Source organism: Stenella coeruleoalba (genome assembly GCF_951394435.1).
Source record: "Stenella coeruleoalba genome assembly, chromosome: 19".
Lineage (NCBI taxonomy): Eukaryota > Metazoa > Chordata > Mammalia > Artiodactyla > Delphinidae > Stenella > Stenella coeruleoalba.
Genome location: NC_137165.1, coordinates 36,816,504 through 36,954,775, shown reverse-complemented (window position 1 = coordinate 36,954,775; position 138,272 = coordinate 36,816,504). Strand labels below are relative to the sequence as shown.

General features: G+C 49.8%; 7 protein-coding genes and 1 pseudogene across 16 annotated transcripts; 4 read left to right on the top strand and 4 right to left on the bottom strand.

Moving 5' to 3' along the window:
• The first annotated feature begins 44,027 nt into the window (after window positions 1-44,027).
• On the top strand, window positions 44,028-62,161 carry XYLT2 (xylosyltransferase 2). Of its 4 annotated transcripts, XR_013825040.1 has the most exons (12): window positions 44,028-44,211; window positions 52,659-53,148; window positions 53,429-53,604; window positions 53,899-54,101; window positions 54,530-54,610; window positions 54,793-55,009; window positions 55,094-55,270; window positions 55,542-55,804; window positions 56,092-56,287; window positions 56,849-57,182; window positions 58,712-60,906; window positions 62,083-62,161. XR_013825040.1 is itself a non-coding variant. In XM_079904555.1 (11 exons), exons 1-11 carry the CDS (start codon window positions 44,077-44,079, stop codon window positions 59,032-59,034), a joined length of 2,142 nt encoding a protein of 713 aa, XP_079760681.1. In that variant the 5' UTR covers window positions 44,028-44,076; the 3' UTR covers window positions 59,035-61,863. The 4 variants fall into 4 exon arrangements, 3 of the variants coding, with proteins under 3 accessions (XP_079760681.1, XP_079760679.1, XP_079760680.1); XM_079904555.1 differs by lacking the exon at window positions 62,083-62,161 and having other exon boundaries at window positions 52,659-52,695; window positions 58,712-61,863; XM_079904553.1 differs by lacking the exon at window positions 62,083-62,161 and having other exon boundaries at window positions 58,712-61,863.
• LOC307177435 (protein SET-like) lies at window positions 47,231-48,725 on the bottom strand (annotated as a pseudogene). The gene has a single exon. The product of its transcript is annotated as a protein SET-like (transcript).
• A 2,820-nt stretch (window positions 62,162-64,981) lies between the features above and the next one.
• On the bottom strand, window positions 64,982-70,655 carry MRPL27 (mitochondrial ribosomal protein L27). Of its 2 annotated transcripts, none has more exons than XM_079904687.1 (4): window positions 70,588-70,655; window positions 68,382-68,513; window positions 67,901-67,968; window positions 64,982-66,153 (listed from the first exon to the last, which is right to left on the bottom strand). In XM_079904687.1, the coding sequence occupies exons 1-4, from the start codon at window positions 70,625-70,627 to the stop codon at window positions 65,947-65,949; spliced, it is 447 nt and encodes a 148-aa protein (XP_079760813.1). In that variant the 5' UTR covers window positions 70,628-70,655; the 3' UTR covers window positions 64,982-65,946. The 2 variants fall into 2 exon arrangements, with proteins under 2 accessions (XP_079760813.1, XP_079760812.1); XM_079904686.1 differs by having other exon boundaries at window positions 70,510-70,633.
• Window positions 70,656-70,693: 38 nt separating this feature from the next.
• EME1 (essential meiotic structure-specific endonuclease 1) lies at window positions 70,694-76,752 on the top strand. 3 transcript variants are annotated; one of them, XM_079904551.1, is made up of 9 exons: window positions 70,694-70,731; window positions 71,789-72,600; window positions 72,684-72,811; window positions 74,219-74,308; window positions 74,400-74,521; window positions 74,725-74,851; window positions 75,089-75,204; window positions 75,985-76,174; window positions 76,470-76,752. In XM_079904551.1, exons 2-9 carry the CDS (start codon window positions 71,814-71,816, stop codon window positions 76,497-76,499), a joined length of 1,590 nt encoding a protein of 529 aa, XP_079760677.1. In that variant the 5' UTR covers window positions 70,694-70,731; window positions 71,789-71,813; the 3' UTR covers window positions 76,500-76,752. The 3 variants fall into 3 exon arrangements, with proteins under 3 accessions (XP_079760677.1, XP_079760675.1, XP_079760676.1); XM_079904549.1 differs by having other exon boundaries at window positions 76,421-76,752; XM_079904550.1 differs by having other exon boundaries at window positions 70,702-70,758; window positions 76,421-76,752.
• A 134-nt stretch (window positions 76,753-76,886) lies between these two features.
• On the bottom strand, window positions 76,887-88,860 carry LRRC59 (leucine rich repeat containing 59). Its single transcript, XM_079904552.1, has 7 exons — window positions 88,559-88,860; window positions 86,467-86,526; window positions 85,987-86,145; window positions 85,651-85,755; window positions 82,541-82,613; window positions 80,293-80,466; window positions 76,887-78,857 (listed from the first exon to the last, which is right to left on the bottom strand). The coding sequence occupies exons 1-7, from the start codon at window positions 88,661-88,663 to the stop codon at window positions 78,610-78,612; spliced, it is 924 nt and encodes a 307-aa protein (XP_079760678.1). The 5' UTR covers window positions 88,664-88,860; the 3' UTR covers window positions 76,887-78,609.
• A 10,555-nt stretch (window positions 88,861-99,415) lies between these two features.
• On the top strand, window positions 99,416-124,698 carry ACSF2 (acyl-CoA synthetase family member 2). 2 transcript variants are annotated; one of them, XM_079905809.1, is made up of 17 exons: window positions 99,416-99,770; window positions 111,492-111,596; window positions 111,787-111,982; window positions 112,359-112,487; window positions 112,689-112,742; window positions 113,075-113,193; window positions 113,313-113,478; window positions 114,026-114,121; window positions 114,259-114,416; window positions 114,703-114,794; window positions 115,078-115,154; window positions 121,254-121,361; window positions 122,574-122,725; window positions 123,540-123,681; window positions 123,779-123,889; window positions 124,034-124,102; window positions 124,371-124,698. In XM_079905809.1, the coding sequence occupies exons 1-17, from the start codon at window positions 99,661-99,663 to the stop codon at window positions 124,419-124,421; spliced, it is 1,935 nt and encodes a 644-aa protein (XP_079761935.1). In that variant the 5' UTR covers window positions 99,416-99,660; the 3' UTR covers window positions 124,422-124,698. The 2 variants fall into 2 exon arrangements, with proteins under 2 accessions (XP_079761935.1, XP_079761936.1); XM_079905810.1 differs by lacking the exon at window positions 111,492-111,596 and having other exon boundaries at window positions 99,418-99,770; window positions 124,371-124,697.
• CHAD (chondroadherin) lies at window positions 115,179-119,296 on the bottom strand. Of its 2 annotated transcripts, none has more exons than XM_079905811.1 (4): window positions 118,501-119,296; window positions 116,498-116,661; window positions 116,093-116,238; window positions 115,179-115,890 (listed from the first exon to the last, which is right to left on the bottom strand). In XM_079905811.1, exons 1-3 carry the CDS (start codon window positions 119,272-119,274, stop codon window positions 116,097-116,099), a joined length of 1,080 nt encoding a protein of 359 aa, XP_079761937.1. In that variant the 5' UTR covers window positions 119,275-119,296; the 3' UTR covers window positions 115,179-115,890; window positions 116,093-116,096. The 2 variants fall into 2 exon arrangements, with proteins under 2 accessions (XP_079761937.1, XP_079761938.1); XM_079905812.1 differs by having other exon boundaries at window positions 115,179-115,851.
• Window positions 124,699-125,963: 1,265 nt separating the features above from the next.
• RSAD1 (radical S-adenosyl methionine domain containing 1) lies at window positions 125,964-132,983 on the top strand. Its single transcript, XM_079904640.1, has 9 exons — window positions 125,964-126,274; window positions 126,665-126,798; window positions 126,915-127,119; window positions 129,838-130,203; window positions 130,372-130,435; window positions 130,856-131,003; window positions 131,197-131,251; window positions 132,079-132,182; window positions 132,318-132,983. The coding sequence occupies exons 1-9, from the start codon at window positions 126,188-126,190 to the stop codon at window positions 132,433-132,435; spliced, it is 1,281 nt and encodes a 426-aa protein (XP_079760766.1). The 5' UTR covers window positions 125,964-126,187; the 3' UTR covers window positions 132,436-132,983.
• The last annotated feature ends 5,289 nt before the right edge of the window (window positions 132,984-138,272 follow it).

Genomic DNA, 138,272 nt, shown 5'->3' with positions numbered 1-138,272 from the left:
CACGGGCCCAGCCGCTCCGCGGCATGTGGGATCTTCCCGGACCGGGGCACGAACCTGTGTCCCCTGCATCGGCAGGCGGACTGTCAACCACTGCGCCACCAGGGAAGCCCCAGTTGGTTGTTTTTGTTGCTGTCTTGGTTTGTTTTTCCAATTTCTTTTCATTGTGGTAAGATATACATAACATAAAATTTATGTTTTAAATTTAAAACATAAATTTAAATGGTTAAGATGGTTAAATGGTTAAAGATGGTTAAATGGTTAAATGGTTAAATGGTTAAAGATGGTTAAATGGTTAAATGGTTAAAGATGGTTAAATGGTTAAATGGTTAAATGGTTAAAGATGGTTAAATGGTTAAATGGTTAAAGATGGTTAAATGGTTAAATGGTTAAATGGTTAAAGATGGTTAAATGGTTAAATGGTTAAAGATGATTAAATGGTTAAATGGTTAACCATTTAACCATTTTTAAGTGTACGGTTCCGTGGCATCAAATACATGCATGATTTTGTGCAACCATCCCCACCACCCATCCCCATAACTCCTTTCATCTTATAAAACTGTCATTAAATAACAACTCTCCATCCCCTCTCCCTTCCCCCCAGCCCCTGGCGACCACCATTTTACTTCCTGTCGCTCTGATTTTGATTAAGTATCTCATACAAGTGGGATCTACAATATTTGTCCTTTGGATCAGGCTTGTTTTACTTAGCATAACATCCTCAAGGCTCATTCATGGTGTAGCATATATCAGATTTTCCTTCCTTTTTAAAGTAATATCCATCACATGTCCATACCACATTTTGCTTATCCATTCATCTGTTTATAGACACACAGGTTGCTTCCATGTTTCAGCTATCAGGAATCATGCTGCTATGAGCATGGGTGCACACAAAGCTCTTCGAGACCTTGCTCTTACTCCTTCTGGGTATATACCCACAGGTGGAATTGCTGGATCGGATATTGCTGGATTGCTGGATCATTCTATGTTTAGTTTTTTAAGGAACTGCTGTTCTGTTTTCCACGGCAGCTGCACCATTTAACGTTTCTATCAACAGTGCACAAGAGTTTCAGTGTCTCCATATCCTCACCAGCACTTATTTTCTGAGTTTCTGATAGTGGCTATCCTAATGGAAATGAGCTAAAAACATTGTAGCTTTGATTTCCATTCTCCTAATGATCAGTGATACTGAGCATCTAGTCACGAGTTTATTGGCCATTTGTATATCATCTTTGGAGAAATGTCTAAGTTCTTTGCCCATTTTAAAATCAGGTGTTTTGCTTTTTTGTTATTGAGTTTTAGGAGTTCCATAATATACATTCTGGATATTAATCCCTTATCAGATACATGATCTTAAAATATTTTCTCCCATTCAGTGGGTTGCTTTGTTACTCTATTGCTATTGTATTTTGATGCACAAAATTTTTGTTTCATGAAGTCCAATATGTCTGTTTTTTCTTTTATTGTTTGTATCTTTAGTGTTATATCCAAGAAATCATTACCAAATACGTCATAAAGCTTTTGCCCTACGTTTTCTTCTAAGAGTTTTATATTTTTTAGGTCTTTGATCCATTTGAGCTCATTTTTGTACATGGTGTTAGTTAAGGGTCCAACTTCTCACCCTTCTGTATGTAAATATCCAGTTTTCTCAGCACCATTTATTAAAGGACTGTCCTTTCCTCCACTGAAGAGTCTTGGCTCCCTTGTCAAAAATCATTTGATCATATATGGGAGGGTTTATTTCTGGACTCTCTATTCTATTCCATATATCTGTCTTTATGCCAGTATCACACAGTGCCTTGATTACTGTGGTTTTATAGTAAGTTTTGAAAGCAGGAAGTGTGAGCCCTCCAGCTTTTTTTTTTTTTTTTTTGGCTGCGTTGGGTCTTTGTTGCTGTGCGTGGGCTTTCTCTAGTGGCAGTGAGTGGGGGCTACTCTTTGTTGTGGTGCGCGGGCTTCTCATTGTGGTGGCTTCTCTTGTTGTAGAGCACGGGCTCTAGGCACGCAGGCTTCAGTAGTTGCAGAACTTGCGCTCAGTAGTTGTGGCGCACAGGCTTAGTTGCTCCATGGCATGTGGGATCTTCCCGGCCCAGGGCCCGAACCTGTGTCCCCTGCGTTGGCAGGCAGACTCTTAACCACTGCGCCACCAGGGAAGCCCCAGTCCTCCAGCTTTACTTTTGTTTTTCAAGATTGTTTTGGCTATTTGGAGTCCCTTGAGATTCCAAGTGAATTTTAGGATGGGTTTTTCTATTTTTGAAAAAAAAAAAAAAGTTGGGATTTTGACAGGGATTACATTGTTTTTACATAGTTTTTAAAAATAGAACTACCACATGACCCAGCAATCCCACTACTGGGCATATACCCTGAGACAACCATAATTCAAAAAGAGTCATGTACCAAAATGTTCATTGCAGCTCTATTTACAGTAGCCCGGAGATGGAAACAACCTAAGTGTCCATCATCGGATAAGTGGATAAAGAAGATGTGGCACATATATACAATGGAATATTACTCAGCCATAAAAAGAAACGAAATTGAGCTACTTGTAATAAGGTGGATAGACCTAGAGTCTGTCATACAGAGTGAAGTAAGTCAGAAAGAGAGAGACAAATACCGTATGCTAACACATATATATGGAATTTAAGAAAAAATAAAATGTCATGAAGAACCTAGGGGTAAGACAGGAATAAAGACACAGACCTACTAGAGAATGGACTTGAGGATACGGGGAGCGGGAAGGGTAAGCTGTGACAAAGCGAGAGAGAGGCATGGACATATATACACTACCAAACGTAAGGTAGCTAGCTAGTGGGAAGCAGCCGCATAGCACAGGGAGATCAGCTCGGTGCTTTGTGACCGCCTGGAGGGGTGGGATAGGGAGGGTGGGAAGGAGGGAGATGCCAGAGGGAAGAGATATGGGAACATATGTATAACTGATTCACTTTGAAGCAGAAACTAACACACCATTGTAAAGCAATTATACTCCAATAAAGATGTAAAAAAAAAAATCGTTGGGATTTTGACAGGGATTACATTGAATCTATAGAGTGCTCTGGGCAGTATTGACATCTTAACTTTATTAAATCTTCCAATCCATGAACAGGGATGTGTTTCCATTTATTTATGTCCTCTTTAATTTCCCTCAGCAATGTTTTGTAGTTTTCATTGTACATGTCTTTCCCCTCCTTGGTTAAGTTAATTCCTAAGAATTTTAATCTTTTAGACACTATTGTAAATGGAATTATTTTTATAATTTCCTTTTCAGATTGTTCACTGCTAATATATTGAAATGCAACTGATTTTTGTGTGTTGAATTGTATCCTGCTACTTTGCTGAATTTGAAACCAAGCAGGACCCTATGGGGCCTCCCAGGTACAAAAGCCTTTCCGTGCCCTACCCCCCACCCAATTCTTGTCTGTAGGGAAAATGTTTCAACCTCCGAGACCCTCCCTGAGTTCCAATTGGCATATCCAAACAGTTACTTATTAGAGGAATGAGGGAATGCAGAAAGAATGAAGAGTACAACAATGGGGCAGGGTCCCAGTTCCCCCTCAAGGAATATGCATAACAATCTGTTACATATCTCTTGAGTTTTTCTACCAGAACTAAGGCCCCCACCCAGGTGGGGGATGGTAGGTTTAGGCCGAACATAAGCACAGGGACCCCAGACTGGTTGGAAACAGAAGGAAAATTCCTGGACCACCACTCTGTTACCTCACCACCAACCAATCAGGGGAAGGTCACACACCCTGCAGACCTCCCCCCAAATTTTGCCTGTAAAAACTTCCCCCAAAACCATCAGGGATTTTTTGAACTTGGGCATCCTTGCTCGGCCCTCTCAATACCTTTCTCTATTCCAAACTCCGAAGTTTTGATTTCTTTGGCTTCACTGTGCATTGGGCACATGAACTTGGGTTTGATAACAAATTCATTTATTAATTTGAACTTTTTTTTGGTGGAATATTTGGGGTTTTCTACATATAACATCATGTCATCTGTGGACAGAGATGATTTTAATTCTTCCTTTCCAGTTTGGGTACCTTTTATTTCTTTTTCTTGCCTAATTGCTCTGGTTAGGACTTCCAGTACTATGTTGAATAGAAAGGGCAAAAGTGGACATCCTTGCCTTGTTCCTGATCTTAGAGGAAAAGCTTTCAGTCTTTAATCATTGAATATGATGTTCCCTGTGTTGTTTTTTTTTTTTTTTGCGGTACGCGGGCCTCTCATTGTTGTGGCCTCTCCCGTTGCGGAGCACAGGCTCCGGACGCGCAGGCCCAGTGGCCACGGCTCACAGGCCCAGCCGCTCCGCGGCATGTGGGATCCTCCCACACCAGGGCACGAACTCGCGTCCCCTGCATCGGCAGGCGGACTCTCAACCACTGCGCCACCAGGGAAGCCCAGATATTGGTCTGTAGTTTTATTGTAGGGTTTTTTTGTCTGGCTTTGGTATCAGTGTAATTCTGGCTTCATAGAATAGTCATTTAAGCATAGTAGGTTTTCCCTCTTCTTCAATTCTTTGGAAAAGTTTGAGAAGGATTGGGATTAGTTTTCCTTAAATATTTGGTAGAATTCACCAGTGAAGCCACCAGGTCCACGGCTTTTCTTTTCTGGAAGATTTTTGATTACTGATTCAATCTCCTTATTAGTCATAGATCTTTTCAAATGTTCTATTTCTTCATGATTTAGTCTCTGTAGGTTTTGTGTTACCAGGAGGGGAGGAAGGAGCGCAACAACAATGGCTGGCCTCTTCTTTGTACCTCTAAGATAAGAAGTGGAAATCAGCACTCAGAGCACAGATTCCTGCTGTTTGGAGGACAGGGCCACTTGATCATGGTGTATGATCCTTTTAATGTGTTGTTGGATTCTGTTTGCTAGTATTTTGTTGAGGATTTTAGCATCTATATTCATCAGTGATATTGCTCTGTAATTTTCTTTTTTTGTAGTATCTTTGTCTGGTTTTGGTATCAGGGTGATGGTGGCCTCATAGAATGAGTTTGGGAGTGTTCCCTCCTCTGCAATTTTTTGGAAGAGTTTGAGAAGGATGGGTGTTAGCTCTTCTCTAAATGTGTGATAGAATTCACCTGTGAAGCCATCTGGTCCTGGACTTTTGTTTGTTGGAAGCTTTTTAATCACAGTTTCAACTGTATTACTTGTGATTGGTCTGTTCATATTTTCTATTTCTTCCTGGTTCAGTCATGGAAAGTTATACCTTTCTAAGAATTTGTCCATTTCTTCTAGGTTGTACATTTTATGGGCACAGAGTTGCTTGTAGTAGTCTCTTAGGATGCTTTGTAGTTCTGTGGTGTCTGTTGTAACTTCTCCTTTTTCATATCTAATTTTATTGATCTGAGTCCTCTCCCTCTTTTTCTTGATGAGTCTGGTTAATGGTTTATCAATTTGGTTTATCTTCTCAAAGAACCAGCTTTTAGTTTTATTGATTTTTGCTATTGCTTTCTTTGTTTCTATTTCATTTATTTCTGCTCTGATCTTTATGATTTCTTTCCTTCTACTAACTTTGGGTTCTGTTTGTTCTTCTTCCTCTAGTTCCTTTAGGTGTAAGGTTAGATTGTTTGAGATTTTCCTTGTTTCCTGAGGTAGGCTTGTATTGCTATAAACTTCCCTCTTAGAACTGCTTTTGCTGCATCCAATAAGTTTTGGATCGTTGTGTTTTCATTGTCATTTGTCTCTAGGTATTTTTTGATTTCCTCTTTGATTTCTTCAGTGATCTCTTGGTTATTTAGTAACATATTGTTTAGCCTCCATGTGTTTGTGTTTTTTACATTTTTTTCCCTGTAATTGATTTCTAATTTCGTAGGGTTGTGGTGAGAAAAGATGCTTGATATGATTTCAATTTTCTTAAATTTACTGAGGTTTCATTTGTGACCCAATATATAATCAATCCTGGAGAATGTTCCGTACGCACTTATGAAGAAAGTGTAATCTGCTGTTTTTGGATGGAATGTCCTATAAATATCAATTAAATCTATCTGATCAGGACTCCCAGAGTACTCAGAGTCTTAGTCACAGAATAATGCCTTGGGGAGCCTTTAGAATCCCAAGAATAAGCTGTGAGAATCAGATGGGTTTAGCTTCAAGAGTTCCTAGCAGTCCCTCAGAACTCCTCAGTGACAATTAGCTATTTCCACCAGGGTCCTCAGGGGCCCTGGACACAACCTGCATGCTGACCACCAACCACATTCCCCTTTTTAGCCAAAAAGGAGGACTTCTCCTCCTTTTTAGCTCCTCTTTGGTGCCAGTTCCACCAGGCCCCCTGGGATAGACCCACAAGTCTTGTGGAGGAACTCCAGCTCAGTCTCCGTTTTGGGGGCCCCTCCCAATCCCGGCCACGAAGGGTAGGGCACCCCCCCTAGCTCTGGCGTCCTACAGTGAGCAGTGTCCAGACAGCCTGTGAGCAGGTGGCAAAACACCTGACTGGTGAAGGAGACCTTCTGTTTCTTACTCCTTCCAGATCAACCCAAATCAATCTTTGCTGGTCTCTGCTGTTCTTCTTCACTATAATTTAAACATTTTACCCCCTTGATGGAAAACAGTCTGAAAACTGAATTTCTTAGCCAGGATAGACTGTTTTCATCAGCTGCCTGCAGTTCTGTAGTGTGGCTGGAAGGCAAGTTTGAAACTTGAGGTCTGTGGACACCCAGTAGTTTCCTGGATAGAATTCAGGGAGTCTATGAACTGAAATGAGAAGAGGATTATATGTTGATTTTCACAAATATCTAACTGAAATCTGGCATTTCCTTTATGATGAAGGTAGGCAACAAGCCAAGGCAGTATTCACGGTACCTGTGGATTTGTCACGTAGAAACCACGGACGTCGTATATCACCTTACAGTCATTGGAACGTGACTGCAATGTTCCAAGCATCTTGGAACGTCATTTACTCTCAGAAGTGCTTTAAAATTAGCTTTGTTGTTAGACTCACTATCTCATTATTTAGTATTTTTATTAAAAAGTACATGCATTATTTTATCACAGATTTTTGGAATATTTTGTTTCCTTTGTTCCAGTGTCTTCTATTTTATACATTTAAAGTGCATTTATGCATCATTCTGAGAAGGGGTCCATAGACTTCACCGGTTTGCCAAAGGTGCCCAGGGCAAAAAATAAAAAATAAAAATTAAGTATCTCTGAACTCTGGGGATAGAGTCCAGGCACAAGGATATTTCTGGGAGAAATTCTGCTTTCTGTAGGGAAAGCAAAACTTGTTTGTTTGGGAGGAGCATCTGTTTACGCAGAGACCTCTGCATTGTAATGAGGAAGGCCCAAGAGTTCCAGGCCCTGGCATTTCTACGGGGTTGTGACAAGCCTCTCCCTCCACATGCTTGCCACCTGTACCGCCCACCCTGTCACCTGTCCTTCAGTTCACTTAGCCTGGGCCATCACTTTCCCATCACGTGTCTTTTACATCTTCTCACTTGGTTTACATGTGTCTATACGTACATTGCACACTCCTTTCAAGGCTCTGTCGCATTTTGGTCCAGTGCCTCCCATGGTGGGTCACATGCCCCCCATACGTCAGCTGCACATCCACATTAGTCACCTGTCCATCGGGTAACAGTTCCTTCATAGGTCAGCATGTGTTTGACATGTAGCTATCAGGGTAACTCCTTCAACATTCAATGGAAAATTATTATTCAACATGTAACAACAACAGCATAGTTATAGGCATATAAATAAATAAGTAGCATACTGCATAATCCATTATATAGTGTGCTAGAGGGTGATGAGTGCTGTGGAAAAAATAGGGCAAGGTAAGGGGGATGGGCCGTGGGGCAGAGTGGATACAGCTGCAAGTAGGGAGGCCAGGGTGGCCCCTTGAAGAGTCATTTGAGCAAAGACTTGAAGGAGGCAATTAAGTGAGCTTAGCTGATATCACGGAAACACATTGTAGGCAGAGGGAAAAGCAGGTTCCAAAGCCCTGTGGTAGGAGCATGTCTGGAGTGTTGGAGGAACGTTGAGGTGGCCAGTGTGGCCGCTGTGGAGGAACGTGTCAGAAAACAACAGGACTGAATAAGTGTCTCAGACTCCGCGAATTCAAAGTTTTCCTGCTACCTTCACCTTTGATGTGGTTTCGCACACCCCCGTCTGTGACATAGAGTCTGGACCTGAACAACTGTCCTGGACAACATGGCCCATTGTGATCCCGGCTGACTTTACTACATTCTGATGGGTTTAATCTCAAGGAAGCAAACAAACAAACGCTTTTCTCTGCAGAAGGGGAAAGAAAATGAAAATGGACCAGAAAATGAAAACTGTGTCGCCCAAGGGACACACAGGGTTGTATGGGAAGGGTCCCAGCTCTGCCACTCAAGCTGAGAGACAGTAGTCACCGTGCTGGCCTCACTGAACCTGCTTCCACGTATGTAAACTGGGGTGATAACCCCCACAATTATGAGGCCAGAATGCAAAAATAACCCCTCAGCCCCCAGCTGGAGCGTGGTGCTCAGGCTGGCTCAGCAGGTGGCCACGCCCTCCTCCCCAGGCCCTCAATGCCCACGTGTAGCTCAGGTGCCAGGTAAGATCTCTGCATGCCTTCTATTTTTTTTTTTTTTTGGCTGCGTTGGGTCTTTGTTGCTGTGCGCGGGCTTTCTCTATTTCCAGCGAGCGGAGGCTACTCTTCCTTGCGGTAGGGGGACTTCTCATTGCAGTAGCTTCTCTTGTTGCGGAGCACGGGTTCTAGGCGCACGGGCTTCAGTAGTTGGGGCTCGTGGGCTCTAGAGCGCAGGCTCAGTAGTTGTGGCGCACGGGCTTAGTTGCTCCGCGGCTTGTGGGATCTTCCCTGACCAGGGCTTGAACCTGTGTCCCCTGCTTTGGCAGGCGGATTCTTAACCACTGCGCCACCAGGGAAGCCCCATGGCTTCTATTTTTAATCCTGAATTCTTCCACTTAGAATAATGCTTCAAATCTTCCTGGAAAAAAAAATCTGGAGTCTAAACCCTAAACAAATAAAGCATGTGAATTAGAATTGGCACAGTTCACCTTGAAACCGTTTGAAAGGTTATGGACAGATGCCCACCTGACTCCTCAGTTGCCGGCCACTGCCCTCTGGGACTCCTTGTCCTCTGCTGCCATCGCCTGGAAGGAAGAGGGACTGCAGGGACACAGAGGGACAGAGACACATGGAGAGGGCCCTAACAGGGACCCTTCCTGCTGGGGAGGAGACTGGGCATACCCCACAGAGGCCAGCAGTGCATCTCACATGAAGAGGCTGGTGGTATAGCTTGAAAAGCTGGTTCCTAGACCAACTTCAGCACCCAGAGAGGGCTCAGTGTCAAGGAATGGAGTCCTAACAATGACAGATCTAGTCCACCTGCTTCCTCAAAAGAGGAAACAAAGACCAGGTCAATTGTGTGTTTGTCCCAAGGCTGAACTGCACCTCAGTGCAGAGCCGGGATTCGAACCCAGAACGCTGAGCTCTAAATCGAGGGTTGTTTAGATCCTGGCTCCTCAGATTAAAGTCCTTGGACCAGCTGCCTCTATCACCTGGAGCTTGTTACAAAAATGCAGCATCTCAGGCACCACCAGAAACCTACTGAATCAGGCTCAGCATTTTAACAGATCCCACAGGCAATGGTATGTGTGTCAGAGCATGTGAAACACTGACTTTGAACACACTGCCTTCCTACTCTCCCAGGATGGTACATTAAGATGCTTTTATTTCCCCAAATGGAAATCACATTGTTTTTCCCTGCTTATAAAGGTTTTACATGCTCCTGTAATGAAATTCACACAATATAGGAAAATTTATTTAAAGTGGAAAGGAATAAACATTGTGCTGTATAAATATCCTTCTAAACATCTACCACTTGCACATACACACACACTTTTACAAAAATCAATCGTATTCTAAATACTAGCTTGTAGCCTTTGCTTTTTACTTGAGATTCTTAAGTATGGTTTCTCTTTTGAAAGAGTGCTTGTTCAATGAATATTTGCTAAATGAAAAAACTGAGTAAAGCAATAGTCGTGGTGTATTCGTTATCTATTCCTGCATTAAAAATTACCTCCAAGCTTAGCAGTTGAAAGCAACAAATATCGATTACGTCAGGGTGTTTCTGAGGGCCAGGATCTGGGAGTGGCTTGGAGGGGTGATGCTGGCTCTTGGGCTCATGTCATCACGTCCAGCTGTAGATGGGCACGGTCACCTGAAGGCTGTGTCACCTCCCATTCTAAGCCCTCACTGTCTCTCACCTGACCTCATATAATAGCCACATGTCTTGTCAGTTCTCCCCACATCTATCCTTACCCCCCTCTCAACGTTCCTTTCATTTACCAGCCAGAGTGAACTTGGAAAAGGCAAATTCAACATTGTGGCCCCTACTTAGCATCCATCCGTGGTTTCCCGTGGCTCTTAGAACAAAGTGTTAAAAATTAAACAAGCGGGGCTTCCCTGGTGGCGCAGTGGTTGAGAGTCCGCCTGCCGATGCAAGGGACACGGATTCGTGCCCCGGTCCGGGAAGATCCCACATGCCGCAGAGCGGCTGGGCCCGTGAGCCATGGCCGCTGAGCCTGCGCGTCCGGAGCCTGTGCTCCGCAACGGGAGAGGCCACAACAGTGAGAGGCCCGCGTACCGCAAAAAATAAATAAATAAATAAATGATGCTGAATAAAAAAAAAAAAAAAAAAAAAAAAATTAAACAAGGGAAGGTCTATAAGGCCCAAGCGGTCTGGCCCTGCCGACATCCCCACCCTTGCCTCCTGGCCTTGTGCCCTTGCTGTCTGTGGTCCGGCCACACCATCCCTCTCGCAGCCCCTCCTGGGTGCCAAGCTCTGTCCCACCTGGCATTCTCCCCGGATGTGGTTCCCTCTGACCCGCCCTCCATCCAGGCCCATTCACCACCACACTCACAGGAGTGCGGTGCACACACAGGCCACTTATTAAGCTGCTACTCCAGCCTTCATTTCCACTCCTCAGTGCCCAGAAAATGGTCGGCCCTCAATAAATATTTGTGGAACATTTGTATCTCTGTTATCTTTTATACCTTATACTAGTGGCAAATATTTTCTCCAGATTGTGATTGCATTTAACTTCGCTTATTGTTTCTTTAACCTTCAGAAGTTTTACATGTTGATGTAGTCAAATTAGTCAGTCTTTCTTTGGGGATTTCTCTGTTGTTTAACGCACAGAAGTTCCAGAGTTTTATAAGAAGAGCAGGTGCCTGAGCAAGGGCCCAAGTCTGCGGAATTCAGATTAGAAGTAACAGGAACTGATGACGTTGTTGGAAACTGACCGAGGGAGCTAAGCAGGTGGGCAGGGCTGGGTACAAGGCGGCTGGGATGGGGGTGTTCAGGCATGTCCTGGGTGTGGCATTTGTGCTCTACCATTTTCCTCCGTGCTCACAGCCCCCCTAACAGGTCGGGACAGTATTAACACCCAGCCCAGGTCAAGGGAAATCATGTCCAGGCCTGCAGTTAGCCAGGTGCTGTGTTAAGTCCTGGGAAACTGACTTTTTAGGTAAGACTTGAGGGAGGGGGTAGTAGTTTATTAGGTGCGGGCTCAGTGTGTGTGTGTGTGTGTGTACATGTGTGTGCACATGCATAAATGTGCCTGGAAGAGGGTTCAGACTGAGGGAACAGTATCTGTGAAGAGCCCAAGGTGGGATATGTTGAGGTGGCCTTCATTATATCCCCAAAGAGGCTGCAATCACTGCTCCCTCATCCACAACCCACCGATGGAGCAGGGAGAGGGTGTTACTGCCCAGATGTGTGGCCATGCTCTTGAGGTCTCAGCCCAACTTCAGCTTCCACAGAAGACAAGACCAGGCAACTCTAGTCCTGCAGTGCTTCTCCACATCTGCCATGAGAATGAAGGGCAAAACCGTGTGCACGACACAGCAGCCGTCCCAGGTGAAGCCCTTGTCCTCTGGGGTCCTTGGCTCCCCAGCTGGCTGTCCCATCCTTGGCTGTGAGAAAGGGCAGCCTTTAGAAAAACATCTGTAAACTACAGTGGTTCAGGGGCAGGTACAGCTCAGCCTTGCCCAGCCCTGAGCCCAGCAAGGTGACATGGGGAGGGGCGTCTCTCACTGTCTTCAGGGGACAAGTCAGAATGTAACAATGATACTCTGACTCCCAGTTGTTGGCAGGAGCCAGGCCTTGCGCTCGTGCTTTCCTAAGTACAGTCTTAGATGGTAGGTGTGACTCATCCTCACCTTACAGGTAAGAACTGGAGGCTCAGAGGGGATCTGTGATTTGTCCAAGGTCATTCAGCTACACCTGAGGAGATCCAGGGTCAGAAGCCCATGAGGGGACCCGGGATGCCCTGTGGTCTCCCAGACCATGGTGGTGGAAGAGTGTCCGTGGGCCAGGGGTGGGCACGCATGAGGCAGCCCTGGGACCTCAGTGGCTGGTACCTGGGGGAGGAGCCTGATGTCAGGGACTTTGATTCCAAAAAGGAAGAGTTTCGTGGGGATGCAGGGATGCAGCTGCAAAGACCTTTCTTAGAAAAGTACATCCTCTTGCCTGTTGCAGTGCTGCAAGAGGGCTATTTTAGTAGCAGCAGAACCGTGCGGGCCCAAATGGCTTGCAGGGAGCCGGCAAGCCATGGATGGACGAGGCTGGAGAAACACTGAAATGGGGCTCCTGGAACAAAATGTTACACGCGAGGAAGGTTGATGGGGTTTGAGCTGTGTGACAGCTGGCAGGAGACCATCTCCTAGGAGGACACAGGACAAGGTGCCAAGGCAGGCTGTGAGAGGCACAGGCATGCTGACAAAGACGGGAGAGAGGCTGCTTCCCCCTGCAGCAGGAGCCCGGCCGCCTGCCTGGAGGAGGGGGCCCTGGAAGGAGGACTGGAGACAAACGGGGAAAAGAGTGAGGTGAAGCAACTTTGGTAGAGACCTGGGAACTGCGACAAGAATCCCGGATTCATGAGTTGGTGAACTGAAGGATTCCCGGAAGCGTTCGTGTGTGTGTTTACAAACGTCCCCCCTTCCAAGTTGGAATCAAGACTTTGGCAAAGAATGTTGCAAAGAATGTTGCAAAGAATTTGGCAAAGAATGTTGTCTCCGGGAAGGAGACTGCCCAGAGACGGGAACATGTAGGTGAATTCGTTTCCCAGAGCTCTAGATATGGCTTATTTGTCCACGGCTCTGGTATTTTTCTAAGATAAGTAATTGAATTGTTGACACTGTGAAAATGAGCACTTGCGTAAACTTTGGAAGAATCCTAGTGTGTAAGTCTGGGGGCTTATGTCAGTTAAAGCTTGTGTATATATCACTAATTTTAAACGTGATAAAATTGGGGCTCACATCATTTTTTCCTGTGTGTTGAATGGTTTTCTTTGCCGAAAACACAGACGTAGTCATGCAGTATAATTTTTAATTGGCAGAGAATAGAAATATGAATTCATATTAATAGATTTGTTTTATTTTAATTCATTAATAGACTATTTTTTAAAGCAGTTTTAGATTTACAGTAACATTCAAGGAAAAGTACTGGCAGTTCTCACATGCTCTGGTTCAGCCCCTGCACCCACCGTTTCCCTGTTGTTAGTATCTCGCATTGTCCTGGTGTACTTGTTACAACTGATCCTACTTTGACGCGTTATTATTCACTGAAGGGTTCACATTACTTACATTAGGGTTCACTCTTCTTGTCGTACGTTCTGTGGGTTTTGACAAATGGATGCAACACTATGGTATTATACAGAATAATTTCACTGCCCTAAAAATCCCCTGTGCTTCACCTACTGCACATAGATTTTTAAAGGAAGATTTTAGATTTAAGTGATTTTCTCGTCCACGTTCTTCTAGAAAGTAGAAGTTACATTGTGTCCCTTCCCACGCCACGCCACGTCCATCCCCTCCGCATTCTAAGAAGCAGGCCAAATTGGTTTCTCACTGACAGCCTCAGAAGAGGTGGCCAGGATATGCTCAGCCCCTTAAGTCTGTATGGCCACAGGGTGGCCCCCGAGGAACTGAGAGGATATTCGCATGATCGTCCTCTGATGTTGTAATGGGAGATAGTCACCCACAGTCCCAGCTCAGGGGCTCCTGGTCGGACTCCACTCAGCTCATCTACCTGCTGGTGTCGCTTTTGGTGGAAAGCAACAGAAACCCAACCCAAACTAACTTAAGCAGCAGAAGAAATTTAAGTACCACGTCATGGACAGGACTTAGAGCTGGTCCTGCACCGGGTAAACTCTCAGTGGTGTCGGGCACTTAGGCGTCCATCTCCCAGTGGCCCCTTGATCTTGCTGAGGTGATGCTGCCTTTTATCTTTCATGATTTGGGAGGTTTGTCTTAATCTAGGAGAGCTGCATGTCTCTCTAGCCGGGTTTGCCTTGAGGTAGCAAAGTCAGGTTCTCACGTCCCTCCTTCCTTCTGTACCTTTTCTAGTTGAAGGTGCAGTTCCTTTACCTAATCTCTGTTAAATGGCGGGTGCGTTGTCTCGCAGGGAAGGGCTGGCTCAGTATGCTATCTCCAAGAGCCCTGGTGGCATTTGACCCAAGGGCCTCGTACTTGCCACAGAGATATATTTAACTGTCCCTGTTAAGCTGAATAAGCAGGTCTCCTAAGGAACAGTCCTTCTAAAGCAGCTTTACTGCGGTTTCCCACCGCCTCTCAATCCTCCCAGGCTAGCTCGGCCCGCCTTGGCTGAAAACCAACTCCGACAACGCTGTCATCCTTTCTCCAGTCCCTTCAAGTCACAAAACTGGCACTTTAGTCACTAAAAGTCACAAAATAGTGGACACATCAGTCTTTCTTTTAATGAGACTTCTCTCCAAGCTGGGGTGAAATCTGTGTCAGGAGGGAAGCAGGGCCACTGGCTTCTGCTGCTTCAAGCAAGGACTCGCTGCCCCAGCTGCTCGGCGCCCTGTCATCTCCCTCAGTGTTTACCTCGCTGCCCAGCGCTGCCTCACCAGGAGCAGCCCCCACGCCTGATGTCTGTAGACTTGGGGCTGGAAGGACTGGCCATGGGCCAGCTGAGAGGCACCACACCCACCCAGCCCCTCTGCCAACTCTGGCTCCCTCCCCTTCCCTTATTCAGGTGTAGGCCAAACTCCACCTCAGTAATAAATGCTGGAGAGGGTGTGGAGAAAAGGGAGCCCTCCTGCACTGTTGGTGGAAATGTAAATTGGTGCAGCCACGATGGAGAACAGTATGGAGGTTCCTTAAAAAACTAAAATTAGGGGACTTCCCTGGTGGTCCAGTGGTGAAGACTCCGTGCTCCCAACGCAGGGGGCCCGGGTTTGATCCCTGGTTGGGGAACTAAAATCCCACATACCACAACTGAGCCCACGCACTGCAACTAGAGAGCCTGCGCACTGGAACTAGAGAAGCCCGCGCACCACAACAAAGACCCAGCACAGCCAAAATAAATAGATTAATTAATTAATTAAAACAAAAACAAAAACTAGAAATAGAGTTACCATATGATCCAGTAATCCCACTCCTGGATATATACCTGGAAAAGACAAAAACTCGAATTCGAAGATACATGCACCCCAGTGTTCATAGTGGCATTATTTGCAATAACCAGGACATGGAAACGACCCAAGTGCCCATCAACAGATGATTCGTTTAAGATATATATATGTGATAGAATATTACTCAGCCATAAAAAAGAATGAAATATTACCATTTACAGCAACAGGGATGGACCTAGAGAATATCATACTAAGTGATGAGAGAGAAAGACAAATATTATATGATATCACTCATACGTGGATTCTAAAAGACAATACAAATGCACCTGTATACAAAATAGGAACAGACTCACAGATACAGAAAACAAACTTATGGTTACCAAAGGGAAAGAGAGTGGGGAGGGATAAATTAGGAGTATGGGATTAACAGATACAAACTACTATAAACTAGATAAGCAACAAGGATTTGCTGTATAGCACAAAGAACTATATTCAATATCTTTTTTTAAATTAATTTTATTTTAGGCTGTGTTAGGTCTTAGTTGCGGCACGCGGGATCCTCTGCTGTGGCATGCAGGTTCCTCATTGCAGTGTGTGTGCTTCTCTCTAGTTGTGGCTCGCATGCTCAGTAGTTGTGGCGTGTGGGCTTAGTTGCCCCGTGGCATGTGGGATCTCAGTTCCCCGACCAGGGATTGAATCTGCGTCCCTTGAATTGGAAGGCAGATTCTTTTTTTTTTTTTTTTTAATTTAATTTATTTATTTTTGGCTGTGTCGGGTCTTCGTTGCTGCGTGCAGGCTTTCCCTAGTTGCGGTGAGCAGGGGGTATTCTTTCGTTGAGGTGTGCAGGCTTCTCTTGTTGCGGAGCACGGGCTCTAGGCGCATGGGCTTCAGTAGTTGTGGCATGTGGGTTTAGTAGTTGTGGCTCGCGGACTCTAGGGCGCAGGCTCAGTAGTTGTTGCGCACGGGCTTAGTCGCTCCGCGGCATGTGGGATCTTTCCGGACCAGGGCTCAAACCCGTGTCCCCTGCGTTGGCAGGTGGATTCTTAACCACTGCGCCACCAGGGAAGTCCCTCGATATCTTGTAATAACCTATAATGGAAAATAATTTTAAATATATATATATATCTGAATCACTTTGCTGTATACTTGAAATTAACACAATATTGTCAATCAGCTATACCTCAAAAAAAAAAAAATTCACTTACGAGACTATTTGCCTATGGCGGGAATGGGGTAGGGCAGGGTGGGCGGTAGCAAATTGCAAAGGGGGATGTGGATAAAAGGGAATAAACAGATGCTTAAAAACAGAAAAGGGGCCTGGCATTGACTAATGATGATAGAGTGCCATGAACGATAGCATATGATTAACTCAAATTTCTGTGCCTGAAGTTTAAAAACGGGGGAAAACAAAAGCAAAGGAGGGAGGAAGGAGGCAAGGAAGGAAGGAAGTTGGTCCAGGAAGGGAACAAGGCGGTGTGTGAGCAGGAGCTGCCCAAGAGTGCCCAGTCTCTGGTCCAGAGGGGCCCAGCCCAGATCGGGAAGGAGTCATCTCAGGGGGCTCCTCAGAACCCTCTTCACATTTTTATGAAAATGAGAGATATGTCAAAAGAATGTACAAGGTCCTCATTTCCCGAAAGGATTCCAGAATTTTAAGGCCACTAAACTTGACACCTTTGATTTTGGAATGAATTCAAGTCCAAGGACCCAAACCAAGCCCAGACTCTGCATCCAGCTGGGCGTGAATCATCCAACAGATGGCGAGTGCACATTTAGAAATGAGTCCGGTGAGCCCTCGGAGCTACAGAGGCTCTAAGATGCGCCCTGCCCAGCGAAGCTTCCATATCCTCTTTGGGGAGTGGCTGAGGGACGGGGCAATGTGTGGGTTCCGCTCCTTCTGGCTGCAGGGAGATGTGACTCTGCAAATTCAAGTAGTATTGGGGAAAGGTGGGTTAATGGCAACTGTCAGAATATTAAAGCAGACGCTGGGGTCTAACTCGGCTTTTCTTCCCCTTCCCGGGTCCCTCATCGTCTTCCCAAGCACCCTCTTTTTGTCTCTCTGCTTCTCACCTTCGACCTTCTCGAAGAGAGAGGCTGTCACAGGATGGCTCAGTTAACATCCACAGTATGGCAGCTCCTGATGGAATTCGCTTTTGGCTCAGCCATTGTTGGCCCATCCAGGCAAATCGTTGAAGCACATGGCTATTTTCTTTTCTTTTTTTAAAATTAATTAATTAATTTATTTATTTTTGGCTGCATTGGGTCTTTGTTGCTGCATGTGGGCTTTCTCTAGTTGTGGCGAGCGGGGGCCGCTCTTCGTAGCAGTGCGCGGGCTTCTCATTGTGGTGGCTTCTCTTGTTGCGGAGCACGGGCTCTAGGCACGCGGGCTTCAGTAGTTATGGCACACGGGCTCAATAGCTGTGGCTCATGGGCTCTAGAGTGCAGGCTCAGTAATTGTGGCGCACGGGCTTAGCTGCTCCGTGGCATGTGGGATCTTCCTGGACCTGGGCTCGAACCTGTGTCCCCTGCATTGGCAGGGGGATTCTTAACCACTGCGCCACCAGGGAAGCCCACACATGGCTATTTTCTTATGCATGGATGCCTGGCACTGGGGCTTTGTGGTCTGCTCAGGAGATACATGATAGATACGAAGGGTCTTAATTTACTAAGCATCTCTCTGTACTAGTCTTGTGCCAGATGCTGGGACACCACATAACCAATGTCGCCCAAGCCAAATGCCTCTGGAGCTCCAGTTAGTACGAGATGAACATAAAAACTTGCCCCATGGCTCTGCCCCAAGCTGGCCATGTGTCATCGCCTCCTGCCTCTGGCCCGTCTCAGAGGGGAAGGCTCTCGAGTGCATCTCCCTCCGGGTCCCCACTTGCAGGCAGAACCTTAGTGGCCAGGCCCTTCTGCTTTAACCCCCTCTGGACTGAACCAGACTGTTCCATCTGATGTCTCATATTAGTAAGTGTTCAGGCTTTATTGATCTCCAATACCCTCCTCTGAGCCCCTAAGGGAAGGAGAAAAGGAGAATAAGACACAGATGATGGAACCAGTGCTGGTGATAATTTTGCCCAACAAAGTCCAGAATAACTTGGCAACCAGTGACCTTCTGACCAGTCTCCCTCGTGGGTACAAGCATGGGGGGAACAGGCAGACCTTCCCTAGAGGGGCATGGGGCTCGATGAGGTTTTCTAACCCTGCCAACTGTGTCCCCCTCCTAAGGACAAAGGATAGGACTTCCAGGACATGTTAAATCACAACAGGGAAAATATCCCCTTTGAATAGGTTTTCAAAGGGATGAGATTTAGAACGTTGAGGAGGGGGCCTTCTGCTCTTTTTTTTTTTTTTTTTGGCCACACCACTTATGGGATTTTAGTTCCCCAGCCAGGGATTGAACCCGGGCCCTCGGCAGGGAGAGATGGAGTCCTAACCACTGGATAGGCCAGGGAATTCCCTTTATTTTGTGACTGTTAGAGGTTACTGCATCCACATCAGCTGTCCTATGCAATCTCTGTTGTTGCCCCCATGCCAATCTTGCATTCTCTTGCATTAGTGAGCAACGTGGATTTCCCTGAATACTTCACAGAGAAAACCAAGCAGGAGGTTTTCATATCACTCGCTCCATAGCAAAGTCTTCAGATTCTTCCTCTGCCATGTCTTCTTCCCAGGCTCTTGTCAGTGGGTCCCCAGGATTCTCTTCTGAGCCTCCTCAGGCAGCCCGCAGCAGTGCTCAGCCCCCCGACCCTGACGCCTTGGTCCTGACTCTTGCTGTGTCTCTCTCCGTTGCTCGTCTTCCTTCTGTGGGATGGTCTGGCTTCTCTCTGGGCTTCTGACCACAATCCTCTGCTTTCCATGGCAATGCTCAGGAAACCCCACCTACCAAGACTGGCCCTTGGACCCACCCCTTAGGCCTTCAGAAAGAAGGCCTCTGATTGGCCAGTCTTTTTCACTTATCCACCTCTTGGAACAATCACTGGGTCCAGGAGGATATAATGCTAAGTTGGGCCCAGCCTGAGTCACATGCCCACCCCGTTGCAGGAGCGGGATGGGCTCTGTGACTGACAGTACTCCTACCAGGACTACAGGGAACAGGGTACGTTTGCTCCAAAAGAAAGGGGTGCCGATTGGCACACAAAATCAATAGTTACCCCAGCCCTCAAGGGTCCTCTTGGAAGTGGGAATAGGATATGGGGGAGGGGGAAAGAATTCCCCTTCTTACTTTGTACAAAAACAAACATTTTTTGTTATTTTAATCCTGCAGTGCCCTCTATGCTGGATTTCTATCACATGCAATCAAAAGAATCCCGACTGTTAAAGAAGCATTTATTTTTAATATCCATGTGCTTTGCTAAAACTGTTTTTAAACTATTTTAAGGTTGTTCAAGTTGACCCTTGAACAACACGGGTTTGAACTGCGTGGGTCCACTTATACACAGATTGTTTTTTCAGTAAGTATGCGCTACAATACCACATGGTGTGGAACCACGGCTACAGGGCCCACTATGGGACCCGAGCATCCCTGGATTTTGGCATTTGGGGACAGGTCCTGGAACCAACCCGCCACAGATGCTGAGGGTTGATGGTACTTGTTCTGAAATTTTGCAGGTTAACTCTTAATTTGACATGCATTTAAAGAGATGCTTTCGGACTTCCCTGGTGGTCCAGTGGTTAAGACTCCACGCTCCCAATGCAGGGGGCACAGGTTCGATCCCTGGTCGGGGAAATAAGATCCTGCACGCCACCAAGTGCGGCCAAAAAAATAAATAGATGCTTTCAGGGGTTTATATTTTAGCTCTTCCATATAAATCTTTTGAATTACTTATTGGTAAATGTGACTTGTTTAATGAGCTAAGTTAGTGGTTTTTCAGGATGTAGATGGGGCATGACAGCCTGCCAACAGAGAACCGGAGAATTTAGGTCCTTGTCACTCTGACAAACACGTCCTGGCCTGGTTCCCACAAGGAAACTTCTCATTTCATCTGATGACCTTGCTGCTATAGTTACTTTTTAGCTTCAAGTACTTGTCTGAGCAAGCCTGTTTTTTCACAGATGACTAAAAACACTCTATGAAGAGGTACCGTTCACAAGAGTTAATAACAGAAAGCACTGTGTCAAAATCCAAGACATGAAGATAATTAAAATCACATTGTATTTCCTGTTGGTCGCTGAAGCAGACATTTAGAAAGTCTTATCTTCAGTAGGACATTTAAAATGCCTGTCATAGAAAATTATCTGTAAATGATAGCTCAGAAAAGAAATACAAAAAGCTCTCGTGCCATTTATTATTAATGTGATTTATGTTAAGCGTCTCAGTGGAAAGCGGAAAATGTGCCAATAAATTAGTTCAAGAAATGATGCAAAATTAAATATTAATGAAGCGCTCAGACAAGCGCCAATTAAACTGCAGTATAAGCTTGTAAATATTTCCATAAGTAATTCCCAGTCCATATTCAGGTAGCATTGAAGTTCAAAAAAAAGAATCATCATTAATTTATACAGAAACCTTTTTTTATTAATAAATTTTCCAATTCACAAATTTAAACCTAGCTTCTGGTTTTTTTTTTTTTTTTTTTTTTTTTTTTTTAGCTTCTGGTTTTTAAAAAGGCAATAAACCGTTAATATTTGTGCTTGGATTCACAGATCAGGGATAGCCTTTATGTTGCAAGGGATAGAAAGCCCAACCCACCTGGCTTAAACAAAGAGGAGAATCTGCCTACATGCTTAACTGAAAAGTACAAAGGAATGTCGCTGCAGGCAAGGTTCCATCCAGCAGCTCAAAACATAGCACGAAAAACCTGGTATCTTTCTGCCTCTCCTCTCTGCCTTCTACTGCATCGACCTCTTCCTCGGGGTGATGGATACTGGAGGGCACTACCCTTCTCTGCCCTTCAGGACCAAAGCACTTCGTTCCCCCAGCTGTCGGGAGGATTGGTTGTTGATGGCTCGCAGCTGAGTCCTCCAGATATCAGCTCATATTCGTAAATGCTCAGCCTCTATTTATTCCCCTCCAAATACTATCCTCTGTCTCTCCCAAGGGTACATGGCCTCCCAGTGACTGCTTAGTACAGGGGTACAAAGGCCAAGTCCTCTTGCCTAAGTTAGAGACGACTCTGAAGGGTCACCTCAGCTTGGGCTCCCTGTGGGACAAGCTGCGGCCTCTGGTACAACTGCATCACAGTTCACCTGCCTCTGCTCCATCCTGCTTCATTTACCCGCTTACCGTTTTTCTGAGGCCACCATCTTTCTGAGACCACGCCCCAATAAATTGCTCATGTGTAAGTCCCCACCACAGAATCTATTTCCAGGGACCCAGACCTAAGACGGTTGGGGCTAGGAGTGATTTTAGGGAGCGGATTCTAAAAACAGGAGTTTGAAGCTTGAAGTGGAGCACGAGGAGACCCTGGCATGCTGAAGTGGTGCAACTGGTCAAACTTGCACTGGGGATGTGCTGGGATGGGAGACTGATGGAAGGGAAGGCACTGGTGGAAGCAAATTCACTCGTATTTGAGAGGTTCAGGGAAGTAGTAATAAAAGGACTGTGGGGCTTCCCTGGTGGCGCAGTGGTTGAGAGTCTGCCTGCCGATGCAGGGTACATGGGTTCGTGCCCCGGTCCGGGAAGATCCCACATGCCGCGGAGCGGCTGGGTCTGGAGCCTGTGCTCCGCAGCGGGAGAGGCCACAACAGGGAGAGGTCCGCGTACCGCAAAAAAAAAAGAACTGTGGAATCACATGGCTGGGGCTATCAACGCTTGAAGAAAGACAATGAAGGTTTGAGGATGCTTAATCACCAATTTAAGGCAAAGCGTGAAAGTCTCCTTGGCAGCATGTAAAGAGAGACTCTCATCTTCTGCAGCTGGAGGGCAGAAAAAGCTGGGATGAGGACCATTCCTCTTAACTATAAGAGGAATGGAGGGAAGGAGGTCAAATTCTCAATCAAGACAAGTCTGGTCTGCCAAGGCCATGCCCTGATACAGAAGGAGCAAGACTCAGACTTGGAATGGGAACATCTGGGTCAATGCACTCAAAATTCTTGAATCTCCGATTCCACTGACTCCTCTAGACCTGCAGAAGTGCCCCCTCCTCCATGTTAAGGGCTAAAGCTCCCTCTTGCTTGAAAGTGATGCAGGATCCTCTGCTTTGTAAGAAAGGAGACATCCGCCTCCTGCCCACAACACAAAGAACTAGAGTTAAGTCACAACAACATCCAGCCCGGGAAGTGTTACAGGAACTTGCCGACAGGTACTAGCAAGAGTCAGAGAGCAAATATGGGACTGGATCCTGAGGATGAAGATCAAGGGGGCAGAATATAAAGTTTGATTAGAGAGAATTTATTAATATGGAGCAGTCTCCTATGATACAGCACTTCAATCCCTGGCAAGAACCCCAGGAGAAGGTGTTAGGATGGCCAGCTCTTGGAAGCCTGTGAACCGCAATGGCCCACACTAAGTGAAGTAAAAAAGCCCAAACTGCCGTGGCCGGTGGTAGAACAAGGGGTCAAACGGCTCAAAGGAGAGGGCCTGTAGACAGGGTTATCCTGCGGGGGTCTGCAGACTCCCCAGCTGACTGTGTTCATGCTGGATGTATCCTCCATAGGCCAGGGCTGAGGGTGGGAGATGCTGTTATAGATCGGGGCTTCCTGATAGTAATGGGGATAAGAGGAATCTAGAATAATAGAGGCCAGGTGGTAGTACTTACCTGTCAGAAGTGGCCATGATTCTCATAATGAACAACAAGGTCAGAGAGGCAGCCAGAGGCCCTGACTCTCAGAAAGCCATAGAAATGGTTAATAGGACGTGGTATTCCTGGAGGCAAGATAGACGTATAGCCAGAAAGAACATTTTTTACCTTATTTTTTTTTAAATCAGCCACCCCAATAAAAAGCCATGATCCCTTGTCCAGCTCCCAACTTAAGCTAAGAACTAGAAGCTGCTGAACAAGAAGGACCCTCATCTCCTGGCAAATGGGCAGAGTAAGGTTCCCCTAGCCCCTCCCCAGGAAGACCTTGGGTGATTACTTTAGCGATCGTGCACTGGGGAAAGAGGACGACCTGGACCTTTTTTGAGAACTGTTGGACACAAAGTCCAAGTTGACATTGACACCCAGGGATCTGAAGCATCATCATGGCCCCTTGTTGGAGTGGAGACATATGGGGTCAGGTAATAAGTGTGGTCCTCACCCATGGCCAGCTTTACAGTGGGTCCTCCAGGTCCATAGACCCACCTGTAGTCATTTTCCTGGTCTCTTAATCTATAATTGGGACAGGCACAGCTGAGAGTTGGCAGAATCCTCGAATCTTTTCCTTGCCCTGCGGGTTAAGGGCCATGATAATGAGGCAGAAGAAAGAGAAACCTCTCAAACTGCCTCCACCCAGCCAACCAAAGACCGTATCTTACCCTGGGGAGAATGGCAGAGATTAATGCCACCAGGAAAGACCTAAAGGGCGGTCTTCATCATTTCTCCCATTTAGTACCCCAGTCTGACCCCTCTGTCACCTGCCACTGCTGAGTTGTACCTCCCCCTTAGATGGCATCTATAGCCACCTTGGGGTGGAGGCTGCAGGGCTTATAACCAGCTGATGGAGGAAGAAAAAGACCAAGTTTGGTTCGTGGATGAGTTGGCTTGTTATGTGGGTGAATGGACCACTGCTGCCCTATAGCTGCAGGCAGGAGTGGCCCTGGAAGAGCAAGGGGGAGAAATCTCAGCTTCAGGGGTAACTCTAGTCGTCCACTTTGTGTACAAACAGAGTGACCTGAAGTAAGAATGTACATGGACTCAAGGGTAGTGGCAAGTGGTCAAGGACCTAGAAGGAGAAACATTGTAAAATTAGGAAAAAAGGAAGTCTGGGGGAAAGACCTGTGGATGGACCCACGGAGGGGGCACAAAGTGTGAAAATTTTGTATCACGTGTTAATGTGATCAGTGAGACCCCCCCAACCCCCGCCCCAGGGGTGGGGTGCAGCCAATCCTGCCCAGGCCAGAGGGAGCTCAACAGCAGAAACAGCAGAGGTCCACTACAGTGACAAGTTATTTTTGGAAACCAGTAGCCCAGAAAAATTTCCCTAGATTTGTACTTCTAAGACAGAGTTGAGAGATCGTTTTGTCCAGGTTCTCACCAAAAAGGTAATTAACCAGCCTTCACTGAACACTTTCAAACAGGTTGCTCATTAACTCTCCGGGTGACCTGCCTCCCTTTAGGACAGTGCAGTGCTCAGCAGTTTCTCCTTCTGTGACAGGTTGGGCTTTTCTCCTCCTACCCTCCAAGGAAGGGCATCGTGCCTCCCCATCTTTGGCTCCATGCCAAGCTAGGATCTAAAAGAAAGTATTTTGGTAAAAGAGAAGTGACATACACTTTGTTAGCAGAATAACCCAGGGAACTTATGCTGCAAGAAATGATCCATTTTAGGACTTCCCTGGTGGCGCAGTGGTTAAGAATCCTCCTGCCAATGAGGGGACACGGGTTCGAGCCCTGGTCAGGGAAGATCTCACATGCCACGGAGCAACTAAGCCCATGCACCACAGCTAATGAGCCTGCACTCTAGAGCCCGCAAGCCACAACTACTGAGCCCCTCTGCCACAACGACTGAAGCCCGCGCACCTAGAGCCTGTGCTCTGCAACAAGAGAAGCCACCACAACGAGAAGCCTGCGCACCGCAATGAAGAGTAACCCCCACTGTTCGCAACTAGAGAAAGCCTGCGCGCAGCAACGAAGACCCAACACAGCCAAAAATAAGTAGATAAATAAATAAATTTTTTTAAAAAAGAAATGATCCATTTTAACAAGAGAAGGAATTGTTTGACTGGTCAATGTTTCCCTTGAAGGGAAGTAAAACCCTCTCCCTTACACAAAAAATACCTCCACTACCATTGAGAGAATAATCAGAAGCAAATGGATGAAATGACCCAGAGGCTGGCTGGAGACAGATGGTGGAGGGAGAGGAAGAAAACAAGGAGAAACCAGAGAGGGCGAGATTTCGGATGCCCACAGGGTTGGCTTCAATGGAAAAAGGAGTAAATTTTTCTATAACATTCTGGAGGTTCTGACTGTAGAGTTGATTGTCTGAAGACGGTTTTACCTTCCCACCGTTTCAAATTTGAAGGGTTATACTTACCTTTAGCTTAAACCAGAATTAATTATTTCCGAGTATAACCCAAACATCTCTTGGTAGAGCCAGATTAAGAGGAAGGCCAGCGCGGCAGTTGCCTGGGGTAAACCCTTGGCATTAATAAGAAAAGTGATACCAGTTAACTCAGTTTTCTGTAAGTGATGCCTTACATAAGAGGCAAGATGTAAATTATCCCCACTCCTGCCAGAGTGGGCAATGCCCTGGGGTGCAAATTTTAAAATACTGTTTATCAGCCCCAAAAGTTTCTTTTTTTTTTGAATTTTATTTAATTTATTTTTTCATACAGCAGGTTCTCATTAGTCATCCATTTTATACATATTAGTGTATATATGTCAGTCTCAGTCTCCCAATTCATACCACCACCATCCCCACCCCTCTGCTGCTTTCCCCCCTTGGTGTCCATACATTTGTCCTCTACATCTGTGTCTCTATTTCTTCCCTGCAAACCGGTTCATCTGTACCATTTTTCCAGGTTCCACATCTATGCGTTAATATACGATATTTGTTTTTCTCTTTCTGACTTACTTCACTCTGTATGACAGTCTCTAGATCCATCCACGTCTCTACAAATGACCCAATTTCGTTCCTCTCAATGGCTAATATTCCACTGTATATATGTACCACATCTTCTTTATCCATTCATCTGTTGATGGGCATTTAGGTTGCTTCCATGACCCGGCTGTTGTAAATACTCCTGCAGTGAACATTGGGATGCATGTGTCTTTTTGAATTATGGTTTTCTCTGGGTATATGCCCAGTAGTGGGATTGCAGGGTCATGTGTTAATTCTACTTTTAGTTTTTTAAGGAACCTCCATACTGTTCTCCATAGTGGCTGTACCAATTTACATTCCCACCAACAGTGCAAGAGGGTTCCCTTTTCTCCACACCCTCCCCAACATTTGTTGTTTGTAGATCTTCTGATGATGCCCATTCTAACTGGTGTGAGGTGATACCTCATTGTAGTTTTGATTTGCATTTCTCTAATAATTAGTGATGTTGAGCAGATTTTCATGTGCTTCTTGGCCATCTGTATGTCTTCTTTGGAGAAATGTCTATTTAGGTCTTCTGCCTAGTTTTGGATTGGGTTGTTTGTTTTTTTAATATTGAGCTTCATGAGCTGTTTATATATTTTGGAGATTAATCCTTTGTCCGTTGATTTGTTTGCAAATATTTGCTCCCATTCTGAGGGTTGTTTTTTCGTCTTGTTTGTAGTTTCCTTTGCTTTGCAAAAGCTTTTTAACTTTCATTAGGTCCCATTTGTTTATTTTTGTTTTTATTTCCATTACTCTAGGAGGTGGATCAAAAAAGATCTTGTGGGCTTCCCTGGTGGCGCAGTGGTTGAGAGTCTGCCTGCCAATGCAGGGGACACAGGTTCATGCCCCGGTCCGGGAGGATCCCACATGCCGTGGAGGAGCTAGGTCCGTGGACCATGGCCGCTGGAACTGCACGTCCGGAGCCTGTGCTCCGCAACGGGAGAGGCCATGGCGGTGAGAGGCCCGCGTACCGCAAAAAAAAAAAAAAAAAAAAAAAAGATCTTGCTGTGACTTATGTCAAAGAGTGTTCTTCCTATGTTTTCCTCTAAGAGTTTTATAGTGTCCAGTCTTAAATTTAGGTCTCTAATCCATTTTTAGTTTATTTTTGTGTATGGTGTTAGGGAGTGTTCTAATTTCATTCTTTTACATGTAGTTGTCCAGTTTTCCCAGCACCACTTGTTGAAGAGACTGTCTTTTCTCCATTGTATATCCTTGCCTCCTTTGTCATAGATTAGTTGACCATAGGTGCGCGGGTTTATCTCTGGGCTTTCTGTCCTGTTCCATTGATCTATATTTCTGTTTTTGTGCCAGTACCATATTGTCTTGATTACTGTAGCTTTGTAGTATAGTCTGAAGTCAGGGAGTCTGACTCCTCCAGCTCCGTTTTTTCCCTCAAGGCTGCTCTGGCTATTCGGGGTCTTTTGTGTCTCCATACAAATTTTAAGATTTTTTGTTCTAGTTCTGTAAAAAATGCCATTGGTAATTTGATAGGGATTGCATTGAATCTGTAGATTGCTTTGGGTAGTATAGTCATTTTCACAAGATTGATTCTTCCAATCCAAGAACATGGATTGGAAGAATCCAATCTCTCCATCTATTTGTATCATCTTTAATTTCTTTCATCAGTGTCTTATAGTTTTCTGCATACAGGTCTTTTGTCTCCCTAGGTAGGTTTATTCCTAGGTATTTTGTTCTTTCTGTTGCAATGGTAAATGGGAGTGTTTCCTTAATTTCTCTGTCAGATTTTTCATCATTAGTGTATAGGAATGCAAGAGATTTCTGTGCATTAATTTTGTATCCTGCAACTTTACCAAATTCATTGATTAGCTCCAGTAGTTTTCTGGTGGCATCTTTAGGATTCTCTATGTATAGTATCATGTCATCTGCTAACAGTGACAGTTTTACTTCTTCTTTTCCAATTTGTATTCCTTTTATTTCTTTTTCTTCTCTGATTGCCATGGCTAGGACTTCCAAAACTATGTTGACTGGTAGTGGTGAGAGTGGGCATCCTTGTCTTGTTCCTGATCTTAGAGGAGATGCTTTCAGTTTTTCACCATTGAGAATGATGTTTGCTGTGGGTTTGTCATATACGACCTTTATTATGTTGAGGTAGGTTCCCTCTATGCCCACTTTCTGGAGACTTTTTATCATAAATGGGTGTTGCATTTTGTCAAAAGCTTTTTCTGCATCTATTGAGATGATCATGTGGTTTTTCTTCTTCAATTTGTTAATATGGTATAGCACATTGATTGATTTGCATATATTGAAGAATCCTTGAATCCCTGGGATAAATCCCACTTGATCATGGTGTATGATCCTTTTAATGTGTTGTTGGATTCTGTTTGCTAGTATTTTGTTGAGGATTTTTGCATCTATATTCGTCAGTGATATTGGTCTGTAATTTTCGGTTTTTGTAGTATCTTTGTCTGGTTTTGGTATCAGGGTGATGGTGGCCTCATAGAATGAGTTTGGGAGTGTTCCCTCCTCTGCAATTTTTTGGAAGAGTTTGAGAAGGATGGGTGTTAGCTCTTCTCTAAATGTGTGATAGAATTCACCTGTGAAGCCATCTGGTCCTGGACTTTTGTTTGTTGGAAGCTTTTTAATCACAGTTTCAATTGTATTACTTGTGATTGGTCTGTTCATATTTTCTATTTCTTCCTGGTTCAGTCTTGGAAGGTTATACCTTTCTAAGAATTTGTCCATTTCTTCTAAGTTGTACATTTTATGGGCACAGAGCTGCTTGTAGCAGCCTCTTAGGATGCTTTGTAGTTCTGTGGTGTCTGTTGTAACTTCTCCTTTTTCATATCTAATTTTATTGATCTGAATCCTCTCCCTCTTTTTCTTGATGAGTCTGGTTAATGGTTTATCAATTTGGTTTATCTTCTCAAAGAACCAGCTTTTAGTTTTATTGATTTTTGATTTGATTTGATTGATTTGATTATTGATTTTAGATTTATTGATTTTTGCTATTGCTTTCTTTGTTTCTATTTCATTTATTTCTGCTCTGATCTTTATGATTTCTTTCCTTCTACTAACTTTGGGTTCTGTTTGTTCTTCTTCCTCTAGTTCCTTTAGGTGTAAGGTTAGATTGTTTGAGATTTTCCTTGTTTCTTGAGGTAGGCTTGTATTGCTATAAACTTCCCTCTTAGAACTGCTTTTGCTGCATCCAATAAGTTTTGGATCATTGTGTTTTCATTGTCATTTGTCTCTAGGTATTTTTTTTTTAACATCCTTATTGGGGTATAATTGCTTTACAATGGTGTGTTAGTTTCTGCTTTATAACAAAGTGAATCAGTCATACATAAACATATGTTCCCATATGTCTTCCCTCTTGCATCTCCCTCCCTCCCACCCTCCCTATCCCACCCCTCCAGGCTGTCACAAAGCACCGAGCCAATATCCCTGTGCCATGCAGCTGCTTCCCACTAGCTATCTACCTTACTACGTTTGTTAGTGTGTATATGCCCATGACTCTCTCTCGCCCTGTCACAGCTCACCCTTCCCCCTCCCCATCTAGGTATTTTTTGATTTCCCCTTTGATTTCTTCAGTGATCTCTTGATTTAGTAACATACTGTTTAGCCTCCATGTGTTTGTGTTTTTTACATTTCTTTCCCTGTAATTGATTTCTAATCTCATAATGTTGTGGTGAGAAAAGATGCTTGATATGATTTCAATTTTCTTAAATTTACTGAGGCTTGATTTGTGACCCAATATGTGATCTATCCTGGAGAATGTTCCATGTGTGCTTATGAAGAAAGTGTAATCTGCTGCTTTTGGATGGAATGTCCTATAAATATCAATTAAATCTATATGGTCTATTGTGTCATTGAAAGCTTGTTTTTCCTTATTAATTTTCTGTTTGGATGATCTGTCCATTGGTGTAAGTGAGGTGTTAAAGTCCCCCACTATTATTGTGCTCCTGTCGATTTCCTCTTTTATAGTTGTTAGCAGTTGCCTTATGTATTGAGGTGCTCCTATGTTGGGTGCATATGTATTTATAATCGTTATATCTTCTTCTTGGATTGATCCCTTGATCATTACGTAGTGTCCTTCCTTGTCTCTTGTAGCATTCTTTATTTTCAGGTCTATTTTATCTGATATAAGTATTGCTACTCCAGCTTTCTTTTGATTTCCATTTACATAGAATATCTTTTTCCATCCCCTCACTTTCAGTCTGTATGTGTCCCTAGGTCTGAAGTGGGTCTCTTGTAGACAGCATATATATGGGTCTTGTTTTTGTATCCATTCAGTGAGCCTGTGTCTTTTGGCTGGAGCATTTAATCCGTTCATGTTTAAGGTAATTATCATATGTATGTTCCTATTACCATTTTCTTAATTGTTATGGGTTTGTTTTTGTAGGTCCTTTTCTTCTCTTGTGTTTCCCACTTAGAGAAGTTCCTTTAGCATTTGTTGTAGAGCTGGTTTGGTGGTGCTGAATTCTCTTAGCTTTTGCTTGTCTGTAAAGCTTTTGATTTCTCCATTGAATCTGTATGAGATCCTTGCTGGGTAGAGTAACCTTGGTTGTAGGTTCTTCCCTTTCATCACTTTAACTATATCATGCCACTCCCTTCTGGCTTGTAGAGTTTCTGCTGAGAAACCAGCTGTTAACCTTATGGGTTCCCTTGTATGTTTTTTGTCGTTTTTCCCTTGTTGCATTCAATAATTTTTCCTTGTCTTTAATTTTTGTCAATTTGATTACTATGTGTCTCGGTGTGTTTCTCCTTGGGTTTATCCTGCCTGGGACTCTCTGAGCTTCCTGGACTTGGGTGGCTATTTCCTTTCCCATGTTAGGGAAGTTTTCGACTATAATCTCTTCAAATATTTTCTTGGGTCCTTTCTCTCTCTCTTCTCCTTCTGGGGCCCCTATAATGCGAATGTTGTTGCATTTAATGTTGTCCCAGAGGTCTCTTAGGCTGTCTTCATTTCTTTTCATTCTTTTTTCTTTTCTGTTCTGCGACAGTGAATTCCACCATTCTGTCTTCCAGATCACTTATCCATTCTTCTGCCTCAGTTATTCTGCTATTGATTCCTTCTAGTGTATTTTTCATTTCACTTATTGTATTGTTCATCTCTGTTTATTTGTTCTTTAATTCTTCTAGGTCTTTGTTAAACATTTCTTGCATCTTCTGGATCTTTGCCTCCTTTCTTTTTCTGAGGTCCTGGATCATCTTCACTATCATTATTCTGAATTCTTTTTCTGAAAGGTTGCCTATCTCCACCTCATTTAGTTGTTTTTCTGGGGTTTTATCTTGTTCCTTCATCTGGTATAAAGTCCTCTGCCTTTTCATTTTGTCTATCTTTCTGTGAATCCAAACAGTTTCTATGGAGTATTTCTGCAAACATGTAAATCACAAGATGCAGCCACAGGCATGACATCAACTCAAAACCAGCTGGCAACTCTGATATGCTTCCCTGAAGTCAGCAGCTGCAGTCAGCTGCAATTGTGAAGCCAAATCACAGCAGGGGAAGACTGCTTACCCAGAAGGAGAGATTTATTTTATTGTCTAATATTTAAACAGTTTAATATGCTTCCCAATAAATTGCTTGAATGCTTCAGAAAAGAGCATGTAACAAATACATGCAATAAATTCCTCATTTTAACATAAAGGAATATCTATAACAGAGCATCTGTTTCTCTCCATCTATAATTAGCAGATGTTTAGAGGATCCTGGTTTGAAGGGGCATCCACATCTCTCAGTCCCCAGGCTCCTGGCCTCAATAACCTGTGGGTACAAATGAGGCCACATTATCATTAATGCCCAAACCACAAAAGCTCTTTGCTCTGGCCAGTAGCACCTCAGAGGCTTGGCCACACCTTCCCCAGAGTCTCTGAATGAGGGGCCTCTCTGTGCCCAAGGACAAGCTGCCTCTCGGCCTCCTCCGCAGCCAGCCACTGCCCACACGCCTCCTCATTGGGGGCCCAGAACTGTGCTGCTTCTGGGCTCTGTGGTAACTGGGGCCTTTCCTGATGCCCTCAGCCAGGTGGTCTTTGCTGGGGACCCCAGAGCCCTCAGACAATGACAGCTGGAAACCAGGGGATGGAGGAGTGGAGGGAGAATGCCCCCCTCCAGCTCCACACCATGTCCTGTCACCTGGACTTCAGAGGGACAGAGAGGTATCCAGAGTCTCCCCACATCCTTGAGCTTCTGGCCCTGCACCTGTCTCCACCAAGGTCCCAGACCAGTTCCTCCTGCTGGGCTGGGACACATGGCCACTCCATTCCTTCTCCTCTCCTCCTCTCTCACTTCCTCCCTCTCCTGAATTTTCGTGTGTGTGTGTGTGTGTGTGTGTGTGTGTGTGTGTGTGTGTGTTCCACGAGGGCAGGGATTTTTTTGCCTGTTTCATCCACCATTGTATCTTTATTGCCCAGAAGAGTACCCAGCAAATAATAGACGCTTAAGAAACTCTGTAGACTGAATGGGAAAAAAGTGAATCCAAGAAACCCTCCTGCCTCCTCCTTCAGCACCAAAGCCCATGCCCCCATGTGTATGCTTTCAGACAGAGCCCACAGGGGTACCAGTCCACCAGTTTTACAGCTCAGCTAGGCTCAGCCAGGACATGCACTGCATGAGGATGTGGGATCATAGCTGTGTTATGAGCACGCACTGGCCTCAGCAGCCTGGGCCTACAAAATGGGCACAAGTCACAGGGGCTCCAGTTCCCGTCCCACTCAACAATAGGAGGTCCATCCTTCCCAAATACCCTGGGGATCCACAGGGGATGTTGAGTGTTTCCTTATGCCATCCTGTGCCCCTTGCCACCTCAGCTGGCCTTCTGCCCCTATTTCTGCTCTGCTCTCTCTATCCACCTACTGCCTGCTCTGTGACAGCCTGTCCCTAGCCTCCCTCAAGCGAACCCTCCTCATGCCTAGCACTGGCAGGGCAGCTGCGCTCAGGTGCATGGCCTGACCTTGGCCACCACTCCTGCCTCATTTCCTCTCTTTGCTCATCAACCTGTAGCCCCTTGAGCCTTCATTCTGTTCCAACCATGAAGCAGGCTCATTCTGCCGCAGAATTTTGCTCATCCTGGGACACTCACCTTCAGGATCTTTGCTGCCTGGCTGGCTTCTTCTGATCTTTACTGCCTTTCCTAATGTTGCTCCAGGAGACCTTCTCTAAGCACACCATCTACAGGAGGCCCCAGCTCCTCACTGGCACCTCAGCCTGTTTTATGGTGCTTATAAGACCTATCACTATCTGAATTGCTCTTGCTCATTTATTTTTGCTTGTGTATCATGTATCTCCTTCAGTAGACTGTAAGCCCCATGAGAACAAGGGCTTTGTTCCATTCACCACTGTATCCCAACTTTTAGAAATCTGGTGCTCAATTAAAATCCACTGGATGTTAAATGTTGAATATCCTCCCTACTTGGAGTCCACGTACGACAACCACCAACCCCAGACAGGAGAGGTTTCCCTCCTCCCAGCTTTAGGCCTAACTCTGAGGCTCTGGTATTCTGTGATGGGGTCTGGCTCTTCCCAGCCTGCCTGATGGTAGAACTGTTGACCTCCTCAGGGGAGACCCCCACAGGGGTATGGTCTGGCCCTTAGCCCCAGCCAACCCAGACAGAATTCTCCAACTTTAGGACATTTCCTAGTGATGGTCATTAGGGTTGAAGACTGCTCTGTGAGGGCATTAGCAGTCTGGTTAAAGTCAAGCCCTTCCAAATCCAGGCCAGTTTCTTTTCAGTCAGTCAGAGTGAAGACAGGGCCAGGCCTGTGAGCTTCCTCAGAGTGCCGGTGCCCTGATCTGTGGGCGTATGAACCACACACACGCGCGCACACACACACACACACACACACACACACACACACAAGACACAGACCATCAAAATCCATTCTGAGAAACTGAGGTTCAGCTCTACGCAAACGTGCACCTCATTAACATTTGGAAGCAGACCACCTACTTCACTCTGGGCATGGATTGGTCAGTGACTCACGGGGCCTCCCCTGGAAGGACAAGTGGAAATTTGCTGGTCATCCATGTAACTCAGATCTCCTCTTGGTGTTTTGCCCAGCATATCAATCAGCCTTGGCACAAAGGTGAATTCAAGTGTCCAACTCAACTGCTTCTACTTTTCAAAAGGCGATGTTTTCAGGTCTGGCCATCAAGGTTTCACAAGGCCTCCAGGCCTCCACGACACCCCGTTACAGCCCTGCCCTGGGCCTTCCTGTTGTGAAGTGCTGCACCATCTCCTCTGGTGCACACACCCCGGGGACACTTGATGACCTGGGAATAATGCCTTTAGCTCTTTTAGCCTCTCTATGATAATTATTAAAATGTTATCAATAAAAGCACAGAAGATGACTCTTTAAGTGTTTTCACAGTCAGAAATCAAAGGGGAGAAGGAAACCTTTTAAAATCAGAGCAGACCAAGAGTGGATCATGTGTCGACAAATGAGTGAGGAATGCAGGCTGGGTGCGGGGGGCCGGCAGGTGGAGGGAGGACATACAATCACTTCTGCCTGCAGAGGGGAGGGCCCGGATAGTGTTCACCAGTTACCCAGGCCTGTGTCTCTTCCATCTGACGCTATTTTCAGTGTCTTTATCAACAGGAAATTGTATCACAGTCATTGGGGAAAAAGGGATCCAAAAAGCCTGGAATGTAGAATGAGTAGGAAAGAAATGAGTTTCCTTGTTTTCAAGTATTAAGATAGACACAAGAACTTTGAATAAATGAGCAGAACTTAGCTGGAAATTCCTGCAGGAGGGTAGCATACACAGTGCTATCTGGATAACATTCTTGGCCTCCCCTCCCTCCTGTGAACAGAACACCCCTGAAATGGCCATCAGCAAAGGCAAAAACTCGCATCAGCCCCAGACGTTAGCCATCCACACCAAGGGAACCTGAGGACTTTCTGCCAGACTGCGCTCTGAGGGGCCAAACAGAGGGCGTCATTGAGAAAAGGCAGCCTGCTACCCCATCCATTAGGGACCATGGGTTTGGGACAAAGTGAGAGATGCTGGCTGCCCCGGGATTCCCCCCGCCCACCCCCGTTCAGCAGGCAAGGGCTGGAGGCCAGGGTGACCCAAGGGGATGATGGAGTGAGAGTGCTTCCCTGCAGCTTTCACACCACGCCAAGTGCACGCTGGGTACCTGGCTGGTCACACCTGGGCTCAGCCACCCAGAAGCCCTGAGAAGCAGCTGGTGGTTCCATGAAGCAGAAAAGTATGCCAGCACCCTGCCAGGAATTCCCTAAAGCCTTTTATTAACTTATTTGCAGTGGTTATGTCTTCTTGAGAATTTAAAAGCAGTAAGACTCCATTTTTCCCCTTTTCTAAAAATCCATCAATGGAGGAGGCACTGAGTCTCCAGGAGTGGGAGCTCAGCTCCCGCTTTCTCCCACTCCTCCAGAGCTTCTGACATCTGAAATGATCATTCCCACTGTGTGCCCTGTCAATTTTCCTTCATTCCTTTGATCTGAGCCTGAATGACCCTCTGGGAAAGATTCAGGCAGGAACTCTTCCACATAACATGATTCATTGTTGGATAGGCAAAAAACATGGTATCCATTTCTTCCCATCCTGAGTACAAGGTCATTTGAGGAAAAGGTCACAGGAATTAAACCAGTGGATATGAAACGGTCATGTTTCTCAGTGACAAAGAGGACCGGAGAATGTGGCATTAGCTCCTTAGGCAAACGGGCTCCCCAGTCATTCACATCCAAGCTAGACTTTGCCATCAGGCCCTGACACACTGCTCCCTGCAGGGCCAAACCAATTATTGCCAGGCAAAGAGCAGCCCAGAAAACACACTGAGAAGGAGCCGAGCCACATTCACCCATCAGATTCCTCTGAGAATGAGTGGTAGACACTGCCCCCGCCACCTCCTAATATCATCCCACATGGAAAAATGAAACAAAGGAAATCAAGATTCCACCTTCACAGCCACACTGGGCAGACAGACTTTCCTCTGTAAGGATGAGGCAAAGAAACCTCGTAGGATCTGGGAAGATTCTGCAGCTCAAAAGCTAAATATTCCCCGAAGGTTCTGAGGAAGCTGCCTCCCCTGGGGGAAAAAAAATAAGATTTACTGCAGAGCAAGTTTTTTTTTTTTTTTTTTTTACAGTACGTGGGTCTCACTGCTGTGGCCTCTTCCGTTGCGGAGCACAGGCTCCGGACCGGACCGGGGCATGAACCCATGTCCCCTGCATCCGCAGGCGGACTCTCAACCACTGCGCCACCAGGGAAGTCCCAGAGCAAGTTTTTTTAAAAACATCTGAATATCTGTTTCAACTTCTCAATAAGATTCCAGAGAACTCTGGAAAAGATCTAGAAAGTAAAAAATATCAGAATAAAGAGGCAGAAATCTGAGAACAGGAAGTACAGCAGGGAGACAGAAACCACAATAGCTGGGTTAAAACCCACGATGAAGGCTGTAAGTAGCAGACAAGACACTGGAGAAAATAAAATTAACATGGTCAAGGGTAAAATGGTAAAGAGATGAAAAGGAAAGAGGCAGGCATTCGGACACAGGAGATATAACCTGGGGGTAATAGGAATTCTGGAGAGAAAAGAATAGATATAGCAAAAGCAGTAATCAAAGACATGGGAAGAGGAAACTTTTCTGGTACACAGAAAGAACTCAGTTGAAAATGAGAGTATGTTCTGAGTCCTGAGGAAAGTTTATGAAAAGAGGACCACATTTGGACACACCATGGTGGAATTCTCAAAGTAAAAAAAGTTAAGAAAATTTCTGGAACACACACACACACACACATACAAACACACCCTTGGAACAGGAAATTTCTGAAGGGGGAGAGAGAGATTTTACTTTTCTTTTCATATCCTTAGCTCTGTTGTTTGTTTGTTTTTTAAAACACTATGTCTATTTAAAAATATTTTTTAAGAGAAGTTTAAATTGGGGCGAGGGGTGGTAAATAAGGATCTTATAGACAAATGGGAAATAAAAACAAAGAGCCTAAATTAAAATGATCTCCGATTTCTCACAACATCCAGAGAAGTATTGATAAATGTCAATTTTTTAACCTCAACTTGTTAGAAAAACATTTTATTTTGTTAGTATATATAAATATTATATATAATATTTTAACAGGATAAAGGATATAAAATATTTAAATTTTCTTAGATCTTCGGACATTCACGATCCATGATAATTACCTTTACTACATTCAATGCACTTTAATGTTTTCTATCCTTGTCTGTATCATTTTATATATTTCTTAAAATGCACTCACAATCTATTAAATGGAGTGGGTTGTGACCTATAGTTTGAAATACACTGATCTAGAAAAACCTAAAGGAAAAGGCATGTTGTCATTCATGACGAAGGCAACAAAAAGACCTTCTCAGGTGTGGAAGTTGTTAAAAAAATAATCCCTCCGAGTACTCTTCTTGAATAAATCACATACTCTTCTTGAAAATGTATGCTAGGACACAGGAAAAAAATCAGATGCAAAAACTTATAAATGAGAAAAAAAAATCCAACTTGAAGCACCTGCTTAGAGGTTCAGGGAAAAAATTTTCGTATATTCTCCAAAACAATGTGAAAATGTGATTCTACCATCTTTTTTGGCAATATCTTTAAAAAATTAAAATGTGCATACTCACCTCAATCTTGGAAATCCAAAAACAAAGACACCAGTATATAAAGATACATGAACCATGATGCTTCTTGCAGCAATATGTATAGTGGCAAAATAACTAACAATGACTGACATGTCCAACAACAAGTTAATGGTTTAATAAGTTATGGTAACAACTAACAAAAGTAGTTGTTAGTAACATGCTAAAGCAACAACCATCATGTTGCTATTTCTAATAAATTAGCTATCATCCCATTTCTGCAAAGCATAGAGGGGGAACTTATTAAAGGGTTTACATCTGCATGTATTTATATGAGCAGAGAGAAAGATGTGGAAGGAAAAAAGCAAATTGTGAAGGCTGGTTAATTCTAAAGGGTGGGAGCAGTAAGGAAAGAAAGGGAGATCACTGGCTGCTCTGAAACACTTTTCAACTGACTTGTTGCAGTAAATATGCCTTACTTTGAAATTTTTAATCCCATTAAAAAAATTATCCTCTTGTTCAAGGGCATTAAACTTAACTTAAGACTTAATGTTATAAGTTTAGTTATATAACTTAAAGTTGATACATACGCATTACTCTAAATAATGATATTTTTAATAGTTTCAAATTGAAGATTCAAAAAAGGTATTTTTCCTTCAAAGATATTAGCTATTATAAATTAAAATGATGAAGTTTACAATCTCAGAAAAAATTAAGAGAAAGTGGGACTGGGTGGGGGCAAATTTATTTTCCACAACAGGGAGCAAAAAATATAGTTCTATAAGGACTGTGATCAATGGCTATCATATCAAAAACCTCTGAAAACCTTTACGGTAAATAAGAGTAGAATTAATAAAGAATTCTAATTCTTCCTTTCTAAATTATTAAGGATTACAGGCTAAAAAGAAAATTAAGAGCAAAATGTGTTAGGCCTAAAACTAAGGCCCAATATATTTTTTTAATTAATTAATTTATTTATTTTTTGGCTGTGTTGGGTCTTCGTTGCTGTGCGCGGGCTTTCTCTAGTTGCAGCAAGCAGGGGCTACTCTTTGCTGCAGTGTGCGAGCTTCTCATTGCGGTGGCTTCTCTTTATTGCAGAGCACAGGCTCTAGGCTCGTGGACTCTAGAGTTCAGGCTCAGTAGTTGTGGTGCATGGGCTTTGTTGCTCCGCGGCATGTGGGATCTTCCCAGACCAGGGCTTGAACCTGTGTCCCCTGCATTGGCAGGCAGATTCTTAATGACTGCACCACCAGAGAAGTTGTAAGACCCAATATTAAGTGTTGCTTTGATATGTGGTGAAACTGGGAGGGGCTTGAATGGCCTAACTGTAAGTTCTCTTCCCTACTCTCCTCCCTCCAGTAAGGTCCCCTAGCCGAATAACCCTCCTTATCAAGGGAACCAGGAGAAGATCCTTGGGTTTCAGTTCCCTCTAACCTGCACAATTATTCAAATAAGCCAATAACATCCTCCCATGAAAACCAGGGTTTATCTCACCCTTTTTGATACTATAATGCTTGCCTCCCACAGCCCCTGTCTGTTCACTCTGTTTCTAAGTGTAACCCCCATATGGCCCTGCATAGTGTGCTGTGCCCTCCTCCCCTGGACAGTAAGCATATGTGACTAATAAAACTGCCCAGAATTGGGTGTCATGTGTTCAGCCGTGAATGGTAATCCTTCCCTCACCAATGGGGTGAACAGGAGGTGATTAAAACACAAGAAGATATAAAAAAGCAGAAGGCATCAAGTAAGTTGACAAAAGCTGTGCCAACCCTGGTACTGCAGAGAGAAACAGAAAATGGAAGATTTTATCAATTCAAAAGAAGGTAGAAAAGGAGAAAAAAAGTGGAGAAAAAGGATGATGAGCAGAAAATACAGCATAATAGTAAAAGAAAGTCCAAATAAATAATTAATAGCAATAAATGTTAACTCCTTAAACACACTTAGGAAGACACACATTATCATATTGGGTAAAAAATAAAAATTCTATTGTATGTTACTAATTTTTTCTATAATTCTGGAATAATCTCAGCTATCATATCTTCCATGTTACTTCCCTGACATTTTCTTTATTCTTTTCTTCTGCAAGTCCTATTGGACATATTTCGGGGTCTCTCAAGCTATTCTCCTACCCTTTGAACTGCTTTCTCTTATTTTTAATCTCTTTATTTCTCCTTGCTGCATTCTGTGTAGATTCTTTAGAACTATCTTCCAATTCACTACTTTTATCTTCAACTATATCCAGTATAAAATTCATCCCATCTTTTGAGATATTTTTTATTTCATGACTATACTTTTATTTCTGAGATTTATAATTGCTTATATTTTGTATCTATATGTTCATTTCATCTGCATGGACTCATATTTTCTTGTCAAATGTTGTCTTCATTTATCTCTTTGAGCATCCTTATTTTCAAATCTTTGCTAGGTTAGTCCAAAAAGTCAATTTCATCTGTGAGCTCGTATTTCACTTGTTGAGTTGGTTGTCTTTTATGGTATTTGATTTCTTCATTTGCTCATATGCTTTGGGATTTTGGTTTACAGGTTCATTATGGCTGGGAGCTTTTGATTTTGCTTTGTGCTCTGTTTTTCTTTCTTCTTTCTTGTCTGGTGGATTTAATTTTATGGTCATATCCACAAGATGAGTCCAGATCTGGTCTTTTGATGGCCACTGTGAACTTGTGCTCTTCATTGATTTGGGGGTCTTGTAGACTCAGTCACAGGGTTGACTCACTTCTTGGTTGTGAGGCTGTCATTCCTCTGCTGCCTCCTTAGACTTACAGTTTTGTCCATAGGTCAGTTGTCCTTTTTTTCAGCCTCCTTTCACAAGTAAGGTGGCCTCACTCCAGTCCCTGGTTTCAGCTGAGAGTCTGGCTCTATCCTCTCTTCCATGTGCAACATTTTAGCTCCCACTACCCCACAGGCTTTTGGCTTTGGCCTTACTCAACACCAGTTAGTTTTCCTTCTTGTCTGCTGAGATGTTTACCCTGTTTTTTGGCCTGTTTATATCTTATTAATGTCTTTTGAAACTTTTTCTCTCATTGTTATATGTTTGGAGCATACAGAGCATATGTCAAAACATGAACTTTCCAGCCTTCTTCTTGGAGATGGAGTTCTACTTACAATGGAAACATACCCGCAGATACATTTCGGGGGTGAAAGAGCAGAACACTGAGACTGCAACCCTGGGAGTCCAAGTAATGGGCATTTTGTCTGGGCTTAGGGGGCTGGGCAGGGGTGTGGACCAGACCAGTAGAACCCCATCTGGACAACTTCTATTTACAGACCAGCTTCCTACAGAGACCCCATGTGGCAGTAAGATGATTTGCAGGAGCAGAATGTTCTACCCAAAGTGCTTTCCTACTCCCTTGCTTGGAGCTGGGAGCCTAACTGACACCTCCTTTGTGAACTGCATGTGTCCACCACAGGCTTTTTAGACAACTCAGAGGACCAAAGAGAAAGATAGTACTGCATATGGGCTCTCAGCTGGCTAAATAGAAAAATGAAAGAGCTATGGCTTTTTCATTTTGGAATAATCCATACTGTTGACACGCAATATATACAAAATAATGGAGAAAGAAAAATAACAAAGATATAGTGGAGCATTTAAATTCTTCTCCAGAAAAAGATTCATAAATTTCAATATTGACCCAAAAAAGAAGCACAAAATTCTGAATAGATCAATAACCAAAAAGAAAAGAAAAAAAGAAAAAAAAAAAAAGAAGTTACTGAAGAAAGCTCCCTAAAAGACTCTTGGGTTCTGTGCTTTTGTTGACAAGACTTTTCTAATGGTTAAGGAACAGGAGTGTCTATTGTTGTTATGTACAACAATTCCTATTGTTGTATAAGTTATTTCAAAACACAGAATAAAGAAATAATGCTCCGGGCTTCCCTGGTGGCGCAGTGGTTGAGAGTCTGCCTACCGATGCAGGGGACACGGGTTCGTGCCCTCGGTCCGGGAAAATCCCACATGCCGCGGAGCGGCTGGGCCCGTGAGCCATGGCCGCTGAGCCTGCGCGTCCGGAGCCTGTGCTCCGCAACGGGAGAGGCCACGACAGTGAGAGGCCTGCGTACCCCTCCCCCACAAAAAAAAGAAATAATGCTCCTCAATTTGTGATGTAAACTCTGATTCTTAAGTCTACAAAAAAAAAAAAAAGTAAAGAAAGCCATAGACTTTCCCCAGTAATCCCATTGCTGGGAAACCCTACCACATTAGTGCATAGGGCTAAGTGTAGAACCACGTTATGATAGCCTTGTGGTAGTCACAAAAACTGGAAGCCAAGTGAATGCCCATTCAAGAAAGGAGTGGCATACTATGCATCCATTAAAAAAGAATGGGTTAGACCTGTCCCATCCGTTCTGGGGGAATGTCTACTATGTTTATGGTCAAGGGAGAAAAGCAAGATACAAAGTGTATGTAAATAAAAAACCCATGTGTGTGTGTATGTGTGTGTGTGTGTGTGTGTGTGTGTGAATTGTTACAAAGGTGGAAGGAAGAAAGGAAAGAAGGAAGGTAGGAACGAAGCCAGACTGTTAACATGGAAGGGAAGGGGAGAGAAATACTTAAAAGTAAGGTAAGTTTCTATATTTAAAAACCATGTGTGTAATGTGATGCCGTCCATGCAAAATCTATACACATAAAGAGATAGGGACAGGATCATCACCAAAATATTAATGATGATTATCTCAGGGAGTGGGATTGCAGGTGACTTTTACTTTTTTCCTTATTTTTTTCCCTATGTTTTAAATGTTATATAATGAATATATATTATTTATACAATCAGTGGAAAATCAAGTTATTTTCGTTGTTGGATGCAGGGGAGTATGGGCAGGTAGACAGCCCCTGGGGGACCTGATTTAATGAGCACACAAGATTAATATTTAATTAACATATCAATCACTGGCATGCCAACTGATGTTTCCCCAAATCTTGAAGTGTAGTTTCTCTTAAGTAGCCAAACTGTCATCTGAAACATTGTTTACAATTCTCCCACTTAACTAACGCTGAAGAATAGAATGATTACAAATACCAAACGGGCAGGAGATGATTAAAGAAGGTTTTATTTAAATACCATCAAATAACTGCCTCTCCTGTACTCATCACAGCTTAGAATTTCCTGATCAAGCTTATCTCCAGGCACCTTCCAAACCCTTTTATCATCACTTTCAAGCTTTTTCTTTTCTTTTTTTTTTAACCATTTTTTTCCAGACGTCTGTGTAGTGATGCTTAAAATCTTTGCTCTTTTTATTGCTTCCTTCTCACGGAGCTCGGCTTCACTGCTGGGGATGCACCTGGCTATGCTGGGCACTGCTCTCCCTCTTCTCCCCTTCCCTCTCTCAGTAGACCTGCCAGGTTCAGGGGAGGGCTGCAGAGGTTCAGGCCTTGTCTATGGCGGTGCCTGAACACAGCAGCCTCTCCAAAAATGCTAGGATCAGCTCATGGAACAGGAAGTTGGGCTTCATTGGATCTTTCTTTCGCAACATTTACTGAGCATTGCTGGGTGTCCATTACCGGGCCAAGGATTCGAAGGTGAAGAAGGCATGATTCCAGAGAAATCACAACCAGATATGCAGACAGTGCTGGGTAAGCACTTAGGAGGATGCCACCGATGGGAAGGGGGAGAGGAGCAGGGGAGCAACTGCTAGGGCTGGGCACAGCCAACGGCACGCGCAAAAGTCTGGTGGTTCTCCAAGTGTGTTCCCAGACTAGTAGCATCAGCATTACCTGGGCACTTGTTGAAAACTCTAATTCTCGGGCCCCACTCTTGACCTACCAAGCAGAAACTCTGGGAGTAGGGACCAGCAATCTGTTTTATTAAGTCCTGCGGGTGATTCTGACATCCCCTAGAGTTCGGTAACCACGGCTCTAGTTGAGGTCTGAGGATGCCTAGTATACGAGGGTGGAGAGAGAGGAACAAAGGCTTTGTGAAGGGCCTCAGATGCCAGTCAAAGAAGTTAGACTTTGCCCCGTAGGTGCGGCCTCCATGGTTTTTAAGCAGTGCTTGTGACACTTAGACAATCTCTCCCAACTCGGCGTTTCTGGGAGCTCTAGCATTCTCTGCTTGCACGAGGGCGGAGAGCCAGCTGATTTCTGCGGGGCTGAGTCCCCCACCCCCACCCCCGACCCCAGGCAGCGAGCCAGAGAGAGGTCGGCTGCAGACCTCTCTGCCCCCTGGTTCCATAGGCTTGCCGTCCAGGAGGAGGTGAGCACACGCAGAAGCTGGGGCACTGACCAAGACGGGGAAGGGACAACCCGGGAAGCGGACCCGGCACGAAACGCCAGCAAACCGCCCGACGCGCTGCGCAGCGGGGACCAACAGCTCGGTAGGCCCAGGCTCCGCCCCTGGCCCACCGGGCGCGGCGTTTCGGGCCTGCGGGCCCCGCCCCCCGCCCCGCCCCGGCGCGCGCCAGGCGCTCCTCCCTTGAGGGAAGCCGTCTCTGCCCGCGCCCGTGCGCGCGCCCGCGGCCGGGTTGCAGGGCTGGGCGCGCGCCCCTCGTCCCGGGCAGGAAGATGGTGGCGAGCGTGCGGGTGCAGAAGCTTGTGCGGCGCTACAAGCTGGCGATTGCCACGGCGCTGGCCATTCTGCTGCTGCAGGGCCTGGTGGTGTGGAGCTTCAGCGTCCTGGAGGACGACGAGCCGGGCGAGGTGCTCCGACGGCCGGGCGGGCAGGCGGGCAGGCCGGGCGCGGGGGCGCGCGGGGTCCTGGCGGGGATGCGGGCGGCCCCGGCCGGGGAAGTGGGGCACTGGCCGTTTGCGTGTCGCGCGCGGGCGGCCGCCTGGCTCGGGGCCTCGGACCCCTGTGGCTCGGTTCACAGGCGGGCCCGGGGGCCTACGCGCGGAGGCTGTGCGTGACCCGGAGGACCGGGCCGCGGGCCGGCAGGGGCGCGGGACGGGAGGAGGGGGTCGTGGTGGGGTGGTCTGCACTCCGGGGAGCAGTGAAGGTCAGGCGCGGGTGCGGGGGAAGCGGGGCCGGGAGGCGGGGCTGGGCCCGAGCCTGCTCGGAGGTGGGGAACCCCAGGCCAAACTTTCTGAAGTTGGGAGGGGGCGGGAGTGTGCGCGCCGTGGGCGGAGGACTGGGGCCGGGGGACCCCGAGCAACCGCGCCCAGCCGCCCCTCAGGGGCAGTAGCCAGTGAAGAAGTGGAGCCTGGGGGTGGAACTCAGTGAGGAGAGGGAGAGTGACCCCGAGGGAGAGAACTGGAGTGTCCCTGAGACGTGGCTTCCTCAGCCGAGGGTCTGAAGAATCTGCATGGGTCTTCAGGAGAGGATGGCAGGGGAATTGAGCTGCTGAGGGGGCCCCAGGACATTAGGGAATCGGGGACTCGCCCCCTCTGACTCTAAGGGAATGGGGACAGCAGCAGCTGGTTTAGCAGAACCCCAGGCCCTGGAGCAGGGGCAAACCTTGCTTAATCCCCAGGTCCTTGCTCTGAGGGTCTCACTCACTCATGGCTGATGTGGTTTCAGCTGGAGGCCCAGACATTCCTTCCCCAGTGTGGTCAGGAGGGTCCAGTGGTGTCTGAGACCATCGTGGAAGGTTGGCGAGGATAGGCCAAACCCTGGCCCTAAGCTGTGGGCCAGATGACAGGGCTTCCCTGCCCCCACCCCTTGGCATGTGGGCAGTCTGGAAGGCCTGGGGTGGAGACTGGGAGAATTGCTGCTTTCGCCTGTTTTGGGGAGAACCAAGAGACTAGGATGGTGAAGGGAGCTGGGACAGAGTCACATAAAACCATGACTCCAAAAGGAGCTGAGGTTGGGGTTGGGGGAGGCTGGCTCTGTGACATCTGAAGGGCGTGAGCTTGTTCTTTGTGGTCCAGTAAGTAGCAGGAAGGGGAAGAGAGTGTATGAAGATTTTTTGGGCAGATGAGACATTCTAAGATGGAAAGGGCTGCCAGGGAGTTAGGGACCCTCTGACCCTGGAATATGTGAGCGGAGGCCAGTGAGCACTCTGGCGAGGGGCATGGCAGAGCATCAGAGGCTTCCCAGAGACAGATCTCTGGATGGGATGAGAGATTGTCCAGGCCTCAAGGCCCTTGCTGCCCTACCTCCAGCCTGGGGTGGAGAACTGGTGCGGTAGAGTGTTTGGGATCCTGCCTCCCCACTCCTCCTCCAGCTTCCTAGCAGAACCTGATAGGGGAATCCCTGGACTAGAATGGGGAAAAGATCCTTGATGACCTATAGGCTGTGTAGTCCAAGCAGCCCTTGGGGCTTGGGCCCTTCAGCAGCCACCTCAGTTGGACCATGCCACTTCACCATCCTGTGTCCTATTCCAGCACTGCTACTGGTAAGTGGTGTGACCCCTGGCAAATCGCCTAACCTCTTTTGCATCCTCATCAGTATCCGCGCCCCAAGGATGGGGGCAATAATAGCATCTCTCTCGTTGGGTGATACCTGTGAAGTATTTGCAGGAGTTGCTGGCCCATGCTAAATCATCAATAAATAACTCTTATTATGATTTCAGTACTGCACAGTGGTAACAGGGATTCATTCATTCAGTCAGTCATTCAACAAATATTTATTAAGTCCTCCTTCATACCAGGCACTGGGCTGATACTGGGGATACAGAAATAAATATAACAGACGAGGTCTCAGCCCTCGTGGGCAGACAGGGAGAGACTGACAGTGAAAAGGAAACAATAACAAGAGGGCTGGTTTAGATACGTGGTTGGGGAAGGCTTCTGCAGGAATTGGCCTGTGAGTTGAAAGACCCAGTCAGCCTGGGGAAGAGGTAGGCAGAGTTCAGGAAGAAGGCCCTGAGGAGAATGGGCTTAGCTGGATGCCTTCAAGGAATGGAAAGGAGGGTGGGGTGCGATCCCGGGAAGAAGGTTCAAGAGTTAGTCCAGGGCGCATCCTAGAGACCGCAGTGAGGGGCTGGGGTTTTATTCTAAGTGGCTCTAAACTAAAGGGGTCTAAGCAGCGATGGGAGAGAGGTGCGTTTAAGAGGCACACTCTGCCCATCTGTGAGGGCTAGACTGGAGACCAGAGATGGCCATTAACATCCAAAGAGCCATTTTATGGTTTTCAAAGCTTTTACAAACATTGTCTCACCGCTTACTTTATGTACACATTTAGTTTTATTGTAACAAAGCAACTTGTACACTTTTTTTTTTTAATTTATTTTTGGCTGTGTTGGGTCTTCGTTTCTGTGCGAGGGCTTTCTCTAGTTGCGGCAAGCGGGGGCCACTCTTCATGGTGGTGCGCGGGCCTCTCACTATCGCGGCCTCTCTTGTTGCGGAGCACAGGCTCCAGACGCGCAGGCTCAGTAGCTGTGGCTCACGGGCCCGGTTGCTCCACGGCATGTGGGATCTTCCCAGACCAGGACTCAAACCCGTGTCCCCTGCATTGGCAGGTGGATTCTCAACCACTGCGCCACCAGGGAAGCCCGCAACCTGTACACTTTTAACGTTTAAAACCGAGCATCATCTTTCCTTTCCAGTGAAACAAAAAGAAAAATTTAAAAATAAACAGGAACAGGGCTTCCCTGGTGGCGCAGTGGTTGGGGGTCCGCCTGCCGATGCGGGGGACGCGGGTTCGTGCCCCGGTCCGGGAGGATCCTGCATGCCGCGGAGCGGCTGGGCCCGTGAGCCATGGCCACTGAGCCTGCGCGTCCGGAGCCTGTGCTCCGCGACGGGAGAGGCCGCGGCGGTGGAGAGGCCCGCGTACCAAAAATAAATAAATAAATAAACAGGAACAAAATTACAATAGAGAATGTCAATTGCAAACAAGATCCTACAGGTTCTGCTGATTCTCCCATCCAGTGGCAGGGCTCAAGTCATCATTAGGAGAGAATTTTATTTTAAAAGTGTCATCTTAAACTGCAAGGATGTCCGTTAAACATCACAATTAAACATGCCAAAGGAGAAGCCATGTTGTCAAAATGCCCACTTAACCCACCCAAACATCTCAAACCCACCCTTTGCTGACCTTCTATAACCCCATTTTTTAAAGTTTTTTTTTTCCTTTTTTTAAACAAGAGAAAGTAGACAGATACATGTTGGTAAATGCTATCTGTCCATATTCACATAGAGACACAGTGTAATCTCTGAGCCCAATATACAGAGAAAGGAGGAAAAAAGCTAGAATTCTATGCACTATGACACAGGGGCCTAGCCCCCTCCAGCTTCCAGCAGAGCTAAGGGAGCAGAAGGTTTTTCTTTTTTCCCACAGAGCATGGTGGTGTTGATTCCATAAAGTGTTTGTTGAGACAGGAAGAGATAAAAATGAATTTGGAACAGAAAGGGGTAGAGATTCTTTTCCCACTGAATTCTGCTCAAGGTATTTCCCCCCCAAATAAGTTGTGAACCATGGTATAAAGGAGAAAAGAGACCTCAAAAACAGGGTGACTGAACACAAGAGGAGGAGGAGGAAAAAAAAAAAAAAGACTGCAACTTGCTCCCGGGGACTGGAGAAAATTAAAAAAGGAAGGTTGGAATCCACCAGTGTTCCATTAGTCATCTTCTCCTTCATCTTCCTCTCCTTCCTCCCCCTCATCATCATCTGCATCTTCTTCACCTTCATCCTCATCCCCTTCTTCATCAATATCTTCCAATCCTTCTTCCTCTTCATCATCATCATCTTCTCCTTCCCCTTCCTCGTCATCCATGTCCGGAACCAAGTAGTACTGTAATGGATTTGGCCAAGTATCATCTTTGACGACCTCTCCTAACTCATCTGCACCTTTCTGGATTTCCATTTGATTTCAGTGGACTTTGAAGATGGATCACGACTCTCATTCAGATGAAATTCTTTGGAGAGAACTTTATTTTCAAAGTAAGGGTTTTCATCAAAATAAAAATCTATTCTGTAACCTGATTTAATATCTTCAAATTCTGTCACTTCGACTCTTGTCAAATAATGCAGCGCCTCTTCATCCTCCTCCCCGAGCAGTGCAGACACTTGTGGGTGGTTGACAAATGTTGTTACCCCCAAATTTGGAATTTTGGCGATGAATTCCGACCTCTTCTGAAAAAATGGTTGGCGGAGTTTGTTATATTTCTGTTCTACGTTCAAAATCTCCTCACTGGCTTGTTCGTTAAGTCTGTCTATTTCATTTTGTACTTCATCAATATGTTCAGTTGCTTCTTGCTGTTCTTTTTGGAGGGGAGGCGGCGGCGGGCGGGCAGGCCGCTCTGCTCCCTCACTCATGCTCCGCGCTCCAGCTCGCTGCTCCGTCCCTCACCGCTTACTTTAAGCACTCTGAGAAGTCCAAGGTGGTGGGGTGTGGGATAAGCATTGCTGTATTCTCTGTCTCCATGGCCCAGAGAAGGATTCCAAGGAGAAGCTGCAGAGTCAGGAAATGTCAGAGGACTTTGAATTCCTCCTCAGTGGGGAGAGGGGGCCTCGGAGGCCAGACTGCCTCCAGGCAGGTGTCTCAGGGCCAGTCCCCATCCTCAGTAATTAGAGGGGACTCTGACCTCAGGGGCGACCGGGGGCAGCTCCTCTAGGGGCACAAATATGGGCCCTGCTGCTGCACATATAGACATTCTTGGGGTGTTTATATGTGGTGGGGGCTGGCTGCCCACCAGGAGCCCCCCTCCCAGTTCTCACTGCGGCCTTCTGGTCTCCCAGCCCCCTCTGGGATTGTTCTTCTCAGGGTCAGCCAGCTCCCTGCTGCAGTGCAGGGCGCCAACATGCCCGTCTCCTCCCACATCCTATCCCCCACCACAGCGAGCCTGGCCCTGTGCCCTGCCGCCCTGACCAGCGTCCTCACTCGCTGATACTGACTTCCGTCTTGAGAGCCCACAGCTCCTCTGCCATCTCCACCCACCTAAGCTTGAGAATGTCTTCCCCTGACCACTGTGTGGCCAGGTCCGACATCACCAGGTTGATGTACGCTCAGTTCAGTGGGGCTGCAGCCACCTCTCCTGAGGGCTTTCCAGCCCAGGGTGCCCTCCCCAATGTGGGTAACAGATTGGGACCTGCCCTCCCCTTTGCAGATATCTCTTCTCAGATGGAGATAGACACCCCTGGCTCTCACTGGGCACCTCCCAAGAGGGCTGGTTGGGGTGCCAGGGTAGGGGTGGGGCCCTCGCCCTAAGGCAGTTGCCGTGCTTTGACAGAGGAGGAGAGGGAGGTCCTAGGGAGGGGAGGGACAGGGAAAACTCAAACCGATGGTCCAAAGTATCTGAAGGCCTTTGCTTCTCTCCTAACTACACTTTTGTCTCTTTCCTATTCTCCTTCCATTAATAATAATAGTAAGGATGACAGCATTCACTGAATGCTGAGCCTATGCCAAGAGCTTTTCATTCATTCACTCATTCATAAATTCATTCATTCAACAAATATTTATTGAGGGAATTCCCTGGTGGTCCAGTGGTTAGGACTCTGCACTTCCACTGCTGAGGGCACGGGTTTGATCCCTGGTAGGGGAGCTAGGATCCCACAAGCTGCATGGCACGGCCAAAAACTTTTTAAAAAGAAAATATACATATATATATATATCGTGTCTCCCACTGCCAGACATTCTTCTGGGCTCTAGGAATACATCACTGAACAAAACAACAAACAGCTTTGTCCTCATGGACATTACATTCTTGTAAGGGGAGAGACACAGAATAACACAATATACATTTATACATGTAAATACATTATAGGATGAGAGAAGGTAATAAGTGCTATGGGAGAAACAAAGTGGAGGCTGAGGGAGAGCTGGAGTTTTAAATACAGTGGACAGGGTGGCCTTCCTGAGAAGATGCCACCTGAGCAAGGAATTGGAGGCAGGGGCCGTGGGGACATCTAGAGGAGAGCATTCCAGGCACAGGGGACAGTGAATCCAGGTGGGCTGGAGGGACGCTAAGAAGGCCATCAAGGCTGGAGAGTGAGCATGAGAGGGTGGTGGGTGAGGTCAGGAAGGGTGGAGCAGGGGTGAGGGAGCCAGACACAGCTCGCGTAGCCTTTGTAGGTTCACGGGCTTTGTCCTCAGAGGGGGAACCATGGGTGGTTTCAAGCAGAGGAGTGGGGACCTGGGACCTGTTTTAAAGGAAACACTGGCTGCTGTGATGAGAGTGGACTATAGGAGGCCAGAGTAAGAGCAGGGGGCTTCCGGGCAGGGGTGGTAACGATGGAGGCAGTGAGAAGCGGTCCAATTCTGGATGTACTTTGAAGGGAGCCCCAACAGGAGGTACTGATGATGGAGTGTGAGGGGAACAAGAGGCGAAGTGACGCCCCTAAGTTTTGGGCCTGAGAGACTTGAAGGATGGAGAGGTCATTAACTGATATGGGGAAGACTGAAGAAGGAGCCTACTGGGGGAAGATCAGAAGTTCGCTTTGGGGTTTGTGGGTTGACAGGTCTATCGAGCTCCCAAGGGAGGCATCAAGGAGGCCGACAGTTAGACATTTGAAGGTTCAAGGGAGCGCTCCAGCCCAGAGAGAGAAATGTGGGAGTGGATGGAGTTAGGAGACTGAATGAGGTCACCTGGGGACCTAGGACAAGGCAAGGCCCCAGGGTGGCCTTGGGAGATAAGGAAGGGTCGGCCGAGAAGACTGATAAGGAGTGCCCACGGAGGCCACACCAGGGAAACACCAGGAGGGCATCCTGGAAGCGGAGGGAGGGGGGTGCTTCAGAGGCTGTGGTCCAGTGAGTCGTGCTGCTGGAAGGCCAGGCCAGAAGAGGACTTGCACAGACAGTGTTGAGGGAGGAAGGGGACAGCTGGTGGCGCCACCTCTCTAGCTGCACTGTTTCATGCTCTGGCTCATTGGACACTCACACTTCCCTCCTGTATGTTAAAGCTGAGGGAACCTGCTCAGAGACGGTAGGTAACGGTGGGGGAGTGGCAGAGCTGGCCAGGGAGCTCTGGTGACTTCAGAGCAGTCACACAGTGCCCTTCACTCCTCCATCCTTTCCGTGTTTCATCCACCTGACACCAGCCAGACATCCTATGTGCCAGCTACTCCGCCGCGCACTGGGGTAATGGGGCTGAAATGACAGCCTCTCCCCAAGGGGTTGGTTGGGTAGAAGAACGTCCCACCCTGGGGCAAACGGGATGGCTTCACACAAGGAGACTCAGGGCTGGATCTTGAAGGATGGATGGGATTTGGTCAAGCAGGGAAGTGGGGGGGGTGCGTCACAAAAGGGGGACAGGGAGAGCTGGGAAGAGGGTGGGTATGCACAATTTCGAGTGTGCCTGGGTTTGAGAAGAGGCTGTAGGAGCCAGGAAGCAGGGCTGGAGATACTGAGGCGCAGCATCCCGCTTTCCCTTCGAGAGCCCCTGCCACAAGGAGCAGTGAGTTGCCAGCCTGCAGCTGCAGGTGCCTCAGGCTCTGTCTCAGCCATCCAGCCATGGCCAGGCACCTCCTGGGCCACCCCCAGCAGTGGCACCGCGGCTCCCATCTCTAGGCTGCCTTTGCCCTGGAGCTTCCCACTAGGTGGTCGAGGCCCTCTCCAAGCCGAGCTATCGTCTGAAGCTCTTCCTTCCCCCTCTTTGCACAGGTGTCAGGCCGGCTTGGCTATCTGAAGGCTTTCCCTGCTGCTTCCTGCTCCTGCTTCCTCATCTTCCAGAGTGTGACCCCCCCACCCCCCAGTGAATCCCTTGCACTCTGACTCTTGGTCTCTGCTTTCCAGAGAACCTGACCAGTAACGGGGTCTCAGATTTCACCTCTGTCCTCCCCACCAGGCAAGACCCCTTTGCTCTGTTGTGGCCTCCGCACTCCCACGCGGAAATACTGTAGTCAGTAGAATGCTTTCCTTCTGAAGAGCACCGTCTCTTCCCAGCCTGGCCGGGTGGGAGTGCTAGGCGGACACTCTTGTCTGCAGGGTCTTTGCATGTTTCTCTTATGATATATGTGGATATTCGTTTTCATAGTTGCTGAAAAAGAAAGTGGTATCTGAATCCAAAGCACAAAAGAGATTCAGTGCCCTGTGATCTGTGTGATCGTGGGGATGTGGGTGCGACGGTGCCTTCGGGGGGACGACATTTCCTCCGCTGGCTGGTCAGGGAGGCCTCCCAGCAGAAGTGCTCTTTGTGCAGAGCCCTCAGGCAAGCAGTACTTTCCTAGATCAAGGGTGGCAGGGGCTTCCAGGCCTGAGGCCCAGCAGGAAGCTGAAGGAGCTGGAGGAGAGTGACTGTCCCAGTGACTTGTGTCCGCCTATCTTTTACAGAAAGGAAGGCAGAAGAAGCCACGGCCGCTAGACCCCGGTGAGGGCTCCAAGGACACAGACAGTTCAGCTGGGCGGCGGGGCGGCGTGGGCAGAAAGCATGGGCGCTGGCGGGGCCGTGCTGAGAGCCCCGGCGTGCCCGTGGCCAAGGTGGTACGGGCAGTAACCAGCCGGCACAGAACCAGCCGGCGGATCCCCCCCACCCCGCCCCCAGAGGCCCCAGGCCGCCAGAACCTGAGTGGGGCAGCGGCCGGGGAGGCGCTGGCTGGGGCGGCTGGCTTCCCACACGGAGACACAGGGAGTGTGGAGGGCGCCCCCCAGCCCACAGACAACAGCTTCACGCCCAAGTGCGAGATCGTGGGCAAGGATGCTCTGTCTGCACTGGCCCGGGCCAGCTCCAAGCAGTGCCAGCAGGAGATCGCCAACGTGGTGTGCCTGCACCAGGCCGGGAGCCTCATGCCCAAGGCTGTGCCCCGGCACTGCCAGCGGGCTGGTAAGAGACAGGCATGGGCAGAGAGGTGGCAGCCCGGGAGGGGGCATGGCAGGGATCCTCACCTCCATTTCTCAGGGAGGAAAGCTCAGAGGGGCTCACCTTGCTGCCCAGGTTGGGTGATGAGTGTACTAAGTGGCAGAGGTGGAGCTGGGGCCTAGGAGCAGTGGGCTCTAAGTGCAGGGCTCCTCCTTTGGAAGGCAGGCAGCCCCCTCTTCCCGTCTTGTCTCCACCCTGTGGCCTGGGGCCAGACCTCACCGATGCCCCTGTTCTCTACTCTCAGGGAAGATGAGCCCCGGCATCCAGTGGGACGACGTTCGGGCCCAGCAGCCTGTGGATGGCCCCCCAGTACGAATCGCCTACATGCTGGTGGTCCACGGCCGCGCCATCCGCCAGCTGAAGCGTCTCCTCAAGGCTGTCTACCACGAGCAGCACTTCTTCTACATCCACGTGGACAAGGTACGTACTGTGGCCGGGGAGACCAAGGGCATCTGCGTACGTAGAGCAGAGACTCAGCAGGTCAGAGACAGTGTCTCTGACCTGCTCGGGTGGCCCAGAGATGCGGGAACAGGGAATGGGGGAGCAGCCAGCACCAGGTGACATGGCGGCTTCAGAGCTGGAGCCTGGCCTGTGCTCTCTCCATTCTGTGACACGTGTACTCTGCTCTGGGGTGGGGCGGAGTGGCAAGGTTGTAATGCTGGGGATCCAGCTTCCACTGCTGAGTTTCCACCGCCACCTCCCCACTTCCCACAGCGCTCCAACTACCTGCACCGAGAGGTGGTAGAGCTGGCCCGGAAGTATGATAACGTGCGGGTGACGCCCTGGCGCATGGTCACCATCTGGGGCGGAGCCAGCCTGCTGAGGATGTACCTGCGGAGCATGCAGGACCTGCTGGAGGTGCCCGACTGGGCCTGGGACTTCTTCATCAACCTCAGTGCCACTGACTACCCGACCAGGTGTGGGGTGGTGCTATGAGCCCTGCAGATGGGAGGGGGGCACGTCGAGGCATTCGGGGTTCAAGGGTCCTGATGGACTCCTTCCCTCCCCCAAGCCTCATTCTGGGATCTGCATAGCTCAGACGTGGCCCCTTGGCCCTAGCAATGTTTTAGAAGAGGAGCTGGTGAAAGATGATGTGAGGATTGAGAGTGACAAGAGGTGGGGAGGAGGAGGGCCCAGAGGTCTGTACTGGGGGTCATGGGTCAGACAGCAAGGGGTGGAAGAAGGATGGGGTGGTCTTCCTCAGGGGCCTCAGATGCCCACCACCCCAGAGCATCAACCTGGAGTAGGTCACTTGGTCAGGACGACTCTCAGTGAGAAAGGAAGGGGCCAAGGAGTAAAGTCAGTCACTCTCACACACGCTCCCCACATCCCATTTCCTCTCCAGGACCAACGAGGAGCTGGTAGCTTTCCTGTCCAAGAACCGGGACAAGAATTTCCTCAAGTCGCATGGCCGGGACAACTCCAGGTAAGGGGCCGGGGGAGGAGGCCCTGGTCCTGGGGTCTTGCCACAAGCCCTCCCACACAGGGGGGCTCTGTGGCCCCAGCCTTGGGTTGCAAAACCTCCCAACCAATCACAGATTAAGGAGGATGAGAGCCTGGATCCCACCCTGCAAAACCCTCAGCCACGGGCCCATCTGCCTCCCACAGGTTCATCAAGAAACAGGGCCTGGACCGGCTCTTCCACGAGTGCGACTCGCACATGTGGCGTCTGGGCGAGCGGCAGATCCCAGCGGGCATCGTGGTGGATGGCGGCTCTGACTGGTTCGTGCTAACGCGCAGCTTCGTGGAGTATGTGGTGTACACAGACGACCCACTTGTGGCCCAGCTACGTCAGTTCTACACGTACACGCTGCTCCCGGCCGAGGTGGGTGACTGGGCCCGCACCCAGGCCAAGAGGGCGCGCGGTGGGTGCCCCGGCTCACCCTCCACCCTGCCTTGTCGCCCGCAGTCCTTCTTCCACACGGTGCTGGAGAACAGCCCAGCCTGCGAGAGCCTCGTGGACAACAACCTGCGGGTCACCAACTGGAACCGCAAGCTGGGCTGCAAGTGTCAGTACAAGCACATCGTGGACTGGTGCGGCTGCTCCCCCAACGACTTCCAGCCGCAGGACTTCCTACGGCTGCAGGTGCTTCCCCGTGACCCCCAAGCTCTGCCCCTTGATAGGGCCTCACCCCAGCTTTCGCCAGGTGCTTTCCAGTCAGAAATGATCCACGGTGGTCCAACCAGAGAATCTGGGGGCCCCTCGCTGGGAGCAGCCCTCAGGGGTCGGGGGCTACACTGGCAGCAGGAAAGGCCCTGGGAGGCTGATCTCCAGGCAGTGCCGGGAAGGGCGGCTCCCCAGCTGTGCTCTCTGGGACCTCCAGACCCCTTCACCCTCCTTGCCTCTCTCGCTCCAGCAAGTCTCCAGACCGACCTTCTTCGCCCGGAAGTTTGAGTCGACTGTGAACCAGGAGGTATTGGAAATCCTGGACTTCCACCTATATGGCAGCTACCCCCCCGGCACTCCAGCCCTCAAGGCCTACTGGGAGAGCACCTATGACGTGGCCGATGGCCCCAGTGGGCTCAGTGATGTCATGCTCACTGCTTACACCGCTTTCGCCCGCCTCAGCCTGCGCCACGCCGCCACCGCTGCGTCCCCACTGGCCAACCCACTCTGCAGGTGAGACCTCCTTCTGACATTTTGCAGACCCCCAGTGTGTAGTGCCCTACGAGGAGGCCAATCAGAAAGAGACAGCCCCTGCCGCCAGGGAGCCCCCAGTCTGAAGCAGGGAAAAACGCAAACAAAACAAAGGGGGCAAAAGCCAGGCACATAGGATCTGTGGGTATGAGATCTGGGGCAAAGAAAGCACCTGGGGATGGGACACCCCAGAGCCCCCTCCCTGGGACTCCAGGCCAAGCCAGGTGTGCTGATGGCATCTCCCTTTCTCCCTGCTGGAACCTTCTTAGGTTTGAGCCCAGGGGCTTGCCGTCCAGCGTGCACCTGTATTTCTATGACGACCATTTCCAGGGCTACTTGGTGACGCAGACGGTGCAGCCCTCAGCCCAGGGGCCGGCAGAGACGCTTGAGATGTGGCTGATGCCCCAGGGGTCGCTGAAGCTGTTGGGGCGCAGTGACCAGGCCAGCCGGCTCCAGAGTTTGGAGGTGGGACAGGTCCTCCCCTTGCCTTCTCCTGTCCCCCAGCAAGACTCGGGGTAGTGGGGAGAGAGGGACAGACACTAAGGGAGGGCTAAGGACTGGGTTAGGCCTTTCAGAAATGGATCCACGGGTCTTCTTTCCCAGTGATGGCAGCCTTGGGATGCACAGAGGACATGTAGTCAGCAGGGAGGGGCTTTGGTTCCACTACAATGCAAGCCCAGTCTTCTAAACTCCAGGGATTTTCTGCTAAAGGGACTTGGACATTCCAGTCGGGCCAGAAGATTAGGCTTTTGAGGGGCTCCTTAGCGTGGGGGTGGCCTCTGGGCAGGGCTTCGAACCTCATCTCTGTCTTACTGCCCCCAAAACTTCAGAGCAGGTCAGAACAGGAACCTAGAATGAATCTCAGAGCTTAGTAAAGAAATCCTAGTCTGAGCCCATCGTTTTGCAGATAGGGAAACAGGACCAGAAAGAGACAGTGACTGGCCTGAGGTCACACAGGAATTAGAGGTAGCAGCAGGTAGAGAGGACTTTACCCCGGCTCCTGCCCAGCTGCCTCCTTTCCTACAGGTTGGCACCGAGTGGGACCCCAAAGAGCGTCTTTTCCGGAATTTTGGGGGGTTGCTGGGGCCGCTGGACGAGCCTGTGGCCATGCAGCGCTGGGCCCGAGGCCCCAACCTCACAGCCACTGTGGTGTGGATCGATCCCACCTACGTGGTGGCTACATCTTACGACATCGTGGTAGACGCGGAAACCGAGGTCACGCAGTACAAGCCCCCACTGAGCCGGCCCCTGCGGCCAGGGGCCTGGACTGTTCGACTGCTTCAGTTCTGGGAACCCCTGGGTGAGACCCGCTTCCTCGTGCTGCCCTTGACCTTCAACCGCAAACTACCTCTCAGGAAAGGTAAGGATCTAGTTCCCAAATGATGCCCAGGAGCCAGGCCGAATGGGATTTGCCAGACAGGTGACCCCAAGAAGCTGACCATCAGAGTAGGGGAAGGGGACATGTCGTGGCCCTGATCATTCATCCGTCAGCATCCCAGGGCCTTGCACTATGGTATGGTGCTTCGGAGGCCGACTTGGCTCTAGAACACAGCTCTGACACTTTAATTGGGCTTTTATCCTTGGCAAATTACTTGGCCTTCCTGAGCCTCAGTCTTATTACATGTAAAGTAAGAGTAATACAACTGTTAGAGACCTCCTGGGTGCATGGAACACAGATCCACTCAAACTAGCTCCAGGGAAAAAGGGGAAATTATTGGAAAAATGCAGAGCTCTCCCCCACGGAACCTAGGAAATGACTCAGGTCCCACTGGGACCTAGAGGTGCTTTCTGTCTCTCTGGGGCCACCTTGTCCCTCATCCTGTGCTCTGTGTATCAGCCTCAGGCTCTGGTTTCTCAGTATATTGATACATGGCCTCTCAGTGCAACAGAGACTGACCAGGGCCTCTTGGTCTACAAGTTCCACATTCTTAGGACAGCAAATCTGATTGGCCATCCTCCCAGTCCATTGGTAGCCAGGTGGGCAGGGTCACATGGCCCTCCACCCACTTGGCTAAGGATAAGAGAGCAGACTCTGAACACAGGCATAGGCTGCAGCTTCCTGCAAGGGGGCCCTAATACAAGTAACTACCCCCTGGGAGATATTAGGAATGAGTATGTGGGTAAAAGTGGCTGGTATATAGTAGGCGCTCAATAAGTAGGTAGATGTTTCCTTCTTCCAGCCACATCCTATCACAGAGAAGGTGGGTCAGAGCAGAGGTAACCCAGCGGAGGACGGGGTGCTGGGGTGGGGCAGCGGCTGAGGCGGGTCAGAACAGGCAAGCTGCGGCCTGCTCTCCTAGGACTCATAGCCTGATGGAGGAAACGGGGCGGGGGAGGCAAGCTTGACAGCAGGAGGGCACTGGAGCTGAGCCTTGAAGGAGCTGGATTTTTATAGACAGAGAAGGGTATTCTAAACTGAGGGGACAAAGTTAGCAGGTGTCTGATGCGTGAGGGGAACAGAGGGTGGAGGGGAGTAGGATGCCAGGGGGTGGTGGGAAGGAAGGCTGGCAAAGTAAGCAGGGCGCCACAGCTGGAGGGCCTGAGTACTAGGCTTCTGAGGGCTCTGGGAACCACTAGAGGTGGTTGAGAAGGAGCATGGGTGACACAAACCAGACCATTACCAGAAAGTAACCTTACTTTCTAAGGTGCCTTGAACCCACTGTTTTATTTAACCCTCAAGTCAGGAATTCAGGGATTACTGTCTTGATTTTATAAAACTAAGTTTTACAGGCACAGAAAATTCTGTGGATTAGCCCAAAGTCACTCAGCAAGATGCAACTCAGTGGTAGAGCTGGGACAGGAACTGGGGTGCCCAGACCTGACTCCCAGGGTCTGGCCTTCATGGAATCATTTGGGCGGGGCATGCTTACTCCTGCTCTATACCCCCAGATGATGCCAGCTGGCTGCACGCTGGGCCACCTCACAACGAGTATATGGAGCAGAGTTTCCAGGGACTCAGCGGCATCCTGAACCTGCCTCAGCCAGAGCCCGCAGAGGAGGCTGCCCGGCTGCATGCGGAGCTCACGGGCCCTGCGCTGGAGGCCTGGACAGATGGGGAACTAGGTGGCTTCTGGTCTGTGGCCGGACTGTGTGCCATGGGCCCCTCTACTTGTTCCTCCCTGGAGCTCTGCAGACTGACCAGCTGGAGCTCTCTGTTCCCCGACCCCAAATCAGAGTTGGGGCCTGTCAAACCAGATGGACGACTCAGGTAGCAGGGTCCCAGCCAGCGCCTCCGGAGGACCCGGGGAATTGCACCTTACAGACGATGGAGGGATGTCCCCTTCATATGCAAGAACCAGAGGCCCAGGCAGTAGACCCGTGTCAGCCATCAAGAACTGTAGACGGCAGGGAAGGTGGGCTTAGTATTTACCACCGCAAATGGCTCTGCTGGGGACCAGGATGTTGGCAGGAACATGGGGTGAAGGGCTTCAGCTTCCACAGCCCACTCTTCCTCACTTTCCCCTCTAATTTTTTTTTTTTTTTAAGAAAAATGGGTAGTGGGGGGATGAACTGGAAACAAAAGATGTGCAATAGGGCTCAGAGCAGCCCCAGGAAGTGGGCCATGGCTCTGGGGAGCAGGGGCCTGACGAGCCCATCTGCTGCTGCTCTGGAGGGGGCTGGGCCTGCCTCGTTCTCCAGGGCTTCATCCCCCAGCCTTGGCCTGTGCTGCTAACTGCTGAGGCTCTGCAGGGGTCCAAGTGCTATGCCAGGCTCTGAGGCCTGGAGAACAGGTGATTTAGGGGAGCACTGCAGAGCTGGAATCTAATGGGTCAGCCTCTCCTCTTATAGCCAGGGGACCATAGAAGAGGGGGTGGGGTTGGCTCTAGGGCTTTCCAGCATCCCCTGCCCCTTGATGGGAAAGCAGGGCACCAGGGCCTACTGAGACCATTGTGGAGTCTCCCAGGTACCCAGAACTGCAAGCAGGGCCTGGGGCGAGCCCTCATGAGCAGCATGGGAAGAAGACTCTGCCAGGGCTCTCAGAAGAACCGGGAGTAGCATTGTGCCTGACGCTCAGTGTGAAGTCTGAAATATGCAACAGAAGAAATACATCTCTATCTCTCTCAACTGAGCCTCTGTGTTTTTCCTGCTGGGTGTCAGACAGCCATCACTGTTGGGCCCTCTTCTCCTAAAAGTCTTGGCTGGTACTTTGGCAGAAGGTGGAGGTCTCATTCCCCCGGAGTGGGAACAGTTTAGAATCCATCAAAGAGCTAGAAGGGACACAAGAACCCATCTAATCCAGATCCCTCTTTTGCTGAGGGGTAAACAGGCCCAGAGAGGCTCAGAGACTTCCTCACTGTCACCCAGTGGGCCAGCAGGAGACAGTTCTTCAGAGTCCTGACACGGCACTTCCTCCCTCGCTGCCAGGCCAAGGCAGAGGCTTGCGTCTCCGTCTTTGGAGTCACCAGGGCCCATCCCAGAAGCCCTCGCTGTTTCCTGCCCAGTTCTGAGTTACGGGGCAGCCCCAAGAACGGAGGCAGTCCCAGCCAGGGCCTGGTAGTTACCATTGCCCCATTTACGAACAGGACCAGTGGCGGCATGGGTTCCTAGCCGCTGCCTTAGGACCTGGGAGGGCCATGTTGGAAAGGTTTGTCCAGCCTCCCTCCATTTCTCAAGCCCTTTCTCCCCTCCCACTTTTCCGCCATTGTCAGCCATGGCTCAGTATCAGTCCTTCACACCTTACTTAGTGTGGGAGCAAAGGTGAAGTCTTCTTAGACCTTTAAAATCACCCTATCAGCCAGTCACGCTGACCCGGTCAGCTCAGCTTGGGAAACAAAGGGCTCAGATCCAGCCCAGGCTGCCACGTGTCAAGTTTTTCAAGTTGCCAGGAGAGGGCACCCCTGACCACCAGTGGCAGCGCTGGCGTTTCGGTCTGTCCAGCCCCTGTGCTGACCTTGCGTGGAGTATCTCATTTCATCCTCACAGCCCTTTGAGGCAGGCAATTTTATTATTTTCCTTTAGCACACCAGGAAACTGAAATGATGAACCCAAAGTCAAAGCTGTTGGTTGGTGGCTGCCGGCTTCAGGTGGAGGCAGGAGGACCCCACGCCACTCTGTCACTGCATTCTCCTGCTGTCCTAAGGCAGGTAACGAGGAAGGCGCTAACGGCAAGCACTCCAAGGAAATAGTGTTTGGGTTCAAGGGCTGAGATGATTGCTTTTTTCTGGCTCCTATTTTATAGAACACCTGAAGTTCTAATCTGGTTCTCTAAAAGTTTTTTGTTTTGTTTTACATCAGCCTTTAGATCGATTAAAAAAAATTAATAACTGTGTTTAGCGTATCAGGCACAGGCAGTAAATATCAGAGCATTTAGACTCTGCTGACTAAGGATTCACAGACCAGCCAGCAGGTTTAACCCAGGCTGTGGCTATGCAGTTGCTGGGTTAGCACAACTGTTTCCAAAGTCTTATTTTTGGAACTTAGGTGGGACATGCCCTCTGTTTCAGCCCCTGCCACTCCCATCCTACTACACCAGGTCCCAGTCACCTGCTGTGACCATTTTGAGGCTAGCCCAGTGGATGGGGATCCAGACTGAGGGCTATGAGTTAATTGCTCTGAGGTGGCAACCCAACACTGGTGCGGGTTCAGAGGTCCCTCAGGCAATTCTCATTTGCAGGCTGGCAGGAAAACTAAAGTCCAGCCCCAGCCCCACTGCTCTGGCCGGTTTGTCTTGGCCCCATGAGTCAGAAGCAATGTGGGACAAGGAGTAGGCTTCATGACTCCATCCTCTCCCCCGTCCAGGTCACTGAGGCAAGTGTGAGTGCAGCTCCTTGGACTGAATTCCTGGCCGGCAGTGTCCCCCACCCTCATCTTTCTGTAGGGTTAGCTCAACCCAGAGGCTTGAGCGTTTTGAGGCTTTGAAATCGTGCCCTGGCTGGGCCCCTGGGGTCAAAATCAGAATAACAGCCAGGCGGAAGTGGGGTGGGGGTGTGCGGCCTGGGCCCCCAGAGCTGCCCAAGAATTCCTTTGAAGGGAGGGGAAGAGCCTGGGGAGAGAGGCTTTTGTGTTTTGTGCCTGGTTTCCAGGACAACCAGGGACCCCTCAGTTCCCTTAGAGATGGGAGCAAAGACCAGAGGACAGCTGGCATTTGGAGCCCTGTCACCTGAGCTGATGGGAAGTGGCGGGGGAGGTGGGGTGCAGAGTAGGCCTGGGAGGGGATCGGGACTGAGAGGTGCAGAGATCTGGGCGAGGCGGAGCTCTCCTGGCTGTCTTCTGGGTTTAGCAGAAGCCTAGTCTGTTCCCGCCAACCCCTTCTCCTGCAGGTTGTTGAGGGACCCTCGTGGCTGCCAGGCCTGCAGAGTGGAGCGCCATCTGTGGGACACTAGGTCCTGGCATGGTACTGACCAGGACAAGCAGGGGCAGAAGCTGAGAATCTGGAGAGCTGCTCACAGATACCATGGCTCTGAATGAAACTGCTCCTCTGGGCCAGGGATCCTGGGTTGAGGGTTGGCCCTGTGGGGATGGTGGGTGGGGCCGGCAGGGGGGGGGAGCCCATCCTGTGGCTGTCTTCAAGGTCATTTAAGGCCAGTGCCCTTTCTTGGCACCACTCTGCCACTGCTGTTCCCTGTGCAGAGCTCACCGCGGAGAACAGCCTCCTAGGCATAGTTGTGGCCACTGGTGCGTACCCATTGCTGTCCCAAGTTCAGAGTTGGGGCAGATGCACACTTGGCCTCTCACCAGAGGCCAGAAGTCCAGCTTCTTCATCTATAGGGTCACCTAAAGCAAGCCCCTTGGGGAGAATGCTGTGTTTGGCTAGTATATGAACCCTGAGGTCCCTTCCCTGCTGTGTTCTATGATGCTACAGTCTACGACAGCGGAAGAGTCGGCACCAGGAGTTTGACTTCCGACTCGAGCCCTCCCTCTCCTGCCTCCTCAGATCCAGTTTCGAAGGGTGTCTGCCCCGCCACAAGCTCCTTCTCCTCCCCGAGTGTGTCCCTCTGTAAACTCCCTTACACACATCACTCATTCCCTGGGCTGAAGGAAGATAGGATATAGCTGCTCTGTCCTCCCTCACAAATCTCTGCCACAGGGAATTGATGCAGCAGCAAAAAGGGAGCTGCCTGCCCCTGTTCCCCCTGCATGTCAGGCTGATACTAGTCCCAGCCAGGTCACTCCTGCTCAACTTCCGGAGTGGAATTTCAATCTGGGGAGGTGAGACGGGTCTGTGCCTGCCAGGCCCAGGCTGAACCTCTGATGCCTGGTGCCTCTGGTGGGGAGGAGAGTTTCATGCCGGTTTTTATCACGGCCATCCTGTTGTGCTGCTGTACCAGCGAAGCCCCAGGGCTGCCATGTCCTCTGCTCTCTGCTCAGTATGGAAGGGGCCTTTGGATCTACTCTATGGACCCGCATCTTCCAGTGTGGGTTCCCTCTGGACCAAGGAAGTAGTGTGGAAAGGGTTAGCAACATCCTGGCCAGCCTCCTCTCTGGCCATTGTGAAACAGGACCCAGTACTGGGAGCTGCTGGTGATGACAGTGGTCTTTCCAGCTCTCCAAGCAAGGCCCACAGGCTCCTAGCTCCCAGGGGAAAGCCCAGAGCCAACTTCTGTGGGTGGTGACTACCGTACTGTCAGTCCTCTTCCCAGGGACGGGGCACCACATGGGATGCTGGGTACAAAAATCAAAAGAAATCTTCAGACCTGCAGCCTCCCTAGGCTCCAACCCCAACTCTGAGCACTAGACAGAGGATGGAGAGGTGGGGACAGAAGGTGTTCTTTGACTCTCCCACAAGGGTCATGAGAGCTGGCTGCCAGATTGTGAAAGAATGAGCTAGTGGCCAGAAAGGGGTGGAATTTCTTTATACCCGAGTGCATTTCAGAACTGCTAAGGGTCTGGGCTTTGTGCCTTGGACTGGCGGCGGGAGAGAACAAGATGGGGAGAGGACATGGGGACAAGAAAGGGTTTGGGCTCCGCTCTCTTGCTCGCTGACCCTAAACCCTGAGCTTCACTCTGAGTCATCCTTCATGATCCCCAGGACTGCCCCTCTCCCTGCTTCAGCACCATGGGATGCCCCACTGAGGTCCAGGCAGTGGAAAGGTGCTGAGAGTCGCAGGGGATGCAGGTGAGGGAGGACAGTGGGGGGAGAGGTGTGTGCCAGGGCCTAGTGTGGCTAGGGAAGAAGGCGAGGAAGCCTAGAGAGACTCCTTGGAGAGAAGCGTGTGTTACCCTGATCTTAGGCTCATCCTGGTGGAAAGGGTCCAGATGGCAGCTGGAGAACGGCTGCGCAAGCCTGCCAGGCTCCCTTAGTCACAGGGCCATCCCCAGGGGGGTGAGGTATTGTGTGGGGCTATGCAGCAGCTACCAGCTATCCCTATGGGAGCCAGCTTGCCTGCCCAGCTATGAAAGTGTTCAAAAGGACGGGCGGCCGCAGATGCACCAGCTGATTGCAAAGTGCTTCTGGCTCTGGGCCTGCAGAGAGGTAGGTGAATGTTCAGCCCTCCGAGCCTTGAGTGGGAGAACTGAGTTTTTCTCCTTATTACTTTTTTTACTGTATGTAAATGCCTAATCAGAGCCTCTGGGACAAGGAAAGGACCACAGATGGCGAGCCCCAGGATTCAGCTAGAGGCCTCACTTGACCTCTTTGGGTAGAAGAAAGGATGGCAGACCCCAGTCCAGGGAAGCGATTTAGGCTGGGCAGAAGAGCTTCCATGGGGGTGAATGGGTAATGTCTTTGCTCTACCTCCCCCAGCTGCCATCCAGCTATGAGGAGGCCCTAAGGTCACTGCCTGCACTACCACCCAACCATGGCTCTGCTCACCCACCCCAGGAAGCAGCCACCTGCCTTCAGGGAAACACTATAGGAGGGAACACGCTCTTCCATCTTGCCCCTTCCCACTTCTCCAGGGGACTGGCGGGGACTGGCGGGGACTGGCAGGGACAGCGCTGAGCCTATGGAGACGCTTCCAACAATCTCCCCGAGCTGGGCCTTGGTACAAGACCCTACGGGAAGGAAGCTAAAGTGAACCTCAACAAACGCTGGGCCACTTTGCAGGAGGTGGGAAATCAGGGGTCACGCCCTGAGAATCAAGGTGACAAATTCAAGGCAGAAATCTGGGGTCACGCCCTGAGAATCAAGGTGACAAATTCAAGGCAGACCTCCAGAATTAGACTTCTCTGCCCTCAACCCCTGGAGCTCCTGCCTTCAGGACAAAGAAGAGTGCTTGGGAGGAAGGCACTAACTCTGCAAGCCCTCTCTGGGGCTGCAGCCAGCATCGCCTGCCTCCAACAGCCAGGATGTCTGTCCACCCCTGCTGAGACTTCCTTCCTCGCCCTTGCACTCGAAGCCAAGCTTCTAAAGGTCTTGGGTTGACAACGAAGGCCTGCCCCCAGCTCACTCTAGGCCCAGACTGAGTACTCCTAAAGCCAGATTCTTTGCTGCAGTTTACAGTTTGAGATAAACTAAGAATCAGGAAAGAATGAGAGCTAGGTGTCTCTCTGGGTAACAGGAAGAAGCCCATCTGTCACCCATTCTGCCTCATCACTGGAAGGACCCTGGTATTCCAGGCCAGACGGGGCCTCTCCGCTCTGGACCCACAGAGGCAGGAAGGGGTCTGCCATGTGGCCATTTCTGGGGCTGCCGCCCCAGCTCCCTCTGAATGTGGCTCCAGGAGAGGAACATGACCACACTGGCTTCCTCTGTTGGCCCCTTGGTCGCCCCCCGCCCACTCTTCCCCAGCGACCTCTGTGGGATCCAGGAGGGGAAGGCGCAGGAACACCCTCAAGCATAAGCCCTCCTCTTCCTTACCCTTCGGGGGACGGTGCTAAAGGGATCCCCTCCTCAAAATGAAGCCCCCTCTTCTCATTTCCGCACCAACAGGCCTCTTTCCTGCTCTGAGGCCCCCCCTTGTGTGCACTTGAGAACACAGATAACAGATCAGGAAGCCACTCCATCCAGGTTTGTCCCCAAACAGCAGAGACTCACGACTCCGGCTAACTTTATTTTTGGCCCCAGGTCAGGTCTCCCAAAGGGCTTCCCAGCCAATCACTTCACAGTCTCCTGTCTCCTGCAGTCACCACCAAGCAGACTTCTTCCTTGAGACCTGTCGTCACTCCAACCCTTGATGACGTCTGGTACCACCCTCTCCTGTCACCTGGGCTCCAGTCTCTGTCCAAAGGCCTCAACCAGGAGGTCAAAGCATAGCTACCAGTTTGAAGGTGCCCTCAGGCTTGGCAGGAACCACGTGGACAAAAGTCTTGTAGAGCACAGCCCCCTCGGGCAGCCTGGTGACCAGATCCACAGCCTCGGAGTTGCTGGGACTGGGCACGTAGACCTCCTTAGTGTAGTGGACTATCCCCTCCTCCAGAGCATACAGGTACTTCTTCTTCCCCAGCCCCACCTGCAACACACAGACCTGGTCAGCTGGACAGTCAGGGGGTCCATCCCAGGATTCTAGGATAGACTCTTCACAAAGATTCAGGCCCTGGGGCCAAAGGGGAGGATTCAGAAAGCTCCACCTCAGGTTCCCTTTCCCACTGCTTGGTAATTACTCCATCACAAAGGCGGGAAAAGAAAACTACAACAGCCAATCGTGGTGGTTACTCAGGGCTGATACCTGGACCCATATCTGTGCAGCTGGCCAGAAGCCACGCTGGATAGATGCCCAAACCAGGCCCGGGAAAATGTCTCTAACCACTGCTCCTGGGAGTTTGCTTCACTGAGGCTTAACACAACACTAGTCTGATATACATTTTCATCTATATGGTGATCTATAAAGTTTAGGCTCAACGCTATATGGATAATGCATACACTAATTAAACAAAATGATATCAGCTGATACTTACGTCACACTTACTGTGTGTAAGCACTGTTCCAAGCCCTATTATATACATTAACTCACTTGATTCTCACCTTGTGAAGTAGGTACTATCGCTAACCCTGATGTTCAGGAGAGAAATATGAGCAAAGAGATGAAATAAACTGTGTATTACATATTTCTTTTCTTTTTTTTTTAACTATACATGTCATAGCTTTTTTCTTTTAGAACTTGAGATTGCATGTGTGGCAATTTTTACCCAGTATTATTCAATATCTCTCTGACTAAACGAACAGACTGGTCCAAATCCCAGCACTACTACTTACTATTGTGTGATCTGGGCAAGTTAATTTACTTCACTGTATCTCACTTTTTTCATCTGCAAAATGGAGATAAATATTAACTATTTCATAGGGTCATCTTGAGGATTGCATGAGTTAATAATCAGAAAGAGCTTAGAATACTGCCCAGGTCACAACATATTAGTTTTTATTATCGTTGTCATTATTTTATTAAGTCTGAAGAATTACCACAGCCACATACTGCATGTCTCAAGTTCTAAAAAAAATAAAGCTACTACACATACAATCAATTCACATACAAATTAGCATTTTTGAAATAATTATAGGTTACTATCAGTCTTTCTGTGCCTACTAAAATTGCCAAAAAAGAGGTAAGAAGGCAGAAGGAAATTGATTACAGAGGAAACTAAACTAATATTTTAAATAATGTAAAGAATATAGTACAGATCTGTGTTAAAGAACTTTCCTACCTCAGCAAGTAATACCAACTTGCTGAAACTGAAATCCCTGCCTGGTATGGACCTAATTTCTGGCCCACAAACTGAATTCTATTTTATTAAATTCAAGTTATCTTTCAGCCATCTAATAACTTTAATCAAAGGAGGAATTCTTAAAAATAAAAAATGAATAAATTGAAATTAGTTTCCCAAGATTAAAAAAATATCTTAAATCACTAGAAATATCCTCTTCCAAGAACTGGGGGTTAGAAAGGAGACCCCAGAGAACCAAGCTAATGCTATTACCAAAGCGAAAAAGTGATTTGGGAGTCAAGCAGACCTGGTTCAAATCCTAGCTCTGTCACTACACACCCCCCTCTTCTAAGTTCCTGGCATCCTACCTGTAAAACAGAGATGACACCTACCTACCCTAGCGATGGGGTAAGGATGAAACGATAATGCAGGCCCAGGAATCAGCATGACACTTGGCATTTGGTAAGCACCCAATAACTGCAACTGTTACAATTACTATGCTCAGGAGCATGGAGAGGTGAAGAAGAAACGGGGGTGGGGGGGGACAGAGCAACTCACATGGGCACCTGGGTGCCAGCGGAAGTGGCGCTGAGTCGCAAGGATGTTGCCAGCATGAACATAGTGACCTAGAAGAGAAGTCCACATGTGTGCTACCTTTGGGCCCCCACGATGAGGTAACACAGCGAACTGCTAAGAAACCATGGCAGCCCTCGCCTTCCTGGCCCAAATGCTACATACCAACTTCTAAGTCTGCCCCTGGATAAGACCAACTCCCAGTCTGACACAAGGAGCCCCTGTCTCCCACCCGGCAGCCTCCTCTCCAGTCGCATGGCCAAGGTTCCCACGTATCTGCTCTTCCTCAGCCCCTCCACCCTGCCTCAGGTCTTATCTGTTTCTTCAATTTGGAACTAAATGTTCTGGTGAACAAAATGGAGAGTACAGGACAGGGCACTTGTGTGCTTTGCCCGCTCTTCAAAGGAACGCCAGGACAGCAGGGTAGGGTGCTAAGTGGAAAGTGGAAGCCAGGTCACACCCTTACCCTCCATTTTCTTGATGCCAAAGCGTTTGCCTGGTGACTTTCCACCGAGGTTCTTAGAGCTGCCGCCTGTCTTTTTGGATGCATATCTGACGGCAAGAGCTGTAGCCTGAGGGGGGCTCAGCAGGGCGGTAACTGCAGAGAGAACAGAAATGTTGTTCAAACAGAGCGGCTCCCTATCAGACTCTTTCTCTGCCTCAATGGGTCATTTGCTAAGCTGAGAGGTGGCAGGGGGCAGTGTCAGGGGAGGTGAGGAAGATGTGTGAGCAGAACTTGACTTTGTGGGTTTCGGGGAGTGTCTGAGGTCCTTGGTCTTCCCCCACGACAGGGGATAAGTCATTCTTGTATTGTCCATGGTGTAAGCAAGCACTACATGAGCTGTCTGTGTGTGGCCTAGGGTTGAGGGGAGGGAGTAAAATATTATTGGAAAAAAAATAAACACCATGTGCCCTTGGTCCTGACACATCCAGTCCTATTGAAGAGAAACAAAACCACAGAAACAGAAGCCAGCAAGAGGACACCACAGAGCTGCCTGTTTCAGCCTCACTCACCATTATGCCCTCAAGGCTCAACGCACTGTGGAGGGGCCAGACCACAGAGCCCAGCAACAGGACACCCAGAGACAGGCTCCTGCTTTGACCTCACCCACCACTTTCTTAGCCATCACCCATCCACTGCACATCAGATACTTGTAAACAAAAAGGGCAGCCTCTGTGAGGGTGACTCCCGCAGGCTCCTGTCCATTTCAGAAGGCTGGGCCCTTTCTCTGTTCGGCAAGTCCATCAAGCACAGGTCCAACCAAGAAGACTGACACCCTGCCCTTGTTAATCTGACCTCTCCAGACTCATTCCAAAGTGCCCAGTGGTATTTATTTTAAAAGGGAAAGTGAACTAAAATTCATAATGACCAGGATGGAAGCCCTGTGCTATATGACAAGCCCAGGAATGGCAGTCCCAGCATTCAGGTCTCCAGATACAGCTATGGTTAATCAGGGTCATGCCAGAGTCTTTACAGAAGGCTTGTGGGTCCTGGAGTCTATAGGTTCAGAGTTCCTAAAACCTAGGTTTCTGAAGTTTTAATGAGAACAGAGACTAGCTGGGGCAAAGGACCAGAGATGAGGACTTACAGAGACAACACGTGAAATGACCAGCACCAGGATCTACCTACCTTTAAACACCTATTCATTTATTCACTCAATTTCAGGAACTGGACTTTGCTTTACCTAACTTACCTCACTCACGAATCTTTGCCCTTCACCCTATTCCCCATCCTCCTCAAAGTAAATGATGCTACCACTTACACAGCTGCTCAGGCAGAAACCAAAGAGTCACTGCAGATTCCTTCCCTTTGCTGATCTCACATATCCAGTTCACCAGCAAGCTCTGTGGATCCTATTTCCAAAACGGATTTCAAATCCACCCATTTCCCTCCAAGTTCACTGACACTAACACCCTGACTAAATCATCTCTCCTCAGGGCTACCATTACTGCTTCCCGTCTGGTTTCCTCATTTACCACTCCTACTCCCTTTAAATTCACATAAGAGCAATAGTTTGCTTCTCAAAATGGAAAATTGGGTCGAGTCATTCTCTTGCCCCTCACTCTCTTACAAAGCCAGGCCTCCGGTCATCCTTTAGGTCTTAACTTACATGTTACCTCCTCAGAGGGCTTCCCTGACCACCCAACCTAAAAAAAAGACACAGGCACATTTTTCCCTTTCTGTCACAGTAGTTGCAACAATTCACAACTATTTACGTGCTTATCTATTAGAAGTAACCGTCCTGCGGGTAGAGACTATGTCTTCATCTTCTCTGCTGAGATCCTCAACACCTACCACAGTGTCTGGCACAAAGACCTCAATCTGCTGAATGAACTGATTAACTTTTTGCGCGCCTATGTGCCAAAAGCAGTAGCCCATTTTTGTAGATAATGGGACCCAAACAAACCGAGACAGGGGAAGCGGAGAACCGTCACCCACCCCTAGGGAAGCTGTATTTGCACGCCTGGCAGGGAAAGGTCACGTTCCCCGCGCCCTAGCTGTCACACGACCAGTGACTACCCCTCAAACCTCGTGGGCCCCGCACACTCCCCCCAGTCCCCTCCCGCCCCCAGGGTCATCCGTGGGGAACGACCTCCAAGCCCCCAGATCCCTGCAAGGTCTCCACTCCGCCTCCACCCCTCTCCCGGCGACCGCCACGGCGGCCGTTTACCAGCTGTCCGCGTCCTGTGCGACAGCACAGCTAACGCCATGTTGGCTTTACACTCGCTTCCGGCCTGAGAAATCTGCTTCCGCTACCGGAGATCTATTTCCGGGTCATGCGTGGCGGATGAAAGAGTGACGCGAGAAGTTGCTGGTGAGCGCTGCCGGGCGGGCGAACCGGGTAGGGCTTACTTCCTGAGCTCAGCGCTGCAGAGGCTCGGTGGCCGGGGCGTCCGGCGCTTCTGCCGCGGTGCGTGGGCGAGTCGCCCGCCCTGTTGGCGGGAGAGGCTTGGAGCCCGCGCAGCAGGGGCCCGCTTGTCCGACCCCCGCATTTTGCCAGAATCTACCGAGGCCCGTGCGGGGACAGGGCTGAGGTCTCCCTAGTCGTTCAGCTTACTTTACTGAGCGCTTCCTGCGTACCAGATACTGTACTAAGCTCTGTAGATGCATGCTTTTTCTTTTTTTAAACTACTTACAATCTTGTAAAGTAGGTAATGTTATTATCCCTATTTTACTCAAAAAGAGAGGCCCAGAGAGGTTACCTGGCTCATCTCGGGTCACACCTACAGTGTTAGTGAATATCTGTTCAGAGAATGACTCTTGTGCACGACCCAGCAATTGGCAATCCTAGATCTGTCTGCAAGAGAATTGAAAACATCCCCACAAAAACTAGGACATGAATGTTCATGGCAGCATTATTCATTCAAAATGGCCCAAAATGGAGTCAAACAGAACGTCCACCCGATGATGAATGGACAAACAAAATGTGGCATATCTATACGGTGAGGTGTTATTCAATCATAAAAAGCAATTAAGTACTGACACATGCTACAACATAAATGAACCTTGAAAATATTTTGCTAAGAAGGCAGTCACAAAATTCACATACTCAGCTAAAAAAGCGTGACTCTTGGTATCTCCATTTTACATGCAGAGGTCAGCAAAGAGGTTGTGTTGAGTCTTGTTCGTACCTCATTAACATTTTTTAATAGTAACCTCCCCTTTGTTTAAACCTCACCTTGACCTAGAAAGGATTTGAGAAGGTTTCCTGTTAGACTACAGACATAGCTGTTGAGTTCCAGATTGACCGTGTTGGGACCATATCCTCTTTCTCTGTGTATCATTTATTTCCTTAAAGCTTGGCCATAGAACACATCAAGTGGACTGAATTCAGTGCTACAGTCTATGTCTCATCTCTCTTTTCTTTTTAGGGAATTAATCTGATAGCACATATTGATGGCTGTAGAGAAGTCATCACTCTCACTGGATTCCAGTGAGAGTGAGTCTGAGGAGTTGCCAACATTTGCCTTTCTGAAGAAGGAACCATCTTCAACAAAGAGGAGGCAGCCTCAGAAGGAGGAGAAGATTGTAGTGGTTGACATCTCAGATTCTGAGGCCTCCTGTCCTCCATCACCAAAATTGAGAGATCCACCACCTGTTCCAGAGACAGCTGAAACTGTCACACGAACAGAGCCAGTCAGGGTGCTCAGCAGTGGAAGTGAGGATGAGGAAGAATTTGCTCCCCTGGCTGAGAGACTTACTTGTAAGTTTTTGACCCACAAGCAGCTGAGCCCTGAGGACTCCAGCTCCCCAGTTAAAAGGGTTTTAGATCATCAAAATAATGAAGGAGCATCACGTGACTGGCAAAACCAGCCCTTCACAAAGATCCGTGATATTCCTCTCTGTGACACCTCAGAGAGGTGTGTGTCGAGTAACAAGGACCCTGTGGTAGACAGTCCAAGCCATGAGCCGCCAGCCTACCCAACTACCTGCTCTGTCCAGAGCAATGGCGTGACAGTAACTAAAACAAGTGCTGAGGTACCCCCGCCTCAGAAGAGAACCAAGCATCATCAGAAGGTCCAGAGGAGAGGCTCACAGGGACGCCAGCAGCGGGGACAAGCAGGCCGAAAGGAAAGCACCCAGAGGCAACAGGAAAGGAAGAAGAAGGCAGCCCTGGTTAACAGGCTGAAAGCTCAGAGGCCAGAGGAATGCTTGAAGCATATCGTTGTGCTGCTGGATCCAGGTCCTGCAGGCATCTTTCTTTACCTCATGCTGGGTGAACTGCTTTCTGGGCCCCACTGACAGCCCCTTTCCCATCTGTTGCAGTGCTCTTACAGATGGAAGGTGGGGGCCAGCTCCTCGGAGCACTCCAGTCCATGGAGTGCTGCTGTGTGATTGAGGCGCCGGCCGTGCCTTGCAGCATCACGTGGAGGAGAAGGGCTGGGTCCACTGAGGTAGGGGTTTTCTGGCTGCTGTCTCTCCTCCGTAGAGTTACAGGATAAATATGCTTTTACTCTAAAGGATATATCATCAGTCAGGGCTCCAGCAGGAAAGCAGGTAGCACGCTCAGCTGAGTATAACTTGAGGAGGATTTAGTAAAGGGGCTGTTTCCCACGGTGTGGGCAGGGTGCAAGGAAACTATAAGGGACAGCGCCGTACCTCAGGACGATAACGGCTTTAACTTGGTTTCTCCACCTCGGGTACAGCTGCCATTTTGGATTGGTTAATTCCCTGTTGTGCTGGGCTGTCCTGTGCCTTGTAGGATGTTTAGCATCTACCTGGTAGCTGCCAACAGTACCTGTCCCACTTGTGACAATTGAAAATGTCTCCAGATATTGCCAAACGCCCCTTGGGGGGTGGGGGGGAATCGCCCGTTTCTGTCGCAGTCATCCTATAAGGAAGAAATTCTTATCCCCACATCACAGGTGGGGAAACTGAGGCCCTGAGAAGTTGAAAGCCTTGTTAAGGATCACAGCTGAGTAGTGGCTGGGGGGGGGGGGGGGGGGAGGGACTAGAACCCAGAGCTCCTCCCACCTGTGCTTTGCAATATTATGGGTCTTGGCTTTTGCTTATAGGGACCTAATCAGAAAACTCCGCACAAGCCCTGCTCACGGCTACTCTGTAATACTGTACTGCTGTAGGATTGTGGACCGTGACGCGGCCCTGGCTGTGTTTGATTATGCCCTAGTATGGCGACGAAGAGGTGCTCTCACAGACTGAAGTTTCCTTGGTGATTCTTATCTTTGTCACACAAAACCTATGTGTAAGGGCCACTCAGCTTAGCATCTACCCTCAAAGCCCAAGTTACTTATTTGTTCCAAATCCTTTGGAAGAGTTTCCTTCACTCCATTCCCCTATTCAGAATGCAGAGAAATATTGGCAGTTACTTCTCAGTCCGTTTCAACTCACTAATGCTCCTTTCTTACTCACTGCCTCAGAGGTGCCGTGCACTGAGGCTGAACAGTTGAGGACTGGGAAGGACGGGATTATGGGTTACTATTTCTTGCCACCATGACTTCATTCCAGAAGAAAAATGATAATGCAAAGTGGACTAGGCTGGGCTTCCCTGGTGGCGCAGTGGTTGAGAGTCCGCCTGCCGATGCAGGGGACACGGGTTCGTGCCCCGGTCCGGGAAGATCCCACATGCTGCAGAGCGGCTGGGCCCGTGAGGCATGGCTGCTGAGCCTGCGCGTCCGGAGCCTGTGCTCCGCACTGGGAGAGGCCCGCGTACCGCAAAAAAAAAAAAAGTGGACTAGGCTGATGGGGATGAAGTCATTCACCCAGAAGGCCTGGGTCTCTCTCGCAGGTGCTAAGCACCTGCTGACCTGCCTCCCTCTGCCGGGTTCCACGCCCTTTGACAGGATGGAGAGGAGGACTGGGTGGAGGAGCCGATGGTTCTGGTGCTGCTCCTGGCAGAGGCGTTTGTGTCCATGATCTACAACTTCAAGCAGGTGGGCACAGCCAGAGGGGTAGGCGCTGAGGCTGGGGCGGAGGGCTGACTGCAGGGAGCAGGCACGCATGCATTTCTGCCCCTTCACGCAGGGGAGTCTGGGCAGCACCAAGGAAGGGAAGGAAACGCTTCGGAGCTTTGTAACTGACATCACAGCAAGGACAGCTGGGAAAGCTCTGTCACTGGTGATTGTGGATCTGGAGAAATGCTTCAGGTTTGGATTTGTCCTCGAGACTTAGCATTAAAAGGGACGGCTCTTAGGCCAACGGGGGTGAATTTATTCATCCCAGATCTGGGTCCCTCTGCAAAATAGCATCCCTCCTAGCCCTGTGGGACTCTCTGGTCCGATCTTCTCACACCTCTTCTGCCCGAGCTCGGCCTGGAGCTGCCGCTCTTTGATTTCCTTCCCTGCTCCAGGGCTCCGAATCCTCCAAGGAGAAGGAAACAGGGGGTGGCAAATGGAGAACAGGCCAAGGAGAAGGAGAAGCAGAGACAACCGGAGGCCAGCACAGCGGCTGTGGTGACCAGGGTAGACATGGAAGAGGTAAGAACTTCTGTTGCCTGAGTCATCGTGGCTGCCCACTGTCATCTAACCCGATTCACCATGATAAAGAGTAAAATGCCTGCTGGACACGACTTTCTACCTCGGCACTAAGTAGGAGAGAAGGGGCCAAACGGGGAGCCAAGGGGCTGGGGTGCAGCTTCAGTGAACGGTGAGAGGAGAACCGTTTCAAACTACCCTCTGCATACCGTTCCAGTCCATGTGCTTTGGGGTTTCTAGGCATTGGTAGATCTGCAGCTACACACAGAAGCCCAGGCTCGAATCGTGCAGAGCTGGAAGGAGCTGGCCGACTTGGCGTGCGCGTTCACAAAGGCTGTGGCTGAGGCGCCCTTCAAGTGAGTGCCCCCAGGTCCTGGCTCGGTTGCTTGGCCTTGTCTTTTACAGTGGTTCTGGTACCCAAAGATGATGTCCCTTTCCCCTGAAATCTGCTGCTAGCCCGTTGTCACTCAAGTTTGAGGCAGAAGGAGTTGACCTAACCCTGGGAATTCTTGGAAAGAGCCTCCAAGCTCAGTCCCTTTAAAATGTTCTCCTGTAGCTTATGTGTAAGTTTGTGTTCTGCAGGTTGGTACTGGGTTATCAGTGGGCCAGCTTACCAGAAGTCATTGCAGGTCAGGTCACAATGAAACAAGCCCTTGTAAAACAATTTTTTAGCCTACTTAGCTCAAGGGCTGTTCATAGAATTTAAAATCAGTGATTCCTCAGAGACAATCCAATCCAAGTCCCTCATTTTATACCTGAGGGAACTGAGGCCTAAAGAGACCGACTTGTCAAAGTTCCTAGCAAATCAGAAGAACCAAAACTAGACTCCAAATTGCCTGATACCCAGTGCTCTGCGCTAACCTCCATGCACACTGCCTCCCCGATCAAGATACCCCAATCTCAATGCAAGCAAGAGCCTCGTACTTTCCCGGTAACTTCTTTTTTGATGAATAGATGTCATTTTTACGGGAATCGGCAACTAGCACTGCTAGGGGACAGAATGAGCATTCAAATTGGCCAGGTAGAACATCATTCCCACCTCTTCCCATGTCAGTGGAGGGTTTTTAAGTTCCTAGGTAAGGGGACAGGTGCAGCACAGTAACATGCGACTTGCAGCTCAACTGTGCTGTTTGCAGGAAGCTCCGAGATCAAGCTAGTTTCTCCTTCTGCCCGGAGAGTGACTGGGCTGGAGGGGCAAAGGTGGACCGCTCTGGCAGGGGGCTTGCAGTGGTCTGGAGGAGACAGATTCAGCAGCTGAACCGAGTCAGCCTGGAAATGGCCAGTGCCGTTGTGGACGCCTACCCCTCCCCACAGCTCCTGATCCAGGTATGCCGTTCCAGGGGTCACTGCCCAGTGCACTGTGGCCTTAGTGGACTCCCAGTTTCCATGGACAGCACTGGTGAGGGCCCAGGAATGCCTTGTAAGTCAACAGTGCGGGTCTGAGATCAGAGTCAACACTGACCAGGGAGGGAGGACGGTTCTCATCCCCCAACCCAAGCTTCCCGTCCCTTATTCACAGATGAGGAATGACCGTGGGTGGTATGGTATTAACAGGTCATTTACCACTTTCAGGCTTATAAGCGGTGTTTTTCTGAGCAAGAACGCCAGAATTTGCTTGCAGACATACAGGTGCGCCGTGGGGAAGGTGTGACAGCCACCTCCCGCCGTCTTGGACCAGAGCTCTCCAGGCGTATCTACCTTCAGATGACCGCTTTGCAGCCAGATCTCTCTTTAGACAGTGCAGACTGATGCCAGCCCTCAGGGACAGGGATGAAAAGCTGATTTCCACCCCAGCCCCCCGACCTCAGAGCATGACTACAGTGCAGGGATCAGAAGCATCTCCTGCAGCACAGCCTGGGTCCTGCCCACAACAGGCTTTCCTGGGCGTCGCTGTTTGCGATAGTGTCCCTACCTGTCAGCTTGGGGCAGAGGCTGAGATGCTCACATTTGCCTTCCTCTCCCAGCAAGTCAACTGCCACGTACAAACCACCCCGACCCCTGCCCCAGCCAGCCCTCAAAATACAAAGGAACAAAGACAGACCACTCAGACACGTATTTAATAACTGTAAAAATCCAAAAGAACCTCAGCGTCAAATCTTGAGGTCACAAGTGAACTGCCCTCGGCGGGCTGCTTGACAAGGCTGGACGTGCTCCCGCCTTCCTCCCGTCCACGGAAGCTGCCTCAGGCAGCCAAGGAACGGGGGAGGTCTGATCACTATGCTGACTTCTGTATTCTCTTAATCTCATTTTATGTACTATGTGTTTAGTTTCAATAAAGCATTTGTACCAATGGCTCTGGAGCTTGGAGGAAGACTAAAGGAATGTGTAGTGATTCTGGGTAAGGTGTGGGCCTACGCAGCAGAGCTCTCCCTGAGGGAGAAAAGAACAAGTCTTTTCTTCCACTGTCAGGACGGTCACAAGTGTCAGTCTTATCCATGGGCCACTAGTGCCGAAAAGACGGACCCCACTCTGTCTCTGGACATGACAGGTTCTTGCTCTCCCTGGGGAATCGGGAGTCTTCTGTGAATGAGCACCGTGACGGCCATTTCTGATCCCTTCATCCAACTGTTGTGAAAGGAGGCAAAGGAGGCCACAGAGCAAGAAATGCTGAGTCTGGCAGACAAGAGAATGGACAGTTCTGCCCTTATTCATGCAAGTCGTTAGTGTACCACTTTTAAACTCCATGATGCTACTTATTTCCCTTCATTGTGTAGTTATATCTAGAATCAATTCTAAACCTCAGTCTCTTATGAAGCTTTAGTTTTCAGGTTGCCTATGAGGTATTTAGTCACACCGATTATGTAAGACAGCTGTCACAGACAATGTGGCTTTGCAAGGGTCCACCTTCTTGTTTATTGGCAATCAGGGAATTAATGCTCTCAAATTGACGCCAGGAGCCTGGACCACCCCCATTTTATAGAAGCCACATAAAGTGCCGCAGGACTCTACAAGAGCTGCCCAGGACCCTCATGGCTATGAGATTTCTATCTGGGTCATGAATCTGTTTCCCGTGAAAGATTCTATACTCCAGCCAAGAGACAATTCTGGTGTAAGTTTTGTTCTCTCAGTACACGATAAAGGAGGCAAAATGATGGGAAGAAAGGATACCAGGGTGGGAATCCAGTTCTGCCTCAAACCAGCTAGGAGACCATAGGCAAGTCATGGAAGGCCTCAGTTTCCCTGTCTACAAGTGTTACATTGGACTGGATGGTCTGGAAGTCCTGTCACAGCCTGAGATTTTGTATGACTGTTAAAATATCTGAATGTCTGAGGTCCTTAAAAAATAGGTATGCCCCTCCCCCCCAATTTAGACTAGATTTGCTGAGTATGGTGTTCCCCTAGTCCCCAATAACACACTGCCTCCTGATCTGCCCTGGCTCCCCAGGGAGGAATGAAAGAAAGGGTTTGTGACACACAAAAGTATAAATGTAGTGACAGCTGACCTTTAGTAGAAATGAGTCTTGCCTTTATACAGCTTTGTATAACAACTAGAAAAGGCTATGTTTTGTCCTCTCCCCACCCCAAGCCTATTCTTTTAAGCATGCAGGTAACTGGCCCCACCTCCTATTTCTCCTTATTCCACCAGGGAACCCTGACTAAGGAACAAAGAAGTCTTACAAAGAGGAGGTCTCAAGTACCAAACGGCAGCCATGTGATGATGGCAGGTAGGTCTGACACTAAAAAGAGGTGTGTCCAACAGAACCCAATTCCATAGGAATCCAAGCTCCAAGGCTGGGAGGCAGCAGGTGTGGAGGACAAGCTCACTGCTGAGAATCGGTCTGCAGGACCCACCGGAGGATGTCGTGGCTGCGCAGGCCCCGGAGCGCGCTGTCGTAGATGGTGTTCACGCTGGTGCAGAGGGGCTGCTGCTGCAGCTCCGTCACCCGACAGGCGACCAGCCCGCCAGCCACACACAGCAGCAGCAGCAGCAGCAGCAGCCTCAGCACAGCCCAGGAGCGAGTGTGTTTCCGGGGTGCTGGCTTCCGGGGCCGAGAGCCGGACTTAGATTCTGGAGGGACAAAGTCACAGAAGGCAAAAAGTCCAGTCAGTTTAAGGACGCACACTCTGCAGTCGATGCTAGTCTCCGTGCACGTCCACTTACACCCCTCTGCTCTGATGAAAACTCCCCCAGCCCTGAGGAGAACACGTTTTCTAGACCATCTGAGCTCTTAAAAACTTTGCTATGCAGACATTGAAACATGAACTCTTTCTCCCTTGGATCTCAGGGAGTAGATTCAAAGCCGGATCTCATTCTGGATGTTTCACTTAGCACACAGTCCCCAGGGTCCTAAGTTCTCCATAACATGCTGATGACCCGGGCCCCTTAGGACCAAGGGGAGGGGCCCATCAGGAGGCATCAAGCGTGGGTAGAGTGCTGCCCATTCGGGGAAACGGGTTCAAAAGTTATGAATATTGTTAATGTTTTTATTATAAAAAGAAAGCCTGCAAGAAAGTATACCATATTGGTAACAGTGATTAATGCTGGGAACAGGGGATTACAGGTGATTGCCATTTTCTGATATATATAAAGAAATTGTCTGCAGTGAATATAATTATTGAAGAAAAAATGGTTTTGAGATTTTTAGGCAAAGTTTTTAAAAACCTGACTGAACACCCACATTCCAAGAACTACATGATCCTGTCATAGGTTTTTCTCACTTAATCCCATCACTAATCTGTAAGGAGGTATGATCCTCATTTACACAAGGCAACAGAAAGGTGGTGAGGTTGGGCGACTTGCTCAAGGCTAGCGGGGGCAAGCAGGGACAGGCCCTGCAGGCCTCCCTCCCCACAGAGCTTCCCTGCTCGGGTTCCTCTCCCTCAGGTGTCCCTTCTGGCCCAGAGGATATACGGTCCTCCCTCATACATCGAGTCACATTGCTACACAAATCCAACGGGACATATTCAGGCAAAACACTAACGTGTTTTATATACGACATGGCTCCACGAATGCAGGCCAAGTGATTCCCCTGGTGTTCACCACACAGAGTGATCGGGTCCAACTGGGAAAGAAAATCACAGGCAGTGCTGGCACCACTGAGACGGCGGCACACACTCAAAAGCTCAGTCCACTTCCTGGATGACGTCAGGGACTTTTAAGAGTAATGTGATCATATGCAATCTTCACCTTTCTGGGTGATTTTAGAATCTAACCCTTACAAAAAGTGCAACTCCCTGTTCTGGAAACGTTCTAAGCTACATCTGACCCAAATACCTGCACATAAGCATGTGACACTGGGGAAACAAACCATTCGGGGCAGTAGGAGGGTCCCCATTCCCCGTAAGTGGACCCTGAGTTCCTCCCAGGCCTTAGAGTATGCTGTACCTGACGAGGTCTGCAAGCTTGTTCGCTCGCTCGCTCGCTCACTCAGCCATGCCTGGAAACCTAAGCCATGTCCCCACCACACCCCTCCTGGAACCCTGCAACTGAGAGAAAAACCTACTCGGGGCCTGATTTGCTTCCTTCTTAGGCTTCTTCTCCTGCTCCCGCTTGGCTGCTTTGAGGGCGTCATACTCTTTCCTCCGGCGCTCCTTCTCTTCCGCCTTCTCCCGCTTCCGCAGTTCCCGCTCCTGAGCCTCCTTAGCTCGCTGCTTGGCCTCCCACTTCTTCTCGGCCTCTATGAGAAAGTATACCCAAAAGTGGCTTCTCTCCCACAAACCTCCAGTGTGCTTTCTCAAGTGATTATGGATTCAGGCTCCCTTCCCTTATGCTGTGGATCACATAAGATACATTAAAAGGCAACAGCTGTCTTTCTGCTCTCTGGGAAGTAAGCCCTCCCTAAAATACAATAAGCTGCTCTCAGGGTTTGCTCAGTGGATTCTTATTCAGGGATTCCTAGCCACAAGCAGCAGAGATTAGGGTGATGTAACAAGGGTGGGGGGCATAAGAAAGGCATGGGTGATGAGTCTGATGCTGCTTTAGAATTAGGTACTAATTCAGAAGACACAGCCACTGACAGCCTTGCACAACTCAACTATGAGGAGAGGAAACAAGGGAGGTGTTGATTCTATGGGAGTCCCATCTTCCCAAGCTTCGGAAAGGAATGTGGCATGGGGAGGGCAGGAAGAAAAAGGGAGCGCTCAGGTTCAAGGTTAGAGAAGATGGAAATGTTTTCCTGAAAAAACAAGACTACTAGTTTGTCAGAGGGTACCCTAGACTTCAACTCAGGAGTCTATGTAACATTCCGATTTATTCCACAGCTCAATGTTTACATACAGCACCCACCTTACAAATTACTGGTTTCTAAAAATGCATTCCCAAATTATTTGGAAGACTGAAGCACATTTTTCCAAAGCCAGAATGCCACAAATGGTGGTTAAATGTCCTTTTAGGGCTCAAAAGCCTATTTGAACTATCATGGAGCTCAATAGTACTATTCTTATCACTGTAGCTTTCCACTGCTTTTCCACATACAAACAAGCTCCAAGTTCCAGCTGAGCACCAAGAATGCCAAGAACACACTCTGCCCAGCCTCGAGAGAACATGTGCCATCCAGAGGCGAAAGCAGCAGTGGTCACAGTAAACATGGGCAGCACAGCGGCCATGCGTGTACAGGGAATGGTCACAACTCAGGGGTTCCAATCTCAGGGGCCGCCTGTAATCAGTACTACACGTGTCCCTCTAACCACGGGAGTCCTCCAGCAAGCGGGCTCAGAAGTCAGCCGGCTCGTCAACAGAGCACCTACTGTGTGCCGGGCCTTGTTCCAAGTGCTCGGATACAGCAGTGAAGAAAAGTCAAGCTCTAGTGCCTAAGTCATCTGCTTTCTACAGAAGGAGACAAACAATAAACAAGTGAACAAATAGGGAAAAAGACAGTGATATGTGCCATAAAGGAAATAACTGAGGATGTGACAGAGAGTGGCAGGTGGGTTGGCTCTTCTCGTTTGAGTGGTTCTGAAAAGGTTAAGGTTAACCTAGGGCAACAGATGAGGACCACATGAAGCCAGCAGGCAGCCAGTAGGCAGCCACGTAAAGACCTGAGGGAAAAGGAAACCAACAAAGCCCTTAAGACGAGACAGTTCTTGGTGTGTTCAAGCAACAACAGAGGATCGTGTGGCTGACGGTAACTGCACTCTCTCCCTGGTGTGTGGAACGAGGCCGGAGAAGCAAGCAGGCCTGGGTCATGGCGGGCCTTGTTGGCCATGTTACTGAGTTTGAATTTCATTCTAAGTTCAGTTGGAAGCCATGAGAGGGTTTTAAGCAAATAGCGGCAGAAGTGATTTGTGTTTTGAAAAGATCTCCCTGGCTGCTGTGTGGAGAAGGCACAAGTATGGAGCCAGGACATGGTGCGAGGAGGTACTGTGGCAGCCCACCGGCTGGAGGCTTGACTGCGGTGGTGGCACTGGAGTTGCCACTGCTGATAGACTAGACATAGTAACAGAGTAACAGAAGAAAGCAATCACGGACATCTTCCCAATTTCAGGCTTGAATAACTAAAGGGATGGTGATTTCCCATTATGGGGGGACACCAGAAGGTGCTGAAGGGGATCTGGTTAGGCATGTTTAATTTGAGATACTTATTAACCCTCCAAGCATACAGAAAGATAAGCAGTTGACTATGACTGTGGGGCTCAGTGGAGAAGCCAGGACTGGAGAGATGCTGCCATCTACCACCACGCTGTTCCCCACTGCTCTGCACGGCTCCTATCCTGGATCCTAGCTCCTCAAGCATGAGGCGGGTGGCCACCTACCTCGGTCTATTTCCAGCCGCCGCTGCCTCTCTCGCTCCTGATCCACCTGCACAGCCTTCATGTGCTGTAACACCTGCAAAGGGAGAGGAGGGTGCTGAGCTACTCAACGCAGTTGTCATCACTGCGGGGAGTCTCAAAAAAGAGACTGTTCTTTTCAGGAGCCCTGATCACCAGAGGCCCTGGAAGCTGTGCAGAGCTAATGAAGTTAACCTTATCCTGTGTCCTCACTGCACCAACCTTAGCCAGAGAAGAGCCATATAAGCCCAGTTCACTAAAGCGGTCAGGAAAGAAGTCTGTGAAACACAGTGCCAACTGGAATCTAGAGAGTCCTGCCATCTACAATCGCTTCATGTAATTCTCCCAGCAACTTTTGTGTTAAACAGGGACAGCACTTCCTCTAAGACACTTTCCTGACCTCTTTTGGCTGCCTCAGGCTCCCCTCCTCCCACTGGTGGGAGTTTTCTTATCCATCTCAATCCTAGACTGTAAGCTCCCTAAGGGTTAGGGACTACTGTCCTTAGCTCTGCAGGTGAGCACAGCATTTAGCTAGTTATAGCACTCAATACAGGTGTGATGAGCAACTGACCGGATGCCCATTGTAAAAATAAGGAAGAAAACCCAGGCTCTGATGTCACATGGCTAGAAAGTAGCACAGCTGAGCGTGTACGTCTGCTGAGTTCCTAGGCCAGAGCTTGTCCCTCTTACGTATAGTGCACAGAGGCAGGAGAGCTGTAAGAGAAAGGCATTTTATGAGCTCAATGAACACTGTTGCTTGACTGCATTAATAAGAGAAGAAAAGCTCAAGTATTCTAAATGAACACAGCAAATTGTCTTAATTTTCTGTTTCGCTACTGCACTAGACAACCTGCAGGACAGACATGTATTCAAATGTAATTATTTTACTTCATGGAAACTTCAGACATGCCCACATCTATCATAAGAGGGACACAGGAGCAGGTCTGCAAAAGCCACTCCCTCCAAGAGCCTGGCTTAAAGCCACAAGGAACCCTGTCCCGAGTAAGCCAGGACCTGCGCCAGCTGGCACCTCTCCAGGGTCAAGCTTACTAAAAAATGGCCGCTCAACAAGGGGCTGCAGGATCTGGAGGAAGGTCAAGCATGATGTGGAGAGGGGGCCCAAGTTCAGAGTCCCTGTCTCACCCTGAACTCTGAATTCTATATAAGCACCAACCATTCAGTTGGCTTTAGGGGGTAAAAACTGGCTAAATAAAGAACCTGGACGTTTAAGAGCCGCCCCTTTTAGCTTGGCTACAATACGTCAGGAGTTAGTTACCTGACAACACAGCCCAGTCCGAAATAGGAGAGGCTCTTCTAGAGCCCCTGGAGGGTCGCTTTTGTCTACCTATCCCCGTCCACAGCAGGTAGTAGGCACCTGGTGATTACTGCTGAACTAACCAATTATTTTTAAAAGGTGTTTTTCTATGTGCCAAGCTGATTAGTTACTATGCACCCACAAGGTCAGAACTGACGAGACCTAAACTAACTCCTGGAGACAAGTGACCTCCTTCTGACTGGCCCACGCCACTCCTGTACGTGCCTAAAGGTGTGCGCAGGAGAGGGCAGCGGTGCCAGAGCGTGGCTTCTCACCACGTCCCCAACGCACCGTGCTCCCCGGAGCTTTGTCTGGAAAATATCTGTGAATACTAAAGACCTTTACACTCAACAAAAGTTATTTTTGTAGGTCAAAAACTGGAATATCAGCAACTTTGGTTTAATATAGTATTAGTTGAATGAATAAATGGATCAGTGAAAGGTGTTGCATACTGAGGGTTTCTCGGGTCAGAGATACAGAAGTAACACCTGCTTCCCAGGTTCATGAGGGTTATGAGATGAAACATGCAAAGCATGCACAACAGAGGAAGAGCAGGCAATGGTAGCTATTGTTAATCTTCAGAAGAGACAACATTCTTAAAGCAGCAAGTTTTCAGAACAGGATTCACTGATCACATGTACTGTTCCCAGCTGAGGGCAAACTGTGGCCTTGGCTTCTTGGATGCACTGATGCTGTGCTTGGTTTCTTGTAACAGTGGGTGACACAGATGATGAGACTATCTAAGAAGCCCTGAGCTAACGATAAGAAAAGAAAGGCCATTACTCCCAAGATTCACACATTTCGCTTACATTAATCTAGCATTTAAAGTTAACTCTTTTGTGTTCACAACGCCCCCTAAACATAGCCAAGTCAGTCATCTGGTGCTCAGCTGAAGCAGCAGCAATCTGTTCTAAAGCTGGAGGGAAGAAATGACTGTAGCTAGAGTTTTTGAGAGATGCGTACAGTGCTGTTCTTAAGAAACAATGCACCTTCAAGGTTATTGGCAGTATTTGCCTTCCAGGCTGCCAGTTAGTTCCTTCCTCCTGTCAGATGACTCAACTGAAGTCAAATGCCAGATGTGCCCAGGATGTGTCTGTTTACAGGTATAAACTTACAAATACTAACAACACCTTTATTATCAAAATTCAATAACTGTGACTCAGAAAGGCTACAGTGCCTAACCCTCTCGCTCCATATAAACAACTGTCAACAGTGCAGTGTTGGATCATGCAAGGTCCTGATTTCTAGGAACAGAAGTACTGCAGTAGAGCAGAAGACAGTATTGTTCTACTGCTTGTAAAGAGAGAAACAAAGGTGCCTTTGCCTGACAGGTTCAGAGTAGACATTTTCAGAGACCTTCGTGCTTTAAAAGACACAGCTATTTGGGGCTTCCCTGGTGGCGCAGTGGTTGAGAATCTGCCTGCTAATGCAGGGGACACGGGTTCAAGCCGTGGTCTGGGAGGATCCCACATGCCACGGAGCAACTAGGCCCGTGAGCCACAACTACTGAGCCTGCACATCTGGAGCCTGTGCTCTGCAACAAGAGAGGCCACGATAGTGAGAGGCCCTCGCTTGCCACAACTAGAGAAAGCCCATGCACAGAAACGAAGACCCAACACAGCAAAACTAAATTAATTAATTAATAAACTCGTACCCCCAACATCTTCTTTAAAAAAAAAAAAGACACAGCTATGGGTGCCCTGGGAGGGGAAAACAAGAGGCGACAGAGGCAAGTCCCAGGGGAACGTATGAAGGAGCCACTGGGGAGCCTCGTGCTTACCTTGTTGGCACACTGCTTACACTGCTTCTCATCCAAGCAATCCCCTGCCACCTTGGCCAGGACAGGATCCAGGGGGTTGTCCTTCAGGTCCAGCCACTTCAGACTCTAAACAGATGGGGCAGAGAGCCTGGTAAGCCCGAGTTCACATAAAGAGCCCCTCAAAGTGGAACAAAACGAGCAGAAAGAAAGCCCTTCTCTGTTCCGGCCGCAGGGAAAGCCATCTGAGGCTGTGACAACAAGGTGGTATTCCTCTCGGCCTCTCTCACAGCCACACTCCCTCAGTCCCCGAGGCCTCTGCCACACCTGGCCATGAAACATTGGGTCATGAATTGTTACCTTGAGTTGAGCAAAGCTGACAGGCAGGGTGACCAGCCTGTTGTTGAGGAGGTCCAGGTGCTGGAGGTTGACCAGGCGGCCAAAGTCTGCTGGCAGCTGCCGCAGTTTGTTCTTACTCAGGTCCAGCTTCACCAGGTGTGTGAGGCCACAGAAATCCGACTAGGACCCAAAGAGAGAACACCTTGGCCTTGGGCTCACACACTGTGATGTAACAGTCCAGGAGGCCCCAAGTCAGAGGCACCTATGCGCAAATACTGACTCTACCTTTTACTAGCTGCTCCAGCTCGAATGAAAATGGAGATAGCAGGCATAGCTCCTGGTGGTGAGCCGTGAGCCGTGTGTGCAGAAGGGCTTAGCCCTTTTTAGTGGTAGCCTGCCTGCAGGCCTATCCTGAAATTATGCCTTATGACACAACTCCCCCAGACAGGAAGGAGAAGCAGCAGGGCTCTAGAAGGAATCATGCTTGCTTGCCAGTCTTACCGGTAGAGCAGTCAGTTTATTGCAGGACAGATCCAGTATGGTGGCCTTTGGGAGGGCAGCCTAGGAAAGGGAATGAGAACAAAATGTCAGATCAACACATGGAACAATTCAGTGACATCTGCTAATGAAGCATTTTCCACAGAAAGTTCCCATGATTAGAAAAGGCCTTTAACATGGACATATATGCACTACCAAATGTAAAATAGCTAGCTAGTGGGAAGCAGCTGCATAGCACAGGGAGATCAGCTCAGTGCTGTGTGACCACCTAGAGGGGTGGGATAGGGAGGATGGCAGGGAGATGCAAGAGGGAGGAGATTTGGGGATATATGTATACGTATAGCTGATTCACTTTGTTATAAAGCAGAAACTAACACACCATTGTAAAGCAATTATACTCCAATAAAGATGTTAAAAAAATTTTTTTCAACAAAGGAAAAAAAAAAGGCCTTTAAAAACAAAAAATAGCACTGAAGTATAATGTTCCTGGAGACACGAAAGGAAAAATGAGCCAGTCACCCACGACCTAGAGAAGAATGCACAGTAGGGATGTGGCTGGGGAACATCCAAGGAAAAAAGACCAGATTCTCAGAAATTCTCCACAGCACTTTTAAGATTCTCTCTAGCACTGCTCCTTATTAGGTTTCAGGGCAGGGACTGTGTCTAATATAGCTCTGTGATTTCCATATTCTCCAGTTCAGGGTCTGCCAGGCACTCAATATACCCGTTGGCTGATTCGTACCTGAATGAATGAGTAAGTGAGTGAATGCAGAGTGAAATCAAGGCCCTCACAACCCAGCTCCGTTTTCCCATGGGGTTTGGGATGGAGAGGCTCAGCAAAACTGACCCTTCCGTTCTCCCAGGGGCAATGCTGCCCCAACCGGAGGCCTGGAGTGAAAGGTTTCGGACAGCAGTTCTAGGGCTGTGCTGAAACATGGGGCGGGGAAGAAGGCAAATATCAGTTAAGGACACTGGGCCAACGTGGACTTTCCAAATGTCAAAGTCCCAAGCATGAAGTTTGACCACCTAAAGAAGTCTGAGATATCACAGTGGGAAGTACACCGTGGTAATAGTTACATGCATCAACATTTGCTACCTGCCAAGTATTTTACATTACAGTCTTATTTAATCCTCCCAACAACCCTATGCGACGGGAATAATTATCACCATTTTATACATGAGGAAATCTAGGCTTAAAGGATAACTAAGCTTGCCAAGGGCACTCAGCTATTAAGCAATGAAGCTGATATATGAACTGGGAATCCCATTCTAACCTCCATACTACACAGCCAAGGCAGAGAGAAGACTGGGCCAAGTGCCAAACGCAAATATAATTCGTTAAAGGCAGTGAGGAAAGTGCAGGTCATCCAAAGGGAGGCTACTGTGGGGGATGCGGGTGGGGAACCAGGTGGGCAAAGCAGGGATGTACCATCTAACTCCACTTTGGCAACAAACTAGTCTTGTAACGTCCCTGGGGCCTCAGGCTTGTTTCCCCGGTTGGGGGTACGGGAGTAGGCGGGTGGAGGGGTGGGCCACGATGGTGCGGATTCCCACCAGTTTCAGAGTTGGGAAGAGACTTTGCCAACCAAGCAGTGAGATGTCACATTCTTCAAGGAAGCATGCCTCAGGGCTGGGGCAGCCAGCTGGGATTTCTGGCTTCCAAGAAAAGCCAGGTCTGGGCCACACCCAGGTCTAACCGGAGGCCTACTTGCACCAAGTCATTCATTCATCTGTTCATTCATTCTCCGAATACATCCAGCAATCGCGCTCTGAGGGCTCCTACTTTGGGTCGGGCAAGGAGCTGAGCGCTGCGAAAGCCCCTGAAATGGGGGGGGGGGGGAGATTCACTCCTGACCCGTAAAAAGCCCATAGCCAGACAAGCAGCTCCTTCCCATCTTCTGGAACTGTGCCAAAGTGACACGTGTACATCCCAGGAAGAAAACTGGGGCCGGACGCGGCCTCCCCCGGGGAGTTAGTCCCACTCCCCCCACCTCATTTTAAGCCATGGAGACTGAGGCATGCGAAAGAAGGCGACCAACGCAGGGGCCAGCGCCAGTCGCGGGTGGGCGCCTGGGCCTCGCGGGACTGTACTGACCAACTCCTTGACCGGGACCTCATTCAGGTCGCTGAGGCTCAGATCCAGCTCGTGGCCGTCCAGCTTGTCGCGGAGGTTCCCGCCCTTGCTACCGGCCTTGGTCATGGTGACGCCGGCTGAACGAGTCCCGGCTCCGACGGGCAAGAGAAGGGCTGAGAAGCCGCTCGTCGCACCCAACCTACAAAGCCTGCGTCCCCGGCCGCCGCAGGTGCGAGACCGCCGCCGCCCGTCCGCCCGCCAGCCGCCCTCTGAGCCCTGCACCCCGTTCCCACCGGTGCAGCCACGACGACGACCACTTCCGTGTCCACGTCACCTTCCGCGGCCACTGAGACGGGCTGGGCCAGAGCGGCCTGAGCGTGTGCGGGAGCGCCCTCTGTCGCCCGCCACCGCCGGGAGCGTGAGGTTCCGGCTCCGAGTTCAGTCGCCAGCCGAGCTGCTGTGTTCCCTGGTGCTGGGAGAGCACGCCCGCGGGCAGTCGTCGCTTGCAGCGCCAGGAGGCGAAAAGACTGGGGGCCAGAAGACCTGGGCTCCATCCAAAACTGACCTCATCAGATCTCCCCCATCCCCCTGGATTAGCAGCCGAAACGGGGTGTCCTTCAAAATTGCTCTCTGTCCTCTAACAATCCCCAAACCATCATGATCCGGAAAACTTTGCCTCTCTCTCTCTCATCTCCTCCTCACTGCCCCAAGCCCTGGTCCGGGCGACCATCAGCTTGAGCTTGGATTACTATTCTGAGTCTCTCTCCCTTCCCTCCACCTCCACCCAGCTGCCCAGATGATCTTTCTAAAAATCTAGCCAAGTCTCTCCTCTGCTTAAAACCCTTCAAATAACTACCTGTAGGGTATGGACCACTCTCTTTTCTACACTGAGCCCTGCGTACTCCTGCAGCCTCCTGACCAGCCCCTGCCTGGGATGCTGTGGAGGCTTCCAGTAGGTGGCCTCCAAACCTTTCCCTCTCCTGAAATGGCCCTGCCTTCTCCACTCACCTTCTCTGCCTAGCTAATTACTAGTCCTTCAGGAAAACTTCCCTGAGGTTTATGAATCCTTAAGCAATCACCATGCTTCATCTATGGGTACAGGAGAAATACGCATAACAATGGTACCTGGCTGATAGAGTCTGGGGAGGATGGAAGGAGTAAAACACATGAAGAGCTTACAGCAGTGTCTGGCACTTAGTAAGTACCCAATAAATACTAGCTATCACTTATAATCCACCTTGTGTTATACTTACCTTTATGTCTCTTTCCTCCATTCTACGTTGTGATGGCAGAGATTTCGTTTTTGTATCCCCAGAATCTGATGCAGGGTAGTTGCTCATTCAGGGGTCTGTTGAATGAATGAATGAGGCACTTTACCCACTCCAAGCTTCAGTTTGCTTATCTTTGAAATGGGGATATTAAAACTTCTCTCAGAGGGGAATTATGAAGACCAAAAGAAGTCAGTGCCATGGCCTACTCATTTAACAAATCATTGTGTGCACCCCTCCCCATCCCCAGCAAGGCACTGTGCTCTAGGCTTCTGGGAAATAGACAAGAGCAATTGGGTAACAATACATTAGCACTTGGCAATCTCTAAAGCCCTTGAGCATCCTTTTTTTTTTAACATCTTTATTGGAGTATAATTGCTTTACAGTGGTGTGTTAGTTTCTGCTTTATAACAAAGTGAATCAGCTATACATATACACCAGTCTTATTCTGATGATGTATTGATACATGAAGAAACTATGAAGCACATTTTTTTGTTATCTCTCTTTTATGAAGGAAGAAACTCAGGGAGAAGTAAACATGACCTTAGTCACACAGCTGGTTGAGGGGAAGACCCAAATTTTTTATTCCAAATCCCGTTTCTTTTCACTACACCCTATTTCCCTACCCCCACCCCAGCAACCTACACACATAATTATTATAGAAGGTAGAAAGAATAAGGGTCCTAACACATACAGAGAAAATCTGCGTGTGAATGTGCAGGGCTGTGCGGGTGTACATTTGAGTGTGATAACACCAGACTAACATATGTAAGAGCGTCCTGTGTGCCTAGGACTGTGACTTACGTATATTATTTCTTTTAACTCATAACAGCCAGATATAAAAGGCAGATATTATTTCAGTTTTAGAAGGGAAGTAATTAAGGCTCAGAGAAGTCAACTATTTATCTCTTTAAGGACAGTCACAGCAAGTGAGTGTATTTGGAAGAAGGTGGGTCATACCCAGCATGGCAGGGAGGAGGAGCCTGGGAAGAAGGAAGAAATCAGAAAAGGCTCCATGGAGGAAGTGGCATTTAAGTTGGGCTTTGAAGAATGGGTCAGACGGAGCTTCCCTGGTGGCGCAGTGGTTGGGAGTCTGCCTGCCGGTGCAGGGGACACGGGTTCGTGCCCTGGTCTGGGAGGATCCCACATGCCACGGAGCGACTGGGCCTGTGAGCCACAGCTGCTGAGCCTGCGCGTCTGGAGCCTGTGCTCCGCAGTGAGAGGCCCGTGCACCGCGGTGAAGAGTGGCCCCCGCTGGCTGCAACTGGAGAAAGCCCTCGCACAGAAACGAAGACCCGACACGTCAAAAATTAATAAATAAATAAATTAAAAAAAAAAAAAGAATGGGTCAGATTCAGACAGGCAGAGATGCAGCCCAGGGAAGCAGGGCAGCAGAGTGAGGAATTGACAGCAGCTCTTCACTTTGAGAAAGATTTTTTCACTCCCTGAGGCTGGAAAACTACAGCTTCATGAGAAAGTGAAGCCTGTTATCTGTTGACAGCTTTTTGCTCAGGAACGATAGACTAGCCCTGCGCTGCGGCTCCTCAAACAAAGTGCCACCTCGTGTCAGGATAGTGAGGTTGTCTGAGCAGCTGCCGAAGAGGACACAGGTAGCACAGCCCTTGAGAAGACAAAGCTCAGGACCAGGACAGGAGGCAGCAGCTTCCTGGGAAAACCTTGGGCATCAGGCCAGCGCTGCCACTGCTAGGTCCAGTGCGATCCTGGCAGGTTGATCCAGCACTCCAAGCTTCTGTTTCGCCTTCTGTCGAACGGGGATAATAAAATGGGAAAGTGTGTCAAGGACCCACGGAGAGATGCATGCAGGAAAGAGCTGAATGGTACCATGCAGTGACGTCAACCTTTCTGAGGGCAGCTGGCCCCTTTCATGCTTCAACCCACAGCCAGAGGTGGACTGAAAAAAAGTCAGATTCAGAGAGCCCTTGAAAAAGGCCCCAAAGAGCTTTTTAAGGCACATGATCTCTGTATATATAGCTTACTTATTTACATAGATTTGCTTTAAATACTTCCACATGTAGAGAGATAAACCATGTTCCTATAAATGAGTCCGTCCCAAAGTGAACTTCAAATTTAAAGTAATTGCAATTAGAAATCCCAAAAAGATTTTTTATTTATTTATTTTTTGCGGTACACGGGCCTCTCACTGTTGTGGCCTCTCCCGTTGCGGAGCACAGGCTCCAGACGCGCAGGCTCAGCGGCCATGGCTCATGGGCCCAGCCGCTCCACAGTATGTGGGATCTTCCCGGACCGGGGCACAAATCCGTGTCCCCTGCATCGGCAGGCGGACTCTCAACCACTGCGCCACCAGGGAAGCCCCCCAAAAGATTTTTGTTTTGTTTTTAGAACTAGGTAAAAGATTTTTGTTTTGTTTTTAGAACTAGGTAAAAATGCATATAAGATGGAAAAAATCTAATTCATATGGCAGGGTAAGTGTTTGAGAATTGCCAAGAACACTTAATGAAATTAAAAAAATAGCCATGAGGGGGGCTATTGTCACCATGAGTATAGCATTGTCATGGGCACTCATCAATGGAAAAACATAGAGAGTGTGGAAACAGATACAAACATACAGGAGTCCTTAATATATAATTAACATTGTATTTAAAGTCAAATCCATCAAAAGGGGAGTAGTTGAACAAATTAGAATGTATTTACACAATGGAACCTCACTGTGGAACATTATGCAGCCATTAAAGAGAATTCATAGAGCTACATGTATTGACCTGGAAAAAAAATGTTTGTTGATATGCTCAAGCAAAAAATGCAAGTCACTGAGTAAGATGCATGGCATGATCTCAGTTTTAAAAAATTTAAAACTTTGACCTTATTTCAGACTTAAAAGTTGCAAGGATAGAAGGAAGAATTCCTGGATACCCTTCACCCAAATTTCCCAACTGTTAACACTTTACTACAGAAATATACACATATTTCTGAACTATTTAAGAGTATGTTGCAGACATGATATCCCTTCATCCATAAATACAACAGTGTGTCTCTCCCAAGTACAAATAAAACTCTTATATAACCGCAGGATAGTTATAAAAATCAACAGGTTAATACTGATCAATACTATTATCAATCTATGGACCTTATTCAGATTTCATAAATTTTCCAGGATGATTTCATTTTTTGGAAAAAATACATAAAGGGAGAGGTGAAGAAACATTTACATATGTCTACACGTGTAAAAGAGCTTGGGAAGGGTATGGAATACACACACTTTTAATCCTGCTTACCTTGAACATCGGTTACAAGGCACATGTATTATAATTTTGTAATAAATTATAATGTAGAAAAGTTTAATATAAATAAATAAACAATGAATGAATGAATGAATAAAATCACCGTAGGTTGGAGATAACTTGAGATCAAGTCCTGGTTCTGCCAACTTTGGACACATCACAGAATCTCTCCAATCCTGGATTTCCTCAATCATAAATTTCCACCTATAGAGGAAGCTATATTTTGAATAAGGATTAAATGGGAAAAAATACACAAAGTTCTCAGTCCCTAGAAGGCACTTTAAAAAATAATTCCTGTAAAACCAACCAACCCTTGTATGTTTCCACCTCCTCCTCTTTGTTCATGCCATTCAGCTTAGAATGCCCTTTCCTCCCTCTCCACTGTCACCATCCTTTTCATCCTTCAAGGTGCAGTCTAGATGCCACCTCCTCCAGAAATACTTGCCTGATCACCCTGACCAAAAGTGAGCTCTTTCCACCGATGCCCTATGGCTATCCCACGTCCTGGTTGCATTCGAATTGTTGGCAGGGATAACAATGATCGAACCCCAGGGAGTTTGCTGGGGAGCTCAAGAGAAAGGCTCTCCTTGCTAATCAAAGGCTGCTATGCTTCTCTGCTGATTCTGTCTGTGTGTGATGCCTGGAACTGCCATGGTGAGACCATCAGGGAAGAAGACATTGTCTGTACGTTGAAAGTGGCAGAGTGGCAAGACGGATTAGCTTAGGTCATGGTACGAGCATCTGGAAGCATCCTGACATACTGCCTAGGCCTTGAAAGGCCTCACTTATTAGTCATAGGGTTTGAATACCACCAAATGGAGATTCTTTTTCTATTTATACCTCCAACAAATATGTAGTAGGCATCCTAAGAATATAACTTGTTTGAGTCATTCATTTGACTCAAATCTCCCAAAATATATTGAGTACCTACCACATACCACCTGCCAGCTAAGGACATGCTGGAAATAAAATCCGTAATCATTATACACTTTGCCTGCCTCTCTCATAAGGCCCCGCCTTGCCTCCCACTACTCCCAAAAAAGCACTCCCATAACAATACTAGTAACTTCCAGAATGTATGTGCTCCCCGCCTTCATGTATGCTTTCTCCACACTCCCATTTATATACTCTCCCCCTATAAACATCCCATTGGCCGTCCACAGTTTCGCCTCCCAATCCTATCTGGGGTGGGCTGCATAATGGCTCCCAAAGTTAGCCACGTCCTAATCCCTGGAACCAGTGAATGTGTTACCTTATATGGCAAAAGGGACTTTTCAGATGTAACCAAATTAAAGATCTTGCTATGGAGAGATTTTTTAGGATTAACCATGTGGGCCCGAAATGTAATCACAAGTGTCCTTATAAGAAAGGCAGAGGGAGACTGGACATAGAAGAGGAGGAGGCAATGTGACCAAGGAGGCAGAGATGCGTGTGATGCCTGGAGCCACCAGAAGCTGGAAGCAACAAGAAACAGTTCTCTCCAGAGCCTCTGGAAAGCACTAGCCCTGCAAACACCTTGATTTTAGTCCCACAAGACTCAGTTCAGACTTTTGGCCTCCAGAGCTGTAAGAGAATAAATTTCTGTTGTTTTAAACCATTAAACTTGTGTAATTTATTCCAGCAGTGTTAGGAAACTAATACACTACTCACTCAGCTCAGACCTCTAAGAGACCTTCGGTGATACACCTGGGGTAGGTGCCTGTCCCCTGTCTCCCTTCTCCCATGGCACTGGCCACACCACATGCCACCATCAGTCTCAGGGTTGGTGTTCTCTACTAGACAGTGAGCTCCCTGAGAGCAGACACCTGTCTTCTTTTTTTTAAATTTATTTATTCATTTATTTAATTTTTGGCTGCATTGGGTCTTCGCTGCTGCACGCGGGCTTTCTAGGTACAGTGAACGGTGTCTACTCTTTTTTTTTTTTTTTTTTGCGGTACGCGGGCCTCTCACTGCTGCGGCCTCTCCCGTTGCGGAGCACAGGGTCCGGACGCACAGGCTCGGCGGCCATGGCTCACGGGCCCAGCCGCTCCGCGGCATGTGGGATCCTCCCGGACCGGGGCACGAACCCGTGTGCCCTGCATCGGCAGGTGGACTCCCAACCACTGAGCCGCCAGGGAAGCCCCGGGGGCTACTCTTTGTTGCAGGGCGCAGGCTTCTCATTGTGGTGGCTTCTCTTGTTGCAGAGCACAGGCTCTAGGCACGCGGGCTTCAGTAGTTGTGACTCGCGGCTCTAGAGCACAGGCTCAGTAGTTGTGGCGCACGGGCTTAGCTGCTCCGCGGCATGTGGAATCTTCCCGGACCAGGGCTCGAACCCGTGTCCCCTGCATTGGCAGGCAGATTCTTAACCACTGCGCCACCAGGGAAGCCCCACCTGTCTTATTCATATCTGCAGCCTGAGAGCCCAGCCTTGTGCCTGGTACCTAGTGGGCACTCAGGGAATGTCTGTTGAACCAATGATTGAGTAAAGGAAGATAAATTAGATTTGGTCTGATAACACTGGGTCTAATTCAAGTCTTGACAGATGACTTTAGCTCTTGACTTTGACCCAAGAAAAGTTTAAAATTACATCGTCTAAAGAAAGATTTTCGTACCACACTCTTTATGAAAGCAAGGCTTTTGCAACTTTTGGCAGCCGCTGGGATTGCAGTTTCTTTAGTTTTTTCAATTTTGAGTTGTCAGCAAGAAAATACTGATTGTTTAAGATCATGACTGTCTGTGTCTGCCATCATCAGTTGTGGTCAAATAATTTTACTTTACACAGCAGTTCAGAACGAGTTCCTTATTTTCACTTTCAGCTAGAAAATCAGAAACATCGTTTTTAGAACAATTTTTATCAGCCCTGTTTTTTTGTTTGCTTTGTTTTGTTTTTGATACTGGCTACTGGATCTGATCGGTAGAGTATAGGCATCATGTATCAAGTCACTGTCATCTCTTCTTTCAAAATTAAAAGTCCCTCCCTCATCCTCCTTTTTCTTCTTTATGTAAAAGTCCCTCCCTCATCTTCCTTTTTCTTCTTTATGTGGCTGCCAGCAGTGTCTTTTTTCCCACCTTTCCTTCATGACTACTGCATCTCTTATTAGACAGCTCCCTTCTCAGACTTACAGAGAAGAAATTTCTTTGAGAGAGACATTTTTCATATACTACTTGGAAACAGTCATTTACAACAGAGAGCTTTGAAAAATTACACCAGAGAAAAGAACTTTGCTCAGGGTCATTGAGAGGAAAGGCAGCAGAGCTGGATTCTTCCCAGACCTGACTCCGAGGCCGATTGCAGGCCTATGTAACCCCTTGGCACCCACTGAAAACCTCATGAAACATGCTAGTCTCTGTAAATGATCAATGCCACTAGTCAGGAGGCCTCCCTTGGGCTGTTAATAAAAAAATTTATTAAGAGAAAACATGTACACCATCTTAGGAAAATAAAACAAGAAAAAGGCTTTTTAACAAAAAGTAGTAGTACGTTCACATTGTTTGTAACCATCACCACCACCCATCTCCAGAACTTTTCCATTTTCCCAAACTAAAATCCTGGACCCTACAACAAGTCCCTATTCCCCTTCCCTGCAGCCCCTGGCAACCATCATTCTACTTCCTGTATCTATGAATTTGACTACTGTAGACTCCTCATATAAGTGAAATCATATAGTATTTGTCCTTCTCATACTTAGCATACCTTAAATATTGCTACAAGGTTGACCCTTGTAGCGTAAGTCAGAATTTCCTTCCTTTATAAGGCTGAATAATATTCTGTTGTATACACCACATCTTGTTCATCCGTCCATCCATCCACGGACATTTGGGTTGTTTCTGCCTTTGGCTATTGTGAATAATGCTTCAATGAACATTGATGTACAAATGTCTACTCAAGTCCCTACTTTCAATTCTTTTGGGTGCATACCCAGAAGTGGAATTGTTGGATCATGTGGTAATTATTCTTAATTTTTTTAAGAACTGCCATACTGTTTTCCACAGCCGCTGCACCATTTTACATTCCCCCCAGCAATGCACAAGTGTTCCAATTTCCCCACATCTTCGCCAACACTTACTGTTCTCTGTTTTTTTGATAGTAGCCATCCTAAAGCATGTGAGGTAGTAACTTATTGTGGTTTTGATTTGTATTTCCCTGATGACCAGTGATGTTGAGCACCTTTTCATGTGTCTGTGGGCCATTCATACATCTTCTTTGGAGAAATGTCTCTTCAAGTCCAAAGGGAATCCTTTCCAACCCCAGCCCGGCAAGTCATGCAAGTCATGTGCAGCACAAGCAGATATGCTCGGATCAGGCAGGAAGCCCCTTGGGGAGCTATGAGGAACTGAGTTGGTTGACGGATGAGGGAGGAAAGTTGGAGGGCATGGACGGCCAATGTGCCCAGCTACCTACTCCCTCAAAGTGACCCAAGAATTCTGGTCACCATGATCTGCTACCTGGACTCAGGAACTCTCACATCAGGCATTTCCATTTTTCTTTCCCCCCAGCCCTCCCCACCTTCCTTGAAACCAGTGCCTACCACAGCTCTCAAGGCTTTGCAGAGATGAAAAGTAATTCTTCCTCCTAAAAAAAAAAAAAAAAAGGTTTGCAATACCTAACGCAGAGGAAGGTCTCAGAGTGTAGACACAGGAGGAAGAAGAGGATGGAAAAAGAAACTACCCATCACTGAAAACTGGTCGAGTACCAGTTCTGTGCTACTGTACTCAGTGATTACCCCAGCCCTCTGTGTGAGGCTAGTATTAGTCCCATTTTAAAGATGACTGAGGCTGGAAAGGCCCCGTGACTTGCCCAAAGCCACAAACTGAGTATAGACAGAGCCTTGGCTTGTGTTTACTGAGCCCACCTTGACCTTGGACAAGTAGCTGAACCGCTTTGGGTCTCAATTTCTTTATCCATAAAAACAAAGACACATTCCAAGGCATGCTTGTTCCTTGCAGGTTGATTGTGAGGGCAGAGATAACATCCTTGAAGAGCCTGGCATGAAGAGCCTGGCATGGGGGAGATATCTTGAAACTGGTGGCTGTGATTCCACGACATCTATGTCTGGGAAGTCAGGAAAGCCCAGTGTGTGGAAAGCTGAGTCTGGAGCAAAGTTCAGGGAGGGACTCATCCCACCCTTCCCCCTCCAGGATCCTCAAACTAGCAAAGAAAGTGCAAGGGCCTGCAAGCTCAGTATCCACTCCTCACTTCACAGGCCCAGAGAGGAGAAATGACTTACCCAGGGTCACCCAGCAAGCTAGTAGCAGAGTCTGCCAAGCAGGGCTTGGTACCCAGACCTGGGATACTCCCTAGCGCCCCACATTCCCTGGGCTGGGTTATCAGAGTCTGTGAGCTAGTCTATAAGGAAGGCAGGCCCTTGCAAGCCCATCCCCACACAACTGAAGTGTGGGGACCCTCCCCAGGAGCCAGGGTTTCAGAGGGATCGAGGTCACTCTCAGGCTCATGAAGAGGAGCGGCGTTGTCTCCTTCTCACAACCTCGGTTGAGCCAAAATTCCCAGATAAAGGCGGAGATCTTCTCAGGCCAAGCCCCGCCCTCAGCCACCCCTTCTTCCTGGCCCAGTGTGTATCACTGCCTCTGGGTCAGGAGAGGGGAGGCCACCCTGCCAGGGTCCTTCCCGTATTTCTCTCCCCCTTCTCCTCTGGAAGAAGGGCCACGGCTACAGCGAGACACTACGGACCTGGCACACGTGCCACACTGCTGTCCAGTGCGTCTTTTCCTAGCTAGGTCCAGAGATGGGCAGTCACCTTCTCTCCATCCTGCAACCACACTTGGGCCTCAGAGGACCACAGGGAGGGTCTGGAGAGAGAGAGGTTTACTTTTCATTCACTCCTCAGCCTCAGGAATTGTGCCTGGGGCGCGGAGGTGGGGGTGGTGGACAGGTTCCAACGCCTGAGGCCACCTTAGGGTGCACTGCAGGTCAAGGCAGAAGTCTGGGGAGGGATGGGAGGCTGACGCTTGGGACGTGGGGGTCCCCTCCATTTGTTAATGGAGTCCCTTCTGAAGCTGACGTCTGTCCTCAGCCAGCACTCGGGCCGCAGCGGTCTCAGCCGCGCCACGCTTTGTCCCAGCTGCCTCCCCTCCCCCGCGGGCTCTCTGCTCCAGCCGGCATGGCTGGGGGCGCTTCGCGCGGGCTTCCCTGGCCTCTGGCCGGCAACCCGCGGGGGGACGGGGGCAGCACGTGACCCGCGCGCCAACACGGCTCGGGGGACGGCCGCGTCTGGCGTCGCCGCGCCGCGCCGCTGGCTCCCCCTCTAGGAAATCAATACGCTCTTGCGCCCCCAAACCCAAGCCCCTGGTGGTTGGGAAGGGAGACCTGCCTTGGGCTGCGGGCCGGGGACGTCGGATCCAGAAGGAAACCAGGGCCGTTTTAACAGGGTGGGAGGCGGAGGGCGGCGGGTCAAGGGGAAGGTGCCCCGCACGTTCCAAGCCTCGCAGGCCTCGCCTCGCCCCGCCCCGCCCGGCCGGCACCTAGTCCTCCGCAACCCATAGGCAGAGGCGACCCTCCCGCCTCCCCGCGCGCTCCGCGCTCGCCCCGCCTCAGCGCACTTAAAAGTTTACTCGGGCCCGGACGCGGGAGTGGCGAGCCGTGGCTGTCTACGTCGGGATGCTGCGCGTCGGGAGGCTGTGCGCCCGGAGCCCGGGGGTGCTGGGGGCCCGGGTCGGCCTCTCCCGGGTTTGGCAGGAAGTGGGGTTGTGGGGCGTCCGTCCCCTCAGGTACGCGGCCTGGGAGGAGAGGGACGGGCTCCGTCTCCCGGAGGGGATCTTGGGGGTCCTGCGGAACCTCGCTGGGGGCCGATCGCGCTCGGGCTGGGAGGCCCGCGGCTGCCCCACCTCCGGGCGGCACACGCGGGAGAGTAGGTACCCCGCACCTGGCACCTAGGCAACAGGAAATGCTGGCCTGGCCCACGCAGACTGGGGCTGCGGCTGGTGGCTGGCAGGGACCGTGCACTGACTCTGGGCTCTGGTCTGGGACTTTAGGTTCGTCCATTCGCGGGCACACTGATGGCCAGAAGTGGGAGCCGTTAGCGGTCTGTCCCGAGGGGGAGGGGCAGGGGCAAGGCCTGTACTCTGTCCCCAGGACACTGCCTCTGAGCTGGACCCCTTGCAGGGATAAACTTGGGGATCTTCCACCCGGTGTTGTCCACCCTAGGCCACTAAGCTCAGCAGTCTCCCCTCTCCTCAAACACCGCTTGGCTCCTTGCTACCTACCGGGCCTGTTTTCTTCTGTCCTCAATGCAGAGGGTGGGATGGGGGCTGGCAGGTGGAGGATGTGTTTCCAAGTAGTTTTGCTGCCTCTACAGCAACACAGTAAGTAATGTTACCTCCCTGTAAGATAACAGATGTGAAAGTGTGTTGATTAAGCAGAGCTGGGCTCCCGCTGATGTTATCAGTGGTGGCTTTTATCTTCAGCGCCCAGCAAGGGGAGGCCTGGGCACCACTGAGCCTGCCCTGCCAGCCAGCTAGGTCAGGACACAGTTTTGGATGCCAGGTGGAGTGTAGGTCTGGGCATGGAAAAGTGACGAGAAGCCGAAAGTTCTCTGAGAGAACTGCTTGGTTAAAAAACAAAAAAAAAAAGAAATGAAGTTGGAGGGAGATGCAAACTCCTCTTCTTTGGCTAGAACTCCAAGATCACAACATTTTGAACTTGCTGGTTTCTGAAGATAGAAAGCATGCAGTGCTTTCAGATCACTAGGCTTAATTTTCTGGGAAAACCCAGTGGCTCAGGGCAGGTCAGCAGATGGGATTCTGATGAAGAAAACGGTTCTCACCATTTCCCCACCAGGGAAGTCCCCTGACCTTTGACTTTTTATGTGTTAACAAAGCAGGTCTCTTACATGCTACAGGCCTACAATTGCAGAGTAGGGGCACCAGGCCTCATTGAAATTCTGACTCTGTCAGGAGGAGATCCATGTGTCCAGAGAAAGATTTCCTGAGCATTTGGCCTAATTCCCTCCCATTCCTGCCACTCCCTTGTGCTTGAGGCCTTACCTACTGACTATGATGGTTTGACCTGATTTTGCACCTACTTTGTCCTTAAGAAGCCCTCAAGAGTCTCGAGCATTCACAGATGTTCCTGAGAACGTATGTCACGTCAGGCACAGGGCGGGTATTGTGGTTATGAAAGCCAGAGAACGCAGTCCTCGGGGAACCTGTAGTCTAGTGAGGGAGAAGATAAGTCAAGATGATCACTAGTCAGTGTTCTAGGTGCCATGGTGCGGAAAGCTCCAGGGCTTCTGTCCTCTGCTCTTTCTGACCTGGTCACATACAGCCTGCTTTCTTGCTGACAAACACCCCATGCCTGTTACCTATCAGATCCCCAGTTCTGTCTGTTAAGAAAAAGCAAGAACCTTGAAGCCAGACTGCTTTGGGTTATAGCTGCGTGACCTTGAGTATGTTACCTAACCGTGGAGTTTGTCACTGATGCTACCTACATGCTGGATGGACAAAGGCTTGCTCTTCTCAGCCTTTGCTTTGGGGCAGAGTTGGTACCTGAGAACCTCCAAATGGGGTCTGGGTAGGAATTTCAAGTGATTTGAAGGTAGGAGAGGATTCCCTCCTCAGTGGCCTCTTCATTGCACCTGGTTCTCTTCTGGCCAGTTACCAAGATGTCAGCCTCTGCCCAGCCCTAAATGGAGCCCCTGGATCTTCTGGACATTCCCCTATCCATCAAAGTCAGGGTTGTCCACAGCCTTTTTCCCCAGAAGGAAAGCAGAAGCTGCCCATTGCTCTACAGACCCCCTTCCCCTTGTCCACACAACCCCATCCCCAGGGAAGGCAGATGGTCTAGTCTGGAGCTTCAGGGAGCCTAGGAGGGCAGAATCCAATGCGATTCCTGATGAAGCTCCAATAAGCGCGCTTCCTTCAGACCTCTAACGCTGGCCTGGGGCTGCCAGTGAGGCAGCTGCGCCCAGGGTGTCGGGAACACTCAGAGCTGGGAAAGACAGAGAGAGCCGTGGCTCAAGCTTCTCAGAATCAGGTGTCACCCTCAGAGCGGGGGCTCCAGTGACTCAGTGCTGATGGTTGGTGCAAGGGCATGGGTGGGCTTCATGGACCACCCTCCAGGGGTATGGCTATAATCAGGTGGGACCAGTACTGGAAACTATAAAATGTTGTCCCTATATGAGGGGATTATATTAAGCTAGGAAGTGTTTTGGGTAGAAATCACAATAGAAAAATAGACCCTTCCCGTAATCTACCAAAGATGATTAACAAGGGATTTGGTAATGATATCCTTACTCACTACTCCGGTCTAAATGTAATAATAGAAAATAAACTATAAATTTGGACGTTGTAATCAGTGACTGGTACACATCGGTTTTAGTTACCTCTCCTGCCTTGCACACAGTAGGTATGCAATCTACTGTAGAGGGTGCAGTGGAGGATACAAGGATGAATGAACTTGTTTCCAGTGGCTTCTTTGCCAGAAAGGGATCTGCAGGGAAGGATCATAGACCCACTGATTCAAGGCAGTAAGGATGCTCTACCAGGAGAGTGTCAATCAAAGCAGGGAAGAATCTGATAGGTGGGAATGGGATTAGGTAAGACTTCCTAAAGAAGCTGGAATTTGAGCCTGATCCCTCCAATGACAGGTCTGTGGTTTGAAGGATGAAGGCTGTATACTTGTATTGATATAAACTCTTGCTTGTGCTTGAACTCTTTTGAACCCTGCGTAGGAAGCCCTCCTAACATCTCCCACATTATTTATTTATTCCATCTACAGACAAAGACTTTGGAGCCAGACAGATCTAAGTTCAAAAGAACCACTTTCTAGCTGGTAGCTTTGGGACTAAGTTAAACTTGAGACTTTTGTTATGTGTAAATAGTGTTGTCGTGAGAGTGAGAGTTAAATGAGGTCGCGTAAGAAAATTCTTACCCGCAGCCTGGTGCTAATGAGTTATGAGACAGAAAGTACTTATGTAACAATGGCTTTGCGCATTCCTGCAATGACCCCCAAGACCCACCGTTTAGAGCCTTGTCTGGAGAGCAGGAGGAAGACGTTCTGGCAGAGGTAACTGCTTAAACCAAGCTGGGGCTGCTCTGGTTGTGTTGACAGACCCATCCGTGATTACGCTGAGTGTTGGGATAAAGGACTGCTTTTTTTCCCCCCTGATCAAACCAAAGTACAGGATGTAATTGCATCTCTTAAAGGGGCCTTGCTAGAGGAGTGTCCTGATAAATGACAGGAACCAATAATTCTGCCAGGGGCCTCTCCCTTCAGAAATAAACAAGCTGTTTTTCTACCTTAGGAATCATGTTCTGTGAATCTCATTGGCATGCATGTATTTCTCGGTTTGGGAGCTGAATGACAGGAAAGCAAGCCCAGCCCGACCAGTATGGCTTTAGGCAAGTCTCTCAACCTCTCCGGACCTTGGTTTCTTTGTAAAATAGGCCACTTGGATAAGAAGCACTCTGCAGTATTTCTGTGGACATTCTGTGATTCCTAAGGAGGCTGGGCTTTGAGACTTGGATCCCTGAATCCAAGAGGGCTGTGGTCGAAGTAGGAAGCCTTCATACTTGTATGAAATCTTACTTATGCTTAAACCCTTATGAACTCTTCCTAACCTCTGGACTCTCTGGTTTTCTGTAGTCCTCTATGAGTGAACAGAAAACATTGAGGGTTTTGACCCTAGAAAGCTAAGAGCTAAACCTTGTATGCACCTTAGTGATGCCATCAAGGGCAGGTGTTCTGAATCAGCCTCCACCCCTGGCTCCTGTGTACTTTCCCCATGAGCCCCGAACAGTGGCCCAAGGGAAAATCTGCAGCATGGATGCCTCCTAACCCCAAGTATTTCAGGCCCTCTGTCTTCTTGAGTTTACTGGACTCAAATAATAATTTCCTGTTTACTTTCTCTGCAAAAACACATATACACCATCAGTTTTATTCGAGCTAAAAATGGAAGCTTCAGGCTTCCCTGGTGACGCAGTGGTTGAGAGTCCGCCTGCCGATGCAGGGGAGATGGGTTCGTGCCCCGGTCCGGGAGGATCCCACATGCCGCGGAGCAGCTGGGCCCGTGAGCCATGGCCGCTGAGCCTGCGCATCCGGAGCCTGTGCTCCGCAACGGGAAAGGCCACAACGGTGAGAGGCCCGCGTACCGCAAAAAAAAAAAAAAAAAAAAAAAAGGAAGCTTCCACCAATACAGAGTGCCTTGCTCAAAATCTTCATTGTAGCTCTTACCTTGGGGGTTCTTTGTAGTCTGCGTTCTTTGTAAGCTGTGGACTCCTTCAGGAAGGTTATGTTGGGTGGTGGAAAGATCATGGGACTTTATGGTATAATTACAGACAGTAAAATGCACAAATCTTGGTTGTGCAGTTTGATGAATATTAACAAATGTATTCACCCATTACTCAACACCCCAAGATACAGCACTTGTCTATCGCTCTAAAACAGTGCTGTTCAGTAGAAATATACTGTGAGCCACATGTGGAATTTTATGTTTTCTAGTAGCTATATTAAAGTAATAAGAAATAGGCAATAAGTTTAATGATATATTTTCTTTAACTTAGTATAGCCAACGTATCATTTCAGCAGGTAATCAATCTTTTAAAAATTGCTAAGGAGGTATTTTATATTCTTTATTTCATAAAGTCTTCCAAATCTGGTGTGTATTTAACACTTACAGAACACTTCAGTTCAGACTAGCCATGCTTCAAGTGTTCCAGAGCCACATGTGACTAGGCTACCATATAGACAGCACAGTTCTAGAAATTTCTCTAGTGCCCCTTTCCAGTCAGTTCCCTTCCCCAACCAGAGACTATCACTGTTCTGATTTCTAATCTCCATAGATTAATTTTGTCTATTCTTGACTCTCAGAGTATATACTCTTGTGTCTATCTTCTTTTGCTCAAAAATCAAGGGTTGCTTTTGGGAGGAGTGACCTATTCATCTTGACAAAAAATTCATGAAAGTGTGTGTTATACATTAAACGGTTTAGCTTTCCTTGATAACCACGGGGAAAAGGACATGATCTCCTATGCTCAATATTTCAGCTCTTGGGTGTGGCAGCATAAAGGCAAGCTGAGAAGTGGGGGCCTCAGAACAGGTCTAACAAATGTGTCAAGGGGCTATCCCAGCAGAGAGTGATGGAGATGGTGTGGCTTCTAGGCCCACTGAACTGGGCAGCCCAGTTACACCTTGTGGTCCCCAATATTATATCATCAAAGAACTGTTGTTGTTTTTTTTTTTTAATAGATTTATTTTATTTATTTTTGGCTGCGTTGGGTCTTCGTTGCTGCATGCGGGTTTTCTCTAGTTGTGGCGAGCGGGGACTACTCTTCGTTGCGGTGTGCGGGCTTCTCATTGCGGTGGCTTCTCTTGCTGCAGAACATGGGCTGTAGGCGCGTGGGCTTCAGTAGTTGTGGCTCGCGGGCTTCAGTAGTTGTGGCTCACAGGCTCTAGAGCACAGGCTAAGCAGTTGTGGCGCACGGGCTTAGTTGCTCCGTGGCATGTGGGATCTTCCCGGACCAGGGCTCGAACCCGTGTCCCCTGCATTGGCAGGCAGATTCCTAATCACTGCGCCACCAGGGAAGTCCCTTGAATAACTTTTCATGTGCTTATCTGCCACCTGTATATCCTTTTTGGTGACGTATCTCTTTATGTCTTTTGCTCATTTTCCAGTTGAATTTTTTTTTTTAACTGTTGAGTTTTCAGAGTTCTTTATGCAATCTGGATACTAGTCCTTTGTCAGATATGTGGTTTGCAAATATTTTCTCCCACTCTGTATCTCATCTTTTTGTCCTCTTAATCGGGTCTTTCGCAGAGCGAAAAGTTTTAATTTTGATGAGGTCAGTTTATTAATTTTATAGATCGTGCTTGTAGTGTCAAGTTTAAAAACTTTGCCTAGCCTTAGATCCTAAAGGTTTTCTCCCATGTTGTTTTCTAAATGTTTCTAATGTTTTACATGCAGTCTGTGATCTATTTTGAGGTGGTGTTTTTTTTTCCCCTAAGAGACTTAGGTCGAAATTCTTTTTTCATAAATTTATTTATTTTTGCCTGTGTTGGGTGTTCGTTGCTGTGCGCGGGCTCTCTCTAGGTGTGGAGAGTGGGGGCTACTCTTCATTGCAGTGCACGGGCTTCTCATTGCAGTGGCTTCTCTCATTGTGGAGCACGGGCTGTAGGCGTGTGGGCTTCCGTAGTTGCGGCACATGGGCTCAGTAGTTGTGGCTCACGGGCTCTAGAGCACAGGCTCAGTAGTTGTGGCACACGGGCTTAGTTGCTCCGTGGCATGTGGGATCTTCCCGGACCGGGGCACGAACCCATGTCCCCTGCATTGGCAGGTGGATTCTTAACCACTAAGCCACCAGGGAAGCCCCCGAAATTCTTATTTTTTGCTGAGGACCTTTCAACATCATAGTCATTCTCGTGCTCTTGGTGGCCACTGCACATTAAAATGGCCATCAGTTAAGAAAATGACCATTCACTAGTGCTCTTTGGGTTTTATTTGTCACAACAGCTCCTTCATTTTCTTGAACACTAGTTGTATGTTGTAGCTGGTATAAATGTGTCACTCATCTTTGTGGGTACATAAAAATAACTTTATTTCAGGATAAAACAGTTATTACAGGTTAAAAGTTGTCCCCTCCAGCCCAACCATCTGCCATCTCTACTCCCAGATTGACCACTAGCCTAGTGTCTTTCTGAAAATTAGGGAAAGGAGCCCCCACCCCACCCCTGCAAGAATGCAGCCCCATGGTGCGTGGATCAGTGAGCAGTACTTGGGCTGCTGGGTTGAATAATGAATCTTGGGGTGATGTGCAAGGGAGATGGAAGAGGAGAGCCTGCCTCTCATCTGCCATGAGCTAGAAGATGCATTGGCACATTTAGCTGGAGCTGTGTCTCACACAAGGGTGAGTATGTTGACTGAGGACTGAGGCTTGCCCAAGAGGACAGCACATGAACTTCATGGGCAGCCTGCAGCCCTGCCTTATTGCATAAAAGTTAGTCTTGGGCTTCCCTGGTGGCGCAGTGGTTGAGAGTCCGCCTGCCGATGCAGGGGACACGGGTTGGTGCCCCGGGTCCGGGAAGATCCCACATGCCGCGGAGCGGCTGGGCCCGTGAGCCATGGCCGCTGAGCCTGCGCGTCCGGAGCCTGTGCTCCGCAACGGAAAAAAAGTTTCGGTTCCTCCACATGCTTACCAACACTTGACATTTTGTTTTTTTGTTTACAGCCTTCCTAGTGGGCGTGAAGTGGTATTTCATTGTGGTTTTAATTTGCATTTCATGTGCTTGTTGGCCATTCATATATCTTCTTTGGAAGAAAATCTATTCAAGTTGTTTGCTTATTTTTAATTGGGTTATGTGCATTATTTATAATTCATTCTTTTGGTCATTCATTTGAACACTTCTTACATTCCAGGCCCTGTGAAGCACTGAGGATAAAACAGTGAACACATTAGTTGCCAAAGATGAAAGGTCAAAAGAATTATATTTTTTTTAAATCTTTGTTTCCTGACTTCTCTTATGAAATCGGATCTGGCAGCCGACCCGGGCCTGAATTTTCACAGGCCCATTCTCTGTGGACAGCTTTAGGTGGGGCTGTACCTTGTCTCCAGTTCCCTCCCAGCTCCTGCCTGGCTGACTCACTCCCACCTGGCGTTTTATAGTACCCAGTGCGGTCGCTAAAGGCTTACTCTAGTTGTTTGAGTTGGTGGCAGCTGGGACTCCTGGCGGTCCTGCTCCAACTCCTTAAACTTTCCACAAACAAGCAAACAACTTTTCCTGAAACCAAATCTCTTTATTGTCTTTTTCAGGTTTAAATGGGGGTATCTGCCACTTTGTTTAAGAGTAGAAAAAGAAGAGGCCACCCTTCTTGACCAAGGCGCTTGGGTGTGTCTGAGGAAGGAGGGAAGTAGAATCAGTGGTGTCTGCACTCGGTCTTTCCAAACGATGCGTGGTTCTTAAGTTTATGAGCAAATTGCATTGGTATGTGTTTCTAGAACCCTTCAATCCTCTGAAGGAGCAATCTGTTTCCACCACAACCCTGCCCTACGCAGTCCCAGTTTCTTGGGTTCAATTAGTAAACAATTGTGGAAAAATAAAATTGAGATTAGACAATCTCTGTTGATCAGATAGGGACTAAATCCAGAGCCTAAAGAAGAGAATTACCCATCCCATCCTTTCTCCCTGGCTTGGGCAGGCAAGGCTGTAATGCTGGGGCAGTGGTACTGAACTCTCCACTTCAGGCTCAGCTATTTACCAGCTGGGCAGCCCACTTTGCCTCTCTGCACTTCAGTTTCCTTACCTGTACAATGAGAGTTCATCATTCCCACCTGTATTTTTCAGAATTGGCTTAGTGTGTATCACAAAAATCCCCTCTCACCGTGGTTTTAGGAGATGGGAGTTTCTTCTTCTGGGAGATGGCCAGTCTGTGGCCGGCATGGTAGAGCCTGCTGTCAGACTCCAGGCCCTTCTGTCTGTTGCTCTGTGGTGCCCAAGCTCACCATGTGGTCCAAGAGAACTGTCATGGGCAGCATTACAGCCAGTGGGAAAGAAAAAAAGATGTGCTTCTCTTTAAGGGTTCCTCTCAGAACTTGCACACACGACCTCTCCTTAAATTCCCTTGGCCAGAACTTTATTCTTGGACCAGACCACCTGCTGGGGAAGCTTGGAAATGTGGTCTCTATTCCACCTGGCCATAGCCAGGTGAACATCCGAGGGTGTATTATTAAGGGAGAAGGGGCTACTGGGGGTCTCTCTCATACCATCTATCAGAGCCACCATGAAGATAAAGGAGATAATACACAGGGCAATTGAACTGCATTTGGCGGGGGGGCACATTAATCAACCTGTTGATTTGCCAACTAGACACTCCAAGAAGCCACTGAAAACCATGGTGAATGTGTAGAAAACCAGATTCCAAACAAAATAGGACTCCGGGTCATTTTGAGAAGAAGAGGGTCCGTGTTGTCAGGCAGATCCCCCCGCTCCCCACCTTTAATGATCTGTTGACAATGTGACCATTAAACTGGCTGAGATCTTATTTCTCTGCCTTCTAATCCAGATGCTGGGCTGTTGGGAAGTGGCCTGCCAGGCTTTCAAGGGCAGTGGTAAGCCACTGAACGCCAAAAATGTATATAGTTAGGATTCACCAGTTGTAAGCAATGGAAACCGAACTCGGACTGGCTTAAATTTGTTTGTTTGTTCATATTTTAGATTACATATATAAGTGAGATCATGCAGTATTAATCTTTCTGTGTCTGGCTTATTCCCCTTAAGCATAATGTCCTTTAGGTTCATCCATGTTGTCGCAAATGGAGTTCAGCTTTCCCCTCCCCGACCCCCAGACTGGCTTAAATTGAAAGAGGGAATTTATTGACCGTTGACAGTGAAAAGTCCAGAGGTAGGTAGGCTTAACACGTGACCGGGTCTAGGTATTCGACAATCGCAAGATTAAGTCTGTCACTGGGTCTTCCTGTCTCTGTTTCTGTCTCTCTTTGTCTCTCTGTCTCTTTCCATCTCTCCTACTTTCCTCTGTGTTGACTTTCTTCTTAAGCAGGTTTTCTCCACATGCTTGCTCTTGCCCCTATCACCTTGGCAAACCCGAAGAAAAGAGCGTATGTGTTTCCCAGGGGGCAAAAATGGACGCCCTCCACAGTATGCCTGTGAGTGAAGGATTTGGGTACACAGTCTCTCTTGAGGGGTGTCATGGTGACCACAGGGAACTACCTCAGTAGTTCTTTAGGTTTGTCAACCTGAGTGTGGGCTGCTGGCAGGGCTTCAGAGGCCCGTGACACCTGGCTGTTTTCAGCTCCAGCATACCTGAGGGAAACACCTGGCTTAGGTGGCTCCCTACAGCCCTTTGAGAAGATTGCCCAGGTAGGTAAATAGCATCCCTTTGAGGATAACCACTGATCCAAGTCCTCAGACTTTATAGGTGGGGAAGCTGAGGCCTAGAGAGATGAAGACACAGGTATCTTAACTTGGATTCTCTTGAGAGCAAGGACTTGGGTGCTGGTGATTTATTTGTGATCCTAGGAAGTAGGAGTGAGGGAGTGCGGAGGAGACAAGAAGAGAAGTCAGTATGGGGTGTGTGCAGGCAACCAGGGTCTTCCCCCCGGGACTCGATGCCTCCCAGAACTGTCCAGCTAAGAAGGGGAGACTTGAGGGAGTCCCTGAGCAGACAGAACCGCAAGGAACTGTCCCAGCAGCTGAAACCAGAGATGCACTGAGGAGACATGTCAAGGGACACCAAAGGTGTCTGTGACAGCCACCCACCCAGCGGGTGGTACACCTGGGATGAGACCTCAAGCCCCCAACTCCAGCCCAGTGCTCACTCGCTTCCCAATGTGTGGCTCAGCTCGCTGAAGTCAGGACAGCCTCCCCATCAGCCCACACTGGGACCCGCCCTCCTGCGACATGAGGTCTCCTCACCCATTTACAGGGAAAACCAGTTTTGCTCCGCTCTGCCCTGCCTACCTTGTTCTTCCCAGAAATTCTCCCCCATAAGCCATAAGTGGTCAGTCAGTGAAAGCCAGGCTCGGTCTTTTCAGCTCAGCAGCTGCAGGACTGAATCGTCAGGAAGGGTCCCTGGGGCCCACACCACCCAGTGGTGGCCCAGAGGAGGCCTGGAAGGATCCTGGAAGGGTCCTGGAGCATGCCCTCTCTGATGAGAACAGGGTCTGAGAGCTACCACACTCCCAGCTGGGCCTGGGTGGGAGCCCAGCAGCCGTCACCCAGGGCAGCGAAGCAGGCACGAGCAGCCCTAGGCCTGTGACACTTGGACTGCTGGGGACCTTTTTTTGTTTTTGCTTTTAATTAATGAATAGACTTTAGATAGTTTTAGTAATTAATAGTTTTATTTTTAATTTTTTTTTAATGTACATTTATTTAACTTATTTATTTGGTTGCACCAGGTCTCAGTTGCAGCAGGCGTGCTCCTTAGTTGCGGCTCACGGGCTCCTTAGCTGCAGGTCGCCAGCTCCTTAGTTGTGGCGTGTGTGCTCCTTAGTTGCGGCTGGCATGCTCCTTAGTTGTGGCATGTGAACTCTTAGTTGCGACATGCATGTGGGATCTAGTTCCCTGACCAGGGATCAGACCTGGGCCCCCTGCATTGGGAGCGTGGAGTCTTAAACACTGCGCCACCAGAGAAGTCCCCCTAAACAGTTTTAGAGTTACAGAATAACTGAGCAGATTGAACATAGAGTTCCTTATACCCACCCCCCACCCCACCCCGGCACAGTTTCCCTGCTATTAACGTCTGCATTAGTGTGGTACATTTGTTACAATTAGGGAACTAGTATGGTACGTTATTATTGACTATAGTCCGTAGTCCATTAAGGTTTAGTCCTTGTGTTAGACTATTCTGTGGGTTTTGACACATACCCAGGGGCCTTTTCACTAGGAGGAAGCAGTGTGTAGGATGAGGCCATTCCTAGCCCACACAGGCCACCTCCCTGCTTCGTCAAGTCAGCGTGATTGACTTTAGTTTCCCTTTCCAGGGCTTTGGCACCAAGGCTCCAGGCCCCTGGCACTGAGCGGAAACTGGGGAGTAGGTTGGGGAAAAGAACCTTCTCTCTGATTAACGACAGGACGTCAGCCTCCAGGTTTGATCTCCCAAGGGCGAAGCAGGTCCTAAGTTAAATGATGATGGTCCCTGGGGATGGGGCGGATCAGACAGCTTCTGGAGTATCCCGCACACATTGTAAGCAGCCTACCTCCCAGCGGGGCGTGCCAGCCTCTGTTGCCAGGACGCCTGGGTTGGTGCAGTTGAGCCCACAGCCGCTCTCCCCACAGCTCTGGAGAGATGGATCGCACCGCCACCCTGCCCATTGGAGGCCTCAGCCACGTCCAGGGCCACAGCACGTTGCACCTCATTAACAAGACTGTGGGGCAATGCCTGAATGCCACAGCGCAGAGGGTCCCGGACCGAGAGGCCTTGGTTGTCCACCACGAAAACATCAGGTTGACCTTTGCCCAGCTCAAGGAGGAGGTGGGTCCTGACTTTGAACCCTCAAAGTGGGCAGGTGCTGGCCCCCAGGCTGCCCTGGCCGGGTGGAGCAGCAAGGGTGGTGCCTAGCTGTGGGGCAGGGTGCTGGGGCTGCCTGAGAGCCCCAAGGGATGTCAGGAGAGGAGGGCAGGACTGAGGCAGAGGTGGCCCAGGTGCCTCCTGCATCAGTCGTTCTTGGGACACTGGTTAACTACGCATGTTCCCAAGCCGCCTCCAGATCTGCTGAGGCCTAGGTATCTGCCTGTCCCTTGTTCCCAGGTGGTTCTGATGTGAACCCCTGGGCCAAAGGTTAAGGGGCGAGTCATGGGCCCCTTTCTGCTCACCTGCATCTCACCCTTTTGCACCATGTTTATACCAGGTGGACAAAGCTGCTTCTGGGCTCCTGAGTACTGGCCTCCGCAAGGGTGACCGTCTGGGCATGTGGGGACCCAACTCTTACGCATGGGTACTCATGCAGCTGGCCACGGCCCAGGCAGGCATCATTCTGGTGAGGAGGGGCTTACCTGGCACAGCTGGCTGTGGGGGGGGGGACATCATTCAGGGCAACCCCCTTGACCCTTGGCCCCAGAATCATACTGGTGCCTGGCTGGTTTCAGAAGGTACAGGGTGCTGCCTCTGAGGGTGGAGGGGCAGTGAGAGGGACAGAGTCTGCCCAGGACACATGATGTACCCTCTCTGTCTCCACCAGGTGTCTGTGAACCCAGCCTACCAGGCTATGGAGGTGGAGTATGCCCTCAAGAAGGTAGGCCCATTCCTAGCCTTGGTGGGGGCGGGGGAGCCAGCTGGTGGCACAGGGGGCTTCCAGTTGTCATAGAGGGCTGACTGGGCTGGGGGGCCATGCTCAAGTGAGTGACCCCCAGAGTCTGTCCTTCCTTAGACGGTGGGTGGGAAGAGTGGGCTGTTGGTCAGACAGGCTAGTGTGTGTGTTGGGGGTGGTGTGTGTGTGTTGGGGGTGGCGCATGTGTGTGTCGTGGTGGTGGTGGTGGGTGTGGGCAAGAGAGCAACTGTTAGGACGCCACCACATCCCCAGGCTGGGCTTCCTGCTGACCGCGGTGGGGCGCTCCCCTCCTGCAGGTGGGCTGCAAAGCCCTCGTGTTCCCCAGGCAATTCAAGACCCAGCATTACTACAGCATCCTGAAGCAGATCTGTCCAGAGGTGGAGAAGGCCCAGCCGGGGCACTTGAAGAGTCAGAGGTGGGGGTGTCCCAGATTGGGAGGCGTGCCTCGTGCAGCCTCCTGGCCCCCTCATCCCGTCCCCATCTCTGTGGGCCCTTCCTCAGCCCCCGACTCTCACCATGCTCCCTTACCCCCAGGCTCCCAGAGCTGACCACAGTCATCTCGGCGGATGCCCCTCTGCCAGGGACGCTGCTTCTGGATGAGGTGGTGGCAGCTGGCAGTCAAGAGCAGAATCTGGCCCGGCTCCGGCACACCCAGCAGCTCCTGTCCTGCCATGACCCTATCAACATCCAGTTCACCTCGGTAGGGCAGAGGTCTCCTGTCCCGAGCCCAGGCTGGCACACTAACGCTTGCCCGTCATGTGGCCCTCCCCCGAGAGGGAGGAGGCAGCAGTAGAGATCAGGGGAGAGCAAACACTCTTCTAGTGGGGCCGGCCCTAGCTGTCTGCTCTGCCCGGGAAAACTTCAGCACCTGGTGTCCATGTCACATGCCCACCTCCCCTGGCCCTCTTGTCCCCAGCACAGGGGCAGATGCACTGAGCCACCACAGGTCAGAGCCCCTCATTTAGCAGATCGGGAGACTGAGGTCCAGAGAGGGCATGTGCTGGTGAGCCCCAGAGTTCTCTGAGCGGCATAAGGACAGACCTTATTTGCCACCTCTGTGGATCCTAACACCTGGCACCGTGTAGGCATGTGGCAAATCTTTGTGAATATGTACTGAGTGAATGAATGGATCTGGGGCAGCCGTCTCGGTCTCCTGACTCCCAGTCCAGTGCTCTTTCATGCACTGGCCCAGGGTGGGAAGGAGATGGGATGAAAGAGGCCAAGCCATCACCTGCTTGTCTTGTCAGGGGACAACCGGCAGCCCCAAGGGGGCCACGCTCTCCCACTACAACATTGTCAACAACTCCAACATGATAGGAGAGCGCCTGAGACTGCACCAGAAGGTGAGGGGGTGCTGGCCCAGCAAGGGCTTCCCTGGCACCGTGCCGGCAGTGGGGGGCTTGCTGGGCTGCCCCGCTGGCTAGAGGAACTGGCTTCCGGGGGCCCTGCAATAGACCCAGCCTCCTGCTTCCATCTCCAGCCACCAGACAAGTCACGGGTGGTCCTGCCCAGCCCCCTGTACCACTGCCTGGGTTCCGTGGGAGGCACAATGGTGAGCTTGATGCACGGGGTCACCCTCATCCTGTCCTCTCCGGTCTTTGATGGCAAGAAGGCGCTGGAGGCCATCAGCAGAGAGAGGTGGGCATCAGTGGACAGCTATCTGTGGGCTGATAAGACCCTCCTATTCCTCACTTCTGGGCCCTGATCCCTTTCCAAGATGTCTCTTCCCTCCAACCAGGAGAAATGGAGACGGGGTAGTGGGAGACCCCCAGGCGAGGACCAGTTCCTCCCTCCAAGGAGCTTCTCCTGCCTGTTCCCCATAGTTGCAGCCTTGGCCCTTACTGTAGGGTCAGGTGGGGTGGTGAGAAGAGGAAGTTCCCTTCTACTTCCAAGCCTGATTCTGAGATGTACCTCCCTCATACAGAGGCTCCTTGCTGTACGGAACTCCCACAATGTTCGTGGACATTCTGAACCAGCCAGACTTCTCAAGTTATGACATCTCAGCCATGTGTGGAGGTGGGATGGGGCCAAGGGTGGCAGGCCAGGATTGGCCCAGTGAGCTACATACGTGCCCAATCTTTCATTTAGGGGCAAGAAGGCCACTGTAGAAACATGGGTGGGAGGGAGGAAAATCCCCAGTGTCCCTAGACTCCAGCCCAAGGCCAGCTGCCTGGTCTAGGAATAGGTCCGGGGTTGGGGAGAGAAGGGAATGTTATTTCCTAAAAAGGGCCGTAGGTGAAGGGAGGGTCCACTGGGCCTGGAGAAGGTGGGAGCTGTGTCAGCCCTCTCTCTGATTCAGGTGTGATCGGTGGGTCCCCTGCATCCTCAGAGCTGATCCGAGCCATCATCAACAAGCTGAACATGAAGGAACTGGTGGTGAGTGGAGGACGGGGCTGGGCAAGAAGAGATTGCTGGGAGTGGGGAGGAGCCCAGCCTGGGTCTCCAAGGAAGACCCTCCGGCTGGCCGTCATTCCAGAAAGCAGATGTGAGGCAAAACAGTCTTACCTAATCGGCAGCTCTCAAGTCACAGAGATAGGTGACAGGGGAGTAAATATTACACATACATAAATTTATATTTATAGAAATCTGGGGAAGAAATGCAGCACGGGAGGATGTGTGGCAAAGCACCAGTGTCCGGCTAGAGTGTCCTGGCAGGCGGGGGCTGGCAAAGTTGGGGGTAGGGGCTTGAGACCCTTCCTAGAAGCAAGGGGTGGGGCAAGGATCTGATGTTTGTTTCCAAATGGCAGGGAAAGGGGAGCAGAGACGAGGATTCTGGAAGAGTGGCCATCCTGATGGCCACCGTGTTCCGGTTCTAAAGGACTTGGGGGGTCTCAGCAACGGCTTCTCTGAGAGGAGCCGTAGCCGTGGGGCCAGGCGTGATGAAGCTCTCACCGTCCGGTGGAGCTGGGTTTGTGCTGCAGTGCCCGCGTCCCCTGCCAGGACATGTCTAGGTGTGGACAGCTCTGTGCATCAGCAAAGGCTGTGGGGAGAAGGTGGGGGTCAGAGGTGGAAGGATCAGTAGTTTCTCCGGCAGAAGGCAGAGACCAGTCACCAGGACCGGCTGGGTCAGGACCTGCGGTGAGGCGAGGATTGGTGTCAGGACTCCAACAACCTAGACGGTGTTTGGAGAGAATGGTGGTGGTCCTGGGCAGCATCATTTTCCCCCTTAGAGGGGGAGCCCCAGTCCTCCCCTCCTCTCCCTGCAAACATGGAGGGTCTGCACGCCCTTTCATGGTGGGGAAGTATCCTGAGACACCCTCCTCACTTCCAGAATCTCTAGAGAGGGAATGGGGGACCTGCCCACCGGGCCATACCTGTTTAATGGCGGCCGGCTTTCTTGGACCTCTTAGTGGGGAACTTGCAGCCGCGGAAGGCATCCGTGTCACGAATGTGCTGGCCCCTGAACTTGGCGGGCGACACGCAAGTGGCATCAGGGCGGGAGGTCTTGGCTTCCAGCCACCTGGAGAGACAGAGAGTTGCTGGGGTAGGGGAAGAGAGTAAGAGTACTGGAGGAAGGGCCAGTGAGCTATGGGGCCAGGTTGACTTGGCTTTAAGGTAGTCTGGAACTGTCATCTTCATGCAAATCGGGAAATGCCCAGGGTTCCACACCTATTAGGTAGAGATCTAGGACATATGCCCAGGATGTCTTAGTGCAGGGCCAGTGTGTCTCTACTCCATCACACGAGCGTGTTCTGGGGGTACCACGGGGGTCCTCTCACCTCCGCAGTCCCTGGAGCTGGCAGGTACATTTCCAGGGGTTGTTGGTGAGGGTGAGGGTCTCCAGGCTGTGAAAGGGGAAGCTGGAAGGCAGCTGGTTCAGGCGATTGTTCTCCAGATGGACATGTTTCAGCGTGGTCACACCCAGGAAGGCACCATCAGAGAACTAGGGAGGGAGGTGGGCACGAGTGAGCACCCCAGCCCGTGTCCAGCCTCTCCCATCTCTATGGCCCCAGAGGAGCAGGGTCGTTCCCTGGACGTAAGCAGTGGCACCTTGAGGAGTTTCACAGTATGACTAAGTTGTCTCAGATGACCTAATCCATACAACCACCTTTTGAGATAGGTAGTGTTATTTCCAATATGTAAATTGGCGGGGGGCGGGGGAGGGGTTAAGTCCCTTGCCCAGGGAGTCAACAGTAGCTGCAGGACCACATCCAGCTCCTCCTCCCCTGGCACCATGCTTCCTGCACAAACACTGGGGCTGGGGAGGCAGCCAGAGTTTGGCCCCAGTGGCCCAAGCTGGCACACAGTGAAGCTGGTCAGTGTTCGGTGCGATGGGCAGTGGGCCCAGGTTCCCCACAGCCCCCAGGGTCCTGGGATGTCCCCCAGCTCTGTCCTCACTGCTCCCTCACTGCCTGCCAGACTATTTGTGGAGCCACCTCGGTGGAGTCTTGGGCCAGGTTGTCTGGCTCCAGAGGAAACATTCTATTGGTGCCCATATCTTGGCCCAGACGTCACAGTTTCTGCCTGGCCTCCCCTGCCCCAAATGAGCCCCTGCTGCCCTGCTCTACTTCCCACTGAAAGGCCACGCTGGCAATGGTGGGCCACGGGCGACTCTGACTTCTGCTGGGGAGTGGCTGGGGCTGAAGAAGGGCAAGCTCGGGCAGACTCTGTCCACCCAGATGAAGGCTGGTTGCCGTCCAGGTATGATTCTGCCCTCATCTCTGTGCCTGTGGCCCAGAGAAGGGTGTGAAGTTCCCTGGTGATCAGACTGCTCTGATGACCATCTCCCCCACCTTGCCCTGGTCCCTGCCCAAACCTCCTGGCCGGAGCCCCTACACCAGAGCGATTTTCTAGTCCCAGGGAAGGATTCCACTCCGACCCAAGGCAGCCCCACCTGGCCAGGTGCTGGGCATCACAGAGGAGGAAGGACTGAGCAGCCAGGAGATGGATCTGGTGACCGGAGTGGGCAAAGGGCAGTGAGTTGTCTGGGACACGGTGAGCCATGGCCAGTCTTTCCTATGGGGAGATACCTAGGGTCCTTGAGCCAAAGGTTAACAGGGGTGAGTGGTTCTGCCTTTGCCCCTCACGGAACCCGTGGGTGCATGTCTGCAACCTGGGGCAGGCCCCCTGTCCCCACTCAGCTGAAATGGACCTGAGAATGCAGTGGAATGTATGTGTGTGGACTGGGGGTGGGTATGGGGGGATCCATCAGGGCCTCTGGGAGGCATGGAGGAGGTCTTCCTCAGGTATGTGTTCCTCCTCACTCCCCAGCCCCCCCACCCCATCTGAGCACACTCCCCACCAGGAACAGGGTGTCTTTGTGGGCCTGATTTGCCCAGCTCCTCTGGAAGGCTCCTCAGTAAACAAACCTCCCTTTATGGGGTGGTAGTTTTACTGGAGACGGGGCGGGGGGGGGGGACAGCGGAGGAGGGGTGGAAGGCCCAACAGGAAGAGCAGGCTGCTGCCCACAGCAGGGGGTTTGGGAGCCCTGGACATGCCTCCTGGGGGCCATTGGTGGGGCCAGGGCAGCCCCAGCTCTGTTCCTAAGTAGGAATCCTAGGAGGGCAGTGGCCGAGACCAGGGACAGGGGCAGCAGGGCGGGATTTGGGGTGAGAATATGACAAGATGAGGACAGAGGTAGCAGAGCTCCTCACCTTGGAGATAGCCACAGGAAGAGGCAAATTTAGGGGAGAGGGGATGGTGCCCAGCTGTGGCCCTGGATCCCTGGGCCTCCTGGCAGTGAAGAAGGAGCCGGGGCAGAGCCCTGCAGCCAGGAGCTCACCTTCTCCAGGTTGGTGTTGTCCAGCCAGAGGGTCTCCAGATACCTGCCGAAAGACTGGAAGGCATGGTCGGGAATGCTTTTCAGGGGATTGTGGGACAGCTTCAGATCCTCCACCACCCGCAGCTTGCTCAGAGCAGCCAAGGGGTAGCTGGACAGCTGGTTCCTGTCCAGGTAGAACTTGGCGAGGTTCTCCACGTCCTCCAGAGTGCCGGGCTGCAGGGAACTGAGGGAGTTTTCCGACAGGTAGAGCCAGCGCAGGTCCTTGGCGCCGTGGAAGGCGCCTGGGCGCAGCTCGCGAATCTTGTTGTTGTTGAGCTGCAGGATGAAGAGGTTGACCAGCGGAGAGAGCAGCCCCCGGGGCAGCTCGGTCACCTTGTTGTGGTCCAGGTAGAGGTAGGTGAGCTCGGTCAGGTCGTCGAAGGCGCCGGCGCGCAGCACGCGGATGTCGTTGTGGGACAGGTACAGGTAGATGAGCTGCTTGAGGCCGCGGAAGGCACCCGCGGCCACCTCGCGGATGCGGCAGTGCTGCAGGTGCAGCGACACGAGGTTCGGCATGGCCCGAAACGAGTTGGCAGCCAGCACGGGGAAGTTGTTGCGCTGGAGGTTGAGCAGCTTGGTCTTCTCGGACACCTTGGGGATCTTCTGCAGCCCCACCTTGTCGCAGATGACGTGCTGCAGGTCACCGTGGCAGTGGCAGTTCTGGGGGCAGGCGGCCAGCGCCGGCAGCAGGCCGGCCAGGAGGCCGAGGCTGAGCAAGACGATCGGGCGGGCCATGGCCGGGACGCCTGGGGCCGGGGCTGGGGGCAGCGGCAAGTCCTCAGTGCTCCGTCTCCCGCCCTATTTATGCGATGGCCCTGACCACAGCCGGCAGCCGGAGCCAGCTCCTACGTGGAGCCGCGAGGCCGCCGGGAGCTGCGCCCCCGCCCTCGAAGGGGAGGGGCCCCCCCACCATGGGGACCGTGTGGTCCCCTATCTCCCTGCCCTCGGATTCTGCTCCCTCCCCACCCCCACCCCCCGCCGGGGTGGGTATGGGTGTGTCCCGGGCCCGGAGTTTACACCAAAGAGAGGGAGGCTTCCCTGAACTTATTTGTTTGCTCAAGTCTGAGCCTCCACGCCTCCCCCCTTCTGCGCTCGGCCGTGTGCCCTGGACCCAGCGAGGGAGGAAGCGGGGCCGGACAGCGAGTCTCGCCGCAGTCGCCGGCCGGCGGCGCTTTAATGGGGCTCTCTGGCGTCGGGCTCCCCTTCCAGCTGCACCCGCAGCCAGTCCTCAGGAGGTGGGAGCTCTTCCCTGCCCTGGACTGGCCTCTGGCCCCGCCTCTGGCCCCTCTCTCCCAGCCCCGGGCTTGAGTTTCTGTCCCCTGCACCGCCTATGCCCCTTTGCCACGACTGAAGGTGACCAGAAAAGTGGGAACTGGGGGCAAGGGGAATGCACAGGGCTTGGCAAACACCTGAAGACCACAGGCACAGTCGCATCATCTCCCCCGTCCTTAATCTCCCTGAAATGTCCCCACCTCCTCATCCCCACCCCCAGCGGTCAGGACCCCTTGGTGGGGGGGTTCTCCCAGAGTGGCAGCCAGAGAGGCATCAAGGTGTACTTGACAGAAGCCACACCTGGGCAGTGGCCCCAGGACTGTGAGGGTGGGTGAGGGGGCTGGGTCCTGGCTACAAGGGACCAGCCCCGGACAGCTTGGGCTTCTCGACCCTAGATCCTGTGGACAGCCCTGCCCCAGCCGACCAGGTCTCTGTGCGTCCACGTGACTGCCACGGTGTCCACATTTTTGTGGAAAGGGGAGAGTGGGCAGGCAGAGTCTCAGCTCTGGCCCCAAAGCGAGCTCTGGGCTGATGGTAGGGGTTCTTGTCTGTGTTGGGGGTGAGGGGAGGAGCCAGACCCCAGGTCTCTCCAAACCCCAGCTATGCCTGAGTCATTTCCACTAACACAGAGGAAATGGCGGGTAGGGTGGGGTTGAAGGATGAAAAAATGTCTGGTGTCTTTGCTGGCTGGAAGGAACCTGGAACAGAGGGCAGCCAGCCCCTCTCCCTTCACCCAGCACTCAGGTGTGGAGGCCTGCCCTCTCCTAAGCCCCTGTCACCTGTCGCCTCTAGATGGGGGTCATAGTTGGCCGAGAGCACCGCCTGGTGATGTTCCTCCAGGACTGGCTGCTGGTTTTCTGTTGCTTAGGATGTTCTGACCACTGGAAGGGGGGGTGGGGGGGTGTGCCACTGGCTTTTTAAATCCTTGCTTTGGCTGTATTTTTATTTTGAGGAAAATAAATTTACAGGAAACTCTCCAGAACTTGGGGGGCACCTACCCCAAGGCTAGGCACTTGTCCCGGGTTTCGGGTGGGCTGTGTCTGCGTAGCTCCCAGCTGGTCAAGGCAGGCTGGCTTTCTCATCAAGTTTACAGGTCCTTCAGCTTGGAAGGGTGGGGCAGGGGATGTTGTGGCCCAAAATCAGGAAGGGGGTGCTAAGACAGCGGGGGGAGGAGGTGGAGAAGGCTGGGACATTGGTAACGCTGCTCCAGGAAAGAACAAAGACTGAGAGCCCGGCCCCCTGCTAGCTGAGCTAGTCTGCAATACATGCAGTGCCTCTGCCTCCCGACTTCTGCGGAAGATGCCTCTTTTCCCACCATTCAACTGCCTTTCCACTCTCCCCATTCCCCGCCCCACCCCCCACCGGTTCCTTCCCTCAGGGTAACTTCCCCACCCTGCTGCAGTCCTGGGCTCTGTTCCAAACACCCTTTCTGGACCCTCTAGGTGGTTTATGGAGCCACAGAGAACAGTCCCGTGACCTTCATGAACTTCACCGAGGACACTGTGGAGCAGAAGACGGAAAGTGTGGGCAGAATCATGCCTCACACAGAGGTGGGCCCCAGACCCCACCTCCCACCACTCGCCTGGCGTTCACCCCCTGGGATGTCTATTGCGTTCAATTAGAGATCCAAACAGCCCACTCAAGACGCTGAGAGCCCGCAGCAGCAAGGTCTTGCAGCAGCAAGGTCTTGCCGGGCCTGGGGCTTTCTCTGTGGGCTGAGGCCTGAGTGGGGAAGAGCTGGAACAGTGGTCAGCCGCAGCTGACCTTCTCCGCAGCCTCCCTTCCTGTCTGAGGTGTGCTTTTGCCAAGCCCACTGTCTGTTTTGGGGCAGCCAGAACAGCCTCAAAGAGGATCCAGGGCACAGAGATTTTTCCTACACAGCTCTTTCCCTCCCATAGCCCTGCCTCCCCACCCGCCCCCACTCACTTTGGCAGAGGTCCTCTTTTCGCTTGGCATAAACAGTTTCCCAAGCAGCTTCTTCCTCTGGGGGTCCCTTGCACCTTGAAGGCTGACCCAGAGCACCTTTCGCTCTCAAATTCCCAGCCTGTAACAGTGGTGCTTTATGCCAGCCCGTACCTGGTTTCCCCTCCCCGCCTTGTGCCCTTGCCCCTCTGGGGTCACTGCCAGAGTGCTTCCCCAGGGACCAACTGCCCTTCTCCCTGAAGTGAGTGTGCAGTGACATCAGCCCCCTCCCATGTGTCTGACAGCCTCACTGCCACTCCCTGGGATGCCCACCTGTGAGGTAGACAGGGCAAGTGTAGTTCTCCCCATTTCACAGATGCAGACACGAGGCACACAGGCGAAGCTTTCCTTGCACATTGGCTGTGGCTCGTTTCTCAACTAGGCTTTCAGATTCTGCCTGTTTGCCATCTCTTCTGTTCACATGGCCCTGCTGTGCCACCCTCTTTGGCTTCTTTATTTACTGCTTAATGGGAAGTAAGAGGAGACTCCCCTTTCTTGTGCATTGTTTATAATTCTTCAGCTGGCCTGGCTCCCCCGCAGGCTTCCTCCTCTGAGCAGCTCCTTTCCACTCTGTTTCCTCAGCACCTCCTGGCCTGGGCCTCAACTATTCTTTCATGCCCAGCTCCAGGGTCGGACTGGTGATGGACCTACTCCAGCCTTTGTCTCCCTTCCCTGGGGATGGGCAGAGCCAGGGGGATTCATTACTAGGGGGAAGGAAGGCAAAGCTCCCCCCATCCTGAGGGCCCCCCATCCTGAAGTGAGAGGGTGGGAGGCCCCAGCCTGAAGCTGCCTGGTCCCAGGCCCAGATCGTGAACGTGGAGACGGGGACACTGGCAGAGCTGAACACACCTGGAGAGCTGTGCATCCGAGGGTACTGCGTCATGCTGGGCTACTGGGGTGAGCCCTGGAAGACCGAGGAAGCAACTGGACAGGACAAGTGGTACCGGACAGGGTGAGAAGGCAGGGCAGTGCGGAGAGTTGGGCTGCCGAGGGGAGGCTGGGGGTCCTGAGGCTGAGCTGGCAACATTGAACTAGAACAGGGAGAACATGTGTGTCAAGATGGTCCCTTCACATCTCCGAGACTTCGTTTCCAAAATGTATAAAATGGGGATGACCATAGTCTCCAAATAGGGCTCCCAGAAGGACCAAATGCAGCACAGATGAGAGCACCTGGGACAGTGCCTGCCAAATCTGAGCCAAGATTCAGTCACTCATTTAATTCAACAAATTCTAATCATGCACCTGCCATGTGCCAGCATGATTCTAAACACCGGTGGCCCAACGGAAGGCACACTGGGAAGGGTCCTGCTCTCACTTCCCACACGTCTGGTGGAGGGAGACAGATACAAACAAGATCATTTCAGACATTTATAAACATCACGAAGAAAATAAAATAGGGTCCTAAGAGAGAGAGTGGCTGTGGTGGGGAGGGGAGCTTCCCTTTACTGGGTGATCAGAGAAGGCTTCTCTAAGGTGGAAACGTTTGAGCTGAAACCTGAATGATAAGAAGAAGCCAGCCATGAAAATCATATGTATAGATATGTTTAGAGAGAGAAAAAATATGCCATAGGTATGGGTTTCCTTGGTTTTATCTGCCTCCTACATGAGACTATACGATCCAAGTAATGTCTTGTTCATGCCATATGCCCCAGAGGCTAGAGTAGTGCAAGACATATGGTAGGTGCTTGATAAATTTTTGCTGAATGAGTGAGCGAGCCAGCCAGATGAGGCAGAGGTGAGAGGCGGCTCCTGGGCTTTCCTTGCAGAGACATTGCCATGATGGACGAGCAGGGCTTCTGCAAGATTCTGGGCCGCTCCAAGGATATGATCATCCGCGGCGGTGAGAACATCTATCCCGCTGAGCTCGAGAACTTCCTTCACACACACCCACAGGTGCAGGAAGTGCAGGTGAGGCGCCCAGCCCGGGTGAGCCCAGGTGAGACCCCAAGAGCAGGGGACGCGGATGGGGATGGGGATGTCTGATCTCTATCTCTGACTCTGGAAGGTGGTAGGAGTGAAGGATGAGCGGATGGGGGAGGAAATCTGTGCCTGCATTCAGCTCAAGAAAGGGGAGAAGACCACAGCGGAGGAGATCAAGGCTTTCTGCAAAGGGAAGGTGGGACCCTCAACCCACCCCAAGCATCACGACGTTGCTCACTTCTCCAACACCCTCTGCCTGCCAACCTGTCAGCCCACTGTCCCCTACACCCAACTGTGGGACCCCGCCCAGCCTCATGCTTTATCTCCCTCTGGTCTGCAGATCTCCCACTTCAAGATTCCGCGATACATCGTGTTTGTCACAAACTACCCCCTCACCGTCTCAGGAAAGGTGTGTAAGGAGACCAGGGAGGGGTAGGGGAGCCCGGGGCCCAGGTGCAGAAGGTCAGGCGGCCTGCCTATACCTCCCCGAGTGGTGGGCCAGATTCTGTTGAGAGGCTGGCAGTAGGGTAACCAACTAGTCAGCTCATCCTGGTTTGCCCCAAACCCTCCTGGCTTTAACCTGAGAAACTCCTCAGTCTTAGGCAAACCAGCTGGGCTTGGTCACCCTAGCTGGCAGAGGCCCACGCCTGGTTCTCACTCCTTTCCCTTTCCTCTAGGTCCAGAAATTCAAACTAAGAGAGCAGATGGAACACCATCTAAACCTGTGAATAAAGGAGTGGGGAGGATCCTTCCTCCCTGCCCTTCCCCCACATTCCCCTCGTGGGCTCTGCGATTTGGCATAAAGAGCTTCTCTGTTTACTTTGGCTGTTCTCTTGCTGGCGTGCTCTCTTGGCAGTTGCTACAGGATGGAGAAGGGAAGAGACCAAAGCACTTTCAGACCTCCTATTCCTTGTCAACGATGGTACTAAGCACTTCGGCGTGTATTATCTACTTCATTTAATCCTCACTCGATTCCTTTGAGATACCAACACAATATTTTTTCACATTGTTGCCAGATTAGTACAGCAAGAAGTATTCTTTTTTTTAAAAAAAAAAACAGCTTTATTGAGTTATAATTCACATACCACCCGATTCACCCATTTAAAGTGTTACATCAATGGTTTTTAGTATATTCACAGATATGTGCACCCGTCACCAGAGTCAATTTAAAAAATGTTCATCACCTTTTAAAGAGAAACTCCATACCCTTTAGCTATCATCCTACATCCCCCTACTCCCCCGTCCCTCCCAACCAACCCAATTTTCAGTGAAGCTGGGGCTTCCTCCTTGATGGGCAGATAAAGCAGGCTGTAGCTTGACCCAAGAAATAAAAACAGCTGAGCACAGCGATTTCCAGTTCACAGAGACAGAAAGAAAAGTTCCGTCTGCTTGCAAGCCTTACCTCCCAGTGTGTCTGGCCCCAGCAGCAGCAGCGTCCTCTTTACTTTTTAGAAAATGAACATAAGTTTAGGGTATTCTGAGTGCCAGGCATTATACACATACAGGTGCATCCGTATACATTTCCTGTTGAAATTCTCCCAATGACACCGTCAAGTAGGCATTAGCCCCATTTCACAAACTATGAAACTGAAACTCAAGAAGTTCAGTGACTTGCCCAAGGTCACACAACTGGAATTAGGGAACCCAGGTGACTGACTCCAAGGCCCATGATCCTTCCACTTTCCGGGACAGTTCTTCAGGTGCCTGCTTGTCCAGCCCTTCACCTGAACCCTGTCTGTCCCACATACAGCATCTCTGACACTCCTCACAGCAGGTGCCTGGGGTTGGCGTGACCCAGGAGTTGACAACCTACTCTCCTGGCCAAGCCCATTCCCCCCGGGATTTTCTGCTCTTGCAACATTCAGTCCAAGTGCCCTGTCCTACCCCACTGATTCCACATCCCTTGTAACAGACCCGCCTCGCGGCACGGAGCACACCGGCCTGGTATCCAGCAAGTGCTGAATTAAAATCGGTTGCCTGTTGTCTCTTGTTGGTTTACGTCCTGTCTCATGCACCTGTACTGTGCCCTGGCCTTATGCATCTGGATAGCCCCAGCGCCCAGCTCTGAACCAGACACATAAAATGTGAAGGAACCCATCGAACGAACTAAGAGTTCCTGGATTGATCCAGGAACTCGCCTTCGACGGGGTGCCAAAAGCTGCGGAGCTCCCCGCACCCCTGCCGCCGCCAAAGGACGGCCGGGCGGCTGCGGTGAGCGCACCGGTGCCCAGCAGGTGGCGCTGCGGCCCCGGAGCCCTCCCGGTGGCGCTGCGGCCCGGAGCCCTCTCGGCGGCGCTCCGACACAGGGCGCGGCCACGCAGCCCCTTTCTTTCCGCCCGGGCGGCCCACCCGGCCCGGCTCTGCGCACACCGGACGCTTTGCACTGGGTTTGTCTCGATCTCGGGTCCTGGCCCGCGCACCGGGTCGCCCCGCCACAGCGGGCGGCACGGCGCTCCCCGGTGTTCGGGCCCGCGGCTGGGTGAAGGCCGCCAAGATGGCCCAGAGGCGCCGCCTCGCGGAGGACGCGGGAGGACCCCGGGGTCCTACGCCCGGGAGCCAGCGCGCAGCGCTTTACGTCCACGTGAGTGGGGAGGGGAGGCGGAGGCTCGGGCGCGGAGGGCCAGAGGCGAGGAGGCGCTTGTCGCGCTGCGAGCCCACCTGCCGTCTTTCCCCGCTACCAGACGAGGTCTGGGGCCCTTTCCCTGGCAGGGAAATGTCTTGGTCCGGAGACCTGAAGTCTCTGGTGCTCACCATCTCGTTGACCTTGACCAAGTGATTTCCCTTCTGAACCTCAGTTTCCTCCTATTGAAGTGGGCTTACTAACCCCCTTGGGGAGTTGCGTGGCTTAGATGCGGTAGCCACTGTTGACTGACCTAGGAATGGGGATGGGGATGTGTGCGACTGAACCCTGGAAGTGGCCAGGGCAGCACAGGGTCATCTCTCGTCCTTTTCACACGCCCCCTGCCCCCAGTGGCCCTACTGCGAGAAGCGCTGCAGTTACTGCAACTTCAACAAGTACATCCCCCGCGGTGTGGACGAGGCTGCCATGAGACGCTGTCTGGTGACCGAGGCTCAGACGCTGCTGCAACTCAGTGGGGTGCAGCGGTGGGTACTGGGGGCTGTAGGCGGGGTCTCGGGAATTATGTGGCCGGTGCATAGGACAGGTGCAGGCATCCCGTAGGGCTCCCCCACGTCTCATCTTCTCCATCCTCTTTCCCTAGAGTGGAGTCTGTGTTCTTTGGTGGGGGTACCCCCAGTCTGGCCAGCCCCCACACTGTGGCAGCTGTCCTGGAGGCAGTGGCCCAGGCAACTCACCTGCCTGCAGACTCTGAAGTCACATTGGAGGCCAACCCCTCTTCGGCCCCAGGCTCCAGGCTGGCAGCATTCCGGGCAGCAGGAGTCAACAGGTTGTCCATTGGCCTCCAGGTAACCCATCTCACCCACCTCATCCTAGGGCACCCAGGATGTCTCTCCTGGGTGATCACGTTCATTCATCGGGCAAACATTTATTGAGCTCTTTCTGGGTGCCAGGAACCTGTAGGCACTAAAAAGTGTATGGTGACGCTTTTGTAAGTACTTAATTGTCTGTTTCTGTGGTAGAGCACAAGCCCTGTGAGGCAGGGATCGTGTATGCCTTTGTGTTCATCACAGTGTTCCAAGCACTGTGTGCTTGGCACATAGTAGATGCTTGAAAAAGATTTGTTACATGATTGGAGACCCAGGAGGAGGCCAACAGGTGGTCAGATCACTGCAGCATGATAAAGTCTGCTTATAAAGGGGGTCTCTACAAAATGCTCTCAGAGTACAGCCTGAAGGCCGTCTCAGTCTGACAAGATCATAGAAACCTTCCTGAAGGACATGATGTTTGAATGAGGAAGAGGAGTCCACCAGAGATGAGGGTGTGGGAGGAAAAGACACAGGATTTGGAAGAACTTGCATGTTTGGGGGGACCTGTGAGCCATTCCTTGTGACTGGAGAGGCTGGGGACAAGGCTGCAAGCTAGGGCCCAGAGTCTTCAGCACCATACTAGGAAGTTTGGGGTTTCGCTTAGTGGTGACAAGGGAGTCACTGAAGGTTTTTAAGTCGGGGAGAAACATGTTCCTCGCAGGTTGGCCCGTGATATTTCCATAGCCAGTATTGTCTCCCTCCTTCAAATACATGTACCATTTACCATAGAGTTTGGGGTCAGGGCTTTGTCCTGATGAGACATATTGAGAGGGACACGCCATTTCTGAGATACTCTGGCCCCAAATGCTTACATATCTTGAATCTAATTGTGAGGAAACACCTAAATTAAGAGACTGTGTGTGTGTATCGTAAGAACAGGTAACATGAGATCGAAGTACCATCTGAACAGTTTTTTAGTGTACAGTACAGTATTGCTAACTGTAAACACAGTGATGTACAGGAGAGCTCTAGGGCTTATTAAGAGACATTTTAATTAATTTATTTATTTAGGCCACGCCATGCAGCTTCCTTCCCTAAGAGACATTTTTAAAAACAACTAGCCTGGGGACTTCCCTGGTAGTCCAGTGGGTAAGACTCCACACTCCCAGTGCAGGGGTCCTGGGTTCAATCCCTGGTTGGGGAACTAGATCGCGCATGCATGCTGCAACTAAGAGTTCGTATGCCACAACTAAAGATCCCATGTGCCGCAACTAAGAACCGGCACAGCCAAAATAAATAAATAATTTTAAAAATAATAATAAAATAGAAAATTAAAACAACTAGCCTGTACTCTTCAAAAATGTCAGTGTCATAAAAGACAAAGGCAGGATGAGGATCTCAACTAAAGGAAACTAAAGAGACAATGATAGCTGAATGCAATGTGTGACCCGCGATTGGATCCTGGATTGGGATGGGAAGAGGAAATTACTACAGCAGATATTTAGGGACAATTGGCCAACTTTGAATAAGACTGTGTCTTAGACAACAGGATTGTATCAGTGTTACATTTCCTGAACTCTATAATTAGACTGTGGTTGTGTAAGAGAATGTCCTTGTTTTTAGGAAATACACATGTAATTATTTAGGGGTACAGGAGTACAGTATTTAAGTTTTTTACATTTAAATAACCACATTGCGGGGGCTTTCCTGGTGGCGCAGTGGTTAAGAATCCACCTGCCAACGCAGGGGACACGGGTTCGAGCCCTGGTCCGGGAAGATCCCACATGCCGCAGAGCAACTAAACCCGTGAGCCACAACTACTGAGCCTGTGCTCTAGAGCAACAAGAGAAGCCACCACAGTGAGAAGCCTACACAAGGCAACGAAGAGTAGCCCCCTCTCTCCGCAACTAGAGAAAGCCCGTGCACAGCAACAAAGACCCAATGCAGCCAAAAATAAATAAATAAAATAAAATTTAAAAATAAATAAATAAATAACCACATTGCAAGTGCTCACTAGCCTGTGGCCAGTGGCTACCATATTATACTAAAATGTTCTATATCTGCACTGACCAATATAGTAGCCACTGACCACATGCTAGGAAGCACTTAGAATGTGGTTATTTAAATTTAATTAACTTAAAATTTAAATAGCCACATGAGATTAGTGTCTACTGTATTGGACAATGCAGATACAGAACGTTTCCATCCTCGCAGATGGTTCTTTTAGACAGCCCTGGTCTATAACTTACCCTCAAATGATTCAACATAATAATAATATATGTGTATATTTAGAGAGAGAGACAAAGCAAATGTGGCAAAATGTTAATTGGTGAATCTGGATGAAGGTGTTCGTTGAGCTTTTCTCGCAACTTTTCTATAGGTTCAAAATATTTCAAAATAAAAAGTAAAATCAAAAAAAGATGGTTGGCTTTGGAGTCAGTCCTAAATTCCAGGTCTGACTTCGCCATTGTGTGACTTTGGGCAAGCTGCTTAACATCTCTGAACTTGTTTTGTCGTCTGTAAAATGGAGCTAATGTTGGAGGGTTGTAAGGATAAATTAGACGCTGCATAGAAATGCTTTGCATATAGTGACTCTTCAGTGAATGGTACCCCTGCTACTGGCTTGACCTTCCACCTTCCAGCCCCCTGCCATGTCCTGTGTCTTCCCCTGTATCTGTGTCTGCAGTAAGGTCAGTCAGGTGTTTCCGTCTCCCTCTGAGCTAGCCTGCGTGCTTACACCTGACCCTCTCTCTCCAGTCCCTAGATGACACTGAGCTCCAGCTGCTGGGGAGGACACACTCAGCCAGTGATGCCCTGCAGATGCTGGCGGAGGCCCGGCGCCACTTCCCGGGGCGTGTTTCTGTGGACCTGATGCTGGGGCTGCCGGCACAGCACGTGGGGCCATGGCTTGGGCAGCTGCGGAAACTGCTGCGGCACTGTGATGACCATGTGTCGCTCTACCAGCTGTCCCTGGAGCGGGGCACCGCCCTCTTCACCCAGGTGCAGCAGGGCTCCCTTCCTGCCCCTGACCCCGAACTTGCCGCTGAGATGTACCAGGAGGGACGGGCAGTCCTTCGGGAGGCTGGCTTCCGCCAGTATGAGGTCTCCAACTTCGCCCGGAATGTAAGTCCTGTGGCTGAAGGTGGGGCCTGGGCAGGCTGAGGCCCTCTTTGGGGAGAAGGGTGCTCCCGAAGCCTGAGATGGTGGGACATTCTAACCAGGTGCCCTTCCCTGAGCAGAGACAGGCCCACCTGCTTCTCTCTGCACTGACTATTCCCTCCCTTCCCACAGGGGGCGCTTAGTACCCACAACTGGACTTACTGGCAGTGCGGTCAGTACCTTGGCGTTGGGCCTGGTGAGTCCCCTGTGAACCTTAGGTGGGATGACTCAGGAGAGCAGTGTCACGGCTGTGTGCTCTTGGGCCACTTATTAAGCTCTCCAGGCCTCTGTTTCCTCGTATGTAAAGTGTGGCAAAAAACACTGTTGACTTCGTAGAGCTGTTGAGTATGTATGTTGGGCACTTGGCGTAGTGCCTGGCACTGTGGTTCTCGATCTTTAGTGTGCATTAGAATTATCTAGACTGCTTGTTAAAACCCAGCTGGGTCCCAACCAAATTCTAGAATTTCTGGAATTGGACAGGGCCTGAGAATGGACATTTCTGGCATCTGAGATGCTGTTGGTCCAGGGGCCACACTGTGAGAACCACTGATTTAACATCTGGCAAGCACACAGTGTTCGCTGCTATTAAAGTGGGGGCGGTTGTTGATGTTGTCAGGAGCCCATGGGCGATTTGTACCCCAGGGGGCTGGGGGCCACACCCGAGAGGCTCGGATCCAGACCCTGGAGCCTGACAACTGGATGAAGGAGGTGATGCTGTTTGGTCATGGCACCCGGAGGCGCATCCCCCTGGGCGAGCTGGCGCTGTGAGCACCTGAGGGCTCTACCCCAAGAAACACCTACCTGCACATCTTTGTTTCCCACCTTGCCCTGCCCCCTCCCTGCCCCATATTGCGTGATTCCCCATAAACCCCCCCTACGCACATCCCAGCATAGGGTGTAAAGAATGGGAGAAGCGCAAGTCTCCTCTCCAAGACCTCTTATTGGTTTTTCTTTCAGTCTGGAGGAAGTTTTGGCCATGGGACTACGCACAGATGTGGGGATCACTCACCAGGTAAGAGGTCCAGGGGTCTGGCACGCTGCTTTCTCCTCCTAGGCCTCGCAGAATCACTCTGTCTCACTCTCTCTTCTACACACACACACACACACACACACACACACACCCCTCCCATTCCTCTGGGACTGGCAGCTAGAGGTACACACACACACACACACAGACACACACACACACACACACACACACACACACACACACACCCCTCCCATTCCTCTGGGACTGGCAGCTAGAGGTAGGGCCTTGGTCCAGCAGAGGCCTGATGGGCAGGAGTGATGAGCAGCGTAAGGCAATGGTGAGAACCCTAGACTAGGGCCGCAGAGAGAGCCGGGCTCTAGTCCCCGTCTACCGCTACCTTAGGCACACATCCCTTCACCTCTGAATTTCAACTTTCTCAGTCGTCTAAGGGAATAGACTAGATTAAGAGTTTTCAAATATTCTTAAAGCAGCGCTGAAAGCTCAGATAGAAAGTGCAGTAGATACAGATCAGGCAGGCTCGGAACCGCTGTGGATGAAGTCAGAGCCATCGAACTCTGGCTGGGGCTGACCGTACTGTGGCCAGCACAGGGGGAGGGGAGGAGCAAAGGGAGACCTGGCTTGGCTGGGACCTGGGTTTGGCCTGAACGTGGAATGGACTGAAGGTGCCCACCTCCCTGCTGGTCCAGTGGCCTGGTCCTAGTGTGCATGACAGTCAGTTTCTGAGATCGCTGTGTTGGATTGGACCCACCCCTCATCCCTCACTGCACCCCCAGACACGTGGCCTGGAATAGCCCCGCCAGCTCCCCACCTTGTGGTCCCTGCATCTCTGCCCCTTCTGGTCTCCCCAGCACTGGCAGCAGTTTGAGCCCCAGCTGACCTTGTGGGACCTGTTTGTAGCCAACGAGGAGGTGCAGGAGCTGCTGGAGCAGGGCCACTTGCTGCTGGATCGCAGGTGTGTTGGGTGGGGGGAGGTGAGAAAGACGGACAAGGAGGGGCCTGTGGGTGCCAGGGCCTTGGCACTGGTGGAGGGTGATGATTGAAACTGGTAAGAGGGCACAGTCCCAGCCAGGCCTCTTTGTTTTTCCAGGGGTCTTCGGTGTTCCTGGGAGGGGCTGGCTGTGCTGGACTCCATGTTGCCGACCCTTCTATCTCGGCTCCAAGAGGCCTGGCAGCAGAGAACTCCCTCCCCTGTGCCAGGAGGATAGTCATGTTGCTGTGTCCCAGCGACACTGCCGTCTCCACTGGCAGGTGCTGTCCCGGCTCTGGTCGCTGCCCAGCCCTGGCCTCCCCAGGGGAATGGCTGCAGTGAGGCAGATGGGAGGACATTTCTGGTCTGGGAACTGGCATCAAGTGTACCCACCACTGCCAGAGAGGGAGGAATGGTTTCTGTGGGTGCCTCTCATCAGTTGACTCTAAACAAATCCTGGCTGGCAAGAGATGCTGAGAAATAGAGCTCTCCGGCTTCCTGCTCCTACAGTCCAGGACAGGTCGTGGATGTCCAGCACAGCAGCCTGCCGGACTCTGAGAACAGTGGGAAAGATCAGAGCGAGCCTTGCCTCTTCCCTTTCGGTAGCCAGGATATGTTTGGGCGTCAGGAGCCTCACAGTACTTCAGAGTGCCCCCCAGTCCCCTCCCCACTGCAGCCTTTCCCCTTGAGAGAGTGAAGGTGGGGGGAGCTAAGAGGGAGAGGAGAGGGGAGAATTCAGGAAAGATCAGAGCCTGGTAATTCTCCCCGGCCTTAATAAACCCATGTGGAGCCTGCCTTGACTGTGGTCTTATCCTTTGCCTGGGCTTTTTCTTGGAGTGTGGGATCCTGACCTGGGGGCTTGAGCCTTAGTCTAGGGCTGAGATTCCTTCCTGACAGTCATGTGCCCAGCGATCTCAGCATTCATCAATGATCCTTGCCTAAATCAGTGATTAGATTGGGGTTGCAAAATGTTAATTTCTGACTCTGTCATTGGATCTATGTTCATTAACTGGCGTGCATCCATTAAAAAAAGAGCTTTCGGGGCTTCCCTGGTGGCGCAGTGGTTGAGAGTCCGCCTGCCGATGCAGGGGACGCGGGTTCGTGCCCCGGTCCGGGAGGATCCCACATGCCGCGGAGCGGCTGGGCCTGTGAACCATGGCCGCTGAGCCTGTGCGTCCGGAGCCTGTGCTCCGCAACAGGAGAGGCCACAGCAGTGAGAGGCCTGCCTACTGCAAAAAAAAAAAAAAAAAAAAAAAGCAGAAAAGAACTTTCCCCTTTTTTTTAAGGGCTGATACCTATAAATTCTATGCAGGGTTTGGGGGGCGGTGGGGAGGGAGGCATTTTCCTGTGAAGAGGCTCCATAACTCATCATATCAAAGGGTGCCCTGATGTCAAAGGTAATTTAGTACCCTTGCAAATCAGGGCTTGCTAAGCTCAGTCTCTAGCTGGGTGACTAAAGATAGGGTTCCCCCCACCCCTCAGAGGTGAGCACGTGCATTTCCCACGTGCCTGGTGGGTGTGAATATCAGTCCTTCTTTGACCTGTGGTAACATGGTAAGTGTTAACTCCCTCTCCTTTATTTATGAAATATTCAGCAAGCACTAATAGTGTGCCAGGCTCTGAGCGGCATGCAGAGAGGAATAAGACCTGTCCCAGCCCTCGAGGAACTCGCCACCATGTTGATAGATGTGTGAAGAGATAAACTCCAGGGTTATCAGTAAAGGTGTGTAGATGGGCTGTGGAAGCCTGCAGTGCATTTGGTTCTGAGGGGCTGGGAGGAGGAAAGGGGAAATGGTTTTTTCTTACTACCTCCTTTGGCCCCTGCGCAGCTTGCGGAGTGACCTGTGCTGCCTGGGGAGCCTCTTCTCGAGCCTTCCCCTGATCTTGATATTCAAGATGTGAGCACGGGGCCAGAGCAGGTGCGCCATCAGATAACCTGGGCCCACTCAGGTTTCTCCCAGCTGTCAGGGCTCGTGCCACCTGAGATGCCTGGGCCCTCCCTGCTGGGGCACCACACGAGGCCTGTGCAGAGGGGCTGGACGGGAGCCAGGTGGGGATGGCACAGGTCACCTTCTGTGACTCAGCCTCCCACCCTCACCAGGTGAATCAGAGTCTCTGGAAGGTGGAGCCCAGGAATCTAGTTTTTAAATGTTTCCTGAGTAGCTCTGGTGATCAGGCCGGTTTGAGAAGCCCTGTCATCTTCCATCCTGAGAGGCTGGGATCAGGAGAAAAAAGGGGAACAAGGCTAATTCCAGACCTGACCAAGTGGAGTGAGGTCCTTCCCTCTGCGTCCAGACCTTCCTGGGCTCATCCGTCAAAGGGGTTCTCTTCCTCCATCTGAAGACTTCTGTTGTCATCTTTTCACCTGTCCTGTTGAAAAGCATACGGACACAAATAAGAGCGGTGAACAAGCTACTCTGATGATGAGGTGATGAGAGGATTTGGGGAAATGTAATGTATGTGAGTGTGTGGTTACAGCTTGAAGGCCCAAACCTTCCCCACCTAGAGTGCTGACAATTTTAGGGCTGACGACTGAGCGCCCCCCGCCCATGCCCAATCAAATAGAGTAAAGTAAGCAGGACAGCTATTTTAATTTGCCTTTTATGTATGTGGACATTCAAAGAGGCCCTCTAACTTGACTCAAGTCATATAAGTAAGTAAGAGAACTGGCGTAATACTTCTGGACATCTAGAACTTTCTGTCACATTGTTGTTTTATTCTTACTGTGGGTCAGGTTGATTGACCTGTCTCTTAAATTAAGCAAAATCCTGGGCTTCCCTGGTGACGCAGTGGTTGAGAGTCCGCCTGCCGATGGAGGGGATACGGGTTTGTGCCCTGGTTCGGGAAGATCCCACGTGCCGCGGAGCGGCTGGGCCCGTGAGCCACGGCCGCTGAGCCTGCGCGTCCGGAGCCTGTGCTCCGCAACGGGAGAGGCCACAACAGTGAGAGGCTCTCATACCGCAAAAAAAAAAAAATTAAGCAAAATCCTGACCTCTCTCTGGCCCCTCTGCCTCAGGCTTGAAGCTGCCATCTCTGCCTGGTGCTTGGTCTCAGTGTCTGTATTTTCTCTCCTGGAGCACCCACATGTCCCATCTCCATGAGACCATCCACTTCCTGGGAAAGAACTGCATTCTGCAAAGAAAGGACTTTAAGTAATAGGATTGCTATAAACTGAATGTTTGTGTTCCCCCCAGAATTCATATGTGGAAACTTCATCCCTAGGGGGATGGTATTCAGATGTGGGGCCTTTGGGAGGTGATTAGGTCATGAAGGTGGAGCCCTCATGAATGGGATTAGTGCACTTATGAAAGAGACCTCAGAGAGCTCCCTGGCCCCATCTCCTGTGTGAGGACACAGAGGGAAGACAGACAGCTACGAACCAGGAATCAGGCCCTCACCAGACACCAAATTTCCTGGCACCTTGATCTTGGACTTCCCAGCCTTCAGAACTGTGAGAAATAAATGTTTGTTGTTTAAGCTACGCAGGCTATCGTATTTTTGTTATAGCAGCCTGAATGGACTAAGACAAGGATGAAATAACTTTGTGGTAGCTTGTTTTATTGTTCAAAATGTTTACCATTATATATCCCTGCCCCGTTGAACCTGGGAAGGGCCATAAGACTTGCCCAGCACAGATTGTAAGAGCCAGTGGGTGGTCCGCCATCTCCTTCCTCCACCACAGAGACCTGCAGGGTTCAAATAGAGGCTGTTCCGTCCACCTGGGTCCTGGAGTGAAGAAGTCGTTGGGCAGAGGAGCGACCGACCACTAGAGACAGGAGCGGGAGTGGGACGGCAACACTCACTGCTGTAAACCAGTAGATTTGGGGTTGTTTGTTACTGCAACAATATAATTGAGACTAAACTGCTTGATCCAGTTTGTAATCCCACCATTCAAAGATTAGCTTCTTTTAGACCTTGGTCTGTATCTTAGCAGGAATTCTTACATGCAAGCGAACATCTTTAGATAGACACTCTTACAAAAAGGGGAAAATACACATCTTGCTTTGGAGCCTTCTTTTTCTACCTCAGATGTGGTGGGCATTTTTTCATGTCAAATTTGTATCTACATCCTATTTTCTTAGTGTAGCTTCCTAGTGTACCACTGCATGGTGATCCCGAAATTTAGTTTACCAATTCCTTTTTGGTGAAACAGAGGGCTTAATTTTTTATTTTTATAGAGGCTGTAACGAACATCTCATGTAAATATTTTTATGCACTGGCTTGATCATTTCCTTAGGCTTAGGCTAAATCCCAAGGCGTGAGGTTGCTGACTCTGAGGAGACGCGCCTCCCTCGTTTGGATACAGGAGGCCTGGCAGTTCATGCCCTTGCCAGCCCGCTGGTCGTCAATAGCAAGCGTGATCAGTTTTTCCAAATGTTTCCAATCTGGAGAACACTTTTTTTTTAATAGATTTATTTATTTTTGGCTGTGTTGGGTCTTCGTTGCTGCCCACGGGCTTTCTCTAGTTGCAGCGAGCAGGGTCTGCTCTTCATTGCGATGCACGGGCTTCTCATTGCGGTGGCCTCTCTTGTTACAGAGCATGGGCTCTAGGCGCGCGGGCTTCAATAGTTGTGGTGCGTGGGCTCAGTAGTTGTGGCTCGTGGGCTCTAGAGCGCAGGCTAAGTAGTTGTGGCACACGGGCTTAGTTGCTCCGCGGCATGTGGGATCTTCCTGGACCAGGGCTCGAACCCATGTCCCCTGCATTGGCAGGCAGATTCTTAACCACTGCGCCACCAGGGAAGCCCTGGAGAACACTTTTAACCCTCACTTTATTATCAGCTAACGTACTGTCTCCCTAACTTAGGCAACGATTTTGGTCCACCTGATTACTCTTGAGTCAGAGAACAGAGGGGATGCAGCCTCTGGGGCCACCCAGGTAGAAGATCAAGGTGGGACTGTGCCCATGTGTTCAGATTGCCTCTGAACCCTTCTCATTCAGACCCTGCTTCTGGGAGAATCCACATCTTCTGCCTCCTCTTTTCCTCTTCCTGCTTTCTCTTCTTTTCCCTGAGGAAATTTTTAAAGCCAATTTTTAAAATTATACGAAGAACATTATAGAAACATTAGGCAGAATTCTAAGTGAAAAAGGAAAAAAAAAATCTACAATTAGTGACCCCAACAAATTCAACTGTTTGTGCTCCCTTCCAGTCCTCATCCAAATGCATGCAAGACTTTTGCCCAGTTGTGCTCCTGACACATCTAATTTTTCATTCTGCTCCTTTTTCTTCTCAGTCTGTCATAAGCATTTTTCCATGTTGTTACATGGTCATCATCTTTCTCATTTTAATTGTTGCACAATGTTCCAATGGGTGAATAATAAGTATTACCCTAATGTAAGGCACTTAAGTGGTTCACTGTTTTTCTCTATTATAAATCATGCCGTAGTGCATGTTTTTATGGATATAGCTTCTTCCTTCATTTGAATTATTTCCTCAGGTCAATTCCCAAGAGTGAGATGGTTGGGTCAAAGGGTATGGATACTTTAATGATTCGTGGTGAGACTTGTGATATTGTTTTCCAAGGGGCTTTTCCTTTTTTTTTTTTTTTTTTAATTTTCCTGCTCAAAAAATAATAATGCTCTTTTTCAACCATATAGAAGAAAGCAAAGCTTCTAGTATCCGGGAATTACCACTATGACATTTGGTCAGCCATCCCTCCAGACATCTCTTGATGCATAGATATACATATCTATGTAGAGATAAAATAATTTTTCACAAAAGGGATCATACTCATGTGCCAGTTTTGCAACCTGTTTTGTTTTTTTTTTTAACTCAAAAACACGTCCTGGGTTTTTCTGATTGGTTCTGCCACCACCAGTGCCTGTGTGATAGCATAAGGTAGTACGGTAATAGCTGTCAGTCAGGCATGGTGCCAAGCATTTTATCTGCATTAATTCATTTAAGCACCACAACAACTCAATAAGTTCTGTTATTATCATGCCCACTTTACAGAGAAATTGACTGCCCCAGGTCACATAGATAGGAGGTGATGGGGCTCATACTCACGCTGAATTCACTGAGGCTCCAAAACAGATGCTTCTATAAATAATACATCAATATATTCTTAATGTAAAAA

Coding starts and splice junctions, on each gene's coding strand:
- XYLT2 (XM_079904553.1), top strand. CDS start 44,077: ATGGTGGCGAGCGTGCGGGTGCAGAAGCTTGTGCGGCGCTACAAGCTG. Junction 53,149..53,428: donor CCGGCACTGCCAGCGGGCTG/GTAAGAGACAGG, acceptor CTCTACTCTCAG/GGAAGATGAGCCCCGGCATC. Junction 57,183..58,711: donor CAAACTACCTCTCAGGAAAG/GTAAGGATCTAG, acceptor CTATACCCCCAG/ATGATGCCAGCTGGCTGCAC.
- MRPL27 (XM_079904686.1), bottom strand. CDS start 70,627: ATGGCGTTAGCTGTGCTGTCGCACAGGACGCGGACAGCTGGTAAACGG. Junction 68,514..70,509: donor AGGGATCTGGGGGCTTGGAG/GTCGTTCCCCAC, acceptor TTCTCTCTGCAG/TTACCGCCCTGCTGAGCCCC. Junction 66,154..67,900: donor GCTGGCACCCAGGTGCCCAT/GTGAGTTGCTCT, acceptor TGTGTGTTGCAG/GTGGGGCTGGGGAAGAAGAA.
- EME1 (XM_079904549.1), top strand. CDS start 71,814: ATGGCTGTAGAGAAGTCATCACTCTCACTGGATTCCAGTGAGAGTGAG. Junction 74,309..74,399: donor TGATCTACAACTTCAAGCAG/GTGGGCACAGCC, acceptor CCCTTCACGCAG/GGGAGTCTGGGCAGCACCAA. Junction 74,852..75,088: donor CCAGGGTAGACATGGAAGAG/GTAAGAACTTCT, acceptor TGGGGTTTCTAG/GCATTGGTAGATCTGCAGCT.
- LRRC59 (XM_079904552.1), bottom strand. CDS start 88,663: ATGACCAAGGCCGGTAGCAAGGGCGGGAACCTCCGCGACAAGCTGGAC. Junction 80,467..82,540: donor GCGGCTGGAAATAGACCGAG/GTAGGTGGCCAC, acceptor ACTTTCTCATAG/AGGCCGAGAAGAAGTGGGAG. Junction 78,858..80,292: donor GGAAGCAAATCAGGCCCCGA/GTAGGTTTTTCT, acceptor TTGTCCCTCCAG/AATCTAAGTCCGGCTCTCGG.
- ACSF2 (XM_079905809.1), top strand. CDS start 99,661: ATGCTGCGCGTCGGGAGGCTGTGCGCCCGGAGCCCGGGGGTGCTGGGG. Junction 114,122..114,258: donor GCCTGAGACTGCACCAGAAG/GTGAGGGGGTGC, acceptor TTCCATCTCCAG/CCACCAGACAAGTCACGGGT. Junction 122,726..123,539: donor GACAAGTGGTACCGGACAGG/GTGAGAAGGCAG, acceptor CTTTCCTTGCAG/AGACATTGCCATGATGGACG.
- CHAD (XM_079905811.1), bottom strand. CDS start 119,274: ATGGCCCGCCCGATCGTCTTGCTCAGCCTCGGCCTCCTGGCCGGCCTG. Junction 116,662..118,500: donor ACAACACCAACCTGGAGAAG/GTGAGCTCCTGG, acceptor CTCCCTCCCTAG/TTCTCTGATGGTGCCTTCCT. Junction 116,239..116,497: donor CAGCTCCAGGGACTGCGGAG/GTGAGAGGACCC, acceptor CTGTCTCTCCAG/GTGGCTGGAAGCCAAGACCT.
- RSAD1 (XM_079904640.1), top strand. CDS start 126,188: ATGGCCCAGAGGCGCCGCCTCGCGGAGGACGCGGGAGGACCCCGGGGT. Junction 126,275..126,664: donor GCGCAGCGCTTTACGTCCAC/GTGAGTGGGGAG, acceptor CCCTGCCCCCAG/TGGCCCTACTGCGAGAAGCG. Junction 132,183..132,317: donor CACTTGCTGCTGGATCGCAG/GTGTGTTGGGTG, acceptor TTGTTTTTCCAG/GGGTCTTCGGTGTTCCTGGG.